Source organism: Cyprinodon tularosa, unplaced genomic scaffold (genome assembly GCF_016077235.1).
Source record: "Cyprinodon tularosa strain WSP-4 unplaced genomic scaffold, ASM1607723v1 ctg843, whole genome shotgun sequence".
Classification (NCBI taxonomy): Eukaryota; Metazoa; Chordata; class Actinopteri; order Cyprinodontiformes; family Cyprinodontidae; genus Cyprinodon; species Cyprinodon tularosa.
The window spans coordinates 331,085-475,263 of record NW_024039611.1 but is presented as its reverse complement, the minus strand read 5'-3'; the positions used below and the strand labels follow the sequence as shown (position 1 = coordinate 475,263).

The following is a 144,179-nucleotide window of genomic DNA, read 5'->3' as shown; positions in this document are numbered from 1 at the left end:
TGGACCGGAACCAGACCGGCCTAAAGATGGACCAGAACATGCCCGACCTAAAGATGGACCAGAACCAGACCGGCTTAAAGATGGACCAGAACCAGACCGGCTTAAAGATGGACCGGAACCAGACCGGCCTAAAGATGGACCAGAACATGCCCGACCTAAAGATGGACCAGAACCAGACCGGCCTAAAGATGGACCGGAACCAGACCGGCCTAAAGATGGACCAGAACCTGCCCGGCCTAAAGATGGACCGGAACCAGACCGGCCTAAAGATGGACCAGAACCTGCCCGGCCTAAAGATGGACCGGAACCAGACCGGCCTAAAGATGGACCAGAACATGCCCGGCCTAAAGATGGACCGGAACCAGACCAACCTAAAGATGGACCAGAACATGCCCGGCCTAAAGATAGACCGGAACCAGACCAGCCTAAAGATGGACCGGAACATGCCCGGCCTAAAGATGGACCGGAACCAGACCAGCCTAAAGATGGACCAGAACATGCCCTGCCTAAAGATGGACCAGAACATGCCCGGCCTAAAGATGGATCGGAACCAGACCAGCCTAAAGATGGACCAGAACATGCCGGCCTAAAGATGGACCAGAACATGCCCGGCCTAAAGATGGACCGGAACCAGACCGGCCTAAAGATGGACCAGAACATGCCGGCCTAAAGATGGACCAGAACATGCCCGGCCTAAAGATGAACCGGAACCAGACCAGCCTAAAGATGGACCAGAACATGACCGGCCTAAAGATGGACCAGAACATGCCCGGCCTAAAGATGGACCAGAACATGCCCGGCCTAAAGATGGATCGGAACCAGACCAGCCTAAAGATGGACCAGAACATGCCGGCCTAAAGATGGACCGGAACCAGACCGGCCTAAAGATGGACCAGAACATGACCGGCCTAAAGATGGACCAGAACATGCCCGGCCTAAAGATGGACCGGAACATGCCCGGCCTAAAGATGGACCGGAACCAGACCAGCCTAAAGATGGACCAGAACATGCCCGGCCTAAAGATGGACCGGAACATGCCCGGCCTAAAGATGGACCAGAACATGCCCGGCCTAAAGATGGACCGGAACCAGACCGGCCTAAAGATGGACCGGAACCAGACCGGCCTAAAGATGGACCAGAACATGACCGGCCTAAAGATGGACCAGAACATGCCCGGCCTAAAGATGGACCAGAACATGCCCGGCCTAAAGATGGACCGGAACCAGACCGGCCTAAAGATGGACCAGAACATGACCGGCCTAAAGATGGACCAGAACATGCCCGGCCTAAAGATGGACCGGAACCAGACCAGCCTAAAGATGGACCAGAACATGCCCGGCCTAAAGATGGACCGGAACATGCCCGGCCTAAAGATGGACCAGAACATGCCCGGCCTAAAGATGGACCGGAACATGCCCGGCCTAAAGATGGACCAGAACATGCCCGGCCTAAAGATGGACCAGAACATGCCCGGCCTAAAGATGGACCGGAACCAAACCAGCCTAAAGATGGACCAGAACATGCCCGGCCTAAAGATGGACCAGAACATGCCCGGCCTAAAGATGGACCAGAACATGCCCGGCCTAAAGATGGACCGAAACCAGACCAGCCTAAAGATGGACCAGAACATGCCCTGCCTAAAGATGGACCGGAACCAGACCAGCCTAAAGATGGACCAGAGCTAGACCAGCTTAAAGATGGACCGGAACCAGACCAACCTAAAGATGGACCAGAGCTAGACCAGCTTAAAGATGGACCGGAACCAGACCAGCCTAAAGATGGACCAGAGCTAGACCAGCTTAAAGATGGACCGGAACCAGACCAGCCTAAAGATGGACCAGAGCTAGACCAGCTTAAAGATGGACCGGAACCAGACCGGCCTAAAGATGGACCAGAACCAGACCAGCTTAAAGATGGACCAGAACCTGCCCGGCCTAAAGATGGACCAGAACCAGACCAGCTTAAAGATGGACCAGAACCTGCCCGGCCTAAAGATGGACCAGAACCTGCCCGGCCTAAAGATGGACCAGAACCAGACCAGCCTAAAGATGGACCAGAACATGCCCGGCCTAAAGATGGACCGGAACCAGACCAACCTAAAGATGGACCAGAGCTAGACCAGCTTAAAGATGAACCGGAACCAGACTGGCCTAAAGATGGACCAGAGCTAGACCAGCTTAAAGATGGACCGGAACCAGACTGGCCTAAAGATTGACTGGAACCAGACCAGCCTAAAGATGGACCGGAACCAGACCAACCTAAAGATGGACTGGAACCAGACCAGCCTAAAGATGGACCGGAACCAGACCAACCTAAAGATGGACTGGAACCAGAACAACCTAAAGATGGACCAGAACCAGCCTGGCCTAAAGATGGACCAGAACCAGACCGGCCCAAAAGATGGCCTGGAACCAGATGGACCTAAAGACGGACCAGAACCAGACCGGCCCAAAAGATGGACCAGAACCAGATGGACCTAGAGACGGATCGGAACCAGACCAGCCTAAAGATGGACCAGAACCAGCCCGGCCTAAAGATGGACCGGAACCAGACCAACCTAAAGATGGACTGGAACCAGAACAACCTAAAGATGGACCAGAACCAGCCCGGCCTAAAGATGGACCGGAACCAGACCGGCCCAAAAGATGGACCGGAACCAGCCCGGCCTAAAGATGGACCGGAACCAGACCGGCCCAAAAGATGGACCGGAACCAGATGGACCTAAAGATGGACCGGAACCAGATGGACCTAGAGACGGATCGGAACCAGACCAGCCTAAACATGGACCAGAACCAGACCGGCCCAAACGATGGACCGGAACCAGACCGGCCCAAACGATGGACCGGAACTAGGGGTGTAAATAATAATCGTTTTTCATCGATTGAACAGCCGATGATCCGATTCATCGACACGTCCGCAAGAGAATCGATTCGTGTTTTTTTTCCCTCTGGTCTATTTTTATCCATTTGCTCCTGGGTGTAATTCTCCTCCCGTGCTGCGGTGGCGCTAAACCTATTTTGCCCTCCTACCTCGCTTCCTGGTTATACTCCTGCAGCAGTGCGTCACATTAAGCTTGATGCAGACATTTTTGATTTATGCTCAGTATTGAAGCGTGGTCTGATCTATACGCTGTGGGTCTAGATACGGCCGAGGCGGCGAGGAAGTGGGGGCGAGTTTAGTCCAACGACGGAGGGACATGAGGGCCAAAAAGAGCGGAGATCCAGGTGGAAAAAGGGACCCAGCGTTCTCGCGCACCTCGCTCTTCTAGCGGGTCAAACTTCACGAGTTGTTTTCTGCAATTTCGGTCATAAAAACAAACCAAGCCGGCCTCCTGTCTGCGGTCAGCTACGATTTGGGAGAGGAGCAGCGGAGCGTCTGTGGAGGGGGCGGGACGTCTGGAGCCGAGGTATCGCATTGCACTCATTGCACTGATTATGTGCAGTATTTTTTGATGCAAGGCCTTTCAGGATCTATAACGCAGAGGGATTATTATTGTTCAGTGAATGAGGTTTTAAAAGGAATAGATAGAGTACAACTTCTCTACTTCAGTTATTTGCTGTTGTTTCTAAAAAAATTATATTACAGCTTCCATTGATTTATTTCAAATGTAAAACAGTATCTAGCCTGTAAGGTGTAAAAAATAAAAAATGAACCATTGAATAGAATCAAATTATATCGTGGTGTATTCTTGAGTATCGAAAATAATCGAATCGTTGGGTCATGAAATCGATACTGAATCGAATTGCCATGCTGGATGTGATTTACAGCCCAACCGAAACCAGACGAGCCTAAACATGGACCAGAACCAGATGGACCTAAAGACGAACCAGACCGGCCCAAAAGATGGACCGGAACCAGACAGGATCAGACCAGAACCATGAGACTCTGGGTTCTGCTTGTTTGGTACCATGGCGATTCTCTGGTTCCGGTTCTGACAGCGGGGCTTAAGCTCATGTGAAGGTGAGGATCTGGACCCTGGAGATGGAGTGAGGTGGTGTTTGATGATGATGATGATGATGGGGGTGACTGGGACAGTGAGACTGGACTGTAGGGTGGGGGGGTCTACCTTCCTCTTGCGTTCAGCCCGCTCCCTGGACCGCCGCCTCCTCTCTCTGGCTTTCTCCAGAGCCTTCAGGTCTGGAGGCTGGTCCATCTCAGACCTGGCCTTCTTCAGCTGGGCTGCAGCGTGAGCCATGGTGTCTCCTCGCTCCCACACAGATCACACTCAGAATGCACCCCCCCTCCTCCTGGCTGATGCGTCCAGCCTGGTCCTCACACCCAGCAGATGTCCTTAGCCAGACGCAGAGGATCTGTCAAAGCCTCCCTCCCTGCTGCCTGGGAAACCGCATCTGAGGCTCGGCTGGAGGAGCAGCAGCAGCTCTGGCTCACAACAACAGAGGGAGGCGAGAGGAGCAGCCAATCCGGAGAGAGCTCCTCCCTCCTCCCAGGCTGGGCTGCAGAGGCGATGCTACGGAAACACAGGGAGCTAGAAACCCCCCCAGATCTCAGCCAGAGCCAGGGATGGATGAAAAAATGAGGGGAAGAGGTGGAGACAGAGGAGGAGGAGATGGTGTCCTTTGGTGGGGAGGAACCATTGGCCAGCGACCAGAGGGAACGGTCTGGCTGTGGTACGGTCCGCCTGCTCAGCCAATCATCAGGTTTCCCTCTAAAGCCTCCAATCACAGCTTAAACCCAAAAAAAGAGACAATCTGGAAACTAACGGGTCTGAATAGAAACATGGAGCCAATCAGGAGTCTCTGTCCGTGGTGCTGAAACCTCCAGTTCAGGATCCGTTCAGATGAACAGTTCAGATATTCAGAATGACTTTAGATAAAAGACAAACATTTTAGCATCAAAGCTTTGGGATTAAATCTCTGCTGCAGTTTCCTTCATCACACCCTGGTTGGTTTCTGAGCCTCTGCTGCCATCTGGTGGTCAGACTAGAGGTTACAGCCTGGCAGCTTCAGCAGGGCTGGTTTCCATGGCGATGCTCCATCAACCAAAGGCTCCGAGGAACATTAAGATTGTTTGATGATGCTTTCTGCTTCTCAGATTATTTTGATTTAATTGTTTTTATTACCGTCACCAGGAGCAAATAAGCTCCTCCCACCATCCCTTTAAAACATCCTGCCTGAACCTTTAAAACCAGATCTGGATCATAGATCTGATCTCTGAAGGGAAAGACCGGATCCAACAGCAGATTATGGACCAGAAGCATAGAGTTGCTTTCCTCTGGGAGATAAATAGCTTCTAAATGCTGAAGATCTACAGGCAGCTATTTACTGGTGCAGCTTCTTAGTACTGAAGATCTACAGGCAACTACTAACTGCTGCAGCTTCTAAGCACTGAAGATCTATAGGCAACTACTAACTGCTGTAGCTTCTAAGTACTGAAGATCTATAGGCAACTACTAACTGCTGTAGCTTCTAAGTACTGAAGATCTATAGGCAACTACTAACTGCTGCAGCTTCTAAGCACTGAAGATCTACTGACTGGAAAAACTAAACAGGAACCAATCATGTCGCTGATTTAAAGAGACGATAAAACTTCTGATTTCCAACAAACAGAGATGTAGAACTATGCGTAATAGACAGGGTATGTGTCATACAATCAGACTAATTAATCCTAATGCTAACTGTGAGCTAGCGTTCTAATCCACCAATCAGAGCTGAGGGACGTTGTCTGTTAGCAGAGCTTTAAACCGGTGCTTCAGGTTGTTATTTCTGGACTGAATGTTTTTGATTGATTGAAAAAAAAAAAAAAAAAATAATAATAATAATAATAATAATAATAATAATAGATCCAGTTTAATCTATTGATACTGATTTTAAGGATTCCATCTTTTCTGTAAAAAAAAAGGTTCAACCTTCCAGCAGTTTAATTTTTAACGTTAGAGTTTTAATCTCAGTCGACTCTTTGCTTCAGATTAATTTCTATGTCTCTAGATTATAAACCAGGACAGAACTTCTATGCTGTCTATTTCTCATCTGCTTTCCAATCTGAGGTTTTTAAGCAACTATTTGTATAAATTAAACCCATGATTAGCTTTTTAATCTGGAATGATTTGAAGACACAAACTGCTTCGTCTTTTTCCTCTCAGTCTCTCCTGATAAACTGAATGAGGCTGTTTGTTTGTTTGTTTGTTTGTTTGTTTGTTTGTTTGTTTGTTTGTTTGTTTAACCCTCCCCTCCCCCCTCTTCTCCTCCAAGCAGTGCAGCTCCAGTGAACACCTCCTCCTCCACCCTCTCTATGGGGGGTAGAGAGCAGTCATTAGCTGTTAACAGCCTCCCAGCGTGTCAGAGTATCTCCTCCATTGTTCAGATGAGGGACCGGGAGAACGGAGCGCTCTGATTGGCCCCTGGAGGCCCCTGGATGGGTTCGTGTTACAGACGGCATTATCATTCCTAATGATCGCCTTCATCCCTGACGATGATGAAGGCGATCGGCCTGAAGACGTTTATTTGATGAAAACCAGAAAAAGATCAGACCATCTGGAAATATTCCACTTCAGTTTAATGCCAAGGCTGCTCCCCGTCGCCTAGCAACAAAGGGGTGGGGTGTTGCCAGCGACGACGGCAGAGCTGAGTAAGGAGGTTCTCATCAGAGACGCTTCTCCAGGAAGAAGTTTCCTGATCAGCAAAACCTGCCTCCCATCTGCTATCCAGCTGCTGCGTGTCCGGTCCAGGTGGTCCCGTCCAGGTGGTCCTATCTAGGTGGTCCAGTCCAGGTGGTCCTGCCCGGGTCGTCCTATCCAAGTGGTCCAGTCCAGGTGGTCCAGTCCAGGTGGTCCTGCCCGGGTCGTCCTATCCAGGTGGTCCTGCCCGGGTCGTCCTATCCAGGTGGTCCTGCCCGGGTCGTCCTATCCAGGTGGTCCAGTCCAGGTGGTCCAGTCCAGGTGGTCCGGTCCAGGTGGTCCAGTCAAGGTGGTCCAGTCCAGGTGGTCCAGGTGGTCCCGCCCGGGTCGTCCTATCCAGGTGGTCCTATCCAGGTGGTCATATCCAGGTGTTCCAGTCCAGGTGGTCCAGTCCAGGTGGTCATGTCCGGGTGTTCCAGTCCAGGTGGTCCAGTCCAGTTGGTCCAGTCCAGGTGGTCCAATCCAGGTGGTCCAGTCCAGGTGGTCCTGCCCGGGTCGTCCTATCCAGGTGGTCCAGTCCAGGTGGTCCAGTCCAGGTGTTCCAGTCCAGGTGGTCCTATCCAGGTGGTCCAGTCCAGGTGGTCCTATCCAGGTGGTCAAGTCCAGGTGGTCCAGTCCAGGTGGTCCAGTCCAGGTGGTCCTATCCAGGTGGTCCTATCCAGGTGGTCCAGTCCAGGTGGTCCAGTCCAGGTGGTCCTATCCAGGTGGTCATATCCAGGTGTTCCAGTCCAGGTGGTCCTATTCAGGTGGTCCTATCCAGGTGGTCCAGTCCAGGTGGTCCTATCCAGGTGGTCCAGTCCAGGTGGTCCTATCCAGGTGGTCCAGTCCAGGTGGTCCTATCCAGGTGGTCCAGTCCAGGTGGTCCTATCCAGGTGGTCCAGTCCAGGTGGTCCTATCCAGGTGGTCCTATCCAGGTGGCTTATCCAGGTGGTCCAGTCCAGGTGGTCCAGTCCAGGTGGTCCTATCCAGGTGGTCATATCCAGGTGTTCCAGTCCAGGTGGTCCTATTCAGGTGGTCCTATCCAGGTGGTCCAGTCCAGGTGGTCCTATCCAGGTGGTCCAGTCCAGGTGGTCCAGTCCAGGTGGTCCAGTCCAGGTGGTCCTATCCAGGTGGTCATATCCAGGTGTTCCAGTCCAGGTGGTCCTATTCAGGTGGTCCTATCCAGGTGGTCCAGTCCAGGTGGTCCTATCCAGGTGGTCCAGTCCAGGTGGTCCTATCCAGGTGGTCCAGTCCAGGTGGTCCTATCCAGGTGGTCAAGTCCAGGTGGTCCAGTCCAGGTGGTCCAGTCCAGGTGGTCCTATCCAGGTGGTCAAGTCCAGGTGGTCCAGTCCAGGTGGTCCTATCCAGGTGGCTTATCCAGGTGGTCCTGTTCAGGTGGTCTTGTCCGGGTCATTCTGCCCAGTGTACTCCTGATAGAAACCGCTCTCCTCACCATGTCAGTCACCTGCCCCTCCTCTGTGGCTCTCAGTCTGGCTCCCAATGTTAAGAAAGAAAAAACAACCTTAAACAAGGGGGGGGGGGGCTCAGATTCCAGCTTTCAGAAACCTCCAATGCAGCGATAGAGTTGATTCCTTCCCGCTATCATCGCAGCTCCCACCCCTTTACAGGAGAACAGGAGACCTCACCTGTTCAGCCAGGCCAACTATTCCCTCTAACGCCCCCCCTTTCAGAGACATAGACAGGTATGGGGCATTGCAGGCTAACAAAGAAGCCAAACGACCCCCATTCCAAAGGGGGGGACCCGTTCATCCGTTTCTATTTGCATGTTTTCTAAACTAAACCAGGCTTTGTTGGGCTGCTGGATAAAACCTGGAACTAAACGCAATTTCTGACATTTTGGATTGAAAAATCTTCCTGGATGGAAGAGAAACGTCTTCAAACTTGGAAACAAAGTCCAGAGGATTGATTTGAACTTTTTTGGAATGACTCTGACCTGGATGACTGAGAATCTTCACCAGCTGCCTTCATCTAACCATGAGATCCATCAGAAAACCAGTAAACCTCCACCACTAACTGGGAGCCTTAATGGCTGACTGGGACTCCATGTGACGCTGAGATCTGCTACGTTAGCAGCACGGCTTTAAGCTAGCTAATGAGTTTCTAGGATTTTAATCCAGGGTGGAAAAGGCGGAGCAGAGAATCCCAGTTCTCAGAGATTATGAACATAAAGCCAGAGCAGAGCGGCTGCTTCCTGTCTGATTGAAACAGCCGCTATGGATCCAACATGGCCGCTGGAAACAGGATTTTCCTCAGGGATGGAAGACGAGGAAAAGTCCTGATGGATGAAAGGATGAAGGGAGGACATCATCACCATCACCATCATCATCACCGTCATCATCATCATCATCATCATCACCCTAATCATCATCATTATCATCATTATCATCACCCTCATCACCCTCATCATCATCACCATCATCACCATCACCATCATCATTATCATCATCACCGTCATCATCATCATCATCATCATCACCGTCATCATTATCATCATCATCACCATCATCATTAACATCATCATCATCATCATTACCATCATCATCATCAACATCACCAACATCACCATCATCATCATCATCATCATCATCATTATCATCATCATCACCGTCATCATTAACATCATCATCATCATCATTACCATCATCATCATCAACATCACCAACATCACCATCATCATCATCATCATCACCGTCATCATTATCATCATCATCACCATCATCATTAACATCATCATCATCATCATTACCATCATCATCATCAACATCACCAACATCACCATCATCATCATCATCATCATCACCAATCATCATCCTCATCATCATCATCATCATCATCTCTAAAATTTCTAATTAAACAGAAATTTTAAAGTATTTCATTAATAGAAAATGGTCCATAAATCTGTAAATAGATTCTAATTTTCACCTAGATGTTAGTTTTTTACATATTTCTGTGCTAAACAGCGTTAAACCTTAAGTACAGTCAGATATCGGTGAATCAAAGCCGGCGTTCAGAGCTGATTACAAAGCGGCGTAAAGGAACCCCTGCAGGGTTGACCTCTGACCCTACCTGTCCTGGAGCTCCACCCACCATGGCTGCAGTTATGGAGGCCCCCCACCGAAGCTCCTGCACCCCCTTAGTCACAAAGAGCCCTGCTTCCCAGCCAACATGGAGGTCTGGCCGCCGCCGCTGAGGTGAGTGTGTTTGTGGTGGTGTGTGGATTAGCAGTAACGTGCTGGAGGTATTAACTCACACACACATCCTTAGGGGGGATTAGGGGCCAAAAATAGAGCCGTCTTTTCAGTGACCTACAACCAGAGCATGGAGGGAGAAACAATGGCGGGAGTTTCTACGGAAACACAGCCGGTGATGAGGAGGAGTAACTGAGGAGAGGAAGATCAGAAACTCTGCATCTGTCCATCAGGGATTAAACCAGAACCAGAACCTTTGGTCCAGTTCCCTGGGTGAAACCAACACATCCCCCTCTAGAGGCCACAGCAATTACTACAAGCAGCCATGACGTCGCCAGTGGCTCCGCCCACCCAGTAAAACAAACCACAGCAGATGAGGTTTAAACATTTATTTTATCAGATATAATGATTATAATGTTTAATGCATTAAGATCAAACAAATCACAAATTAATTCCTTTTTCTGACTAATTTCTTATTGTGAATATAGAGAATGAAGCGATGTATAGATGGTAGATAGTACAGCCTCATCAGATTAATCATAGAAATAGGAAGAATGGAGATGCTGATGGAGTTAATTATTATTATTAAAATATTACTGAAAGAATGATTAATGAATTAAAGCTGATTGATCTTATTGACTGACCAACCAATCATTGATTTATTACACATTATTAAACAACAGGAACAGGAAGGATGTTGAATAAAAACTGTGAAACTCGTCTGATATCCATGAACAAAGATATAGATCTATCATTAATAGACAGGGTATGTTGGCAGAGCTTTAAACAGGAGGTTCTGGTTCTGGTTTCTCTGAGAGGAATGAGAGAAACCAGAGAGGGAGGAAGAGTGACAGCTGGATGGAGAAGATCAGGCAGGAATGAGGGATTAAAGGAAGATTAGGAGAAGAAGGGACAAGGCCAAGAGGTAAACATGTTTCAGAGGATTTCATTGAACAAAATGCTGGATTTATGTTCCCACTATTCCTGTCAGGCCTTCCAGGAAAAACCACGAGAAACCAGGAAAAACTGTGAGAAACCAGGAAAAACCAGGAAAAACCAGGAGAAACCAGGAGAAACTGGGAGAAACCAGGACAAACCAGGAAAAACCAGGAGAAACCAGGAAAAACCAGGAGAAACCAGGAAAAACTGTGAGAAACCAGGAGAAACTGGGAGAAACCAGGACAAACCAGGACAAACCAGGAAAAACCAGGAGAAACCAGGAAAAACCAGGAGAAACCAGGAAAAACTGTGAGAAACCAGGAGAAACCAGGAAAAACTGGGAGAAACCAGGAAAAAACGTGAGAAACCAGGAGAAACTGGGAGAAACCAGGACAAACCAGGAAAAACCAGGAGAAACCAGGAAAAACTGTGAGAAACCAGGAGAAACCGTAAGAAACCAGGAGAAAGCGTGAGAAACCAGGAAAAACTGAGAGAAACCAGGAGAAACTGGGAGAAACCAGGAAAAACGGGGCAGAACTCAGGAAAAACTGGGAGAAACCAGGAAAAACTGGGAGAAATCAGGAGAAACTGGGAGAAACCAGGAGAAACTGCGAGAAACCAGGAGAAACTGTGAGAAATCAGGAAAAACTGGGAGAAACCAGGAGAAACTGGGAGAACCCAGGAGAAAGCGTGAGAAACCAGGAAAAACTGGGAGAAACCAGGAGAAACTGGGAGAAACCAGGAAAAACGGGGCAGAACTCAGGAAAAACTGGGAGAAACCAGGAAAAACTGGGAGAAATCAGGAGAAAATGGGAGAAACCAGGAGAAACTGGGAGAAACCAGGAGAAACTGGGAGAAACCAGGAGAAACTGGGAGAAACCAGGAGAAACTGTGAGAAATCAGGAAAAACTGGGAGAAACCGGGAGAAACTGGGAGAAACTGGGAGAAACCAGGAGAAACTGGGAGAAACCAGGAGAAACTGTGAGAAATCAGGAAAAACTGGGAGAAACCGGGAGAAACTGGGAGAAACCAGGAGAAACTGGGAGAAACCAGGAGAAACTGGGAGAAACCAGGAGAAACTGGGAGAAACCAGGAGAAACTGTGAGAAACCAGGAGAAACCGGGAGAAACCAGGAGAAACTGGGAGAAACCAGGAGAAACCAGGAGAAACCGGGAGAAACCAGGAGAAAGTGGGAGAAACCAGGAGAAACCGGGAGAAACCAGGAGAAACTGGGAGAAACCAGGAGAAACTGGGAGAAACCAGGAGAAACTGTGAGAAATCAGGAAAAACTGGGAGAAACCGGGAGAAACTGGGAGAAACCAGGAGAAACTGGGAGAAACCAGGAGAAACCGGGAGAAACCAGGAAAAACTGGGAGAAACCAGGAGAAACTGGGAGAAACCAGGAGAAACTGTGAGAAACCAGGAGAAACCGGGAGAAACCAGGAAAAACTGGGAGAAACGAAACCAGGAAAAACTGGGAGAAACCGGGAGAAACTGGGAGGAACCAGGAGAAAGTGGGAGAAACCAGGAGAAACCGGGAGAAACCAGGAGAAACTGGGAGAAACCAGGAGAAACTGGGAGAAACCAGGAGAAACTGTGAGAAATCAGGAAAAACTGGGAGAAACCGGGAGAAACTGGGAGAAACCAGGAGAAACTGGGAGAAACCAGGAGAAACCGGGAGAAACCAGGAAAAACTGGGAGAAACCAGGAGAAACTGGGAGAAACCAGGAGAAACTGTGAGAAACCAGGAGAAACCGGGAGAAACCAGGAAAAACTGGGAGAAACGAAACCAGGAAAAACTGGGAGAAACCGGGAGAAACTGGGAGGAACCAGGAGAAACTGGGAGAAACCGGGAGAAACCAGGAAAAACTGGGAGAAACGAAACCAGGAAAAACTTGGAGAAACCGGGAGAAACTGGGAGAAACCAGGAGAAACTGGGAGAAACCAGGAGAAACCGGGAGAAACCAGGAAAAACTGGGAGAAACCAGGAGAAACTGGGAGAAACCAAGAGAAACCAGGAGAAACCGCGAGAAACCAGGAGAAACCGCGAGAAACCAAAAAAAACCGTGAGAAACCAGGAACTTCCGGAAGACTTGGGATGTCTGGAAATGGCCAAACACAGTCACATGGTGCTTCATCCACACGCCTTTCAAAAGGGGCTTTAAAATTTCTAAAACATGTTTCTAAATAATTTTTTCACAAATATTTTTTGTTTTATAGAAGTTTAAACAAATAAAATCAGATTCTAAATTCCACCTGAGATGTGTGACTCTGTGGGAGTGGCAGCAGCTATTCATTTTTAGCCCCGCCCCCTAATGGCCGCCATCATTGGAAACTAGAGGCTCAGACCTTTCCAAGGAGGGGTCAGAGGTCACTGTGTGACCATTTCAGCTGATGTAACCGGCATGCGTTACATCAGCTGCACTGTTTTTCTTATTTTCTATCCAGTTTGGTGATTTTATTGGTAAATTCAATCAACCAACGACTGAATCTGAGGATCAAAGCCTTTGCCTCATGCAGAAGGTCTCCAATAATGAAAATCAGCAGATTTTTCTGAACAGATTCCGTTTGATGAGGAGAAATAATGCATTTTGCACTTTGTGCTAAAATCCCATTTCCTTCTAGCTCACTGTCCACTAAATCCTCTGTAGAACAAACCTGCTTCATCTTCTTCAGTCCAGATTAGCTTTAGTTCTAGTCTAGATGTAGATCTATAAAATCTGAGGTTCATCCAGAGCTGCTAATGGGCTCTATGGTCTTTTGCAGTTTTTATTTTGGAAAAAAATTGGGCAAGGCTAATTTTATTTATTTATTTTTTTCATTTTTTCTTTGTTTAATCACCTATAAATCAGACATGGTGACATTTAAAATAGTGGTTCCACCTCAGTGCCTTTCTGTCACACAGATACACACAACTGTATTTCCAGTGTATAGTTTGGGAGCTGATGGAAGTAGCATTCGCTAGCGAGCGGACCACAGATCTGCCGCTGTCAGCAGGGTTCAGACCATCAGAAACTGCTTTCCCACCGTCCAAAAACCCGTTGGAGAATATTTTGTGACTGATAAAAAATGTAATAATGTTGTGCTTGTGACAGCCTTCAAAGCTAAATCATTTAATGATTACAATAATAGTTTTTTCAAAAAAACGACAAATTTGCCTTTATTTGAGAAGGAGTTCTCTAAGTATGTTAAATGGCCGGTTTCACCAAAGGATAAAGAGACTCACTTTAAAATCTCTCATAATATTTAGCCAGTGGCAACATTTTTGCACAGAAGATTTAAATGTGACTTAACATGCTGAGCCTATTGTGAATCTCCAGATGAATCCCTTAATCATCTCTTTTTTCCTGTTCCTTTTCTTTTAAACTATGAAGGGGCATAAAAAATTGGTTTTCCCTTAAAATCGAGGACATCCCAGAAATAACCATCACCCACGTGTTTTATTATGTTGACCTCGGTAGTAAAACATCAGATATGGTTAACATTGTATATTTGCTTGTCAAATATCACATACATTGCTGTAAATGGAGAGGTTCTACTCCTTGTTTTGGTTTTTTTCTTAACCAGTTTAAGTTGTATTACACCTCATTAAAACATTTAAAATCTGTTTCTGCCAAAAAAGTAACTGTCAGTATTTCTACTTTTCTTTTGTTTTAAATCTTGCTCTAAAATCAGTCATTGGCCTTAATCTTTATGTACCTGTTTTTGTTTTTTTCTACCCATGTTGTAAATGTTTGTACCTCAACGAGTGTTTGTTCATTATTTGCTTGATATATAAAGCAAAAAAAGAAAAAGGTAACCTGGCGCTGAGAGAAGGAGGAGCAGCTCTTATCTGGACCTGAGCAGACCATCTGCTGCAGCAGATTCAGCCCAGTCCTCCCAGTACGTCCCATTAAACGCCTCGATGTTGGAGTTTAAAGGTGGAAGAAGCAGATTAAATGTTTGATCAATCAGAGAATCATCAGATTCTAACCATTTTTCTTTCCTCCAGTTTCATCATTAGAATAAACTAATAATCCAGTAATCCAGCATCTAAATGTTGCATCAAACAACCAGACTGATCGATTGATTCATCGATTGATTCATCGATTGATTCATCGATTGATTCATCGATTGATTCATCGATTGATGATTGAGATTATTTCAATACCAAATAAACTCAATGTGGCCTCCGAGGTTCTTCCTTTTGCCAGGCCAGGCTCTGGGTTGCCGTGGCGACGTCAGGGTGTCATCCTCACAGACCATCTGTGGCCGCGGAGGCAGGAAGGGTCAAGAGGCAGGCGGCCGTTCACACCCAAAGAGATACTGGGAAAACTGGGAAGCACTGGGAGCCTGCAGAACACCAGCCTGCCATGGTTTGGCCCCACCCCCACACTGCAGCCTAAACTTAATCCTAATCCCAGCCCTGAGTGTCCATAATCTGAATGAAATCTACACCAGATTCAGTTTATTTCTCTACAGCTGTGATTCACATCAGGAAAGATCTGAGTTCTGTAATCCACTCAGAGTCTAAATGGTTAATCTGCTGCTGGAAGGACTCCTCCTCCATCTCCCAGAAGCACCACAGGTTCAATCATCCAATCATCAACAGACCAGCAGGAGGTAAAGCCTCTGATTGGCTGCTGCTGACCTGACGTCATCAACAACCAGGAAGAAGGTCTTCCTGAGACCGAGACCGTAGACATATGCTCTGTTCGAAAACCTAGGACGGGTCCTCCAAGGACGCGGTCTACCTAGACTGGATCCTACGAAGTCCTTGAAAATAAGGAGACCGGAAGAGTTTAGGCTGTGAATTCGAACAGGTCCTCCCTTCGGCGGGTTTTACCGCCGTATGCTCTGTTGCTTAGCAACCGTGAAAGTTGACACACAAAGCAGGAAAAGAATGAATACCGAGGTTTTCAAAACTGTTTGTTTATTTATTTTTTATCGTAAAGTGAACAAAGACTGATGAGAATCCAGAGTGGAATAAAGGTTCCAACCAGCGGGAGCAGGAACAGATCAAATCAAATGTAATGATAGAAACCTTAGTCAGTTAAATAACCTGCTGCTGTCATTCTGCACATCTCTGATGTTGCTGCTATTTTCAAATATCCATTACTGTAAAAATGTCCATAGCTGCATATTGGTTATTTATTCTCCAGTTTTATATTGTTAAAACACTTTACAGGATTGTATTGTTTATATTTTAACTCTTCCCTATTATGTTATTCTTATACATTTTTCTAAGGTCCTCATCTGTGTGACCATTTTCAATAATCTTTCTGCTGCTGTAAATTTGCCCATTGTGGGACAATAAAGGGATTTTCTATTCTATTCTATAAAAGGGTTAGAAAGATATAAGTAAATCTAAACAATGTATTTATAAAAAATATATCTGCAAAATCTAATATTCAACAACAAAAAATACAAAGTTAAGCATATTGTACAAAACAGCAATAAAAAGATAAAAATCCTATCAGATTTATAGTTCCCACCCTGCAAATATATTAGAATCTGTCCTTAAATTCCAGCCAAACCCATTTACACAGTAACAGATTAAAACCTTTAGATAAATCAAACATTACCGCCACATATCTGACTCTATAACCATTAAAACAACTATTTTCATTAATCTCAGACGGAACTATTCACAGACTGGATTATATTAAACTGAACTTCCAATTTTCACCACTGTTCGGCACCAAGTAACCTTTCCTCTGATCACAGCTTGCTTGGTCTCGCAATGAATCCTGGGATATCCAAGAATACCGAGGATACATCGGACCCGTCCTTCAAATCGGGCAAAAAGAAGGACGCATTTTAAGGCCGCATAACGAGGACTCTTGGAATCCGACCAGACCTCGGCGCCGCGCTATGACGTAATCGGCCTTCGAATCCGGTCTTCTAAGGATGCCATAGATGGAATAGACCTGGCTGCATCGACCGCTTTGGCCTATAAGTGATGGATGTTGCAAAGCACGGCCATGTTAAATTACGAGAATAAAGTCATAAAATTACGAGAATAAAGTTGTAACATTATGAGAATTAAGTAGTATTTTATGACGACTCTTTGAAGAAGCTCTGTGTTTCCTAAAACGAGGAAGGTTGCTGATTGGTGGAGCTGGTCGGCCGTCATCTGCTGGGCGGAGCTCCAAGCTTTCTTTTTTGATGACTTTATTCTCATCATATTGCAACTTTATCCTCAAAATAAAGTCGTAATAGCCTGACCCTAACACTCCATCGTATTTCTTACTCATGTTTTAGCTGTTTTATTTTTTATTCTGTTTTATTTTTTTTCTTTACAGCTATGTGGTCAGCTGTGGTTGTATTTTAGTGCTTAACAAATAAATTATTGTTCAGCAATGTCTCCAAAGCTCTGATGCCTTCAGGAAGTTCTCCTTCCAGCCCTGATGTCAACAGTCTGTTGATTTAAACTAAAATTCACTGCAGAGCTGAAGGATCCTTCTGCTGTTCTGCTTAAAGCAGCAGGATAGCGGAGCAGGTCGACCTCCCCAAGATGGCGGCTGTCTGTGCCGCTACAGTCAATGTGGAGTCTACTCTGATATGTTTATGGTGGAGACGGTTAGAGCTAATCAGAAATCATCCATCATTGGTCTAAGACAGGTTCCCCAACATTTCAGCCCAAAAGATGAAACATGAAACGATTTCAGAGATAAGAAAAAAAACTCTATGATGTAATTTCTATGAAGCAGGTTTCAGATGAATTCAGACTAAATGTTATTCTGTGTTTGTTTAGTCAGAAACCAGGAAGATTCACTGGGATGTTTTAACCAATCAGAACGCTCCGTCTGTTCTGGAGGGACGGGATACTACATTTAATCTTCCAATCTAGTATTTATAGCTCTAGATCAGAGTGAGGCTGAAAGACTGTTGGCAAAGGTTGGCTCATTAATTTAACTTTAATCCCCAGCTTTAAAGAAACTGCACAGATTTACACAGAAGTCATTTATTCTTCAAATCAGTGTTTTTCTCTCAACTGGGGGGAAAGTTAGAAAATATGCTTCTAGATCAAAATGATTTGGTTTAATATTAGACAAATTATCTTATTCTAAGGAGGGACAAACTAATTTAATCTGCGTCTTAATGATTTAATTCAGGACAGATTATAAAAGAATATCAATTAGCTTAATTCATAAAATATTAAATGAATTTTAGGTCTGGAATTCACAGGTCTAGCGCCCCTAGTGGCCAAACAATACGCAGTGGTACTTTTCACTAGTGTTGTTTACACTGAAAACAACGGAAATCTAAATAAGTTAGTGAGACACTTTACATTCTGACTGGGACTGACTGGGACTGACTGAGACTGACTGGGACTGACTGGGACTGACTGAGACTGACTGGGACTGACTGGGACTGACTGGGTCTGACTGGGACTGACTGGGTCTGACTGGGACTGACTGGGACTGACTGGGACTGACTGAGACTGACTGGGACTGACTGGGACTGACTGGGACTGACTGGGACTGACTGAGACTGACTGGGACTGACTGGGACTGACTGGGACTGACTGAGACTGACTGGGACTGACTGGGACTGACTGAGACTGACTGGGACTGACTGGGACTGACTGGGTCTGACTGGGACTGACTGGGTCTGACTGGGACTGACTGGGACTGACTGAGACTGACTGGGACTGACTGGGTCTGACTGGGACTGACTGGGACTGACTGGGTCTGACTGGGACTGACTGGGACTGACTGAGACTGACTGGGACTGACTGAGACTGACTGGGACTGACTGGGACTGACTGGGACTGACTGGGTCTGACTGGGACTGACTGGGACTGACTGAGACTGACTGGGACTGACTGAGACTGACTGGGACTGACTGGGTCTGACTGGGTCTGACTGAGACTGACTGGGACTGACTGGGACTGACTGGGACTGACTGGGTCTGACTGAGACTGACTGGGACTGACTGGGTCTGACTGAGACTGACTGGGTCTGACTGAGACTGACTGGGACTGACTGGGACTGACTGGGACTGACTGGGTCTGACTGAGACTGACTGGGACTGACTGGGTCTGACTGAGACTGACTGGGTCTGACTGAGACTGACTGGGACTGACTGGGACTGACTGGGACTGACTGGGACTGACTGGGACTGACTGGGTCTGACTGAGACTGACTGGGACTGACTGGGACTGACTGGGACTGACTGGGACTGACTGGGACTGACTGGGTCTGACTGAGACTGACTGGGTCTGACTGAGACTGACTGGGACTGACTGAGACTGACTGGGACTGACTGGGACTGACTGGGACTGACTGGGACTGACTGGGTCTGACTGGGACTGACTGGGTCTGACTGGGACTGACTGGGTCTGACTGGGTCTGACTGGGTCTGACTGGGTCTGACTGAGACTGACTGGGACTGACTGAGACTGACTGGGACTGACTGGGACTGACTGAGACTGACTGGGTCTGACTGGGTCTGACTGGGTCTGACTGGGACTGACTGGGTCTGACTGGGTCTGACTGGGTCTGACTGGGTCTGACTGGGACTGACTGGGTCTGACTGGGACTGACTGGGACTGACTGGGTCTGACTGGGTCTGACTGGGTCTGACTGGGACTGACTGGGTCTGACTGGGTCTGACTGGGTCTGACTGGGACTGACTGGGACTGACTGGGTCTGACTGGGTCTGACTGGGACTGACTGGGACTGACTGGGACTGACTGGGTCTGACTGGGACTGACTGGGACTGACTGGGACTGACTGGGTCTGACTGGGACTGACTGGGTCTGACTGGGTCTGACTGGGTCTGACTGGGACTGACTGGGACTGACTGGGTCTGACTGGGACTGGCTGGGTCTGACTGGGTCTGACTGGATCTGACTGGGACTGACTGGGACTGACTGGGACTGACTGGGTCTGACTGGGACTGACTGGGTCTGACTGGGTCTGACTGGGACTGACTGGGTCTGACTGGGTCTGACTGGGTCTGACTGGGACTGACTGGGTCTGACTGGGTCTGACTGGGACTGACTGGGTCTGACTGGGTCTGACTGGGTCTGACTGGGTCTGACTGGGACTGACTGGGACTGACTGGGTCTGACTGGGACTGGCTGGGTCTGACTGGGTCTGACTGGGACTGACTGGGACTGACTGGGTCTGACTGGGTCTGACTGGGACTGACTGGGACTGACTGGGTCTGACTGGGACTGACTGGGTCTGACTGGGACTGACTGGGTCTCACTGGGACTGACTGGGACTGACTGGGTCTGACTGGGTCTGACTGGGACTGACTGGGTCTGACTGGGACTGACTGGGACTGACTGGGACTGACTGGGTCTGACTGGGTCTGACTGGGTCTGACTGGGACTGACTGGGACTGACTGGGTCTGACTGGGACTGACTGGGTCTGACTGGGTCTGACTGGGTCTGACTGGGTCTGACTGGGACTGACTGGGACTGACTGGGACTGACTGAGACTGACTGGGACTGACTGAGACTGACTGGGACTGACTGAGACTGACTGGGACTGACTGGGACTGACTGGGACTGACTGGGACTGACTGGGACTGACTGGGTCTGACTGGGACTGACTGGGACTGACTGGGACTGACTGGGACTGACTGAGACTGACTGGGACTGACTGAGACTGACTGGGACTGACTGGGACTGACTGGGACTGACTGGGACTGACTGGGTCTGACTGGGACTGACTGGGACTGACTGGGACTGACTGGGACTGACTGGGTCTGACTGGGACTGACTGGGACTGACTGGGACTGACTGGGACTGACTGAGACTGACTGGGACTGACTGAGACTGACTGGGACTGACTGGGACTGACTGGGACTGACTGGGACTGACTGGGACTGACTGGGACTGACTGGGTCTGACTGGGACTGACTGGGACTGACTGAGACTGACTGGGACTGACTGAGACTGACTGGGACTGACTGGGACTGACTGGGACTGACTGGGACTGACTGGGTCTGACTGGGACTGACTGGGTCTGACTGGGACTGACTGGGTCTGACTGGGTCTGACTGGGTCTGACTGGGACTGACTGGGACTGACTGGGTCTGACTGGGACTGACTGGGTCTGACTGGGTCTGACTGGGTCTGACTGGGTCTGACTGGGACTGACTGGGTCTGACTGGGACTGACTGGGTCTGACTGGGACTGACTGGGTCTGACTGGGTCTGACTGGGACTGACTGGGTCTGACTGGGACTGACTGGGACTGACTGGGTCTGACTGGGACTGACTGGGTCTGACTGGGACTGACTGGGACTGACTGGGTCTGACTGGGTCTGACTGGGACTGACTGGGACTGACTGGGTCTGACTGGGACTGACTGGGTCTGACTGGGACTGACTGGGTCTGACTGGGTCTGACTGGGACTGACTGGGACTGACTGGGTCTGACTGGGACTGACTGGGTCTGACTGGGTCTGACTGGGACTGACTGGGTCTGACTGGGACTGACTGGGACTGACTGGGTCTGACTGGGACTGACTGGGTCTGACTGGGACTGACTGGGTCTGACTGGGTCTGACTGGGACTGACTGGGACTGACTGGGACTGACTGGGACTGACTGGGTCTGACTGGGTCTGACTGGGACTGACTGGGACTGACTGGGACTGACTGGGACTGACTGGGTCTGACTGGGACTGACTGGGTCTGACTGGGTCTGACTGGGACTGACTGGGACTGACTGGGTCTGACTGGGTCTGACTGGGACTGACTGGGACTGACTGGGACTGACTGGGACTGACTGGGTCTGACTGGGTCTGACTGGGACTGACTGGGACTGACTGGGACTGACTGGGACTGACTGGGTCTGACTGGGTCTGACTGGGACTGACTGGGACTGACTGGGACTGACTGGGTCTGACTGGGTCTGACTGGGACTGACTGGGACTGACTGGGACTGACTGGGACTGACTGGGTCTGACTGGGTCTGACTGGGACTGACTGGGACTGACTGGGACTGACTGGGTCTGACTGGGTCTGACTGGGTCTGACTGGGACTGACTGGGTCTGACTGGGTCTGACTGGGTCTGACTGGGACTGACTGGGACTGACTGGGACTGACTGGGTCTGACTGGGACTGACTGGGACTGACTGGGACTGACTGGGACTGACTGGGTCTGACTGGGTCTGACTGGGACTGACTGGGTCTGACTGGGACTGACTGGGACTGACTGGGACTGACTGGGTCTGACTGGGTCTGACTGGGACTGACTGGGTGGGACCTGCAGGAGGACTTTAAAGGTATTAATTGTTTTTTTTCATCTTCCTATGTGTCCCTATATAAATGTGAACTCCACCTGGTTGGACTGATATGCGTACGTCTCTGGATGAGCTTCAGTTTCCCCCTTTAACCTCAGAACTGATGGACCATCTTCAAGCTGATCTGATCATGCAGAACAACAAAGCTCCAGGACCCGACGGGTTTTAAAGCGCTCCAAGCCAAACTTTTCCCATTGCTTCATTCTGTCTGTGTTGAGTCTTTATCGCTCGCTCACTTCCCCCCCACCCTGAGACAAGCTTCTATCAGTGTTCTCTTGATGAAGGACGAGGATCCTGTCCTCTGTACTTCCTATCGGCCAATTTCTTGAATGAACGTGGACCCAAAAGTTCTAGCAAAGGCTCTGGACCAGAGACTCAATCAAGTTCTCCCAAAAATTAACTCAGGAACAGACTGGCTCCATGAAGTCCAATCTATTACAATATTCGTACCTTATTAAATGTCATTTATATAAGGGAGAGAATATCTGCGCCTGAGGTTGTCACATCAACCGATGTTGGAAAAGCGTTTGATTGTGTTTAATGAAGTTACCTGTTTGCTTTTCTATCTAAATTTGGAATAGAGGAAACTTTTCTATCATGGATACGGCTTCTTTATACGCTGCCCTGTGGCAGTATTATTACCAATAACAACCCATCCAGATACTTCTTTTAAAGTAGAGGCTGTAGACACGGCGCCCCCTGTCGCCCCTCTTGTTAGCGTTTGAAAACCGAGGGAACCTTTGAGTATTTTTCTCCCAGTGTTAAAGGAATCATTAGAAGTCATGCGGAACAAAGGCTATCGTTGTACGCAGATGATTTTATACGTCAGCGATCCATTAGGAACCTGCTGCGCTATCGTTACATTTTCACAGATTTGTTCAGTTCTCACAGTATAAAGTTAATGTCTCTAAGAGTGAATGCTTTCTCAATCCCTTTCAAGCTGTGCCCTTTGGGTTTTCCGTATCTGGGAGTCAACATAACCAGATGATTTAAGTCTTTGTAGAAATGTCCTCCCACTCTGTGTAGACATTAAGAAAGACTTTCAAAAATGGGGGTCCCTCCCGCTGTCTTTGATTGGGAGAATTATTACTGTCAAGATCAACATCTTGCCAAAGCTTCTGTTTCTATCTGTATTTTTACCAAGAAGTTTCTTTAAATCACTAGATGCAGCTATCTGTCACTTTTTGTAAGGGTGGCCAACCACCCAGAGTCAGTCCAAGAATCCCTCAGAACTGTAAGTCCTACGGTGGTCTCTGTCCACCCAGCCTTCAGCTTTATTACTGGGCAGCTGATATAACTAAAACGATTTCTGGTCTAATTCAGCTGACGTAGATTGGTGTCAGCTAGAAGCACGTTCATGTCCCTCAGCCTCACTTCTGGCTCTACTTAAAGGTCCAACTTCTTTAAATCCCTCCAGCCAAACCAACAACCCCATAGTTGTAGATACTGTGAGAATATGGTTTCAATTTAGAAAACAGTTTAACTTTACAGGCCCCATTATCCTAACCCCGCTTTTAAAAACCCTGTGTTTACACCCGCACTTACCGACCCTGTGTGGCATGACACGGGACTAAAAGTTTCAAGGGTTTTTATAGGGAAGGGTTGTTTTGCTCTTTCACTGATTTGGCTTCTGAAATTAACCTCCCACCCTCCCATCTATTTAGATATTTCCAGATAAGGCCTTGTGAAAAATCCATATTTGCCAGTTTCCCTCTCCTGCTACCTGAACAATCGTGGGGGAACTTATACAACCTAATCCCTTGTAAAAGTCTTTGATTTCAAAGGTATATAACTGGATTCAGTCATTTGATCTCTTTCCAACTACGAACAGTAAGCAAGTCTGGGAGGAAGAACTGGGCTGGTGGGAGGCAGCTCTGACAACCATTCATCAAACTTCTATATGTTCACCAGACTTTGATAGAGTTCAAAGTGATATTCAGATGTCACTATTCAAAGACTAGACTGTTCTCCCCAGATGATGTTTGCATCCGATGCAGAACCCAGCCTGTAATCTAGGACATGTTGTTCACCTGCTCAGCCCTCACACCTTTATATTCACACCGTGTCTGTTGTACTTTCAAGAACTATTGATACTTCAGCTCAATCTGGTATCTTTGGTCTCCCAGAGCTATATAGTCAATACTCTGAGTTGGTAGTGATAGCTTTTACCTCTGTGATCACAAGGCGCCACCTTCTCTTTAACTGGGAATCAACTATATCCCCATTCAGCACAAACTGGATAAATCAGGTCATGTCGCTTCTGAAAGTGGAGGAAATTAGATACAAAAACTGGAAACTTGAACAAATTCTACTCTAAATGGCTTTTATTGACTTAGTTGCTTCGATGTAGAATTGTAACCCCCCCCCCACACACAAACACACACTCACACTCAGCTTTATTTTTCTTCTTCTCCCTGAGGTATACTGTTTTCTTATTACAAATTTTCTTCAGTTATGTTTTACTATTGTAGTTGTTCTGTGTTCTTTTTTCCAGAAAACGTGCATCTTCAGTTAATGCTATAAACCAGGGATATCAGGCTCATATATATATATATATATATATACAAGGGAAGCAAGTTTCCTGTAGACCGAGAGCCGGACCTGTTCTGTGTTTACTGAAACAAATTGATAAATTACATTTCTATTTCTGGGGTAAGGCCATTTCAATGGTGATATTTTGTTAATTGTATTGTACTTGTTACAGTGATTATATAATTGAGCATTTTTATGTTTATTAATGTCTTATCTTCTGTCTATGAACTGCATGTGAAAATGCAACATTCCTATGCACAGTAATGCTAATAGTATTTAATGTCCCTGTAATAAATAAATAAATTTAAAAAAGTGGAAGCTGCTGGAAAGCCTCAGCTGCTGTCTGTCTGCACTGTCAGCGGGGAGGTGGTGGTGGGGTGGGGGTTGGTGCTTATCAATAATTTATCAATTATTCCTCAATACCCCCCCCACCCTCACTGCTTTACTGCATGGATCATCTTCCTCAGCCTCGTCCAATCAGAGCACAGCTCCTGCTTCCTCCCCTGGTTTGCAGGTTAGCTCTGGATGGACTAGCCTGCTAAAGAAATGGCTGGATAAAGCGTAGCATGCTACATGTTAGCGGCTGCAGGTTAGCAGCCGCTCAGTGCTTGTTTCTTTGTGTCCAGAGCAGCAGCCATTGGTCCAGAAAGGAGGGTCCTTGGAGCTCCTCTGGGCTTCGTGCTTTACATCTGCACCACAGCCGCGACCTTTGAACTGCTAGATTTCTCTGGTTAGATCTCAAATTGGAGGGAACCGATTAGCCAACATCTGTTCTCGGAATAAGGACCACCAGGACTCAGGTCAGCCTGGCAGTCGGTGGTCTGCGCGCCTCAGCAACACCATGGTTAAATACAAGTAAACCTCACAACAAGGGAGTGAAACTTACACAGAGGGAGTGAAACTCCCAACGAGGGAGTGAAACTCACACCGAGGGAGGAAAACTCGCATCGAGGGAGTGAAACTCGCACCGAGGGAGGAAAACTCGCACCGAGGGAGTGAAACTCACACCGAGGTAGTGAAACTCGCACCAAGGGAGTGAAACTCCCAACAAGGGAGTGAAACTCACACCGAGGGAGGAAAACTTGCACCGAGGGGGTGAAACTCACACCGAGGAAGTTAAACTCGCACCAAGGGAGTGAAACTCCCAACGAGGGAGTGAAACTCACACTAAGAGAGTGAAACTCCCAACGAGGGAGTGAAACTCACACCGAGGGAGGAAAACTTGCACCGAGGGGGTGAAACTCACACCGAGGAAGTTAAACTCGCACCAAGGGAGTGAAACTCCCAACGAGGGAGTGAAACTCACACTAAGAGAGTGAAACTCCCAACGAGGGAGTGAAACTCACACCAAGGGAGTGAAACTCCCAACGAGGGAGTGAAACTCACACCGAGGGAGTGAAACTCACACCAAGGGAGTGAAACTTCCAACGAGGGACTGAAACTCGCACCGAGGGAGTGAAACTCGCACCGAGGGAGGAAAACTCGCACAGAGGGAGTGAAACTCGCACCGAGGTAGTGAAACTCGCACCAAGGGAGTGAAACTCCCAACAAGGGAGTGAAACTCACACCGAGGGAGGAAAACTCGCATCGAGGGAGTGAAACTCACACCGAGGGAGGAAAACTTGCACCGAGGGGGTGAAACTCACACCGAGGAAGTTAAACTCGCACCAAGGGAGTGAAACTCCCAACGAGGGAGTGAAACTCACACTAAGAGAGTGAAACTCCCAACGAGGGAGTGAAACTCACACCAAGGGAGTGAAACTCCCAACGAGGGAGTGAAACTCACACCGAGGGAGTGAAACTCACACCAAGGGAGTGAAACTTCCAACGAGGGACTGAAACTCGCACCGAGGGAGTGAAACTCCCAACGAGGGAGTGAAACTCACACCAAGGGAGTGAAACTCCCAATGAGGGAGTGAAACTCACACCGAGGGAGATAAACTCACACCAAGGGAGTGAAACTCCCAATGAGGGAGTGAAACTCCCAACCAGGGAGTGAAACTCACATCCAGGGAGTGAAACTCCCAACGAGGGAGTTAAACTCACACCAAGGGAGTGAAACTTCCAACGAGGGACTGAAACTCGCACCGAGGGAGTGAAACTCCCAAAGGGGGAGTGAAACTCACACCAAGGGAGTGAAACTTCCAACGAGGGACTGAAACTCGCACCGAGGGAGTGAAACTCCTAACGAGGGAGTGAAACTCACACCAAGGGAGTGAAACTTCCAACGAGGGACTGAAACTCGCACCAAGGGAGTGAAACTCCTAACGAGGGAGTGAAACTCCTAACGAGGGAGTGAAACTCACACCAAGGGAGTGAAACTCCCAATGAGGGAGTGGAACTCACATCGAGGGAGTGAAACTCACACCAAGGGAGTGAAACTCCCAATGAGGGAGTGAAACTCCCCTCAATAGAGTGAAACTCACATTGAGGGAGTGAAACTCCCACCAGATACTCTCCGACCTGAACAGAGATTTAGCATCAATGGCCAATAATCACTGTGTGAACCCAGCAAATAAAAGCATGAGAACAGACCAGTTGACACCGAGCTGGACCTCGGAACACGGACTGGGACCAATCAGAGTCCAACCTGCTGATTCCTGCAGGACCACAGCAGCACCGGATCCTGATTGGATAGCAGGAGAGAGGAAGAGCTCAGATATACGAGCGTAGAAGCTGCTTCACAGCAGGCAGAGCGGATCTGGGCTAAAACATTCTATAAATTATTAATCTGATCTTAGCAGGAAGGTAAATAATGTGCCACCAGAATGAGATAATCAAGGTTTAAAATAAAGAAAATAGCTACAATCTTATTTCACCTGAATATCTACATTTCTTATATTAAGATGAAAACACGGATTATGTTGGCAGATCCTCCACCTGCTCTGATTCACTCTGATTTTAAGAAACTTATCAATGAATTTTGCTGTGATGACTTTGAAATAAAGGATGAATCGATAATAAACTGATCAATAAATAAGTTCAATGTGAGCGTCAGGCATCCCCCCCCCCAACCACACACACCAGTGAATACTCTGCACCTGACATAGGAGGTCTTTTGTTTTTAAAACAACAATCATCTTATTCCATAAACAGCTGCATCTGATTAAATATAGATTATTACAACAAAATAAGAGATTTTATTTTTGAAGCGTATCTGGATGGATGGATGATGGATGGATGATGGATGGATGGATGGATGGATGATGGATGGATGGATGGATGGATGGATGGATGGATGATGGATGGATGGATGGATGATGGATGGATGGATGGATGGATGGATGATGGATGGATGGATGGATGATGGATGATGGATGGATGATGGATGGATGATGGATGGATGGATGGATGATGGATGGATGGATGGATGATGGATGATGGATGGATGATGGATGGATGGATGATGGATGATGGATGATGGATGGATGGATGATGGATGGATGGATGGATGGATGGATGATGGATGGATGATGGATGGATGATGGATGATGGATGGATGATGGATGGATGGATGATGGATGGATGGATGATGGATGGATGGATGGATGGATGATGGATGGATGATGGATGATGGATGGATGATGGATGGATGGATGATGGATGATGGATGATGGATGGATGGATGATGGATGGATGGATGGATGGATGATGGATGGATGATGGATGATGGATGGATGGATGGATGGATGGATGGATGGATGATGGATGGATGGATGATGGATGGATGATGGATGGATGGATGATGGATGATGGATGGATGGATGGATGGATGATGGATGGATGATGGATGGATGGATGGATGGATGGATGGATGATGGATGGATGATGGATGGATGATGGATGGATGGATGGATGGATGGATGATGGATGGATGGATGGATGGATGATGGATGGATGATGGATGGATGATGGATGGATGGATGGATGATGGATGGATGATGGATGGATGATGGATGGATGGATGGATGGATGATGGATGGATGGATGGATGATGGATGGATGGATGATGGATGGATGGATGGATGATGGATGGATGGATGATGGATGGATGGATGGATGGATGATGGATGGATGGATGGATGGATGATGGATGGATGATGGATGGATGATGGATGGATGGATGGATGGATGAAGAGATAATAAATGTTTTCTGATGTTTGGACGCATCATTATAATCAGATAATCCTGTGATTGAAGAAGGAATAAAGATCCAAATTAAATGATGAGCGAATGAAATGAAAACCCTTCTGATGGATTATGATGATTGGCTGGATTACGGGATCAGATTAAGATGTTAGGCTGAGATTTGAAGGCTTCCTCTGATCATTCCTGCTTCCTTTGTTTTTCTGTTTACATCATTTCAGTGGTTGGACCAGAAGGTCCAGATCTTCAGCTGAATTCCAGGTTTTCTAACATCCCGTCTTCCTCAGGTGGAGCTGTCATTGGTTTCCTCCTCATCCTCACAGGAGGAACACAAAGAGGAGCAGAGCAGGGACCCACCCTGGCAGCATGTGAGGGGAGCCGCCTCCTACTACGACTAGGAGGTGTCCACAACAACAACAGACCATCACAGGGAGGGGGGGTCTGGTCCAGCAGGCGTCCACCTACCTTCTTGGGTCTCTTTCTCCTCTGCCCCAGCCCACTGAGTCGATCGCTGGGGTCCAGCCTGTAGTGGGAGTAGTTGTCCTCACTCATCCTGTCCCCCCCAGCAGTGAAAACAACCTCGCTCTCTCCAGGTTGGTCCAACTTGTCCCACTGCCTCTGGTCCCCGTCCTCTTCCTCTGAACCCGAACGCTCGTCCCTCGTCTTCTGTCCTCGCTCCACGGCTGAACCCAGCAGAATGAGGGTGGGGGGTGGGAGGAGGATCGGTTGGGGAGAGGGAGGCAGGGGAGGAGGGAGGGAGCACAATGGTGTTGCCATGGTAGCAGCTGCCACCACTGTTTATCTGGAAACCTCCCTGAGACACCGAGAGGGAGGGGGGGGGCTCTCAATTCAGGGAAATAAAAACCAAAACATGAAGGAGATCAATCAACTAAACCTGAGAGGACAAGAAGGACAGGAGGACATGGACACGTCTCTGAATGTCCTTTGACTCTGACTGTCTCCCTGACTCTCTCTGTCTCTGACTCTCTCTGTCTCTGTCTCTCTCTGTCTCTGACTCTCTCTGTCTCTGATTCTCTCTGTCTCTGATTCTCTGTCTCTAACTCTGTCTCTCTCTGTCTCTGTCTTTGACTTCAAACGTATGAATCAATGCATTTAAAGTTTGCAAACAGAGAACCACTTCAGGCAGCCATCTTTCCTGGTCTTTTATCCAGAGAAAGCCATAAAAATCCCTGAAGTGGGCTCCAGAGACAGACTGGGAGGTCTGGATGACCGAGGTGGAGAACTGGGATGGTTTATGGAGGGCTAAGAGGGTCGGGTGGATGGTGAGCGTCCATCCACTGAGGACAGGAGCAGACAGCCGTGTTTCTGTCTGTGTGGTTTGAAGGCAGCCATCTTTCAATCTGCCCCCCCGCTCACACAGCTTTCTGGCTTCCTTTGATTGTCTCTATCTTAATCGTTGCCCCTGGCTAGGAACCATATTATCATTTTAAATTTAACTGTATTAAAGTTTAGAATCTAATTACGCCGAACGTCAGAAACAAGCTGTGGTTTATAAACCAGCTCAGATCCCAGCTGTTTGCATCCCAAGCTCCACTTCATGTTCGCCATCTTCACCTCCTTGAAATAGAAATGTTCCATAAAGCTCCACATGAACGTCAGCGGGTGTTTTGTTTTTTATTTTGGGCTTCATTAAAACCTGCAGCAGAATCCAGGGAGTTTTTATTTTTTTGTTCAAACAATAAAGGCTCACAAGTGGGCGCTTCCTACAAAGCATGATTTCAGGGCTCCTCCAGGGTAATCGTCATGCTATCATTAGCCCACCTTGCTATCACTGAGCTATCATTAGCCCACCATTGCAATCATCATGCTATCATTAGCCCACCTCGCTATCATCATGCTATCATTAGCCCACCTTGCTATCACTGAGCTATCATTAGCCCACCTTGCTATCACTGAGCTATCATTAGCTCACCTTGCTATCACTGAGCTATCATTAGCCCACCTTGCTATCACTGAGCTATCATTAGCCCACCTTGCTATCACTGAGCTATCATTAGCCACTATTGCTATCACTGAGCTATCATTAGCCCACCTTGCTATCACTGAGCTATCATTAGCCACTATTGCTATCACTGACCTATCACTAGCCCAACTTTCTATCACTGTGCTAACGTTAGCCCACCTTGCTATCACTGTGCTAACATTAGCCCACCTTGCTATCATTGAGGTATCATTAGCAACCATTGCTATCACTGAGCTATCAATAGCCCACCTTGCTATCACTGTGCTAACATTAACCCACCTTGCTATCATTGAGGTATCATTAGCCAACCTTGCAATCACTGTGCTAACATTAGCCCACCTTGCTATTATTGAGCTATCATTAGCCCACCTTGCTATTATTGAGCTATCATTAGCCACCATTGCTATCACTGAGCTATCATTAGCCCACCTTGCTATCACTGAGCTATCATTAGCCCACTTTACTATCACTGTGCTATCATTAGCCCACCTTGCTATTATTGAGCTATCATTAGCCACCATTGCTATCACTGAGCTATCATTAGCCCACCTTGCTATCACTGAGCTATCATTAGCCCACTTTACTATCACTGTGCTATCATTAGCCCACCTTGCTATTATTGAGCTATCATTAGCCACCATTGCTATGACTGAGCTATCATTAGCCCACCTTGCTATCACTGTGCTATCATTAGCCCACCTTGCTATTATTGAGCTATCATTAGCCACCATTGCTATCACTGAGCTATCATTAGCCCACCTTGCTATCACTGTGCTATCATTAGCCCACCTTGCTATCACTGAGCTATCATTAGCCCACTTTACTATCACTGTGCTAACATTAGCCCACCTTGCTGTCACTGTGCTAACATTAACCCACCTTGCTATCATTGAGGTATCATTAGCCAACCTTGCTATCATTGAGCTATCATTAGCCAACCTTGCTATCACTGTGCTATCATTAGCCCACCTTGCTATCACTGAGCTATCATTAGCCCACTTTACTATCACTGTGCTAACATTAGCCCACCTTGCTGTCACTGTGCTAACATTAGCCCACCTTGCTGTCACTGTGCTAACATTAACCCACCTTGCTATCATTGAGGTATCATTAGCCAACCTTGCTATCATTGAGCTATCATTAGCCCACCATGCTATCATAAACCTATCATTAGTAGGGGTGGGTATTGGCAAAGAAGTCACGATTCGATTTGAATCACGATTCACATGCCACGATGCGATTCTATCACGATGGATCACGATACTTGAAATATTGCGATGCATTGTGATATTTTCACTGAACACTGTAAGAAAAAGATACAGCCCTTACCAGTGGCTGACTGGCTGGGTGTGATCTGGATAGTGTCTTCAATTGATACATAACTGAAAGCAACTGAATTCATACATAGCTGTATTTATTGAAATTACTTTTGGAGGTGTTGCAATGAAAACAAATACTGGACAGAAATATTACTATTACTGGCATGGACACACCAACAAAAAGATCTTAGGATTCATCAAACTTAAAATAACAAAATGAGGATAATCAGTCCGGACATGCTTATGACACAAAGCAGCAGGCGTCAACACATCCGCAGCGACATCTGCTGGACTGGAAGTTGTATTCCACTTGGTTTGATTGATGTGCGCCAACCATTAATGTATTTTATTTGTTAATTTTTTTTTTTTAATAATCGATTCTTGCCTTCAAGAATCGATTCAGTAGATCACAAAAATTAGAATCACGATTCATCGATTTTACGATTATTTTGCACACCCTTAATCATTAGCCCACCTTGCTATCACTGAGCTATCATTAGCTCACCTTGCTATCATCATGCTATCATTAGCCCACCTTGCTATCATTGAGCTATCATTAGCTCACCTTGCTATCATCATGCTATCATTAGCCCACCTTGCTATCACTGAGCTATCATTAGCTCACCTTGCTATCATCATGCTATCATTAGCCCACCTTGCTATCATTGAGCTATCATTAGCCCACCTTGCTATCACTGAGCTATCATTAGCCAACGTTGCTATCACTGAGCTATCATTAGCTCACCTTGCTATCATCATGCTATCATTAGCCCACCTTGCTATCATTGAGCTATCATTAGCCCACCTTGCTATCATTGAGCTATCATTAGCCCACCTTGCTATCATTGAGCTATCATTAGCCCACCTTGCTATCACTGAGCTATCATTAGCCAACCTTGCTATCACTGAGCTATCATTAGCTCACCTTGCTATCATCATGCTATCATTAGCCCACCTTGCTATCATTGAGCTATCATTAGCCCACCTTGCTATCATTGAGCTATCATTAGCCCACCTTGCTATCATTGAGCTATCATTAGCCCACCTTGCTATCATTGAGCTATCATTAGCCCACCTTGCTATCATTGAGCTATCATTAGCCCACCTTGCTATCATTGAGCTATCATTAGCCCACCTTGCTATCATTGAGCTATCATTAGCCCACCTTGCTATCACTGAGCTATCATTAGCCAACCTTGCTATCACTGAGCTATCATTAGCTCACCTTGCTATCATCATGCTATCATTAGCCCACCTTGCTATCATTGAGCTATCATTAGCCCACCTTGCTATCACTGAGCTATCATTAGCCAACCTTGCTATCACTGAGCTATCATTAGCTCACCTTGCTATCATCATGCTATCATTAGCCCACCTTGCTATCACTGAGCTATCATTAGCTAACATTTGCTGCACAAACCAGCACAAACTGAGCTGAGTTAATTGACACCTCTAGAAATATTTCTTTATATCTTTAAAATGATAGCGGCACAAACGAAAAAATTTTCTGCACAAACGTAGCACAAACATTTGAAACTAATTTTGTCTGATTTGAAGAAGGTGGGGGGCCAACTTCACTCAGGTAGCGCAGCAGGCGGGGCGCTATGGGGGCAGAGCGGTGACAGAGGATGAGGGATTTCAGGCTAACAGGAGAAGCGGCGCTGGTGACGTTTAGACACTGTCGCCAGAAAACATGCAGTAATTTATAAATGTTTTATATCAGGTCGGTCCGGATCCGGACCTCCGTCTGCTGATCCATGACCTCTGGCATAGAGTCCAGTCTGCTCATACGTCAGCCATCATCATGGGCAGGGAAATGTTGGACTTGCTGAAACCTCCTTCTTTCCTAATTCTCCCATTTTTTATCTCCTCCAGCAGAGCCGACATCATGCACCATTACACACAACCATTTATAGTCCTTTGCAAATTAGAAATAAGGTGCTAAAATAATGACGCCTGCAGCTTTAAGGTCGAACTAAACACAAAACAAATATCACTATTGGAGAGTGTGGCGCAGGTTGCCAGGTCAAACGAAACAGCGAACAAAACGACTCAGCCACGGTAAGCTGTTTTTTAAAGACTTTCTTTAAACAGAGTTTAAAATAAAAAACAGAGTTCCTGTTGCTGGTTTCCATCTTTAACGGCTGCTGATCTTTTCACCAAATCCTGCGCTCAGTTTTTGGCGACCCTGGGATCTCTCATAAGACCAGGAACCAGGAAGTGAGCGGGTGATATGCTGCCCAGAAGTAGTTCTATATCATAGCTCTAGAGCTGAAAGGAGGAAAGGCGACCAAGATGTTGTTGATGGAGGCAGGGGCGGATATAGGAAGCTTGGGGCCCTAGGCAGCGACAGGCAGGGGGGCCTCTGGATTGAAAAAACAACACATAAACAGCCCCATTCTCCAGATGTAGAAATGTTAATAGAATAGACATCCATTATCTGTTCTAGGTTGTGTCCCTCTCTTCTTGTCCCTTTTCTTCTTGTTTTCCTCTCTATGTTTTGTACTCAGCTGACTTTTCATGCTGTCTCTAAAGGAATGAAAGATTTTTTCCAAGCACTAAGCTCACTTAGCTGATTGCTCCTTCCTGTGTTTCCAAAAAGGCCAAAGTAAATAACCCAGTCCTTCTTTTCACTGTAGACAAGCCATGATCTGCTTATCTGTTCTCCATTTTTCATTTGGATGAAATAATAGCTGCATGAATCATGACAGCAGACAAGATAGAGGAGAGCAGGAGGCGGGGTTACCAATCTACTCGCTCTGGAGAGCAGAGTTCGCTGCTTTTAGATGTTGTCTCCAAAGTCTCCGGTAGCAGAAAAAAGTCTCTAGATTTGGCGCTAGGAGCTTTTTAGAAATCAAAGTGCTAGAGGGGTCTGAAAAGTGGCTAAATATAGCGACTAAAGCGCTAAGTTGGCAACACTGCTCTTTGCATGGTTTGTTTTCAAATGGTTTGCTGCTGTCTGTTTGGACCTTTCTGAACATGTGCAGCAAATGGACTGATCCAATATGGTGGACACTGAAGGGGCAGAATGTGCAGAAATAAGGAATTGTTGTATTAACCATACATGGAAATAGAGTTTCATGGGGCCCCCAGGAACTTGGGGCCCTAGCCAGCTGCCTCGTGTTGCATGATGCACTTTAAATAAATGAATTTGTTCTTTGATTGAGGAGGAAACAGGGATTTACACTTAAAACAAGAAAACACTATTACATTGTCTTATTTCAAGTACATATTACCTAATTCCATTTCATTGGCAGTCTATCTCATTTAACTATTAAAATTAAGGGTAAATACACTTAATTTAAGACATTTTTACTTATTTCTAGATTGAGTGTATCTTTAGAACAAACGGGTCCCACAAGGATCTATTCTGGGGCCCATTCTGTTTTCAATTTTTATAAAGGATTTAGGTACCGATGTTCAAGCAAAATTACATTTATATGCTGATGATACAGTGGTTTACACTCACGCCCCCCCCCCACTTCAGGGGCTGTACAGGAACTTCAGGTTGCATTTCAGGCATTACAAGAAAAAGAGATTCTGAATCTCAGTGGGACTTCCTGGTTAAATAAAGGTTAAATATAAAAAAACAAGTATTTTCCATCCTAACTGCTCTCTCTTGGGAACAATACTGCATTCTGTAAATGCCTTAAAACATTTGAATCCTTAAAAGCATCACAGCGTGACCTTTGACCCCAGCATTAACCTGAGATCCTCTATTGATGGTCGCCTCCTGCTGCGCATGGATGCTCCTCCGAGGTTCTGATCCGCCTCTGATTGGGTCATGTGACCCAGAGCGGTCTGAGCGAGCTACGCTAACAGCTGTTAGCTCTGATGGAGGGTTTCATCCAGAGGCTCAACGTTTCTAGACCTGCTGATACCAGAACCAGAACCCAGACTGGGTCATTAGTGCTGCCAGTGGCCACCAGGGGGCGCTGAACCTGCTGAACCTGCAGGTCTAATTGCTAAAAAAACTGCAAAGTTGCTTTAATGGTTTGTGTGTGAAATATTTCCTATTTCTTCCTGTATTTATATGAGAATAGACCAGCTGATCTTTGGGCTTTTAGTTCCTGTTTTGATGCCATGGAAATGAAACATGGACAATGAAACCTTTCTCTGCATTTAAACCAGCAGTGATGTGAACAGGAAAATATGACCGGAGGAACAAAAAGCTCATTCAGATGATAGAAGCAATAAAAAAACACCCAATTAGGCTGTGGACTTAGAAAAATGAGCATTAAATGTAATAGGGGTAAGGCTGGAGCTAACATGGAGCCTTTGAGCTGCATTGTGGGTAGATGAAGATAAACATGAACCAGGAGGAGGAACAGAGATGTTTAAAGGTGCAGCGAAGCTGGGAAAATGAGAAACAGCTGAGAGCAGAGAAAGACAGAGAGCTGGAGGGAAGAACTGATGACTGGAGAAACAGAGAAACAGAGAAACTAGATCATGTTGGAACGAGAAGAACAGGAAGAATCTGAAGGAGCAAAGAAAATATAAATAAAGCAAAAAGAAAGCAGAAAGACAACCCAACTCTGGATGTGAACAAGAAAAGACATCTAGTCTCCCCAGAAAACCTCACCCGCTGGGGGAGACCCCGGGTGAGACACATCCAGCATGTCCAGGCCTCCTCCTGGTGGGATGTGCCCAGAGCGACCCCTGCTGGAAGCTTCCAGCGGCATCTAAAGAAGATGCTTGACTTGGCTGACTCGGGTTAGGAGGAGCGGTGACTCTTCTCTGGGCCCCTTTGATCCCATCTCTAGTGCATCTGTGGTGCATCTCTTGTGCATCTCTAGTGCATCTTTAGTGCATCTCTAGTGCATGTCTAGTGCATCTCTAGTGCATCTCGAGTGCATCTTTAGTGCATCTCTAGTGCATCTCTAGTGCATCTCTAGTGCATGTCTAGTGCATGTCTAGTGCATCTCGAGTGCATCTGTAGTGCATCTGTAGTGCATCTCTTGTGCATCTCTAGTGCATCTCTAGTGCATCTCTAGTGCATCTCTAGTGCATCTCTAGTGCATCTCTAGTGCATGTCTAGTGCATCTCGAGTGCATCTCGAGTGCATCTCTAGTGCATCTGTAGTGCATCTGTAGTGCATCTCTAGTGCATCTCTAGTGCATGTCTAGTGCATCTCTAGTGCATCTCGAGTGCATCTTTAGTGCATCTCTAGTGCATGTCTAGTGCATGTCTAGTGCATGTCTAGTGCATCTCGAGTGCATCTCTAGTGCATGTCTAGTGCATCTCTAGTGCATCTTTAGTGCATCTCTAGTGCATCTCTAGTGCATCTCTAGTGCATCTCTTGTGCATCTCTTGTGCATCTCTAGTGCATCTCTAGTGCATCTCTAGTGCATCTCTAGTGCATGTCTAGTGCATCTCTAGTGCATCTCGAGTGCATCTTTAGTGCATCTCTAGTGCATCTCTAGTGCATCTCTTGTGCATCTCTAGTGCATCTCTAGTGCATCTCTAGTGCATGTCTAGTGCATCTCGACTGCATCTCGAGTGCATCTCGAGTGCATCTCTAGTGCATCTGTAGTGCATCTCTAGTGCATCTCTTGTGCATCTCTAGTGCATCTCTAGTGCATCTCTTGTGCATCTCTAGTGCATGTCTAGTGCATCTCTAGTGCATCTCGAGTGCATCTCGAGTGCATCTCTAGTGCATGTCTAGTGCATCTGTAGTGCATCTGTAGTGCATCTCTAGTGCATCTCTTGTGCATCTCTAGTGCATCTCTTGTGCATCTCTAGTGCATCTCTAGTGCATGTCTAGTGCATCTCTAGTGCATCTCGAGTGCATCTTTAGTGCATCTCTAGTGCATCTCTAGTGCATCTCTAGTGCATCTCTAGTGCATGTCTAGTGCATGTCTAGTGCATCTCGAGTGCATCTCGAGTGCATCTCTAGTGCATCTGTAGTGCATCTCTAGTGCATGTCTAGTGCATCTCGAATACATCTCTAGTGCATCTCGAGTGCATCTCTAGTGCATCCCGAGTGCATCTCTTGTGCATCTCTAGTGCATCTCGAGTGCATCTCGAGTGCATCTCTAGTGCATCCCGAGTGCATCTCTAGTGCATCTCTAGTGCATCTCTAGTGCATCTCGAGTGCATCTCGAGTGCATCTCTAGTGCATCTGTAGTGCATCTCTAGTGCATGTCTAGTGCATGTCTAGTGCATCTCGAGTGCATCTCGAGTGCATCTGTAGTGCATCTCTTGTGCATCTCTAGTGCATCTCGAGTACATCTCTAGTGCATCTCGAGTGCATCTCTAGTGCATCCCGAGTGCATCTCTAGTGCATCTCTAGTGCATCTCTAGTGCATCTTTAGAGCAGAGAAAGATCACAGGATCTCATTATTTCGGATGTGACTCATAAATCACGACTTTAGGCGGAGATCGAAAATTGACCAGTTGATGGAGAGCCTCACGTCTCTCTGTACCACAGCAGACCTGTGCAACCCTGCAGCAGCCACACTGATCCATCGGTCATCTCCATCTTCATTCTCCCCTCACTCATGAACAAGACAAGGAAACCTTTTCCCTTTAAGGACTCGGACTTGGAGAAGCTGCCGCTTCACACTGAGCTACAAAACCAGTCGTGCCACCACTCTTGTCCAGATGGAGAAAACAGAACCAAGTTACCCTTAAAATGTTGTCCATAAAACCAATGAGCAGGACTAGTGACCAAGGGCAGCCCTGCCAGGGTCCAACATGCAACGGATCGGGTCTGACTGGAAAGCTGGCAATGCGAAGCAGACTTGGCTTAGGTTTTATAGAGACTGGTTGGACCCCTGACTCCATACAGGGACTCGGAGGAATGCCTCCTACAAGTCCACAAACTAAATGAGGACCAGTCCCATGATACTCTGACCAATCAGGGCCGAGCATAAGTCGCTGTTCCTCTTAAGGGAAGGAAAGCAGTCGGAGGTGGAAGAAGATCCTGGTGGGACACGGACTAGGTAGGTCAAATGGGGCCAGGTTCTTCAGTTCCAGAGGTCCAGTTGGACGTGTCACATCCGCCTGGGGACCTGTCCAGGGTCTACCCTGCCTCTCACCCATATGGTGCGTTTTCACCGTCAGAGCGTCTCATTTACCTGCGTAGTCTATGGGGGACGGCGTTGAACGGTCTGCCGCAGCTTTCAGGTGTCGAGGCGTCGAAGCAACTTGACCAGCGTCTGATCCAACGTGCAAATTTCACAGTTTAAACTTTTTTTGACGCTGAAAAAGCTTTTAGTGCGAACGCAGCACGTCTAATGGAGACAGGCCCCCAGAGACAGAAAAGGGAATATTTATTTGCATCTTAGTTTGTGGAGGACTAGGATGAGAAGATCACTTTTAAATATGAATTCTGACGTAACGACCGGTTAGTCCTTCAGAGCCAAAATAACTAGTTTACTGCCACCTGAGTCATTTCAGGCATGGCTGGTTTTGTTCTTTTATCTGACATGTTGACATGGTGCTACTGATTGCTGCTACTCCCCCCCCGGTGGTGTCTGTCTTCCATGCTCTCAGCACTGAGTTACCTCTGCTCTTGTTGAACTCCGGGAGCTAAATCCCTCTGAATGTTCTGGGAAGCATTCCATGAGGAATGTGGGCGGGCCCTTTGTCCTGTAGAGGGTCTGTGTGCCGCGGAGCAGGGCTTCCTGGTCGCAGTCTTGTCAGGCCAGGTCAGCATCACTGAGGGTGGCTGTGTGCTCAGGGTTGGACTGGGAAATGGTTTGAAAAGACTTGTTCCTCTCAGTGAGTCATAAATGGAAGGATCTTAATGTGGTCTTTGTGTTTTAACTCATTAGGAGCAGAACAGAGCGTGTCGTTGTTCACTCTTCAGCTCTGGACCGACCACCAGTCCCAGGAAAACACATCCTTCAGCATTTCCAACCTGACAGAATGAGGCGAGGTCAATTTATGGTCATGTTAATGTTACAACCTGGAATCCTTTATACATGAACCCAGAGAACATTGAGATGTTCAGTCTTTCTCCAGTTTTATCTCTGAAACCAACATCATAGCAATGACATCTAGTCTCTAGGTCTAAGCTGTAAGAACGCTGAGCGTTGATGCAGCGTAGATCTGTGCTTTTAAAGGCAGAAGTTTGCACAAAGTCGGCTCTGCAGATCTGGGTCATAGTTGAGAGGCTGCATCCAGGTCTGAAGGTTGAACTACCAGCATCACCAGCTGCTATCATCAGAGGGAGACGGAGAAGGAAAGAAAAACATCTTCAGATCCTGACAGAATCCCCTCCTCCAGGAAGAACAGGAAACACCCCTATGAGTCCCGGACAACCAAGACCAAGGGGTCATCTAAGGTGGAGCAGGAGTTCAGGTGGAAGACCTGGAGGTCACACGGGTGGGCAGGAGGTTAGGTAGACCATATCCAGTGAAAACAAAGACCTGATGGTCAGTGGAGGTGAAGGCTAAGTCATAAGGAGGAGGAGCTTGGTGGTCTGCTAAAGTGTGTTGGAAACCAGGGTCAGGCTGAGAGTCTCAGAGACCAACGATGGAACCGTGTGGGAACCATCCTGGATCAGATTAATGACGGCGGCGTCTTGCAGAGGTGTTGTCCTTGGCGTACAGAGGAAAGAGGAGAAAAAGAGGGAAAACAGTGCTAAGGGTAAAACTCGCCGGGCACTTGGAGGTACAGAACGGCAACGATCAGGATCCTGGATTAAATTCTGGGGCATCATAGCGCTGCAGGATAAGGAGTAATCCCAGGTGGACGGCACCATCCCATACCTATTTATCCAGCAGGAATTCTGCAGCAGATCTAGGCCTGAAACATCCTTCAGATGCTTCATCACCAGACCCTCAAAGGACGCCAGGAGTTTGTATTTGACTTGTTTGTGTAGCAGATCTTCCAGGCATCCTGAAGACCATCCCTACCAGAGCTGTGCTTCATATCCAAGTGGCTCTTTGCTACATCTGCCATCTCCTTTACCTTCAGGTGTTCTGCTTTGTCTCTAAGCAGTGAAAATAGATGGGAGCTCATCCAGAATCCATGTCTGATGACAGGAAATCCGTAAACAAAAGTCTGCAGCCATAAAACTGCTTATTCCTGATGAAGATCTATTCCTCTAATCTGAATGTTAAAGCCCTCAAAGGGATTTAACATCCCCCCCCCCCGATATGCCTGCCAGGCATATCGGGGGGGGGGGCATTCTGGCCGGGTGCCACGCTCTGAATATTTCATGAAGGGGGGGAGAGGCTGGGGTGCACAAACGGAGGATGGGGAATCTGACTGATGAGCTGGAAGCTGCTGGAAACAACATGGTTAGAGGTAAATCTTCTCCTTTTCATGGAGGGGGGGGGGGGCACATCAACCGATTAGTTATGATCTATAAATCTCTACAATGCTGCCTCTTCACCCCCCCAACCAGCACTGGATTCCTGTGCAGTTGAGGCAAAGCAACACCCTGAGACAAAGACTGGTTCGCCCCAAAGACGCGTAGAAACATGGCGGGTAACGTGGTTAACGCCGCTCAGGGTAACCAAGCAACCGCTGCACAGGAGCATGACTCAGCACAGGACTCGGCTGGTCACCTGCAGCTAAAGGATGCTCGTTTGAGGACAGCGTCCAGATTCTGGACCAGGAAGGCAGACGGTTGGAGGGAGGAGTTAAGGAACCATCTCAGTTTACCTGGAAAAACCGTCTCTCTACAGAGGGGGGGTCTGAGACACAACCTTTCACCTACTAACAAAACAACAATGAGAGGATTCACCTCCCACCTGCCCTCACCTCACTTTAGCGAGGCATGGGACCAAAACCACAAGGATTAACGACCTATCAGATTCTCCCAACAACCATTAACCCCCCAGGTGACCTCCATGGCCAATCCAGGAGGAGGGATCAGAGACACCTTTAGTTCCTCCTCATTCTTTGTTCCAGCGACAGTATATTCATCTCAGAAGAACAGAACTTCACGTCCAGTTGCCTTAAACTGAGCTTAGAAGCTGGACCATGACTTGGATGATAGAGAATCTTCACAGATACTCTCCTCTGCCCGTCTACTTCCTGGTTTCCATCTGAAATGGCGTGTGATTGGTTGTTTTATTGTCTCAGAGTGTTCCTGAACATTGGACATAAAGGAGTCTTTAAAATGGACGATAATCTGAATTATGTCCCCAGATGTTTTTATAAGAAGGTTTACGGATAAAAATCCAAAGATTTAAAGCATAAAGCCTTGATCTCAGATCAGTTTAACTCTCTCCATTCCTTTTTCCTCTTTAATCAGATTTGATCTATTAGTGACGTTAATGCAGCGAACTAAATGGTTTCAGGTGTTTTTGCTTTTAAATACTAGAAAACTACTCAGATTTCCACCTTAGAGGAACATCTACATTTGCAGACTCTTTCAGGAAACTCCTGGATCCAGCTGGCGATCCGGAGCGTCGCCATAATTTAACCGTTTATTGCCAGATGCAAGGCGCAGCTTCCAGGACATTTCAGCGAGATCCGTCTGAGACGTTTAAGCTATTTTGGAAGCAGACAAACCAAAGCAGCAGAAAACGTCTGACCCAGGAATGATGTATTTAGAGGATGAGGTTAGCGAGTGGGAGAATAGAGATAGAATGAAGCAGAATGATGAAAAAGGGGTCCCTATGTCCTCCAGCAGTCTAAGCCTATAGCAGCAGAACTATAGAGATAGATCAGGATAACCTGAGCCACTCTAACTAGAAGCTTTATCAAAAAGGAAAGTTTTAAGCCTAGCCTTAAAAGTAGACAGGGTGTCTGCCTCACGGACTAAAACTGGTAGTTGGTTCCACAGGAGAGGAGCCTGATAACTAAAAGATCTGCCTCCCATTCTAAGAGAAGTGGTTTAGCTCTCACCAATGAGCGCAGACGTTAGAGGGCAGAACATTCATTAGCTTACGGAGCTGATGACCCCCACTGGGAGGTCGATCATCTTTTATGGAACAGCAGGATTTAATCAGAGCTGCTGGAGAGCAGCGCGGGACGCCGCTATAAAAAAACGCAATTTGAAATTGATCGCACTAACGAGCCGATCCATTACATCACAACATGATGAGGCCTCTGGTGATGCAGGGGTTGATCACTTTTCTATTGATTCCTCCCAGAGAGGACGCATCTAGCTGGGGTGTTTCTAGAACTCCCTTTGAAATGCTTTGTTAGGAAATGGTTTAATGCTCCTCCTTCTTATGCCAGTGATGAACGACGACTAAAGTCATGTTGAAAGGCACCAACATGACATAAGATCCTCACAGACTTTATAGACCTTAAAATAATCAACCACCAACAGATGCTGAGGCACTGGCTGATCCACGGCTTTCCCAGGAAGGGACTAACCTTCATGACCGCAGGTCCATGCAGAGGTGGGACCGAGTCTCTGCTAACAAAGTCTCTATTCCACGGACTGAAAATTCTAATTTCAAGTCTTTTCTTTAAGAAAGTTGAATCATATAATCAGTGATGCAGAAGGAACCATTTGGATTTATTTTAAAGATATTTAGCTCTATCATTATTTGTAGGGTTGATGTTATAAAGAATATTAAAATGATTTTATAGTTAATGAGGTTTGATGAGGTCGATTTACTGCAGTTTATTCTGGTTAAAATGGAGCCTTTTGGTTGGAGTCATTTAGATTGTTTAAATGTTTTGCTTTATTAAAGCGTCAAACATCTATTTATTGAATTCTTTCCTATTATTGAGAAGACAATAGAACCACAGTTAGACATTAGAGCTTTAAAGAAAGGAGGAATATCAGCCTCTCTAGTATGAAAACTATTTCAGTTTCATTCATTCATCTGTCCAGAAAAATGAGGACAGTCAGTGGGGACATGTCCAGACTAGGCCACAGACAGTGGGGACATGTCCACACCAGGCCACAGTCAGTAGGGACATGTCCAGACTAGGTCACAGACAGTGGGGACATGTCCACACCAGGCCACAGTCAGTAGGGACATGTCCAGACTATGCCACAGTCAGTAGGGACATGTCCAGACTAGGCCACAGACAGTGGGGACATGTCCACACCAGGCCACAGTCAGTAGGGACATGTCCAGACTAGGTCACAGACAGTGGGGACATGTCCAGACTATGCCACAGTCAGTGGGGACATGTCCAGACTAGGCCACAGACAGTGGGGACATGTCCAGACTAGGCCACAGACAGTGGGGACATGTCCACACCAGGCCACAGTCAGTAGGGACATGTCCAGACTATGCCACAGTCAGTAGGGACATGTCCAGACTAGGCCACAGACAGTGGGGACATGTCCACACCAGGCCACAGTCAGTAGGGACATGTCCAGACTAGGTCACAGACAGTGGGGACATGTCCAGACTATGCCACAGTCAGTGGGGACATGTCCAGACTAGGCCACAGACAGTGGGGACATGTCCAGACTAGGCCACAGTGAGTGGGGACATGTCCAGACTATGCCACAGTCAGTGGGGACATGTCCAGACTAGGCCACAGACAGTGGGGACATGCCCGGACTAGGCCACAGTGAGTGGGGACATGTCCAGACTAGGCCACAGTGAGTGGGGACATGTCCAGACTATGCCACAGTCAGTGGGGACATGTCCACACCAGGCCACAGACAGTGGGGAAATGTCCAGACTAGGCCATAGTGAGTAGGGACATGCCCGGACTAGGCCACAGACAGTGGGGACATGTCCAGACTAGGCCACAGACAGTGGGGACATGTCCAGACTAGGCCACAGACAGTGGGGACATTGGGGACATGTCCAGACTATGCCACAGTCAGTGGGGACATGTCCAGACTAGGCCACAGACAGTGGGGACATGTCCAGACTAGGCCACAGTGAGTGGGGACATGTCCAGACTAGGCCACAGTGAGTGGGGACATGTCCAGACTATGCCACAGTCAGTGGGGACATGTCCACACCAGGCCACAGTCAGTGGGGACATGTCCAGACTAGGCCACAGACAGTGGGGAAATGTCCAGACAAGGCCACAGTGAGTGGGGACATGTCCAGACTAGGCCACAGTGAGTGGGGACATGTCCACACCAGGCCACAGTGAGTAGGGACATGCCCGGACTAGGCCACAGACAGTGGGGACATGTCCAGACTAGGCCACAGACAGTGGGGACATGTCCAGACTAGGCCACAGACAGTGGGGACATTGGGGACATGTCCAGACTAGGCCACAGTGAGTGGGGACATGTCCAGACTAGGCCACAGACAGTGGGGACATGTCCAGACTAGGCCACAGTGAGTGGGGACATGTCCAGACTAGGCCACAGACAGTGGGGACATGTCCAGACTAGGCCACAGACGGTGGGGACATGTCCCCACCAGACCACAGTGAGTGGGGACATGTCCAGACTAGGCCACAGTGAGTGGGGACATGTCCACACCAGGCCACAGTGAGTAGGGACATGCCCGGACTAGGCCACAGACAGTGGGGACATGTCCAGACTAGGCCACAGACAGTGGGGACATGTCCAGACTAGGCCACAGACAGTGGGGACATTGGGGACATGTCCAGACTAGGCCACAGTGAGTGGGGACATGTCCAGACTAGGCCACAGACAGTGGGGACATGTCCAGACTAGGCCACAGTGAGTGGGGACATGTCCAGACTAGGCCACAGACAGTGGGGACATGTCCAGACTAGGCCACAGTGAGTGGGGACATGTCCAGACTAGGCCACAGACAGTGGGGACATGTCCAGACTAGGCCACAGACGGTGGGGACATGTCCCCACCAGACCACAGTGAGTGGGGACATGTCCAGACTAGGCCACAGTGAGTGGGGACATGTCCACACCAGGCCACAGTGAGTAGGGACATGCCCGGACTAGGCCACAGACAGTGGGGACATGTCCAGACTAGGCCACAGACAGTGGGGACATGTCCAGACTAGGCCACAGACAGTGGGGACATTGGGGACATGTCCAGACTAGGCCACAGTGAGTGGGTACATGTCCAGACTAGGCCACAGACAGTGGGGACATGTCCAGACTAGGCCACAGTGAGTGGGGACATGTCCAGACTAGGCCACAGTGAGTGGGGACATGTCCAGACTAGGCCACAGACACTGGGGACATGTCCAGACTAGGCCACAGTGAGTGGGGACATGTCCAGACTAGGCCACAGACAGTGGGGACATGTCCAGACTAGGCCACAGACGGTGGGGACATGTCCCCACCAGACCACAGTCGGTGGGGACATGTCCACATCAGTCCTTCAGAGAGTTAAGTCTGTGTTTTAATCAATTAATAAAAAGCTGTTTTACCTAATTATATTTAAATGATTGTCTATTAACGCAGAGATGGCTGTAATGCCTTTATTTATCCCTACTGACTCATAAATGGACATAAATGGACGTGCTGTTATATTTGTTAGTCAATATTCTGCATGTGTTTGGTTTAAAGTTCTGAGGATGGCAGAGTTTCCATGCAGAAGGTTGTTAATGCATGACGTAGATGAACACATCACTGAACTCTACAGTCTATTTATTACCGCCACCTACTGGGCTGGGGTGGAATTTTACAACTAGTGGCGTCCCATTTCTCATTGAGTGTACTGCTGAGGGAACTCACTGGATTGTTCTCAGAACCCAGGGCCTCAGTCCCTCCATGGTGTCCTGCTCCTCCTCCTGGTCCTCCTCCTGGTGGGAGGTGCCTGGAACCCCCCAGATGGAGGCGTCCAGGTAAAATCAGATGAATCATATCTCACATCTAAATAATGGACCACCTTTTTCTTTTTTCAAATCTGGATTCACCTCAATGTGTGATGAAACCAGTTGAACATTGGCTAACGACGATGTTAGCTAATGATTATGTTAGCTAACGATGACGTTAGCCAATGATGACAATAGCTAATGATGACGTTAGCTAACAATGACATTAGGTAACGATGAAGTTAGCCAACGATGACATTAGCTAATGATGACGTTACCTAACAATGATGTTAGCCAACGATGATGTTAGCTAATGAGGACGTTAGCTAATGATGACGTTACCTAACGATGATGTTAGCCAATGATGACGTTAGCTAACGACGATATTAGCTAACAATGACGTTAGCTAACGATGATGTTAGCCAACAATGACGTTACCTAACGATGATGTTAGCCAACAATGACGTAGACTAACGATAATGTTAGCTAACAATGACGTTACCTAACGATGATGTTAGCCAACAATGACGTAGACTAACGATAATGTTAGCTAACAATGACGTTACCTAACGATGATGTTAGCCAACGATGATGTTAGCAAACGTTGACGTTAGCTAAAGCTAAATTTCCTGCTTTTCTTTCTGCAGATTCAGTTCAGACAAACTCGTCTCCATCTAGAATTTTCTTATCACATGTTTCTGGATTTGATTTTGTCTTCAGTACTTTATCGTTTATGTTACCGTGAAGAAACGACTCTTTTTTGGCATATTTGTATTTTCATATTCTGGTTTATTTTATTGGCTGAGCTGCAGCCATATCTGTGGAAACAACAGTCTGAGTTTGTTATGAGATAAATCAAATTAATTCACTGGGACATTTTTATAAAGTTGACATGATTTAGATTTCTGGTAAATGTACGTTTTTCTTGTTTTATTGCTGCTTTTCTTCAACGCAGGATCTGCTCAGAAAGTAACTGAGTAGGAAGTCTGCAGACCATCCTGTCTGCGTGTTTCAGGGACCCTGCTTCTACTTCTGTCTGCAGAATAACAGATCAAAGAGGTCAGACTCTGGCTTCAGTCTCTAGTTTAGGATAATCCAGTCCAGGTTTAACATCTTGCCGTAGTAAAAGCTCTGGTGTACCACTGAGATCTCCCTGTTCAGTGCTGATTATCACCATACAGGAGCTTATTCATCAACGATGATCTCCTGAAATGAAAGGGTGAATTACTGAGGTGAGGAGTTTATCCAAGAGGTCATTTCTAGAGGAGTTACCCAGAGAAGCAGCAGTGTGAGCCGCTCCAAACGAGGCGGGGTGCTGGTCGTAGATCCTGTAACCTGAGCAGAGCTGCAACATCTCAGATGCTGCTGTTATTCAGAGCCAGAGATGCTCCAGGTCAGCCATGATGTTTGGACTCAGGGTTTCCTCACAGCCGTGCTCTGACTCCCCATAAAGACATGCCCCGTGTGTGTGTGTGTGTGTGTGTGTGTGTGTGGGGGGGGGCATAAATCTCCACGGAAACCCTCATCCGCCTGTCTGTCCGTGGGTCCGTCGTCAGGGCAACGGGGCAGAGGGGAAGGATGAGAAGCGGGAGCAGAGACAAAGGCGGGCGGGGCCGCACAGATCAGCCTCCATGATTTCACTGACCTACAGCGACAAACGGTGGATAGAAGGCCGTATCCATGGTAACGCACGGTAACACTGTTCCTCTGGAAATGATGGAGCTCCTTCATCTTCATCAGTCTGTCAGACACTGAAATCACAAAGTTCCTAAAAGCTGGAGGCTCCAGAAAAAAGCCTTAAACTAAAAACCAGAAGAAGAAAGAAGAAAGGTTAGAACGAGCTAAAGCAGGAAGGAGGGGAGAGAGAAAATGATCAAAGGAAACTATTAATAATCATTAAAGTTATTTAGTTTTTCATCAAATGAAGCTTAAAAAGAAAAGGCTGCGGCTCTTCCTCTTCCTCCAGCCCAGGCGGTCATGTTGTTGCATCGGAGGTTGTTTTCCGATGCTTTTGATTAACCAGGCACATCATTATGACCACTCCCAGCTGACCTGTGTCATACCAGGTGTGACTCTACCTGCTACCAGTTCAAGATATTCAAAGATACCTTCAATGAATGGAAATAAGTTTAATGTGGAGCAGAAATAAATGAGCGGCTTCAGGAGACAAAGCCTGATCAGAACATCTCCAGAAGTCCAGATTCTTCTCTCCAAGGAGCCCACAGTGATGGAGACGCAGCGATGAAGGTCTACAGATGAGCTGCAGTTCTCTTTCTGTTTCCTAACAAATGGATCACACCTTTAATTCAAGCGGATCCCTGCATTCAGCTGGAGGAATGCTGCCATCTGGTGGCCGTTTGCTGACGTCACACCGGGTGTGAATGAGGTCATGACCCCAAACTGAGGGACGGACCGGTTCACGGCTCTAACATCTGTTATGGTGAATTCTGGGCAGCGGCTCACATGACTGCGTCTGTGTTCTGTCACACACTGACAGACGGATGGACGGACGGATGGACGCAGAGGACAGTCAGTCTCCCTGGATAAAAATAGCACAGCTTCTAGAAATAAGTTGACCAGATGTGTCAGCTGGCATTGTTCTGATAAAGGTCCAGTTCCTGAGGCAGGTTTTTAGTTACTGCAACCCAGGACTGACTGACTGACTTTATTGAACTCACGGTGAAGAAATGTACTCGTTCCATCGGCTCAAATAGTTAAACAGTAGAAGAAGAAGGAGCCAAAGGAAGAAAAAGGTGAGTGGGATAAACACAAAATCTACAGTTCGTCCACATATGACAGCTAAAGGACGGGTTTATAAAGTCGTAGGGAAGTCATATTTAAATGTCAAATCATTCTGGCTTAAACATGTATATAAATGTTCTCTTTAACAGACCATATTGTCCCAAAAGTTAGAAAATTTCTATTTAAAAAATAAATCCTGTCTTAAATCTGTGTTTTTCCGTTATCTTCTGCAGGCCAGTTAGTTCTACGTCAGCCTGAACACCTAAATTCAGCCAATCATATATCAGCGGTCATCTGTCAATCAAATGTTTCCGGTCATAGCATCTTGATTCATGTGTCGCAGCTAATATACGCAACGGTTGAAACCAGAATCCTTTCCTTTCCCATTGAGTTGCGTCCCAGTGTTCACGGGGATGGACGTCTGTGTCTTCGGCAGGCGTAGAGCTAACAGAACTGGCAGCGTTGCGAGGCAAGGGCTCAAACATGTACGGCTGGAAGCCTTCTACACCAAACCAAGCTTCTGCCGCCCTGGCGTCCTCTTCCACAACATCTTCGTCCCCGCTTTCCTCCTCTAAATAAAAAATGGATGACGCAGGAGACTCATCCACGACCTCCGACACTAAACTCTCCTCCTCTTGCATGTTTCCGCTGTCCATAGCGTTCCTTGACAGCGTCGTTTCTAAGTCACCAATTTAGTGCTACTTGGTCCCAATGGAATTTCCCATTGGGAACCTGCTAGCACTAAGATGCTAACTGGTTAGCAGGATGCTTCCGACAAACCGACCACAACCAAACTTGCTTGCAAACCTTCCTCCACAACAATCCCGCCCCCTTGATAATCGACCAATCACATTCACTTTATTCACTGGTGTAAAGTCGGGCACCACTGGGAGAATTCAGAACTGCAACCGTTGGAACGGCCGCTTCCCTACGACTTTAATGTCCAAGCTAAAACCAATCAGACAGAAACCAGCGGAGGATGAAATACAGTAAATGAAGGACGCCTGGCTTCTCAGAAGCTGTTTAGCCGCCATGATCATGGTTTGTTTTTCTAAATTCAGTTCTTTAGTTTAAAGATCTGCTGTAAATTTGGTTCTGTGTTTTAATGTGTTTTTATGTTTAATTTCATCCCATCATCCCATTTAACTCCATCCAGCCTGACTGACTGGGAGAGAAACTCCAGCAGACTCAGGTGGAGGCATCAACAACCACCTGGATCAAAGACTACCTGACAGACAGACCACAGGTTGGTAAACTGAAGGCTCAGCTGGCTGATCGCGCAGCTCAGGAGCACCACAGTGGACGGTTCTCTCTCCATTCCTCTTTCCTCTGACTTCCAGGACCAGGCAGAGTCCTGTCCTCTGGGGATGACTCTGCAGTCATTGGGAGCATCAAAGATGGAGCAGAAGCTGATGACAGAGAGCTGGTGAAGCGCTTTGTGGCATGGTGTGGAAACAATCATCTGATCCTGAAGGTCAATAAAATGATCAACTTCCACTGATCCCGGTACTTCCAATGATTCCAGTACTTCCTATGATCTGAGTACTTCCAATGATCCCAGTACTTCCTTTGATCCCAGTACTTCCTATGATCCAAGTACTTCCAATGATCCCAGTACTTCCAATGATCCCGGTACTTCCTATGATCCCAGTACTTCCTATGATCCCAGTACTTCCAATGATCCCAGTACTTCCTATGATCCGAGTACTTCCAATGATCCCAGTACTTCCAATGTTCCCAGTACTTCCTATGATCCCAGTACTTCCAATGATTCCAGTACTTCCTATGATTCCAGTGCTTCCTATGATCCCGGTACTTCCAATGATCCCAGTACTTCCAATGATCCCAGTACTTCCAATGATTCCAGTGCTTCCTATGATACCGGTACTTCCTATGATCCCAGTACTTCCTATGATCCCAGTACTTCCTATGATCCCGGTACTTCCAATGATGCCAGTGCTTCCTATGATCCCAGTACTTCCAATGATTCCAGTACTTCCTATGATCCCAGTACTTCCAATGATTCCAGTACTTCCTATGATTCCAGTACTTCCTATGATTCCAGTGCTTCCTATGATCCCGGTACTTCCAATGATCCCAGTACTTCCAATGATCCCAGTACTTCCAATGATTCCAGTACTTCCTATGTTCCCAGTACTTCCTATGATCCCAGTACTTCCAATGATTCCAGTACTTCCAATGATCCCAGTACTTCCAATGATTCCAGTACTTCCTATGATCCCAGTACTTCCAATGATTCCAGTACTTCCTATGATCCCAGTACTTCCAATGATTCCAGTACTTCCTATGATTCCAGTGCTTCCTATGATCCCGGTACTTCCAATGATCCCAGTACTTCCAATGATCCCAGTACTTCCAATGATTCCAGTACTTCCTATGTTCCCAGTACTTCCTATGATCCCAGTACTTCCAATGATTCCAGTACTTCCAATGATCCCAGTACTTCCAATGATTCCAGTACTTCCTATGATTCCAGTGCTTCCTATGATCCCGGTACTTCCTATCATTCCAGTACTTCCTATGATTCCAGTACTTCCTATGATTCCAGTGCTTCCTATGATCCCGGTACTTCCTATGATCCCGGTACTTCCAATGATTCCGGTACTTCCTATGATCCCGGTACTTCCTATGATCCCGGTACTTCCAATGATTCAGGTACTTCCAATGATCCCAGTACTTCCAATGATTCCAGTACTTCCTATGATCCCGGTACTTCCTATGATCCCAGTACTTCCTATGATCCCAGTACTTCCTATGATCCCAGTACTTCCAATGATCCCAGTACTTCCTATGATTCCAGTACTTCCTATGATTCCAGTGCTTCCTATGATTCCAGTACTTCCTATGATTCCAGTACTTCCTATGATCCCGGTACTTCCTATGATCCCGGTACTTCCTATGATCCCAGTACTTCCTATGATCCCAGTACTTCCTATGATCCCAGTACTTCCTATGATTCCAGTACTTCCTATGATCCCGGTACTTCCAATGCTTCCAGTACTTCCAATGATTCCAGTACTTCCTATGATTCCGGTACTTCCTATGATCCCGGTACTTCCTATGATCCCGGTACTTCCTATGATCCCAGTACTTCCTATGATTCCGGTACTTCCTATGATCCCAGTACTTCCAATGCTTCCAGTACTTCCAATGATTCCAGTACTTCCTATGATTCCAGTACTTCCTATGATCCCAGTACTTCCTATGATTCCAGTACTTCCTATGATTCCAGTACTTCCAATGATTCCGGTACTTCCTATGATTCCGGTACTTCCTATGATTCCGGTACTTCCTATGATCCCGGTACTTCCAATGCTTCCAGTACTTCCAATGATTCCAGTACTTCCTATGATTCCAGTACTTCCTATGATCCCGGTACTTCCAATGATTCCAGTACTTCCTATGATTCCAGTACTTCCTATGATCCCAGTACTTCCTATGATTCCAGTACTTCCTATGATCCCAGTACTTCCAATGATCCGAGTACTTCCTATGATTCCAGTACTTCCTATGATTCCAGTACTTCCTATGATCCCAGTACTTCCTATGATTCCAGTACTTCCTATGATTCCAGTACTTCCAATGATTCCAGTACTTCCTATGATTCCAGTACTTCCTATGATCCCAGTACTTCCTATGATTCCAGTACTTCCAATGATTCCAGTACTTCCTATGATTCCAGTACTTCCTATGATCCCAGTACTTCCTATGATTCCAGTACTTCCTATGATCCCAGTACTTCCAATGATCCGAGTACTTCCTATGATTCCAGTACTTCCAATGATTCCAGTACTTCCTATGATTCCAGTACTTCCTATGATCCCAGTACTTCCTATGATCCCAGTACTTCCTATGATCCCGGTACTTCCAATGATTCCAGTACTTCCTATGATTCCAGTACTTCCAATGATCCCAGTACTTCCAGTGATTCCAGTACTTCCTATGATCCCGGTACTTCCTATGATCCCGGTACTTCCTATGATCCCGGTACTTCCTATGATCCGGTACTTCCTATGATTCCAGTACTTCCTTTGATCACAGTACTTCCAATGATCCCAGTACTTCCAATGATCCCAGTACTTCCAATGCTTCCAGTAGTGGAAATACTGGATGTGTTTCCAGAGCTCAGTGATAGAAAGTAGCTGCATAATCGTATTAGTCTTTCCTTACCGGCTGGTTTTGTTTGTCTGACAGCCATTTTGGAAAACGACTGGTGAAGATCAGAGATGGCAAAAGTACTCACTTTCCGTACTTGAGTAAAAGTACAGATACTTGTGTTAAAAAATACTCTGGTAAAAGTGGAAGTACTGATTAAACTTCTTTACTCAAGTAAAAGTAACAAAGTACAGGCTTGTAAATTTACTTAAAGTATAAAAGTAAAAGTAGAAACCACTTTTTTCATGCCGTTGCCTACATTTTAAATGGATGTCTGCCAATAGGACTAGATCTCCGTTGTGTTCATTTTCAATCATCTCGTCGTCCATGCTACTATGCTAACGCCACCGCCACCAAGCTGCAATGATTTGCCGGCAATGAATACCGCCGAATCTGTCGATTCATCTTGTAGTGGTGCGTCAAATGCAACGTAGATTCCCATCCAATTAGACTGAATTTGGTATTTGTGAGAAAACGGCTCACCAGCTCCCGTCTCACGTCAGAGGAGGAGTAAGCAGATGACTTGCAAAAAGGTGGTAAGAACCAGCGGACAACAAAATTCCAGTTCAAAAGCGTGTAGCGGTTTATTTACTGGTGCAACGGTGAAGACAAAAAAAAACAAAACAAACAAAATACTTTCAAATAAAGAAAACAAAACCGGCCATTGCAGGCAATACAAAACACTGACAGCCTCACAGCAAGCTGACTTTAAATATAGTCTCTCTAAGCAGACCTTCAAGAGCAGTTTCTCCAACCAGTCTCTCCAAGCAGACCCCTAAGCCATTGGGAGTGTGCCCCTTAAATAGACCCACCAATAATCAGCCAATTGGGACAGCCCAACTAAACAGGAAGGGAAATCCCCTATAAAGCACAGTTAACATTGTAGAAAAAATGGAAAATGATATATGTTCATAACTACTCGCCACACTCCTCTATCATATGGAATAATAGATTTATTCTACATCGCAATAAGTCATTATTCTACAAAGATTGGATGGAGAAGAATATTTGGTCTATTATACACTTAATGGACACTAATGGTTACATATTAAATTACGAACAATTCTGTACAAAATATCAGTTCCTTCCTCCAAAAGATGAATTTACAAGATTACTTAACGCCTTGCCAGAACAATTTATTAATCAGATTCAAAATATAATAATATATCATCCAATTACCCCCAAACTACCCGATTTATCTATTAATGGAATATCAATCACTGATCAAAAATTCAATAACCACACAATTAGAAACTATCTAAATGAAACTTTGTTCCCTGGGAAAATAAATAAAAATAAATTTCTTTGCAAATTTGAACAAAAATCTATTGAAATACCAAGAACTTTTTTTTTTACTTCCTATACAACCAAAAGCTAAAGAAACTGCCATCTACCCATCAAAAGAACTACTAAGAATCCGTTTTAATATTGATGACAATAAATGCTCATTCTGTGAAAGTGATGTAGAAACTATAGACCATGTCTTCTATGAATGCAGTCAGACTAAAACATTTTGGAATTGCTTAGAAAGATGGATCAAATCAAAAATTGCACTCCCTAATTCTATTTCTAGAGATATGGTAGTTTTTGGAATACTATTGAAAGACAAAACAATAGAACTCTGTTGTAACCTAATTTTTTGTTTAGCAAAATTCTTTATTCATAAACAGAGAGTCTTGAGATCCTCCCCTATCTTTAGTATTTTTTTATCTGAATTTAATTTATATTTGACATCTCTTGAATGTATCGAATCTTACAAATACCTGACTGAAATACTAATGGAACTGCCCACTGATGTACATTAATCCTAACATATGAATCCCCTTGTCTTTATGTTATTTTATTGTATTATTAGCATTACTCACGCATTTTTTATTTTCCTCATCAAAGTTACTTTGTATTTTCATTCTGAAATCTGCCTCTACTAAGCCTTCTATAGAATTAGAATTCTAATGTTCTTATTGCCTAACTTGTTTCTACCCACCTTGTTTAAATAAAGTTCATCAAAAAAAAAAACATTGTAGAAAAATAAATACAGACAATAGCATCATTCATACAAAAACATACATATTAATGAAATAATTTAACCATGCTAACATTACCATTTCACCTACTTATTACCATGCAAACAATTATTACATTCATTGAAATCCCACTTAACACCCCTGCCCCCTAATAGTCTTTTTCAATGCCCTGGGACAATGGATAAGAGACTGGCTCCGATGCGGTACGTGTTTCCACACGGACCAGTATGCTGACGGACTAAGGGAAGAGAATTATTTGACTGGGAAGTTTTATTACCGACTACGGAATGTATATTAAAGCTGTCGCAGTGGGTACCTTCAGAGTGTGCTACGCTGGTGAGTAAGTAAAGTGTTGAATGAAAGGTGACGTTGTAATTTTGGAACTAGTGTAAATTACCTGGTGAATTGTTTGGAACTGCCGCCGCCATGATAGCCGGTTTGTGGTGCATGCTGGGAAATGTAGTGAAGGATGTGACGCTGTGCGTGATAGACAGCGGCTACACTTTGGGAACAGAGGGGGAAAACGGCTCCGTTTTCACAGTGACGTGAAAAATAATAACGGTAACTCCATTGAAATGATTCAAAACTAAAGTAACGAGACAATTTTTTAAAATGTAAGGAGTAGAAAGTACAGATATTTGTGTAAAAATGTAAGGAGTAGAAGTAAAAAGTCGCCATAAAAATAAGTAGTAAAGTAAAGTAAAAATATCAGCGTTGAGGCGTGGAATGACAGCGCAGACCACGCTTCAATACTGGGCAGAAATCCAACATATCAGTGACACATTGCTGGGGTGGGGACCAGGCCTTTACAGTCTCAGAGATAAATGTAGGTCTGCAAACAGACGGTGAGGGAACCTGCTGCTGTTAATTAGGCTTTTCTTCTTCTCTTTGGTCACATAATCTAAAAGCGATGTAATATCAGGAGTATTTATTTACAGGAATCTTTAAATTGGTCTCGTGTGTGTTTGGTTATTAGACTCTCAGCCAGGATGTCTGAGGGAGGAAAGACATCAGAGACTTCTTTAAAAGTCAAAGTTACATTCATAGAACTGTTCAACATTCGTCCTGAAACACCTTCACTGGATCATTAGCAGATTGGGAGCAGCTGTGAACAGAGGCAAGAAGGGAGCGAGAAAGGAGACTGACACAAGAGGGCAGCAGAGGGCAACAAGAATTATCTAAAGCCGGGCGTACACTGTGCGATTTTTTTACTTTTTTCAGGCCGATTTTCCAGTTGTGCTAGAATGTTCCTATCGGGCCGACTTCCAACCTGATGGTGTGTGGTGTAGTGACCAGGGGGTAACGAGGGGTGATCAGCCTCTAACGACCGCCTCCCCCCATCAGGAATCAGAAGGTCAGGAGAAAATCAAACATGTCGGAAATTCAGTCGGCAGTCGTAAGGTGGCGGTGAGCAAATCGCTCAGCGGGCAACAAGGATTCTTCTTCTTCTTCGTCTCAGAGGAAAACCCAGCAGCATGGTGGGGGGGGGGGGGGGGGGGGGGGGGCGTAGTGACAGACTCTAGTGAGCTTCAGATTCCTCTTCTACTGGTTTTGGCTTCAGGATAGACGAGTCCGAGTAGAGACCCCGTCCCTCTGTCCAGGGTGGACCCCCCCGCCCCTCGCCTGTAGACCAGCAACCCTCATCACCCCCGCAGGGATAAAGCGTGATGGATGGGTGGATGGATATTATTATAATCAAAGAAGGAAATAAAATACAATCTATGAATGATTTTCTATATCCAGGCTCATAATAATTGTATAACTGTGTTTTTAATCCAGTTGTTTCTGTCATGCATCCATAGATTTAGTCACGATGCAGGAGAAAATTAACAGTGAAGATCTACTAGAAAACATGCTGAACTTATATATGAGTTATATTAAAAATTACACCCCCCCCCCCCCCCCCCCCACACACACACACACTTCACATCGATGCTTTGATAAAAACGCTGCTGAGACGTGTGCAGACCTGCTGCCTGACCACAGGAACAGCTGCTACTGTTAATAATAAATGAGGGGAAACATATTTCTATGATTATTTGCTTTGGCTTTTTCTTATTGGTTGATGGTTCTGTGCTGTAATTCTCTCACTGTGTTTGAAATTATGTGAATACTGAGTAATTATTTCCTGGTTAGTCTGAGGGAACAGATCTATAAATAACCTGGATGGGACTTAATGACCTTAGAAGCAGGAAGCAGCTCTGCCTTTGGATGCTAAATGAGGCATCAGTTTGCAGAAGGTTTAGAGTTATTCTCTGGGATTAGCAAATTATTTAACTAAACTTCAGAATGAATTTTGTTTTTATGCCCAAATTAGGAAATAAACGATTGATCATCAAACGCTGGAGTGCGAGTTTAAACATTTATGTAGAAATAATAAAAAAGAAACCTGCAGGTGTGGCTTTGGAGTTAAGTAGAAATCCTCTGACCAATCAGAACCAGCCTCCCTCTGTAGATCTACAGCATCTAGTTTAAAGCTCACCATTCGGACCAGTTCACCCACAGCAGCACGGCGCTCTGCTGGGAACAGAAACCAGACGGACTTTCCTGTTTGAGCTCTACAGCTGCTGACCGGGAGGAACCTGAAGCTCCATCCAGGTTCTAACGGGTTCCTGCTGCGTAGAACCACAGATTAGCAAACATTAAAAGCATCATAAAGATCTTCTGACCTGAACGATAAACTGCACTCAGAAATCCCAGGAGGCGTCCCGCAAGGCGCCATCAGAGGGCCCCTCCTGTTCACTATCTCCATGCAACTCAGACCTTAGTAAACAACATCCATTACCATAGCGATGCAGACAAAACACAGCCGCATCTTCACTAGAACTATTGAAACTAGATCACATCAGCTCAGTTCTACAGTCCTTCCTCTGGCTCCTCACATCTCATACTTCTGTTAGTCTAGAAATCACTGAATAGATCAGTTCTAGAATCCATTACAGACTGCTTGGCAGGGGATCGACAGCCAGACCTCTCAGCTCTACTGGATCAGAACCAAACATAGAGAAGCAGCTTCTAGTTCTTCAGCTCCACTGATCTGGAATAAACTCTGGAAAAGGTTAAAGTTTATTCTGACTGAGACGCTGAAATATTGGAGTTTAGTTTCAGTCCAACTTTCCATTGTTTTATCTGTTATTTTCTAATATTTTTATTGTTTTTATCCCACCTGTTTCTCTTTGCTCCTCTAAATAAACCTGTCCTCCTGCGTCCTCCTGTCTCCAGAGGACAGAGCTGTCTACGTCACAGCAGCCATCTGTCTCCTTCAGTGCTTCTAACAGGGCTGACTCAGACGCCTGTGATTCTATACCTTTACTGCTTGCCATAGATGCTGAGTCAGAGCAGGAGGAGAACATCTGCCAGCATCTGATCTGCATCTCTAACAGTCAGGACTGAATCAAGGTACCTTTCTGCTGGCGGTGGGCTCCTCACTGGGGGAGGGGGTCCCTTCCTCCAGCGATGCTGGGGGGGCCGGAGAAGAAGATATCATCATCATCATCATCCTCTGTCCCCCAGAGCTCCGGACAGCTGTCCTCTGCTGTCCTTGTCCTCCAGGATGAAGGACCTGCTTCCTGTCCGGTCACAGAGGCTCTCTGTCCCTCCTCCTGGTCACCATGTGTTGTCAGTCCAGCCGGAGCTGATGACGTTACACCCCCCCCTCGGTGTGACATAAATCCCCCCCCCCCTTCTAACCGGAACCGTGTTGCCTTCCAGGTCTTCTACCAGAGTTGGAACTTCGACCTCCGGATGGGGAGCTTTAACTGGGACAACATGGCTTCCACTTCAGCTGGGAGCAAAATATTGTTATGATGCAACAATATTTAAAAAATCCATTTAAAGGTTTTTGCTTTTTCCCCAAACTGATCTAAACAGAGGCTGAGAAATGTGAAGGAAAAATAAAACTAGCTAAATCTAAACACACATAAACTGATTTCAGATAATAAAGTAAAAAATCTTGGTGTTATTATTGATCAGGACCTGTCATTTAAATCCCAGATCAAAGAGGTTTCTAGAATTTCCTTCTTTCATCTGAGGAACATTGCAAAAATGAGCAATCTCCTGTCCAGGGGTGATGCTGAGAAACTAGTCCATGCATTTGTTACTTCAAGGCTGGACTATTGTAATTCTTTACTATCAGGAAGTCCACAAACTGTAGTTAAAAGCCTTCAGCTGATCCAAGATGCTGCAGCCAGAGTTCTGATGAAAATGAAAAAGAGAGATCATATCTCTCCTATCCTGGCTTCTCTTCATTGGCTTCCTGTTAAATCAAGAATAGAATTTAAAATCCTCCTTCTCACATATAAAGCCTTAAATGGCCAAGCTCCATCTGATATCAGAGATCTGATTGTTCCTTATGTTCCTAACAGAGCACTTCGCTCTCAATCTGCAGGTTTACTAGTGGTTCCTAGAATTTCTAAAAGTAGAATGGGAGGTAGATCTTTTAGTTCTCAGGCTCCTCTCCTGTGGAACCAACTACCAGTTTTAGTCCGTGAGGCAGACACCCTGTCTACTTTTAAGGCTAGGCTTAAAACTTTCCTTTTTGATAAAGCTTCTAGTTAGAGTGGCTCAGGTTATCCTGATCTATCTCTATAGTTCTGCTGCTATAGGCTTAGACTGCTGGAGGACATAGGGACCCCTTTTTCATCATTCTGCTTCATTCTATCTCTATTCTCCCACTCTGCAGAATCTGTTAGTTCAATCTCTAACGTTCTGCTCTCTCTGCTTTTTCTCATAGTAGCTTCATCTGGTCTGTTCCTGTTTGGCTGTGACTCCATCCTGGAGAGAAATATCAGCTGTGCTGCTGCCATCAACACCTTTGTTTCTAGATGTTGGAGCTTGGCCTGTTTTCCAGTGTAGTCCTGTTTCTCTGACTGTGACTAACTGGATGTGCTCTCTTCATCCTCTGACATGGGAGCTGGCTCGGAGCTCGTCTGCCTGGCTGTGTGTTTCCTGGACGGGGCCGCCTGTGGAGCTGGTTGACAGTTGCCTTTTGTATCTATGCTTCTTTTTCTATGTCTGCTTCTGTCTCCTTGAACCCCAGTGGGCCTCAGCAGATGGCCGCTCACACTGAGCCTGGTTCTGCTGGAGGTTTCTTCCTGTTCAAAGGGAGTTTTTCCTCTCCACTGTCGCTACAAGCATGCTTAGTGTGAGGGATTGCTGAAGAGTCAATGAATCGATGCAATCAGCTGGTTTTCCTTAGATAGAAAACTTTGAATCAATCTGACTGGATGATCTGGTTGAACTGGAAAGTGACCTGAGATGACATGATGTGAATTGGAGCTATAGAAATAAACTGAATAGAATTGAGGCACTTTTTTCAGAACTTAAAACATGTGATTTCTAGAAACATCAATCAATCATCAGATCCATTAAAATCGGTTTATAGAAGGTTCTCCTGCTTTGCAAAGCATCATGGGTAAGGTTGAACATGCAGTGGATGGAGGAGCTGAAGGACATCTGGATGTTCTGCTGGGACCGTCTCACCCTGAGCCACCACCGTGCTTCACTGTAGAGCTCAGATCACATGACCCCCCCACCCCCGGTGGGTTTCAATGGATCAGATTAACGACATAAACAGATTCTTGTCACCAGTTTTTATTTCAATTAGTTTGCCAAAAATATATAGATTTTATTTTTCCACTCACACTGAAAGGAAAGGCAGCTGTTCCCTTTGACCCCCCCCTGACAGGGTGGGGGGGGGAGTTGAACAACAAACTACTAAATAAACCTGATGACCCCCCCCCAAACAAACCCAGGAAATAAATTAGGAACATTTTAATGATGCAGTTAGAATGCTGATGCTAATAGGAGGAGAGGTGTTAGCGTAGCAGGAAGGACCAGATGGTTCTGCTGTTTGATCTGAATCCACTGGAACACAGTGAGAACACGCCGCCTCTAAACCAGATTATACTTTCTGCAGCGGTTAAACTCTAAACGATCAAAACTTTTCATTATTTCTATCTAATCGGCTTTTTTCCCGCTTCAGAAATCCCTGATGAGACGAAGAGGAGCGCCGGGACCGGAGCCGGGAAAGGAGCCGGGGTCCGGGACCGGAGCCGGGGGCCGGGAAAGGAGCCGGGGGCCGGGAAAGGAGCCGGGGTCCGGGACCGGAGCCGGGGGCCGGGACCGGAGCCGGGGGCCGGGAAAGGAGCCGGGGTCCGGGACCGGAGCCGGGGGCCGGGACCGGAGCCGGGGGCCGGGAAAGGAGCCGGGGGCCGGGAAAGGAGCCGGGGTCCGGGACCGGAGCCGGGGGCCGGGAAAGGAGCCGGGATCCGGGACCGGAGCCGGGGGCCAGGAAAGGAGCCGGGGTCCAGGACCGGAGCCGGGGGCCGGGACCGGAGCCGGGAAAGGAGCCGGGGGCCGGGACCGGAGCCGGGGGCCGGGAAAGGAGCCGGGGGCCGGGAAAGGAGCCGGGGTCCGGGACCGGAGCCGGGGGCCGGGAAAGGAGCCGGGATCCGGGACCGGAGCCGGGGGCCAGGAAAGGAGCCGGGGTCCAGGACCGGAGCCGGGGGCCGGGACCGGAGCCGGGAAAGGAGCCGGGGTCCGGGACCGGAGCCGGGGGCCGGGAAAGGAGCCGGGGTCCGGGACCGGAGCCGGGGGCCAGGACCGGAGCCCGGGAAAGGAGCCGGGGACCGGGGGCCGGGAAAGGAGCCGGGGGCCGGGACCGGGGGCCGGGACTGGAGCCGGGGGCCACCATGCGTGAGTGAGAAGATCTAAATCTGCTCTCAGACCTGAAGCTTCCAGGTTTCCCTGATCCTCAGTGGAATAAGAAGCTTTAATGGTCAGTCCGTCTGCAGCAGAGCCGCTGCTCCTCCTCCTCCTCCTGCTGCTCCTCCTCCTCCTGCTGCTCCTCCTCCTCCTGCTCCTCCTCCTGCTCCCCCTCCAGCTCCTCCTCCTCTTCCTGCTGCTGAACTGGAAGCAGATTATCTTGTTTTAAGGAAACTTTAAATCCGTTTTTCAGCCCAGAAATGTCTAAAAAAGCTCCCCTAGCAACGCTGCGTTGCTATGGACGCTCAAAATCCCTGTTATGGTAACATGATCCCCCATAATGCACCTGGGGGACGTTTTCCCTTTTGTTCTCATGACCAGTCCATCTGACGGCGTTTTCATATTTGAGGCATGAAGGAAAAACCAGAAGCTGAGATTGAAGCCAAACCCTGAAGGTCCTTTAAGTGCTAGAAAAATGCTAGAAAAAGCTTTAGAAAAATAAACACTGAGGTTACTGAGCGGCCGGTCGGAGCGGCCGCTGATCTGTGGATCTATGGAGAGAAACCTGCTCCAATATTAAAGGGAATTTTAAGGAAATTGATTTGAAAAAGTGGAACTTTGATTAAAAGGCTTGAAGAAGAATTTGTGTTTTAAAAGTTCAACCAATATCTTTTATTTTCCAATTTTTTTTTCAGTTTTGTTTAACAATCTTTTTTTTTCTCTTTTCATATTTTTTGTGGGGACTGTGTTTTAAACCTGCATGATTTTCCATCAGAGGAGCGCTAGAAATGAGCGTTTCTATTGGTCAGCGCAGCGAGGGCCGCAGAAGGAGAAACATTGGCTGAACTTTTTTCAAACATGATTTTATCTGAAAGCCTTTTTTTTTCATTGAGTTTTTCAATTTTCTGTTTTTAAAACTCATTTTCCTCCATTTTTCATTCTTTAAACTTGTTCTTTTCTTTCAATAATTCTGGGACTGATTTCTCCCCATATGCCGATGAGATGAGATCAGCCCGGGGCCCCAGATATCGGCCCCCAGCTGACAGGAACACTTTAGTTTGTGGACAACGGGTCTCAGAAGCGTCCGCCTGCTTTTTCCCCAGAAATCGCCTCCATCCCATCATATATTATTATTATTAATAACTAAGAGATTAAAAGCTTCAGATGAATTCTATCAAAATAAAAGACTTTGAGGATCCTGCAGGCGTCCTCTGGAGCGCTTCCAGACGGCGTCCATTGCATAAATCACCAGGTCCAATGAAAAGAAGCAGCGCTCTGTGTTAGACCGCCATCAGACGGGACGAGGAGCGCGTCTCTGGCCTCTAGAGCGGCGTCTGGAGGTGCGTGAACTGCTGGGACGGCGTGGAGGCCGAGGACGGCGTGGTGTTGGGGGAGGAGCTGTTAGCCAGCTGGTAGGAGGAGGAGTCTGACAGCTGGAGCTGCTCCAGCTTCTTCAAGTATTCTTCTCTGAGGGCCAGAAGCTCCTTGTAGCGCTGCTCCACGGGACTCTGCTGCTGCAGCCACAGAGGAGGTCAAAGGTCATTCATTAAAGGAGCAGAAGCTGGAGATCCTCCTGAGAACGGGACCAGATCCTACCTGCTGCCTGATGCGGGGGTTCCAGCGGATGTAGTACGTCACCCACAGCTCTAGGTGGCGCATGCTGGCCACCGGGTAGAGAACCTGTCCAGACTCTGGAGTGTAGAATGGGTTCAGGTAAAGGTCCATCTTGCTGTTGACCAGAGACCACAGAGACACGGTCTTTGCTCTCAGCTCCTGGTCAGAGACGCAGAGTCACGCCATCAATAAACGTAGAAACATTCAGAGACACTCAAGCTGAAACCGCATCAGGTTAAAGGTCAACGCTACAAAGGTTCCTCTGAAATAAATGAAAAAATCATTTCACTGAAATAAATACTTTCAATGATTCGTTTTTTAATATTCTGACAAAATAAATATTACATCATCGACACCAAAGGATTCTGGGAGACAGAGCTCGGTGTTTGTAGTTCTAAGCAGCCGAGAATCGCTTCTCTACGTCGGATGAATTTTGCTGCGAATTAAAGTCGCAAAAGAGAACTGCTGTCACCATGGAAACCGAGCTAAATGGTCGCTAGTGAGTTACGCTACTATTAGGTCCTTTAATGCTCATGCTAATGCTAGCCAGGGCTGCTAATGCCAGCAAGGCATTTGCTAACCCAAGGTTAGCATTGGAGAGCTCCAAGCATGCTAGTTCCCTTAAAACTAGTGCTAATGCTAGCCAGGTTTGCTAATGCTAGCAAGGCATTTGCTAACCCAAGGTTAGCATTGGAGAGCTCCATGCATGCTAATTCCCTTAAAACTAGTGCTAATGCTAGCCAGGTTTGCTAATGCTAACAAGGCATTTGCTTACCAATGTTAGCATTGGAGAGCTCCATGCATGCTACTTCCCCTAAAACTAGTGCTAATGCTAGTCAGGGCTGCTAATGCTAGCAAGGCATCTGCTAACCCAAGGTTAGCATTGGAGAGCTCCATGCATCCTACTTCCCTTAAAACTAGTGCTAATGCTAGCCAGGTTTGCTAATGCTAGCAAGGCATTTGCTAACCCAAGGTTAGCATTGGAGAGCTCCATGTATGCTACTTCCCTTAAAACTAGTGCTAATGCTAGCCAGGTTTGCTAATGCTAGCAAGGCATTTGCTAACCCAAAGTTAACATTGGAGAGCTCCAAGCATGCTAGTTCCCTTAAAACTATTGCTAATGCTAGTCAGGGCTGCTAATGGTAGCCAGGCATTTGCTAACCCAAGGTTAGCATTGGAGAGCTCCATGCATCCTACTTCCCTTAAAACTAGTGCTAATGCTAGCCAGGTTTGCTAATGCTAGCAAGGCATTTGCTAACCCAAGGTTAGCATTGGAGAGCTCCATGTATGCTACTTCCCTTAAAACTAGTGCTAATGCTAGCCAGGCATTTGCTAACCCAAAGTTAGCATTGGGGAGCTCCATTAATGCTAGGCCCTGTTAACCTGTTAACTGGCCCTGACAAAATCCCCCAAACTGTTTAGAAACACCTTAAAAAGTGTAAAATGATTTTAGCGACTGTGAGAGGATCAAGCCCGCCGTATAAAACGTGTAACAGTAGCCTGACTGTTGCAGAATGAGGCTGAACCACAGACGTGGACAGATTAACCGTAGTGCTAATGGTAGCCACCTCTGCTAACGCCTGCCAGGCATGAGCTGCTACTGCTAATGCTATCCAGATCCAGTAATGCTTACCCGGCATTTGGCAAACAGTGGTTGGAAGCTGCTGCAGCTATCAGATTAGCCATTTTAAACAGCTGACAGGGGGCAGCGTTAGCAACCAGTTCAGGTGTCGGTAAGGTGAACGCAGCGTTAGCAATGAGTTCAGGTGACGGTAAGCTGAACTCAGCGTTAGCAACGAGTTCAGGTGTTGGTAAGGTGAACGCAGCGTTAGCAACGAGTTCAGGTGTCGGTAAGGTGAACGCAGCGTTAGCAGCGAGTTCAGCTGTCGGTAAGGTGAACGCAGCGTTAGCAGCGAGTTCAGCTGTCGGTAAGGTGAACGCAGCGTTAGCAACGAGTTCAGGTGTCGGTAAGGTGAACGCAGCGTTAGCAGCGAGTTCAGCTGTCGGTAAGGTGAACGCAGCGTTAGCAGCGAGTTCAGGTGTCGGTAAGGTGAACGCAGCGTTAGCAACGAGTTCAGGTGTCGGTAAGGTGAACGCAGCGTTAGCAGCGAGTTCAGCTGTCGGTAAGGTGAACGCAGCGTTAGCAATTAGTTCAGCTGTCGGTAAGGTGAACGCAGCGTTAGCAACGAGTTCAGCTGTCGGTAAGGTGAACGCAGCGTTAGCAACGAGTTCAGCTGTCGGTAAGGTGAACGCAACGTTAGCAACGAGTTCAGCTGTCGGTAAGGTGAACGCAGCGTTAGCAGCGAGTTCAGCTGTCGGTAAGGTGAACGCAGCGTTAGCAGCGAGTTCAGCTGTCGGTAAGGTGAACGCAACGTTAGCAACGAGTTCAGCTGTCGGTAAGGTGAACGCAGCGTTAGCAGCGAGTTCAGCTGTCGGTAAGGTGAACGCAACGTTAGCAACGAGTTCAGCTGTCGGTAAGGTGAACGCAGCGTTAGCAACGAGTTCAGCTGTCGGTAAGGTGAACGCAGCGTTAGCAGCGAGTTCAGCTGTCGGTAAGGTGAACGCAGCGTTAGCAGCGAGTTCAGCTGTCGGTAAGGTGAACGCAGCGTTAGCAACGAGTTCAGCTGTCGGTAAGGTGAACGCAGCGTTAGCAGCGAGTTCAGCTGTCGGTAAGGAGAACGCAGCGTTAGCAGCGAGTTCAGCTGTCGGTAAGGTGAACGCAGCGTTAGCAGCGAGTTCAGCTGTCGGTAAGGTGAACGCAGCGTTAGCAACGAGTTCAGCTGTCGGTAAGGTGAACGCAGCGTTAGCAGCGAGTTCAGCTGTCGGTAAGGTGAACGCAGCGTTAGCAGCGAGTTCAGCTGTCGGTAAGGTGAACGCAGCGTTAGCAGCGAGTTCAGCTGTCGGTAAGGTGAACGCAGCGTTAGCAACGAGTTCAGCTGTCGGTAAGGTGAACGCAGCGTTAGCAGCGAGTTCAGCTGTCGGTAAGGTGAACGCAGCGTTAGCAGCGAGTTCAGCTGTCGGTAAGGTGAACGTATGGTTAGCAGCGAGTTCAGCTGTCGGTAAGGTGAACGCAGCGTTAGCAACGAGTTCAGTTGTCGGTAAGGTGAACGCAGCGTTAGCAGCGAGTTCAGCTGTCGGTAAGGAGAACGCAGCGTTAGCAGCGAGTTCAGCTGTCGGTAAGGTGAACGCAGCGTTAGCAGCGAGTTCAGCTGTCGGTAAGGTGAACGCAGCGTTAGCAGCGAGTTCAGCTGTCGGTAAGGTGAACGCAGCGTTAGCAACGAGTTCAGCTGTCGGTAAGGTGAACGCAGCGTTAGCAGCGAGTTCAGCTGTCGGTAAGGTGAACGCAGCGTTAGCAGCGAGTTCAGCTGTCGGTAAGGTGAACGCAGCGTTAGCAGCGAGTTCAGCTGTCGGTAAGGTGAACGCAGCGTTAGCAACGAGTTCAGGTGTCGGTAAGGTGAACGCAGCGTTAGCAGCGAGTTCAGCTGTCGGTAAGGTGAACGCAGCGTTAGCAGCGAGTTCAGGTGTCGGTAAGGTGAACGCAGCGTTAGCAACGAGTTCAGGTGTCGGTAAGGTGAACGCAGCGTTAGCAGCGAGTTCAGCTGTCGGTAAGGTGAACGCAGCGTTAGCAGCGAGTTCAGCTGTCGGTAAGGTGAACGCAGCGTTAGCAACGAGTTCAGCTGTCGGTAAGGTGAACGCAGCGTTAGCAGCGAGTTCAGCTGTCGGTAAGGTGAACGCAGCGTTAGCAGCGAGTTCAGCTGTCGGTAAGGTGAACGCAGCGTTAGCAGCGAGTTCAGCTGTCGGTAAGGTGAACGCAGCGTTAGCAGCGAGTTCAGCTGTCGGTAAGGTGAACGCAGCGTTAGCAGCGAGTTCAGCTGTCGGTAAGGTGAACGCAGCGTTAGCAGCGAGTTCAGCTGTCGGTAAGGTGAACGCAGCGCTAGCAGCGAGTTCAGCTGTCGGTAAGGTGAACGCAGCGTTAGCAGCGAGTTCAGCTGTCGGTAAGGTGAACGCAGCGTTAGCAGCGAGTTCAGCTGTCGGTAAGGTGAACGCAGCGTTAGCAGCGAGTTCAGCTGTCGGTAAGGTGAACGCAGCGTTAGCAGCGAGTTCAGCTGTCGGTAAGGTGAACGCAGCGTTAGCAGCGAGTTCAGCTGTCGGTAAGGTGAACGCAGCGTTAGCAGCGAGTTCAGCTGTCGGTAAGGTGAACGCAGCGTTAGCAGCGAGTTCAGCTGTCGGTAAGGTGAACGCAGCGCTAGCAGCAAGTTCAGCTGTCGGTAAGGTGAACGCAGCGCTAGCAGCAAGTTCAGCTGTCGGTAAGGTGAACGCAGCGCTAGCAGCAAGTTCAGCTGTCGGTAAGGTGAACGCAGCGCTAGCAGCAAGTTCAGCTGTCGGTAAGGTGAACGCAGCGCTAGCAGCAAGTTCAGCTGTCGGTAAGGTGAACGCAGCGTGAAGCCCGCATGGTCGCTCACCTGCTGGTCCCGCATGCTCTCACAGTTATAGAGGAAGGTCCCGAAGCGGCAGCTGTAGAGATGATCCAGGACGGTTAGCAGCAGCTGCTCGTTGAACTCGAAGGCTGTGGGAAACTGAGGGGAAACGCTTCAGTCACAGTGGAGCCATTTTCACTTTAAACATCCAAATTCTAAATGATCTACTTTGATTTTCTTCCGCTGTCAGTTAACAGAAAAACTCACTTTCTTTAATTCTATTTCATTCATTTTAGATTAAAAAAAAATATTACAGCACAGTTTGAAGGAAAAGGAGCAGAAAAAATTATTCTTCATTTTTACAAAACGATAAAATAATTTATTATAATTGAAAGCAGTAACTTCCTCTGACTTTAATATGGTTTAAATCTAAACGATCTGCAAACTAAAGTGTTTAACCGACCTGTCTGGTCATCTGCCAAACGCAGTCGATGAACTGAACGAAAATGGGCGATCTGTCCTGGTCGGCGTGGTTTTTGTCACCGTGGCCGATCCTCTAAAACAAAGAAAATGACATCATTCCTAACCAGACGGAACCTTCTGGCGTGAAGCGTCTCCATCAGCAGGATAATCTTACAGATGCAAATTTGTGACCGAAGCTTATCCACTCCTTCTCCACCAGGACCTGCAGAGAAAGCAAAGATCAGCTGATTGTCTGACGCTGGTTTCCGGCGCTCTGAGTGGCGAGGCGCACCTGGAAGCCCCTCAGGGTGCGGTAGTGGCTGTCCAGCATCAGCATGGCCAGCGAGGTGAGCTGAGCGGTCCGGTCCCAGCCGTCGCTGCAGTGCACCAGAACCGAGCTTCCACTGGACACCTTGTCGGCCACCTGGATGGCTCCTGACAGCACCAGCTGAACAGCACAGGGTTTTAACGCACGGAGCGGCGGCGTGCGGCGGAGGTCAACGCGCGGCTCTTACCTTAATGTGCTCCAGCCAGTGGGTGGACTCCAGGCTGGACAGCCAATGGGATTCCTCCACGTTGGGGTAGACGATGTCCTTCAGCTTCTTCAGCGACTCCCGCATCACATGAATGTTGTGGATGTCCAGAAAGACCAGCTCTGCATTTAGGTACTCGTCCCCCTCATAGCCCCCCCCGGTGGCCTGGAGTTGGAAACACATCAGCAGGCGTAGCAATAAATACAGGGTTTATACAGGAATTAATGCTTTTTAATGCTCTTTTATAATAATTATTATTATTATTTTAATGCCATCATTAGGCTGCAGACATGTCTCCTCGTTTTCCAGCCAGTTTTCTTGAAATTGTCCTTTTTCCTCCATTCTGTAGCTTTTTCTGAACATACGGCTTTGCCATCAACCGGAAGCAGTTCCACACAAATATATCGTGATATAACATGTTTGATGAAATTGTTTTAATAAACTATTTTTTTTAAAGAAAGCATTTTAAATGCCACAATAAACAGATTTAATGAATTTTAATGCCAATTAAGGCCTTAATTTAAAAAAATGATAATTTAATGAGATGTCATGGTTTTTAATGAAATAAATCCAGTTTATTTCTGTAGCTCCAAGTCACATCGTGTCATCTCAGGTCACTTTCCAGTTCACCAGTTTATCCAGTCTGATTGGTTCTGGTCGGGGTTAAAATGGTGGAATTCTCTTCAGACAAAATAAAGAACAATCAAGACGATTAATTTCATTTTTTCATCCGGAGGGAAAACGAGACAAATTCTAACAGCCGTCTATAAACCTGACCAGTCCAGTGCTAACCTGTCTAAGCTAGTTTCCCAGGAAAAGGCGCCGCCATCCGAAGCTGTGTTCATACCTTCCTGATCTATGGTGTGTCTGTTTTTGTCTTCTCCTCAGTCTGTGAGCCTGATACACAGCAGGGAATCTGTGTGAAATCTGAGTTACTTTAATCTAAGCTCATTTATCGTAATAGGAAAAAGATGCTATTAGCCAGGATTGCTCAGCTTATGCAGAGACTTCTGCTTCCTGTTGATTCTGTGTGATCGGGTTCAAACCTCCTCTCCGCTGTATTCTCTACTCAGGGTTCCTACAGCATAAGGCCAGTTAAATTCAAGACTTTATAAGACTTTTTAATGCCACTTGAAATAAAAATTTAAGACCAAATTCACAAGAAACACCAGAAAAACCTGCTTGTGACAACCTAACCCAAAGGTTTATTTTAACATAGATCCATATTTTTTTATTTATTATTTTATTTATTCATTTATTTTTTATTTAAAATTGTTTTTTTCTATTTTTATTTTTTTATTTATTTTTATTTTTTATTTATTTTTTTATTTTAAATTTTTTAATTTTTTTTTTAACTCCACTGCCTTAATTCCCATCGTTCTGAGCTTGAATGACTTCTTGCACTAAATCCACTGAGCCTCATGGATGTTCCCTGGTTTTAGCCATGGAGGAAACTCTTTTGGTTACATTTACACTTGCTCATATTTTCCAGACAAAAAGTTAATGGAGCATCTCCCAAATGTCCCAGCAGCAACAACGCTTTTATTGGTTCCGCTATCGGGACGGAATCAATAATGGAGAGCCGTTATTTTTAAATAAAAAAAAAATAAAAAATTGTCAATTTTAATGTTTTATTTAAATTACAAAAATAAATTGTAATAAAATGATCCTATTTATGATGTTTTAAAAATTAAGACCTATGAAAGACTGATTTAAGACATTTTAATACCAATTAAGGCCTTAGTTTTATTTTGAAGAATTCAATGCCTTTTAAGACTTTTCAAGGACCTGCAGGAACCCTGCTGTATCTATAAGGCCTTTTATTGAAATATGTTTACAGAGTGTGAAAATTATACAGATCCTTCAACTCAAAGTTTTCTATCTAAGGAAAACCAGCTGATTGCATCGACTCATTGACTCTTCAGCAATCCCTCACACTAAGCATGCTTGTAGCGACAGTGGAGAGGAAAAACTCCCTTTGAACAGGAAGAAACCTCCAGCAGAACCAGGCTCAGAGTGAGGAAGAACATTTCTGCTGTAGAAGACCCAACATCTCCCAGAAACTCTGACATCATGAGTCCTTCATCAAAAAAACGACCTTGATTTATCCTACTGATAAAAAACAAAAAGGGTGGGACTTACAATAAAAAGTTAAATTCAATCCTCTGCACTGCAAAAAATCAGAATCTAGATAAGTCATTTTTTCTTAAAATAAGTGCATTTGTTCTTGAATTGAGGAGGTAAAAGAGACATTTTGCCAATGGAACAAGAAAATTTACACTTAAAATAAGAAAACACAATTGCATTGTCTTATTTCAAGTGCATATTATCTAATTATCTTATTTTAAGAGTAAAATTACTCATTCCATTGGCAAATTATCTCATGTACCTACTCAAATTAAGGGTGAATACACTTAGTTTAAGAAATGTTTACTTATTTCTAGATAGTTTTTGCAGTGTGGACTTTGTTTCCAAGATTGAAGACGTTTCTCTTCCATCCAGGAAGCTTAAGAATCTGCACCAACAATAAATTAGCATGTTTATAATCTGGTATAAAAAAAGGTAAAGGTTTGTTTAAATCGTTGCCCACCCCCCCCCCCCCATGCTAACCGTCGAGCATTTTTCTCATTTAATTTACGGTACTCCCTTCTTCTTCTTCTACTGACCTTGTTGGCGACGGCGTTGACGTTGGGCCGGGCGTCGTAGATGGTGAGTTTCTTGGTGGTGTCGTTGGCCTCTCTGATCAGGTCCAGGTATCGTTCGTCGTCTTTGTTTCTTTTTCCTGACATACCGACCAGCGGCTGACTGCAGCGAACGATGACCGCCTGGTTCTCCCTGTGGATCCACGACAGAACCTGGACCAGAAAAACCCACCAATCACTTCACCTGCCTGGTTTAATAATCGCCCAATAAATCAGCATTTAGGCTACCAACTGAAATATTCATACGGTTCCTAAAATAAAAAGCTTTCAGTATCATTCTGAAAGTGAAAGCTTTATTCCATCAAACGTCTAAACCCTTGATCTAACAAGCCTGGTTCCACTAACTCTGATTACTCTCTATGTTTACGCCCAGAATAGAAAGTCCAGCGTCTGCCAGTGTTTAGGAGAATCTGGGACGTCCGGCAGACGCTGGAGAAATCGTCCAGGTGAGACAGGAGCTTAATTTCTGAGCTTCAGTCTCACTGGAAGCTCAAGATAATAAAGGCCGTCTGGCTTTCTGGTGGTTCTACCAGCAGGCGGCACCATTCCAGTTTACGTTGAGCGCATGGCGCCCTCTGGAGTTGATGATGGTAATTGATCAGGATGTTTTTTATCCTCCATCTTCAGCCTGATGCCAGCAGTAAAGTAACCCCGGTGCAGCTCCTACCGGGATGCGTCCTCTGGAGCGGAAAGCAGCCACTCTCCTCAGGTCATCCTCTTTGCATTTAAAAGGCACTGCCAGCACGGTGGGGTACGTGTCGCACAGCTCGTAGCTCTTATTGATGAACGTGATGCGCCATTTGTTGTTGGGTAAACCCTGCAGGACACAGTTTACAGACACGGTAAAATGAAGGCTTCTCAGTTCCTCACCACCACCACCTTCCCAAGGCGTACCTGCCGCCTGAACTCCTCCATGGCTTTGTAGACGATCCAGCCGTTCTCAGCGTACTTCTCCTGGTTCACAAAGGAAAAGAGAGGCTGCAAGGAAGGAGAGACGCATGAGACGCCTGCAGCCTCAAACACAGACGCTTCCTGTCACACATTGCACCGCCGCTGCATGCTAACCAATCCAGACGTTTTAGGAACCAGCAGATCTGCTGCTGAATTATCTATTACCGAGGCGACCAATTAAAACTCAGCGCGGTGCAAATAAAGAAAGTCATCAACCAGTAAAGATCTGGAGACAGTTTTAATGATCTGTTACTTTAGACAGAATTTAACACTGAAATAAAATGAGGTGTTTATGCATCCATGTTATTTTCCATTTTAAAATCTAAAGTGTTTTTTTAAGCAGAGAACAATCGTTCAGTTTGGTTTATAGATAATTTCCTGATTCCCATATTTTCTCAAACACCTGAACCGGATCCGGACCATTAACCCTTGACCTCTGGTCTACAGCGTTCAGTTAGCGCTGACGCTAACTGTGTGACAGAAACCAGAGTGAAGAAGCACCAGGAACTCCTTTCAGGATCAAGGTGACGGATGCTACGTTTGCTAGCTGAGCAGCAGAGAGGACCGGCTCCTTCTTCTATCAGCATAGTAGCTCATTTTAATCTGATCTGATCTGAAAGGAGCAGGAGAGCAGAGCTCCAGGACCAGAGATCAGGAACCGCTCTGTCATCAGTCCTGGATTATCCTGTTAGGACCTCTACAGCTCCTGGTCTGGGTGGAGGCCATAGTCTGGGTGGAGGCCATAGTCTGGGTGGAGGACATAGTCTGGGTGGAGGCCATAGTCTGGGTGGAGGACATAGTCTGGGTGGAGGCCATAGTCTGGGTGGAGGACATAGTCTGGGTGGAGGCTATAGTCTGGGTGGAGGACATAGTCTGGGTGGAGGCTATAGTCTGGGTGGAGGACATAGTCTGGGTGGAGGCTATAGTCTGGGTGGAGGCTATAGTCTGGGTGGAGGCTATAGTCTGGGTGGAGGACATAGTCTGGGTGGAGGCCATAGTCTGGGTGGAGGACATAGTCTGGGTGGAGGCTATAGTCTGGGTGGAGGACATAGTCTGGGTGGAGGCTATAGTCTGGGTGGAGGCTATAGTCTGGGTGGAGGCTATAGTCTGGGTGGAGGACATAGTCTGGGTGGAGGCCATAGTCTGGGTGGAGGACATAGTCTGGGTGGAGGCCATAGTCTGGGTGGAGGACATAGTCTGGGTGGAGGACATAGTCTGGGTGGAGGACATAGTCTGGGTGGAGGACATAGTCTGGGTGGAGGCCATAGTCTGGGTGGAGGACATAGTCTGGGTGGAGGACATAGTCTGGGTGGAGGCCATAGTCTGGGTGGAGGCCATAGTCTGGGTGGAGGCCATAGTCTGGGTGGAGGACATAGTCTGGGTGGAGGACATAGTCTGGGTGGAGGACATAGTCTGGGTGGAGGACATAGTCTGGGTGGAGGCTATAGTCTGGGTGGAGGCTATAGTCTGGGTGGAGGACATAGTCTGGGTGGAGGCTATAGTCTGGGTGGAGGACATAGTCTGGGTGGAGGCTATAGTCTGGGTGGAGGCTATAGTCTGGGTGGAGGCTATAGTCTGGGTGGAGGACATAGTCTGGGTGGAGGCCATAGTCTGGGTGGAGGCCATAGTCTGGGTGGAGGACATAGTCTGGGTGGAGGACATAGTCTGGGTGGAGGCTATAGTCTGGGTGGAGGCTATAGTCTGGGTGGAGGCTATAGTCTGGGTGGAGGCTATAGTCTGGGTGGAGGCTATAGTCTGGGTGGAGGACATAGTCTGGGTGGAGGCCATAGTCTGGGTGGAGGCCATAGTCTGGGTGGAGGCCATAGTCTGGGTGGAGGACATAGTCTGGGTGGAGGACATAGTCTGGGTGGAGGACATAGTCTGGGTGGAGGACATAGTCTGGGTGGAGGCTATAGTCTGGGTGGAGGACATAGTCTGGGTGGAGGACATAGTCTGGGTGGAGGACATAGTCTGGGTGGAGGACATAGTCTGGGTGGAGGCTATAGTCTGGGTGGAGGACATAGTCTGGGTGGAGGACATAGTCTGGGTGGAGGACATAGTCTGGGTGGAGGCTATAGTCTGGGTGGAGGACATAGTCTGGGTGGAGGACATAGTCTGGGTGGAGGACATAGTCTGGGTGGAGGACATAGTCTGGGTGGAGGCTATAGTCTGGGTGGAGGACATAGTCTGGGTGGAGGACATAGTCTGGGTGGAGGACATAGTCTGGGTGGAGGACATAGTCTGGGTGGAGGCTATAGTCTGGGTGGAGGACATAGTCTGGGTGGAGGACATAGTCTGGGTGGAGGACATAGTCTGGGTGGAGGACATAGTCTGGGTGGAGGCCATAGTCTGGGTGGAGGACATAGTCTGGGTGGAGGCTATAGTCTGGGTGGAGGCTATAGTCTGGGTGGAGGCTATAGTCTGGGTGGAGGCTATAGTCTGGGTGGAGGACATAGTCTGGGTGGAGGACATAGTCTGGGTGGAGGACATAGTCTGGGTGGAGGCCATAGTCTGGGTGGAGGACATAGTCTGGGTGGAGGACATAGTCTGGGTGGAGGCCATAGTCTGGGTGGAGGACATAGTCTGGGTGGAGGACATAGTCTGGGTGGAGGCCATAGTCTGGGTGGAGGCCATAGTCTGGGTGGAGGCCATAGTCTGGGTGGAGGACATAGTCTGGGTGGAGGACATAGTCTGGGTGGAGGACATAGTCTGGGTGGAGGACATAGTCTGGGTGGAGGCCATAGTCTGGGTGGAGGACATAGTCTGGGTGGAGGCCATAGTCTGGGTGGAGGCCATAGTCTGGGTGGAGGCCATAGTCTGGGTGGAGGCTATAGTCTGGGTGGAGGCCATAGTCTGGGTGGAGGCCATAGTCTGGGTGGAGGCCATAGTCTGGGTGGAGGCCATAGTCTGGGTGGAGGCCATAGTCTGGGTGGAGGCCATAGTCTGGGTGGAGGACATAGTCTGGGTGGAGGACATAGTCTGGGTGGAGGACATAGTCTGGGTGGAGGACATAGTCTGGGTGGAGGACATAGTCTGGGTGGAGGCTATAGTCTGGGTGGAGGCCATAGTCTGGGTGGAGGACATAGTCTGGGTGGAGGCCATAGTCTGGGTGGAGGCCATAGTCTGGGTGGAGGACATAGTCTGGGTGGAGGACATAGTCTGGGTGGAGGACATAGTCTGGGTGGAGGCTATAGTCTGGGTGGAGGCCATAGTCTGGGTGGAGGACATAGTCTGGGTGGAGGCTATAGTCTGGGTGGAGGACATAGTCTGGGTGGAGGACATAGTCTGGGTGGAGGCCATAGTCTGGGTGGAGGCCATAGTCTGGGTGGAGGACATAGTCTGGGTGGAGGCCATAGTCTGGGTGGAGGCCATAGTCTGGGTGGAGGCTATAGTCTGGGTGGAGGCTATAGTCTGGGTGGAGGACATAGTCTGGGTGGAGGCCATAGTCTGGGTGGAGGCCATAGTCTGGGTGGAGGCCATAGTCTGGGTGGAGGACATAGTCTGGGTGGAGGACATAGTCTGGGTGGAGGCCATAGTCTGGGTGGAGGCCATAGTCTGGGTGGAGGCTATAGTCTGGGTGGAGGCCATAGTCTGGGTGGAGGCCATAGTCTGGGTGGAGGCCATAGTCTGGGTGGAGGCCATAGTCTGGGTGGAGGCTATAGTCTGGGTGGAGGACATAGTCTGGGTGGAGGACATAGTCTGGGTGGAGGCCATAGTCTGGGTGGAGGACATAGTCTGGGTGGAGGACATAGTCTGGGTGGAGGACATAGTCTGGGTGGAGGCTATAGTCTGGGTGGAGGCTATAGTCTGGGTGGAGGCTATAGTCTGGGTGGAGGCCATAGTCTGGGTGGAGGACATAGTCTGGGTGGAGGCCATAGTCTGGGTGGAGGCCATAGTCTGGGTGGAGGACATAGTCTGGGTGGAGGCCATAGTCTGGGTGGAGGACATAGTCTGGGTGGAGGCCATAGTCTGGGTGGAGGACATAGTCTGGGTGGAGGCTATAGTCTGGGTGGAGGACATAGTCTGGGTGGAGGACATAGTCTGGGTGGAGGCTATAGTCTGGGTGGAGGACATAGTCTGGGTGGAGGCTATAGTCTGGGTGGAGGCTATAGTCTGGGTGGAGGCTATAGTCTGGGTGGAGGACATAGTCTGGGTGGAGGACATAGTCTGGGTGGAGGCTATAGTCTGGGTGGAGGACATAGTCTGGGTGGAGGACATAGTCTGGGTGGAGGACATAGTCTGGGTGGAGGCTATAGTCTGGGTGGAGGACATAGTCTGGGTGGAGGACATAGTCTGGGTGGAGGCTATAGTCTGGGTGGAGGCTATAGTCTGGGTGGAGGACATAGTCTGGGTGGAGGACATAGTCTGGGTGGAGGCTATAGTCTGGGTGGAGGACATAGTCTGGGTGGAGGCCATAGTCTGGGTGGAGGACATAGTCTGGGTGGAGGCCATAGTCTGGGTGGAGGCCATAGTCTGGGTGGAGGCCATAGTCTGGGTGGAGGCCATAGTCTGGGTGGAGGACATAGTCTGGGTGGAGGCCATAGTCTGGGTGGAGGCCATAGTCTGGGTGGAGGCTATAGTCTGGGTGGAGGCCATAGTCTGGGTGGAGGACATAGTCTGGGTGGAGGCTATAGTCTGGGTGGAGGCCATAGTCTGGGTGGAGGACATAGTCTGGGTGGAGGCTATAGTCTGGGTGGAGGCTATAGTCTGGGTGGAGGCTATAGTCTGGGTGGAGGCCATAGTCTGGGTGGAGGACATAGTCTGGGTGGAGGCCATAGTCTGGGTGGAGGCCATAGTCTGGGTGGAGGCTATAGTCTGGGTGGAGGCCATAGTCTGGGTGGAGGCTATAGTCTGGGTGGAGGCTATAGTCTGGGTGGAGGCCATAGTCTGGGTGGAGGCCATAGTCTGGGTGGAGGCCATAGTCTGGGTGGAGGCCATAGTCTGGGTGGAGGCCATAGTCTGGGTGGAGGCCATAGTCTGGGTGGAGGCTATAGTCTGGGTGGAGGCCATAGTCTGGGTGGAGGCCATAGTCTGGGTGGAGGCCATAGTCTGGGTGGAGGCTATAGTCTGGGTGGAGGCTATAGTCTGGGTGGAGGCTATAGTCTGGGTGGAGGCCATAGTCTGGGTGGAGGCTATAGTCTGGGTGGAGGCTATAGTCTGGGTGGAGGCCATAGTCTGGGTGGAGGCCATAGTCTGGGTGGAGGCCATAGTCTGGGTGGAGGACATAGTCTGGGTGGAGGCCATAGTCTGGGTGGAGGCTATAGTCTGGGTGGAGGCTATAGTCTGGGTGGAGGCTATAGTCTGGGTGGAGGCTATAGTCTGGGTGGAGGCCATAGTCTGGGTGGAGGCCATAGTCTGGGTGGAGGCTATAGTCTGGGTGGAGGCCATAGTCTGGGTGGAGGCTATAGTCTGGGTGGAGGCTATAGTCTGGGTGGAGGCCATAGTCTGGGTGGAGGCTATAGTCTGGGTGGAGGCTATAGTCTGGGTCTAATCCAGGGCAGGAGGACTCACCAGGCCATGTGACAGAGGGAAGGCGTATTTGAAGAGCATCTCAAAGATCCCTCTCCTGCTGTGACCCTCCTGCTTCAGGGCGAACCTCAGGTTCCTCATGTCCTGCAGAGAAACAGGACCATCACTGTTTAATGAGAATCACCTGGACAGGTGAGGAGGACGGAGGATCTGGAGGAGCAGACTGTTGAAAAGGCGTTGAAATAAAAACCAACCTTGCAGGTGATGTCCAACCCGTAAGAGTTCTCTCCTCGACTGGAGGCTCCGCCCATCTTCTCCACGCGGCTGATGACGCCCAGAGGAACGTCCAGCACCACTGGAGCTTCCTGTCACAGAGTGAACATGGAGGATAGAGCGTCACTTTCCATCGCCGTTATTCAATCTGAGATTAGAATCAGCATTCATGTCAGACGCTGAGATATTAGGTTAAAGGAGGACGGTGGTTTCCCTCCGATTGACCTTTAAACCATCATCATCACCATCATCAACTATATTTTCAAACAGCTAGAGCTGATTAACGGCCGGATCAGCAGCTAGGAAATGGTCAGTGAACTCTGACCCCTCCAGCACTGATCCACACAGAGACGTGTTTGAAGGTCTGATGGTGCGTTTTCCTCTGCAGCGGTGCTGCAGTGCCCCGGTTCACCACCAGGGGGAGACGCTATCAGAGCCTATGTAGAGCGTCATCTGATGCTGGTCCCCAGCCAGCCGCCCCCCCCAGCGTTCCTCTAACTATGGAGATTCCTGCTGGTTTGATGGTTCAGCTGAACTGATGGTTTAACCCTTTAGAGTTTGGAGTCAGAATGGAGCTGAGGGAGGGGTCCAATCTAGAGCCAGAGGATGATGATGATGGCGTTGGTGTCGGAGGACGGCTGCAGCCGTCAGCAGGACTCACAGCGTCGGAGCTCTTGAAGTAGAGTCTGTAGTTGGTGACCAACACCTTCCCTTTCACGGCTCCGCTGAACGGACACATGTAGATGATCTCCTGATCTGGAAGGACAGAAAGGCTTAGAGTCGCCTCGTCTCTGGAGGCTTTCAGCGCCTCGCTTAACGACATGACGACACGACGACACAACGACGAACATCACAGACCTACAGCTTTGAACGGAGGAAACAGAAAGGCTGCTAAACAGATCCATTCAGGTGATCCGTTTCCTTTTGGATCCAGCTGGAGACGTTCTGAACTCTGATCATCCACTCAGCTCAACTTCTATCAATTACTGATCTATGCTCACTTTCTGGATCTGAACAGCTTTATTAACCAGGTCAGTAAGATATTTCAACATGTTCAGGATAGAATAGAACCAAACAGAACAGAATAGAATAGAAGGCCCTTGTATTTCCTGACTTCCTGTCCTTCAGTAGAATCATTTGGTCTCCAGCGTCGCCATCGGTCCGATAACTCAAACCGAGCTGTAGCTCCACCCACTTCCTGTTTCCCCTCTAGGAGGGGGAGGGGCAGAGCGGTCAGGGTGTGGTTAGTTGACAGGGATGCAGCAAAGGATTGTGGGTGTTTTTCTAAAGCAGCTCTGTGCTTCAGTTCTTCATGCAGTCAGAGATGAAAGCAGCAATAATTTAATAACATTAAAAGTAAAGAACAGACTGAAATTAGTTAATCAAACCAGAATAACCTGAAATCTCAGTAATTAGGGGAAACTTTCAGCATCAGAGAGATGCTGCTGCGACCAACGGTCGGCCATTTTATTACCTGTAATCCGGTCCTCTCCTGGGAGCAGACACACGTCGGCTAGCAGCTCCATCTGAGGGGAACTTCTGGAAGGCTGAGGAGAAACCGTTTGGTTACGGATCGATCACAGCCAGTCCTTTAAACAGTCACCATCTGAGGTTGGTACAACATCTATGATTTAAACAAACAGCTGAAGCTTCAATTCTGATGATTATATGGAGCTCATCTGGCGCCCCCTGCTGGTCCTACAGCGCTGAGCGTTAAAGTTAAGCTCTTTGTTTTATTTTCAGGCTGAGTAAGTTAGCGGAGTTAATCTCAATGGCTAACGTGAAACTACAGATTAGGGCGGGGGGGTCATCCAGGACGCCTGATGACTAGCAGAGCGACGGCCGCTAGTGAGGCCGTTAAGCTAACTGATTCAGGTTTTAACATCTAAAAGCAGCAGGACAGTTCAGGGCGATGAAAAGCAGGACTTCCTCCCTCAGACTTGGAGCTCTTTGGGATCCAGGACTAAACAACTACAGGTCTAGGAAAGCGTCTCTAACAGGTATAGAAACAGAACACACAGATCCAACCTACACTAGAGATGTGCGAGTCCAAAGGGCCGGCGCGGTACGCAGAGACGGGAGACGCCATCTGCCAGGGAGGGGCTTCCAGTCTGGGAAATCAAAGCACAGGCTTGGTGATGATGGGAATTCTATCATTCTGTTTCTATATGAGATAGAGCTCCTAGACGAAGATCTCCTGTCAAACCGGGGAGAGTCCCGTCTGGATGGAAACCGCTTCACTCAGATAACGGCCAATAAAAACATGGCGGATTAAAAGGAATCATTTTGTTTCCGTCGTTGTGAAGTCGGCCTCAGAAAATATAAACACAGATTACTTTGACTAAACTCCAGATCTAAAATCCCAGATCTACAGACGAAGCCGTTACATCGGCAGGCATTTAAACAGCCTCAGCATTTAGTAGAGATGTGGGAGTTTGGATCGATTCTAAGAACAGATTGGTTGAAAAAACAACAACAACATCTAGTTGGTTAAAACTACACTACTCAAAGTAAAGGAACACTTTGTAATCAGAGTAAAGCATCAGGTTAATTAAACTTGTGGGATATTGCTTTGGTCAGGTAAGCAGCAGAGGGGGGGGGGGTGTTAATCAGTCTCAGCTGCTTTGGTGTTAATAAAATGAACAACAGGTGAACTAGAGGAGCAACAACCAGACGACCATCAAACAGGAATGGTTTTACAGGTGGAGGCCGCTGACATTTTATCCTCTCCTCATCTTTTCTGGCTCTTTTTCACCAGTTTAGCATTTGGCTAGGGTCACTGTCACTACTGTTAGCATGAGGCGCTACCTGGACCCTACAGAGGTTGCACAGGCAGTCCAACTCCTCCAGGATGGCGCATCAATACCTGCCATTGCCTGAAGGTTTGCTGCGTCTCCCAGCACAATCTGAAGAGCATGGAGGAGATTCCAGGAGACAGGCAGTTCCTCCAGGAGAGCAGGACAGGGCCGTAGAAGGTCTACAACCCATCAGCAGGACCGCTATCTGCTCCTTTGTGCAAGGAGGAGCAGGAGGAGCACTGCCAGAGCCCTACAGAAGGACCTCCAGCAGGCCACTGGTGTGAATGTCTCTGACAAAACAATCAGAAACAGACTCCACGAGGATGGCCTGAGGGCCCCACGTCCTCTAGTGGGCCCTGTGCTCACTGCCCGACACCGTGGAGCTCCATTGGCATTTGCCACAGAACACCGGAATTGGCTAGTCGGCCACTGGCGCCCTGTGCTTTTCCCAGATGAGAGCAGGTTCACCCTGAGCACATGTGACAGACGTGAAAGGGTCTGGAGAAGCCGTGGAGAACGTTCTGCTGCCTGTAACATCGTTCAGAATGAGCGGTTTGGTGGGGGGTCAGTGATGGTCTGGTCCAGATCTGGGAGGAGATACCACAGGACGCCGTCCGTCGCCTCATTAGGAGCACGCTCCGGCGTTGTCAGGCATGCAGACACGCACGTGGGGGGGGGGCATACAAATGACTGAATACCATTTAGAGTTGCTGCAATGAAATCTCAGCTAAATGGACTATAGCCTGCAGCATCGTTTTTTCACTTCCATTTCTGGGGTGTCTTTGAATTCAGCCCTCTGTAGGTTGAATATTTTCATTTCCATCAAATGATGCTTTTGTACCTAACACATCACCCAGTCCATATCAGGATAAATAAACAGCATAACCCCCCCCCCCCATTGGGATCAGATGTGTTTTAAAGTGTCCCTTTCTTTTCAGCAGTGTAGTTTGGTGAGATTAAACAATATAATGATCAAAGTCTGAGCGAGCCGCTGGTCGAAGGTGTTAGCTTGGTGTTGGGTAGTATTGCTTTGTCAGAGGCCTTCATCTTGCTAATGGCTTCAGCTGTAAGACATTGATTTCCACTCCTGAGGTTGATGGTTCAAACCCGCTTCAGACTTTTGAAAGTTGCATTGAAACACAACAAGTATTCTGGCTTCTGTGACTAATTAGTATTGGTTTGCCCTGGTATGAATATAGAGAGGGTAAAGACCCTGGCAAATTAGATTGGTTGGTTTAACCAAACCAATCGGATCAGGGTAGATCTACATTACTATCGTCTATGGAAGCAAATCGTTACCATATTTAACATTTTTGAGAAATGCTTTATCATTTTAAGAATGTGGCTGCATTAATTAACTCATAAATTAAATTAATAATCAGTCATCCTGTTTGCATTTTCATTTTCTTCTATAAGGTTGCACATTTTATGCTATAATCAGAGAGAAAACTCAGCAGACATTGCTTTTTTCCTTTCCATGGTCTGCCTGCAAAGTACTGTCCACAACTCAAAAATGAAAAAGCCTTCTGAGCGGCGGGGGCAGCAGAGCGACGTCAGCAGCCGCTCTTCCTCAGGTCCTTGCTGACCGGGCTACCCATCTTGTTCAGTAGGGGGCGCTGCTATAATCCCCTTGTAACTTTAAGAAACAAAGGTCTATCACCTCCAAAGTGTCAGGAGGGAGTTTTCATCATAAAGGATGCGCATAAGTCAAAAATGAAAAAGCTGGGACCTGTCTTTGCCTGATTTAGACCTGGGGGGGGACAGATTACAGCAGGTTTTATTTTGTCCCATATTGCCAACTCTGGGCAATATGGGACGAAATAAAACGCCTGATGTTAGAACACAGACTGTTTATTAAGGATAGTAAAACAAAGAGAAACTGTAAGTTAATATAAAACGCAAATATAGATTTAAGTACTAAATTTCACACAGGAAAAAGTCATTTTCCTTCTGGATTTAGTCTTTAATCACTGCACTCCATTTTCTATTTCATTTTTATTACAAGCATATGGTTTATAACAGTTTTCAATGGGATGAGAACATTTGGACACAAAAGAACAAGGATCTGATGCTTTCAGAGGGAGGAGTAGACGCTGCTGTCAGCGACCAGCTTTCAGGCAAACCTTTCTCTTTTATTATTATTTTTAAATCAATATCACTGGCGATATTCTGCTGTAACATGTGAAGTAAGGAATAAAACAGTAACGCTCATCTTTCATACACGTAAAACCTTTCAAATTTCACATTCACTACGTTGGAACTGAGTTCAATTCCAAAGGAACTTAAATGGAAAGAAAACAATACTGCAAACATGACTATAATGTTACTGACTGTAGTTCTGCACTTCACCAGTAGGTGGTGACGTGTTCACATGGAGCCTGATTGGCCAATGAGGCTTCATTTCCACCATCACTAATAGAAAGTCATAATATGAAAAGATTATATCGAACTAAAGAATAAAACTCGAATTTTCAGGCAAACGTCTGTAAAAAAAAATTATATTTGCAGCAAAAGTAGGGGACTGGTAACTATGGCAACGGATGGTTCACGATGGTTCAGAAAGGGACTGAAAATATCTAGGTGAGCATGGAGAGCGTAGGGCGGGACCTAAAGCGGGGCGAATACCTTCAAGCTAAGAGGCCATTTACAATTTTCATCTATGATCTATTATCTATAGATCTATAAATCAACCTCAGCAGCAATAAAGAGCTGCAGATATGAAAACCAGAAATCAGTTAGAAGAAAGCATCTATGAGGCGAGCGTCACACAGGAACCAACAGGTGAAAAAATAACCCACCGGCAGAAATAAAAGCAGACCGCCTTAAATAGACCAACTAGATCTCCTCTGAAGCTTAACGCCTGATAATGTTTAATATGTTAAATCTATTTCTCTTCAGTCGGCTTCTTTCCCTGGACAAGATTCCTGGAGGGAATCGTTTATTTTTAACGTTTTCCGGCTCTTATTGCTGAAAACAAACATTTTTTATTTAACTCGGCTTTTCCTGCTGAAGCTTTTATTTCTATCAAACATTTTATTTTTAATAACTGAGAATAATAATCAATCAAAACTCCTGAAACAAACTGTCAGGAAACATGAACTGATCTAAAACACCAGGATGTGTATTTCTATGCCGTTAAACGGATCAGGAGACGCTTTGGTTAATCTATGCTACGATTCTAGGATGAAAAACCTTCATTTCTTCTTCAGGCTTTCTAAGGCAAATGCACGGTAGTGGCTGCCTGCCGCAGGAACCACAGACACTACTTTATAAGAGTTTAATTTCATAAATAGGTCTGACTTAATCACTAAACATTCAACAGTTGATGCGTTTAATCTTGTTCAAAGGAAAATATAAATAACTTCTAACTGATCATTTAGAGATAAACCGACTTATTATCAGGAATTAATAAAAATAATAATTGATCTGATAATCGATTAAAGTTCAGAAAATGATGAGAACCGAGTCTCATTAATAAACGATAACCCTTCAGGTTAAAGTTTATGGATTATTTTTAGGTTTGTGGTGTTTCTTTTTCACCGGAAGTAACCGAATATGCGGATGACAACTTCCGGACCAAAGTTTCGGAAGCGGCCAGGGCGGATTTCATCCTAAACTCTCCACTTAAAGCTTTCATTTATTAATAAACATTCATTTCAGATTCATTCTGACGTCACAAGTTAAAATAAAAGCCGCTCCAATTTCTAGAAGCGGATTTTAATGGCGGCCCGCTTCGGTTCTCTCACTTCCTATGAAAACAGACCGGCCCGGTTCTGCTTCCAAACAGAACCGGTCCGTCCGAACCCCCGGAGCGGGTCAGAACCGAAACACAGACCGCGGTCTCAGAGGGCCGGGCCGGCAGCCTGGACCGGACCAGGAAACGCTGAAGGCCCGGAGCGAACCCAGCACCAGAACCGAGGCGGAACCGCCGCCCAGCCTGAACAGAGCGGGAGGTTCCGGTTCTACTGGACCCAGCGGGAGGCGGGCTGCTGCCCGCAGAGCTTCACCTACCTGGAAACAGCTCAGCTTGTGCGGCTAAATGTCGCCGTCCTCCTCCAGCCACAGAAACAACTCACCCTGCGTCACGTGACCAGCTGTCAGCGTCCTGATTGGCTGCTGAGGGCTCTGCTCCGTTACAGCACCGGCGCGTTTGGCGGCGCAGAGAGCTGCCGGCGGGCGGCGTCAATCGCCACAAACATTTTCCTCATTTCCAAATATTGAAGGGATTTAATTTCTGGTAAAATAGGTTTTTATGTCAGCAAACTTTCTGTCTTTTGCACATTGCTCTTATGACTTCTTATTTTTAGATCTGTAAATATATATAAGCATATATTTATAGTTACGTGTGTATATTGTTAAAGTGAGGAGGATTTGTCCCCTTGGAAGGAAGGCTGTAGCGCCCCGGGGGCCTCCTCACCGGTTCTTTTCCTAGGAGCAAGTTATTTACTACTCTTAACTCAAACTGGGTAAAACCATATAAAAAAGGACTATAAAAACAGGAGTAAAAAAGTAACAGAGTTTATTCCAGATCAGGTCGTTACAGGACAGAGAAAAATGCTTAGAGCTATGCACAGCTGTGGTCTCAAAAATCAAGTCCGCAAGCGTCCAGCAAAGTTTGAGCCCCGAACAACGTCATCTCCTGCTTCTTATACCTTCTGAGTCTGTGTCGCATCATGTGGATGCTTAGCTGTCCGTATCAGAAACTGACACGCCATCCATGTGTTGAACTCCATGCAGGTTGCCTCTCTGTCTCAGGGTTACAGATACAGCAGCTCTCCTATCAGACCGGCTCCAAGATGTGCCCATATCCTGTGTACTCTTAGAGACACGAAGGCTGTCCTGATTAGATGACCTCCGTACACACCGTGACATCCACAATGTGAAGGAAGGCCTTCTGCTCTGTCTAATCTGACTAACAAAATAACAGTGCACATGATGTATAAATGATAAAACCTAACAACTCCCCCTGATAAGTTACCGTTTTTACAGGTAACTTAAAAACACAGACAGCGACACATCTTCGAAGGACCGGGTGACTCCGAGAGCATCTATAATCAGTGACGTATCATTAATTAGGGATCAAAAGTAATCACAATCAAAGCTTCACAGACCAAATGTTCTCACTCAAGACCACAGTTTCAGCATTTAACTACAATTTGGGTGTCATCTAATTAAAGGAAAGCTGTTTTAGTTTCCTATGCGCACATTATTTTAAGTTACCTTAGACTAGATAACCTAAGCCTATCAATCCAATAAGGCCAAATTCATCTACTCTCACTCCCACCTGGAGGCCTCCTAAATGTGACCGCTCCTCATGGATAAACCATCTATTCAACTTTACCAATCATTCAGTCACAGTAGGGGACGTCACAGGACAGGTCGGGCCGTTCTCCACCGGAAAACGCTACCCTCTCTAAAAGGTAGTAAAAACCGGGGTGACCCCGGGGAAATCCCACTCTCGGCCAATCTGAGCAAGAAAACCCTGTTTTGAATCTGATAATTATCATTACCAACTACTTAAAGAACCTGAAAGCCAATCAGGTTCAGAGTCTTTCTACATCAAAGAAAAAGTGGCATAAAACGTGATCTTGGTGGATCTGGAGCAAAATATTTCCATGATTTTCATCAAAACAGAATCAAAATAAATCAAAACATATAAATCACAATTAGGTTAAATCAAGAATTATTCTGGTCCGAGTTAAAAACAAATGATGAATATCACTGATGATGATGAATTCTTTCAGTGTCTCTATCACTCATCAATCTAATTAATCAATCAGAGTCTGGTATGGCCTCCTCCACAGCCACTTTGGTCTCCATGCAGTCCAATGGCAGATAGATGCTGAATCCACCTGGTGGTTCTCATGGACTGTTCTCATCACAGTTCATCAATCCTTTCCTCCGGGATCCTTTGACACACAGAGAGTGCAGTCAGTGTTCTTATCACGATAAACAATGTCTTCAATGAGCAATTCTTTATTCACTCAAAATCTAAGTGCAGTCACAACCAGATATTCTTATCCACAATTACCTTCCCTTTATCCCTTAAATCCCCATTAAATTGACTACATTTAAATTAATTATCCATGGACTCTGTGTTTTTTCAGCAGATTAATTTAGTGTCTATTGAAAAAAATTTTTAAAAATCCCCAAAAACATTAAACATTAAACATAACCTACCTTTCAATGCCTGGCAGTTGAAAGTTATTTATACCAGTATGTATTCAGCCTGAACATCCTATGGATGTTTCTGCTCATTATTTCTGTTCTGTTCTGTTGAAGGGTTCAAACAGTGTTGGTTTCACAGATCATCATGAGTAGCATGGTCAAGATGCGATTTGTGCTACGGCCGACGCCGGAGGAAGGATGGATGTTTGGGGGAAGCATGGGTCGATGGGATAGTTTCCTCTTAAATGAGTTTGAAATGAAAGAGTAAGATGCCCACAGGACGAAAAAGGGGTTTTCGATCCCATACTAATCGAATCATGGTCATGTGGAAAATGATGATCTTTCTTTGAAGGTTCAGTAGTATTCACTTTGTTTTGTTATTTACTTTAGTTTTGTTATTAATCATGACACTTTATTTTTCATTTAATTTGTTTTTCTCAACTTGCATCCATACTGGGCTGCGTCGGTAACACTTAGATACCGTTCCATTTAAACTTCACATACACGTAAGTGCACTTAGTTGCGTAATATTACCATCACTATGCAAATTCTCATTAGTACTTCATTTTCAATGAACTACAGGAGGGAATGTAGAAGCGAATTGTGTTGCCTCAGGTCATCGTGACCTTAAGCTCACAATAATTGAGAACACAGAGCAAGCAGTCTGGGAGCCACGTACACAGTTTGGCAATAACAATGGCAGGAAACATGTGTTCGCAGGCGATAAGCCGAGTACAAGCCTTGAAAAACAAAATCATTAGGCCCACTCGCACGCAATCCGGTCGCAAGCCAAGAACTTCCAGGAAATGTTATCAGAGCGTCCAGTCGTGCACATACGTCCACACAGTGCAATGTTGAAACTATATAAACGCCCAGATTTGAAATGGGAGTTGAGAAAAAGCTAGATGTGTTCTGTTGAAATGTGAAGCGCTGTGTTACGTGTACTGAGGACAGCATGTGAATTTGATCTTTGAAATAAACGCTTCTTCTCCCGTCCTGAGGCAATCAGATGATCGACTGAAGGTGTCCTGATTTTTGACCATTGAAAACCACCACAATATAAGCTAAAAATCTACTGCAACTAATATAATCTAATTCAAGGAACCTGTAAATACTTAGAAAACATTCAACCCTTTATTACACATTGTGACACTCAATTCATAGATTAAATAAATGAATTTTAAAACTATTTCTACACCATAGCAGATTAAGTTTTAGTTTCGTCTAAACTTATAACTGCATTTTAGTTTACTTTTATCCCCTCCCCATTAAAAAATATTAAAAGTTCTTTAATCTCTAAGAAAGACCCAGCTTGGCGCAGATTCCCTCCCTTTAAAAACTCCCCCATCAGACCTTGTATCCGTGAATGTTAGTGTATGAAAGAAAACCTCATTCCCATGTGGATCCTTGTGTGTTCTTCGAGTCGTTAACCGTGTGTGTGGGCGTGTTGTTACGTGACAGTATGTGTGTGTGTGTCTATGTGAGTGGATCTATATGTGGGAAACTGGTCAGGAGCCATCCCGCTACTGGTTTGGAAGAAAAAGTGTATCTTGGAGAAGTGATCCTCTCCAACATGCAAAAAAGTTCGATGTTCGGACAAGTCCATCAGGTTTCCCTCTGTTACCACAGCAGCTTTGAACCATAAGAGTCTTGGGGCCACGTGTCCCCGCACCCCCTGAAGGATAAGTCTTTACCTGAGTCATCAGCAGTATCACATAGAGGTAGAAGGAAACAGTGCGTCAAAGGTGTTCCTCCCTTCAAGAGGAAATGTCATATTGAATTGTTCATCTGCTCAGAGCACAGGATTGTACTCTGACTTGCTGCTGCGTTCCCAAAACTCAGCAGTACACAGTTCCTGAAGGTGTTGAATTCGACTGCACCCCCTCTATGCAAAGTGTCCAGCTATAGTCCATTTAAAATATTCTCCAAAAAAGCAGTGCTCCGATGAGAAAAAACAAACAAAACAAAAAACAAAGAACAAAATAAAAAAAAGAAAATCTGTTCCAACATCCCCAGAACCAGTCAATAGTTGTCATATCTGGACCCCTGACCAGATCCAAAAATGTGCAGGAAACATAATCTCTTCTTATATGCGTTATCTCAAATAAACTAAACACTAAAGTGTGCATTCCCTCTAAAGTATTAATTGCAGCTCTAGTGAAGTAAAGTCAGGTGTTCTTATTGCTTCATGCATAAAAAGTAAGGTTACCCATCCTCCAAATTGTATATAGCCCCTCAAATGCCATTTATAACTCTGCTCGCAGTAAAAAAAAAGCAAATATAATCAAAACAAGTAAAACACAATAAAAAAAAAAAAAAATGGTGAAGTTTTAGTCCCTGGGCCTGATATTGAATCGCCATACGCTCATTAACACTATAAGTCTTCATCGTTATTGCTTATATTGAAAGAAACCATCATTTATTTTAAAAATTTGCTCCTAAAAATGTTCTAATTTCTCCTAAATTGCATTTTGGTGTTGCTACTTTACCATTCCCAAATGTTAAAGTTTCAACTTGTTGTCCCTTTAATAATATTATGCTAATTAATAACTGACCAAACCATTTATCAAAAACCCAGTCTAATATATCACATAGTAAAACATCTCTAAATCCTCTTTTTTATTCCTCCATGTAAGAATACTCCACCCCCTGATGATATAGAGAAAATTTAGCAGACCATTTAAAATCTGTCGATAAAGTTACTCCTATAATTTATATTCCATGTAGTTGCCATCGCTTCTGATATTTCTCTTTAAGAAAATAAATAAATAAAGCAATAATAGTAATAATAATCCCCAAAGTACTGCCGTGTTGTTTAGAAAGATATTACATCTACCTGTTGATCCCCGTAAAGCAAAAATATTATTCATAGATCTGTATAAATAAACCGGTTTAAAATAAGTTGCCCATAATTTTTCCTTGTGAATAAGAAATCTGGTGTGTCAGTTCACTTATCTTTTTTTTCTCATCCGTCTCGTCCGATGATCCCATGACCTTCCATCATCCCATCACTGCCAGTGTTCTTTTCTCATCTGAAGCAGTGGGCATCCAGTCATTTCCTTAATGTCTGCGTCTCAGCAGCTGCAAAACATCCCTCCTTCTGTAGTTTAGGAGCAAAGTTAGTCTCTGTGCCCCTTGTAGGTTAATCCATCCTGCGACTCAAGAAAGAAAGTGTCCAATGTCTCTCCAAACAAAAAAGATCCATTGTTCATTTTGAAACATTTCCATCCGTAGTGTAGTCAAAACTATTCAAACAAAATGAACATGCGTGTCACGTCTTTTTTTTATTTTTCATAAAGGCTAAGATGTTAGTAAACAAACAGAAAAAACAAACAAACAAACATACAGACACAAACAACGACAAACATGTAAGACAACATAAACCCCAGTGGTGCCTCCGACTCCTCCAAAAATTGTTGGTTCATCGTGTCATTCATTTAATGCCTCTGTCAGCATGACTGCTCTTAATGTTCCACCCCAACAAAAGTCTGTGAGCTTCAAACCACCACATCAATCTGTACCTCATAGGTCATATCAGAACCAGAGAGGAATTAAAACAAACCCAGAGCTCACCAGAATGGCCTTCAGCCGGGAACAAAACATGCAGCTCACAATCTCTACACCCTGTATCTGGCATGCTGCGACCTTACACCATCTCTCTCATGTCCTAATCCATGGTTCCGATCCAGTCCAGTTACTAACCAAGTCAGTCCAGTCAGTCAGAACCTATTCAAATCCTTCTATCAAAAATTTTTCAATTATCTGAACCCCTCTCTCTCTCTTGCTCTAGTTGCTCTCAGCCAAGTTGTCCATTTCACATGCCAGAACTTCTGCAGCTCTTGGGAAAATAAGGGTTAATGCACATCTTAAACAAAACACAATGAAGGATGAGACTTTTGTCAGCCTGTCCTGGAAGAAAAAATTTTAACATTTATGGATTGTTACAAACACAGCCTGAAAAAGGAAAAAGAACATGTTTAAGCAAAACGATCTCCTGATCCTCGTTAAATGGGCCTCTGAATAATCATGCCTGCTCCCTGACAGCCTCACTGTCACTCTCTACAAGCAGGGCAAAAGTAAATGACCCCTCTGTGTTGGGAGCTGGAGAAATTCCACCTTTCCAGCAGAGTCCGCCGTGGATCCTCTGAGGGAGCCTCCTGCACAGCTGCAGCTCGTCAAGATCATCAGAGGATCCACTACTTAAGCTGTCTTCAGACCTTGCCTCAAAGCCGCAGTGTTGTTCCAGTTGGTCAGCGCTTAAGCCTAGATCCTCAGTGTAATTCGATGACTTTTGAATCCAGCTTGGATTCTAATCCTTGTTTCTGTTTCCCAGGAAACCTGTGCCTCCTCTGTGAAAGCTCAGGAAGAGCTAACCTGCTGAGCCGACCCTCAGAGCCAAACCTGAGGATTTACAGTGAACCTCCAAGCAGCTCTGGACTAGAGCTGGGAAAGCCAAAGCCAAGGTCTGTTCAAATAAGACGTGAGACGCTGAAGCAGCAAACGGACTCTGCTGATGAACTCATCTCCAGAACCAACAGAGACTCTCCCAAAGCTAACCTCAAGAACCCTCAAGGTACAATCAGTGAACTTCAGGAAATCAAACCTCCGTTGGCAACGCTAACTGAACTGTCTCTCACGCAGACTCCGGTGAACCAGAATCCAGGCCCCGAACCAGAACCAGTGTATACTGTGTGCTTGTGCATAAATAAACTGTTTAACTTTCATCCTTGTGTCCGTCAGTGGTGTTCTGCATTCTTGGGTCGCTTTTAGTGAACCCATCATGACAGAACACTGCGGCCAAACTCAAGGCCCAGCAGATCACCTCACCCGTCGACTGGAGGAGCAGGATGCCCAAATTCAGGGACAAACCCCAACGCTCCGTGAGTTATCCTCTTACACCCTAAGGGGGTATAAATAAATTTCTGCCTGACAAAAACACACAAAAGTAAATAACTTATAGCCTCAAAGCTATTAGATTTAAGAAGAAACTTTTGGTACGTCTGTAAAGGTAAGATGTCATAGAATGGTTTTCTGGTGTCAGCACCATTGTAGCTTTGACCCTGCCTGAAATATTAGGGACAAAATACAAAATATTTAGCATTTTTTTAACCTTGCCAAAATTTTCTTAGAAATAAACATTGCAAAACACTACCAAAATATTATTTATAGCACAAAAAAGTAGTACAGACTTTCAAATCTAAATGTTGTGTAAAAATATACCAAATTTGGACTCAATCAGATGAATCATATTTATTTTAGAATGGTATTAGTGAGAAATTTCTTAGGCGGAGAGGCCAAATATGTTTTTTACATCAATACTGGGGGTTTGGTAAAACTACGAGGTCACGTAGCAGCTGGACCCGCCGGTGGGTCCGTAGGGTTCAAGGGGTTAAACCGTCTAGTTGACACTCATAACCACATGCTACGGAGCTATGCTAATTATCTGAACAGCGCTAATGCTGTACCACAACCATTTCCGGGTCCAGTTCCACCTCCGAGGTCACCTGCAGTGACGTCATCAGAGTTCCGTCCTAGTCTTCCAGAAAGATTTTCTGGTAACATGAAAGATTGCAATGGATTTTTATTTCAATGTCGGTTGATTTTTCAGAACTCCCCTGGCTGTTTTTCCACGGATCACAAGAAGATAACTTTCATTCTCTCGCAGTTAACAGGAAGAGCCTTGGAGTGGGCTCAGGCAAGATTTGCCGCTGACGATAGCTTAAACTGCTACTACTCTGATTTCATCTCTGAATTTACCCAGGTATTCAACCAAGAAACTGACCAAACTATTGACTCTAGAACTCTTTTCAACCTTAAACAGGGAAACTCTTCGGTGGCTGAATTTTCCATTAACTTCCGGGTTAAAGCGGCAGCTTCCGGATGGAACCAAAGCTGGTGTCCTCGTTTTCATCATTGCTGGAGATTTTAATCAGGCGAATATGAAAACTGTTCTCCCTCATTTTTATCAACACGTGGATTTTGCTACTCGTGGAGAGAACACTCTGGACTTAGTTTATACAAACATAAAAGACGCATTCAGAGCAGCCCCCCGCCCCCACATCGGCTCCTCAGACCACCTTTCTGTGATGCTAATTCCTGCATACAGACCCCTGCTGATCAGAGCAAAACCTACAGTGAAGCAGGTGAGGGTCTGGACGGAGGGGGCCATGGATGCACTCCAGGACTGCTTTGAATGCTCTGAATGGGACATGTTCAAATCAGCAGCAACATATGACAACAAGATCAATGTTGATGAGTACGCCATGACTGTTTCAGCCTACATCAACCACTGCATCGAGGACGTCAGCACAACAAAGACCATCACCACCCGAGCCAACCAACGGCCCTGGATGACTGAGGAGGTCCGCCACGCGCTAAAAGCACGGAACTCAGCCTTCAAGTCTGGTGACAAGGAGGCACTGAGGACAGCTAGAGCCACCCTGAACCGTGCCATCAGGTTAGCAAAGCGGAACCATAACCAGAAAATCCAGCATCTGTTCCACGACGCCAACAACACCAGGAGCATGTGGCAAGGCATACGGGCGATCACAGACTACAACACGCCCCCTGCCCCGGTGGATGAAGTTGATGCTGACTTCCTAAACGGACTAAATAACTTCTTTGGGAGGTTTGAGGCACTAAATCGCACTCCAGCAGTGAAGGCTGTCCCACATCAGGAAGAGGAGGTTCTCTGCCTTGACACAGCCGACGTGTGGAAGACTCTGAGGAGGGTCAACCCGCGGAAGGCCCCAGGTCCCGACAACATACCTGGGCGGGTGCTCAAGGAGTGTGCAGGTCAGCTAGCTGGTGTCCTCACGGACATTTTTAACACCTCGCTGGAGCAAGCCACAGTGCCAGCATGCTTCAAGTCTGCCTCCATCATCCCAGTGCCAAAGAAACCTCAAGTCACCTGCTACAACGACTACCGGCCCGTCGCACTGACTCCCATCATGATGAAGTGCTTTGAAAGGCTGGTAAAGGAACACATCGTCTCCAGTCTCCCCCCAACACTCGACCCGTTCCAGTTTGCCTACCGGCGAAACCGCTCCACTGAGGACGCCATCTCCTCTGCTCTTCACCTGAGCCTGGCCCACCTGGAGGAGAAGAACACCCACGTGCGGATGCTGTTCCTGGACTTCAGTTCAGCGTTTAACACCATCATCCCACAGCACCTGGTGGGAAAGCTGGAACATCTGGGCTTCAACACACCCCTTCGAAACTGGCTGCTGGACTTCCTCACCAACAGACCTCAGTCAGTCCGGGTCGGTCAGAACACCTCTGATGTCATCACCCTCAGCACGGGCTCCCCTCAGGGCTGCGTCCTGAGCCCCCTGCTGTTCACCCTGATGACATATGACTGCGTCCCCAGGTTCACCACCAATCACATCGTGAAGTTTGCGGACGACACCACGGTGGTGGGCCTCATCAGGGACGACAACGACCGGGACTACAGAGAGGAGGTGGAGCAGCTGGTGGACTGGTGCAGTGAAAACAGTCTGATCCTGAACGTGGAGAAGACGAAGGAGATCATCGTCGACTTCAGGAAAAACCGCCCCCACCATGCTCCACTGCTCATCAACAGCTCAGCTGTGGAGGTGGTCAGCAGCACAAAGTTCCTGGGGGTGCACATCACGGACAACCTCACCTGGACTGTAAACACTTCATCTCTAGTGAAGAGGGCACAGAAGCGCTTGTACTTTCTGCGGAGGATGAGGAGAGCCCGCCTGCCCCCGCCCATCCTCACAACCTTCTACAGAAGCACCATAGAGAGCGTTCTGACCAGCTGTCTCTCTCTGTGGTGTGGAGGCTGCAGAGCTTCTGACTGGAAGAATGTGAGGAGGGTGGTGAGGACAGCGGAAGGAATCATTGGGGCTCCTCTTCCCTCCATTAAGGACATTTCATCACAGCGCTGTGTGTCCCGAGCCCGTAATATCATCAAAGACCCCTCACACCCCCACCATGGACTGTTCTCCCTGCTGCCCTCTGGAAAGAGGTTCCGCAGCATCCGCTGCAGATCCACCAGGTTGTGCAACAGCTTCTTCCCCACTGCCATCAGACTGTTGAACCTTTGATCCACAATCCGAACTCTGCACCTATTGCACATTATCGGGCATCAAATGCTGCTGAACTTTTAACTTTTAGCCCTTTAAATTGTTCATCTCATTGTATTTTTCAATAACGCATTTTTTGCACAAATGCCATTTTGCACTGAACCACTGCAACTTGCACACTGTCTCTTATCCTCTGCACTGTTCACACTTTGACCACTGCTGCACTTTTTGTATTTTTCTATAACTCGTGCCATTGTGAAATATCAATGCAACGTTCATAAGCTGTATGTAACGCAATTTCGTTCTGTATGCACCCTGTGCATACAAAATGACAAATAAAGAAGTCTAAGTCTAAGCCTTGAAAGGAGCCTTTTTCATGGCATTAAACGAGCCCATAAAAGATGAGCTCGCAACCCTCGACGAACCTGCTACCCTCGAAGACTTAATTCGCCTCTCCATTAGATTGGATAATAGAATTCGTGCCAGAAACAGTTCTAAGAAGCAGAGTACACTTTCTTCTGCCTCACATAACGTGACTGTTTGTTCTCCCTCTACAGAGCAGCTGCCCATTCAGAGGTCTAAGTCCCAGTCTCTACCGTTGCCCATTCAGGCCTCTCATTCGGGCGAAAGGGATGTCGAACCCATGCAGGTGGGACACACCAGGCTCACTCCAGAGGAGAGGCAAAGGCGTTTTCTAAGCAAACTATGTATTTACTGTGGTGAGAGTGGACACTTCATTGCTTCCTGCCCGGCTAAATCAAAAGCCTGGGCCCGCCAGAGGATCTGAGGAGTCTGGCGGGCCGAATTAACACTAAGAAATCTCCTCGACTGTTACTGCCTACCACGCTTTTCTGTGCTAATCAAAGCCTCTCTTTCTCTGTATTCATCGACTCAGGCTGTGAACGTAACCTAATCGATTCTAACCTCGTCCAGCAACTCCAGATTAAAACCATTCCTCTGACTCAGCCTCTCAGTGTATCCGCGATTGACGGGAAGAGACTCCATCAAGTTACCCACCAAACTCAGCCCCTCGAGCTACTTCTGTCAGGTAACCACCGAGAGACAATAACATTTTTTGTTTTTCCCCCTGCATGTTCTCCGCTGGTGCTCGGTTTCGAATGGTTGGAGAAGCATAATCCTCACATTAACTGGACTGAACGTCATCTGGAATCATGGTCCATCTCAGGCCACGAAACATGCCTCCGTTCAGCTGCCCCCTTGGTGGGGTCTCCTAGAGGTGGGGGGGAGATGGACTCTCCTGACCTTTCTTCAGTTCCTTCTGAGTACCATGACCTAGCCCCTGTCTTCAGTAAGGTCAGTGCGACGTCCCTACCTCCACACAGACCATACGATTGCGCCATTGAACTTTTACCTGGTGCTCCTTTACCTAGCAGCAGATTGTATAATATTTCCAAGCCCGAAAGAGAAACTATGGAAAAATACATCAACGAATCATTAGCTGCTGGAATAATTCGCCCTTCATCCTCTCCATTGGGCGCCGGATTCTTCTTCGTGGGGAAGAAGGATGGTTCCCTGAGACCTTGTATCGACTATCAAGGTTTGAATCAGATCACTATTAAAAACAAATACCCACTGCCTCTCCTTGCCTCTGCTTTTGAGCCCGTACAGGGAGCTACTGTGTTTTCTAAACTGGATTTAAGAAACGCTTATCATCTCCTTAGGATCCGTGAAGGCGACGAATGGAAAACTGCCTTCAAAACACCCTTGGGCCAATTCGAATATCTTGTTATGCCCTTTGGTCTCACTAACGCTCCAGCCTGCTTCCAGGCCCTCGTAAACGATGTTCTAAGAGACTTTCTCAACGTATTTGTTTTCGTGTACATTGATGATATACTCATTTACTCCAAGAACCTCGATGAACACAAGAAACATGTCCGTCTTGTTTTACAGAGACTGCTGGAGAACAAACTGTTCGTGAAAGCCGAGAAGTGCGAATTTCATCAACCTTCAGTCACCTTTTTGGGGTTTGTGCTCGAGGGCGGCCAGGTAAAACCATCTGAGGACAAGATTAAGGCAGTTTTAGACTGGCCAGTTCCAGAGAACCGCAAACAGCTACAAAGGTTTTTGGGTTTTGCTAACTTCTATCGTCGGTTTATCAGAAACTACAGCCAGACCGCCCTTTCATTAACTTCTCTGACCTCTGTCAAACGCAGTTTTCAGTGGACTCCCGAGGCTCAAGCAGCGTTTGAAAAACTAAAGTCATTATTTTCCAGAGCACCTGTCCTTATGCAACCTGACCCAGCTAAGCAGTTTATCCTTGAGGTGGATGCCTCAGATTCCGGTGTTGGAGCAGTCCTTTCCCAGAGACTCGACTCTGATCAAAAGATACACCCTTGTGCTTTCTTCTCCCGTAGACTTTCTTCTGCAGAGCAAAATTATGATGTGGGTGACCAAGAGCTTCTGGCCATTAAACTGGCGTTGGAGGAATGGAGGCATTGGCTGGAGGGAGCTGAGCACCCGGTTCTTGTTTGGACAGACCACAAGAACCTGGCTTACATCCAGTCAACCAAGCAAGCGAATCCCCGCCAATCCAGGTGGTCAATTTTCTTTTCTCGGTTCAATCTCATCATCTCCTACAGACCCGGATCCAAGAACGTGAAGCCCGATTCTCTCTCTCGTCTCTACTCCATCGATCATCCCGAGACACCTGAACCTGTTCTTCCGGCTTCCTGCACAGTGGGAGTGGTCAACTGGGAGATAACTGACCTCATCAACTCAGCCCTGGCCACTGAACCCGATCCAGGTAACGGTCCCACTAACCGAACCTATGTTCCATCTTCCGTCAGGTCCCGTCTCATCCAGTGGATGCATGCCGCCAAATTCTCCGCTCATCCAGGTGTCAGTAGAACTGTTGCTCTCATTTCAAGACGCTTTTGGTGGCCCACTCTCCACAGGGACGTAAAGGAGTATGTGTTGGCTTGCCCCACATGTGCCCGTAACAAAGCCTCACACCAACCTCCTTCTGGCCTGCTTCAGCCGCTTCCTGTTCCCTCGCGTCCTTGGTGCCATATCGCCATTGATTTCGTCACCGGTCTCCCTGTCTCTCGAGGTATGTCCACCATATTCACCATTGTTGACCGTTTCTCGAAGTCCTGCCATCTTATTCCCCTCAGAAAACTTCCCACGGCCTTCCAGACAGCCCAGCTTCTCATCAAGCATGTTTTCCGGTTACACAGCATTCCCCAAGAGATCCTCTCGGACAGAGGTCCTCAATTCATCTCCCAGGTCTGGAAGGCTTTCTGTTCTGCTCTCGGCTGCAAACCCTCTCTCACCTCTGGTTACCACCCCCAATCGAATGGTCAGACTAACAGAATGAATCAGCAATTGGAATCCACCCTTCGCTGCCTCACGTCAAACAACCCCGTGGACTGGAGCCAATTTCTCCCATGGATAGAATACGCTCATAACTCCCTCAGATCTGCATCCACTGGACAATCCCCATTTCAGGTCAGTCTTGGCTATCAACCACCTCTTTTTCCCGCAGACGAGAGAGATTTCAGTGCAGTCCGTCAACCAACACATCCGCCGTTGTCAAAGGATCTGGAGGGAAACCATCGCCACCCTCAACCAGTCTTCTGAGTCAATTAAACGCTTCGCCGACGCCAGGAGACGTCCCGCCCCCGAGTATACTGAAGGCCAGGAGGTATGGCTGTCCACTCGAGACATTCCCCTCAAGGGGATGTCTCGGAAACTCTCTCCTAGATTCATCGGACTCTACAAGATCACTCGAGTCATCAACCCCTCAGCCGTCCGTCTCCAATTACCTCAGTCCCTCCGAATCCACCCCACCTTCCACGTGTCTCAGATCAAGCCTGTCTCCTCGAGCCCTCTGTGCCCACCGTCCGACTCCCCACCACCCGCCCTGGAGGTCGATGGTCATCCGGCCTTCACGGTTCGCCGCATCGTGGACTCCCGTCGACGAGGTCGCGGATGGCAGTACCTCGTCGACTGGGAGGGCTACGGACCGGAGGATCGCCAGTGGGTTCCAGGCTCGTACATCCTCGATCCAGCCCTTATCGAGGAGTACGAGCGTTCCTGCCCATCAACCTCTTCAGGACCGCCAAGGGGCGGTCGTTGAGGGGGGGGTACTGTTGGGAGCTGGAGAACTTCCACCTTTCTCCAGCAGAGTCCGCCGTGGATCCTCTGAGGGAGCCTCCTGCACAGCTGCAGCTCGTCAAGATCATCAGAGGATCCACTACTTAAGCTGTCTTCAGACCTTGCCTCAACGCCGCAGTGTTGTTCCAGTTGGTCAGCGCTTAAGCCTAGATCCTCAGAGTAATTCGATGACTTTGAATCCAGCTTGGATTCTAATCCTTGTTTCTGTTTCCCAGGAAACCCGTGCCTCCTCTGTGAAAGCTCAGGAAGAGCTAACCTGCTGAGCCGACCCTCTGAGCCAAACCTGAAGATTCACAGAGAACCTCCAAGCAGCTCTGGACTAGAGCTGGGAAACCCAAACCCAAGGTCTGTTCAAATTAGACGTGAGACGCTGAAGCAGCAAACGGACTCTGCTGATGAACTCATCTCCAGAACCAACAGAGACTCTCCCAAAGCTAACCTCAAGAACCCTCAAGGTACAATCAGTAAACTTCAGGAAATCAAACCTCTGTTGGCAACGGTAACTGAACTGTCTCTCACGCAGACTCCGGTGAACCAGAATCCAGGCCCTGAACCAGTGTATACTGTGTGCTTGTGCATAAATAAACTGTTTAACTTTCATCCTTGTGTCCGTCAGTGGTGTTCTGCATTCTTGGGTCGCTTTTAGTGAACCCATCATGACACTCTGGTTTGTTACCAGGAAAAAGCAATCAAACAGTTCATCAATTAGTCAATAGTTAATCACTTCATTCACAGAAATTTGTAAAGTTAGTAGAATTTAACACGCCATGCAAGTAAGGTAAGGTCCAGATGAACAGTGAAAACTGTTAGTGTTAGTAATGATTAGAGATTCAAATTAATCAGTTTGTGCTTAGGCAGTTTCCAAACGGCATTATACACAGATAAAAATAATTATGGATAAAAACTGAAGGCTGAAAAAACCCAGGGTCAGGTCACACCGAAATTGTTCTCAACTCTCCAGCCTTGTTTATAAAAGTTGACCCCGCTAATCTGCTGAGCTCCTGCGGGTATCTTGGCCATATGCTGTGTTCAGTTCCAGCTCGAAGTGTGATTTATCCTGTCCCTAATCGATCTCTAATAAAATCCTAATAAGAGAAAAATGAAACTAATCAATCTCTAATGCAATTCTAATGATTGAAAATGAAACCACCTTTAAATTAAAATCATGTAATGCCCTCGTCTGAGATTTTTGTTTCCCAAAAAGTAAAAACACCCATTCTGCTTCTCTCTGGATAATTACTTATATATTTAATTTTTTTTTTTTTTTTATCTCCAATCTATTAATCTACAGTATCTCAGCTGCACTCCACACCCAAAAATTACCTCACACCTTACAACAGCAACCTGCTCTGGTCTTGTCAGAGCCTCTCATAGGTGGGGCCCCTGAGCAACATGTTTGATACGATTACCCTTCTGTTATGCCCCCAGAGCTCCTTCTCAATCCTGTAAAAATGCAAAATCATGTTAATGTCACATCAAAAAATATTCTTAATCATTCCAAAATGGTACCACACACATTCTACCTCACATGCATTCCACATTTAGGACAGACAGACAGACATTGGCCACATAAAGTTTGTTTAATCCATCAGTATCAATTTTGATTTTATCTTCTTAGAGGATTTATTCCCAATTTAAACAAAAGTCATAATCTTTTCACCAGTCCGGTCTTAAGACCTCTGCAACGGTGCTTTTCAGCCTCATTTTAGGATCCTTGTTAAACTCTATGTGCACATTTATGGAAACCTAAGATTTATTTGCTCACATTAGACACCAAAATAAGTTTTCACACCCAATGAATGTCTGAATTTTCAAATATAAGCTCCTGAATCAGTCACTCTAAATGCAGATTCCAATACCATTCTAGTGTAGTAATTGGTAGATGTCTTTAAGGTAAAAACTGCTTCTAGACTCCTGGGCCCTGCCTCTGCTGTGATCGGCCCTGTGTGCACTCAGTCTCTCTCTGTCTTCTTCTTCTTTTCTCTCCTGCCTCTAAGTGAAGGGCTGCTCCACCTTCTGGAGCTCAATGTTGGGCCGGGGTTTACAGCACTGAAAATGTACTAATTGATCTTCTTACCTTTAAAATGTTCATTTCAAGACATCGTAAATTGTAAATATATCAACCTCTTATATTTTAAGCTTTCCTTTCCAAGGTTCACCTCCAAAAATCACAGAAACATCGACAACATTTTCATAACAATAGGAACGAAAGACAACCAAACCCAAACACTTTCTGATAGAAATGATCTAGACCAGATCATATTTCTTGATAATCTGTTTATACTGACACATAATATGACAACTATTTTACACCCAAGACAGACATTGAATAAACAGCATACAACAGACAGACAGACACAGAATATAAATCACAGCTTTTGCTCACACTGTGTATATAATTTGACCTCGACGTTGTTAAAGAAAAATGATTATTTTTTAGACTTTATTACAGTTAATCTTATGGCATGTGTAAACACTCTCACTTGAACATATTTCTTAATTTTGAACAAGGCTGTGTTAATGATTTAAAACTACTAATGGGTAAGTATTCAAAGCACAGGAGGCCTTAAAATGAGTATCTCCTGGGGGGTGAATAACAGTTAAGCCTGCAGGAGAGATTTCTGCTTGGTTTACAGAAGGTCAAAAGTCTTTCAGAATAAACAACCAGGGATGGTGAGGCCCCCCGCATTCCACAAGCTGTCTGTGAGAGCTTATCTTGTGTTTTATGACTTTAGGAATTCTAGATGCCAGGACAAGCTTTCCGCCTTTTCTTGTTAAAACAAAGAAGCAAATGACCCCAGATGTTTGCAGTAAATAAGGGGAAGCCCTAGCAGTGTCAGAGATGGCGTTTGGTTGGAGGACCGAGGGCCAGCCCCTTTTTGAATGGATTAGATACAAGAGGATAAAGCTTTCTAAATAGAAGAAAAAGATCAGATTTGCCCTTGCAACTCTCCAAAGATGTCTCTGTACTCTTTGCTTTCTTTCCTCCTATGTCAGGTAATGGAATGTATGTCAGCCTTTCTGCATGCAGAAACCGTTGGGCTCTCCAACCAACTTATCCTAGTGAGCAGTATAATTCTTGAAGGTGTTTGCGCAGTCGCCTTCAGTCGGACTTTCAACCGCTACCCACAGCAGAACGCACGACTTTCTCTCTCTCTCTTTTTTTTTTTTTTTTTTTTTTTTTTTTTTTTTTTTTTTTTTTTTTTTTTTTTTTTTTTTTTTTTTTTTTTATGTGTACACGTTCGCAATGTAAAAAAACAACAAAACAAAAACCGCAAAAACTAAAATCACTCTGAGCAATTTCTCTGTCCTCTTTTGCATAAAAAGCTTCAGCTCACTTCAGAAAATCACAACACAGCCAAAGTGTTTTAACAGTAAAAACACTGGAGATATTTTGTAATAAGGAATCTCCTCACCTTATCAGTTGTTTCGGCCGCAGGCTGTGGAGCTTTTTCCATCGGTGGCTCTGTTGTTTTGCTTCCAGGTCACGGGCGGAAACACCATTTTGTTAAAGTGAGGAGGATTTGTCCCCTTGGAAGGAAGGCTGTAGCGCCCCGGGGGCCTCCTCACCGGTTCTTTTCCTAGGAGCAAGTTATTTACTACTCTTAACTCAAACTGGGTAAAACCATATAAAAAAGGACTATAAAAACAGGAGTAAAAAAGTAACAGAGTTTATTCCAGATCAGGTCGTTACAGGACAGAGAAAAATGCTTAGAGCTATGCACAGCTGTGGTCTCAAAAATCAAGTCCGCAAGCGTCCAGCAAAGTTTGAGCCCCGAACAACGTCATCTCCTGCTTCTTATACCTTCTGAGTCTGTGTCGCATCATGTGGATGCTTAGCTGTCCGTATCAGAAACTGACACGCCATCCATGTGTTGAACTCCATGCAGGTTGCCTCTCTGTCTCAGGGTTACAGATACAGCAGCTCTCCTATCAGACCGGCTCCAAGATGTGCCCATATCCTGTGTACTCTTAGAGACACGAAGGCTGTCCTGATTAGATGACCTCCGTACACACCGTGACATCCACAATGTGAAGGAAGGCCTTCTGCTCTGTCTAATCTGACTAACAAAATAACAGTGCACATGTATAAATGATAAAACCTAACAATATATTTATGTTTATTTTTAGTGTGGAAAGTTTTATTGTATTTCTTTATGTTGTATTTTATTCCTTAGATAATGAATGTGTGCAATATGTTGTTTGTAAACTTGAAGCTAAGATTATTTCCCCCCTTGGATCATTAAAGTATTTCTGATTCAAACAGACTTTATCTTGTTGGTTTCCTGCATAAATCCTTAGTCTGAAATAAGAAAAGATTATGAATATAAATAGGAACTGGATCTAATATAGTATCATTCATGTATCCCAGTCAGTGACGTGCGGTCAGGGGAGGCAGGTGAGGCAGTGCCTCACCAGCCATCATGGAAAGAAAGAAAATATATAATCATAAAGTAATTTAAATTGTTATATTCATCCGGTGGTTTGTACTAAAAAATATTCATTTTTCATGTAGCTTCACCAATTTCGATTTTTATTTGTTCAAAATCGCTGAATTTTCTTATTTTCCCATTCAAATGCTTGGAAGCGATGCCGGTGAGGCAGCAGCGAGCTCTGCCTCACCTTGGATTGCGCAACCCCTGGCTCTGCGCTGGCTGCAAAGCGGAGAGAGCATGTTGCTGTACGGCGTCAATAAAATGGTTTAAACAAATGTAATATGTGAACTTATTTCTAATAATTTGGCTTATGTATATAATGTACAGAGCTTTTTGTCACCAACTGTGTTTGTGTAACGTGTTTCGTGTAATGAGCGATTATAAACGGCAGAGAACAAGTTCGAGGTGAGGCAGGCAGTTCTCTTGCCTCATGGCAGGGGGTGCTCAAGAGACTGAAAACATAAGGCAGGAACAGGACGGATCAAGGAAGGCTTTCTTCCCTGGCAGTGATCTCCATTGAGACAGAGAGACTTTTAAAACTGAAGGAAGATAAGGAGGACTTCTATTCATTTATAAGTAAAGGTAAGACAGTAATAACATTTATTTTGTTTTGTTTTTTAAGGAAATGTGTGTTTTGTGAGCTACAGTTTGTATGTGTAAGGATGCAGAAGTGAAACATAACCTGTAAACTGCTGTCAATCTATGCATCTATTTGCAAATCTGATTCTGATGACGTCAGTGCCTCACCAGCTATGAACCTCACCGCACGTCACTGATCCCAGTTAATGAATGGAGAAGCTCTGCTTCCAAACGCAGAGCTGTGGAGGATTTCCAGTGTCTGAGAGAGAATATAGCAAAGTTCTGACAGGTGTGGTTAGACTCTTGTAAAATGTTAAACAAACAACAAAAACAAACTGCTGTAAATTATATCTTCAGATATATTATATTGATCTTCAGCCGTTTGTTTTTCTGGAACAGAAAGTTTCTGAAAAAATATTCGGTCTCCAGGATTTATATATATATATATTCTTATTGTTATACACAGAACAAAGCACATATTGACAAACATTTATCACAGTGTGACATACAGAGCATGTGAGGCATTCAGGTTGAATGCTTGGATTGTATCAGGTTCTGTCTAACACTAACTGAACAATCATTTACATTTTCTAAGCATTGTCTCCTATCTCTGCATTTAACTCAATAGCACATGCTAAATGTTTATCATGTTTAGAGTTTCATGGCAGGGTTTGATGTGGAAACTAGGAATGTGTTTCTTTGTGAATTCACGGATTTAAAAATATCTAAAGAGATTAGATGCTGGAGTGTTATAAAAGCTTTGAAGCTGAGCAAAAGAGGCAAAAGTTTCATTTATAAACAATAAGAATGGATGGATGATGGATGGATGGATGGATGGATGGATGGATGGATGGATGGATGGATGATGGACTGTGTGTTGAATTCATGTTAATGTGGATTTAAAGACATTTCAATTAGTGAAAAAAAAAAACTTCCACGACCTCCATGCAGTACCGGTGTTGACCCCTAGGGGTCACGCTCCCCCTGTTGGTTGAACAGGCTGCATCATTACCACACTGAGATCTGTTTAGTTAAACTATTAGAGTCATGAAATATTTCTGCTTCTACTGTGTGAAAAGTTCACATCATTTTATTTAATTATAGCTTATGAGCTAAAAATAATATAAAAGTGTTAATTCATTAGTAACTAAAAACAAAGAAGAATTCCATAACTGATAACATATTAGAGATTAAAAATTGTATGTACATCAAATTCCTTATTAATTTTTAACCTTTGGACAAAGAAGAATTAATCAAAATGTTTCTTTATTTTTTTATACACTAAAATTTCTCATTTTAGGATTTTTTTAAAACACCTTTATATTTAGTTTTCAACTCTGAAGAATAATACAGCGTATAATTATTTTAGCAGATATTTCAAATTATTTAAACATTTCAATATTTAAAAGAAGGATTTTAAATAAATTAATTTCAGACCAAAATAATCTCCTCTGTAGAAAGTTTGATGGTTTCTTACTGCACAGATTTAAAACATAAATCAGGAAATTATTCTGTAGTTTAGAGAGGAGGAGATGTTAGATTGAGTGACACCGATTCATTACATGATTATTGTAATTAATAAAGTCAAATAACGTCAAAATAGATTAACATTTTTATATAATTTGTTTATTTTGAAATTCAGACGACTGAAAATATGCTTTTATTCTGAAAATGATCAGACAGGAAGTGTTCGCCCGGTGGGATCAAAGTACCACACAGCCCAGCTTCCGGTTAACTTCAGCCAAGTGGAGGAAAGAAATTACTGAACAAAGGTCAAAGGTAAAGAAAACTGAATTATTAAGGTTTTTAATTTGTTATTAAAACCATAGAAGAAGACGTGAAACGAAGGGGCCTCGAATCAGCTCCTCTGAACTAAAAGCTTTATTTACCTAAACCTCCCAGAAACGCAGCAGGTTGGTTCACCTGGAAACAAAATGCGTTGATTATAAACTGATGTTCTGATGATGTCTGTTAGCAGTTAGACATAAACTATAAATCAGCCTGTAAATCAGCCTGTAGATCAGCCTGTTTATCAGTCTGTCAATCTGTAAATCAGGCTGCTAATCAGTCTGTTAATCAGGCTGTTGACCAGCCTGTTAATCACCATGTTAGCCTATAAACCAGCCTGTAAATCAGCCTGTTAATCAGTCTGTTAATTAGCCTGTTAATCAGCCTGTAGATCAGTCTGTAAATAAGCCTTTAAACCAGCTTGTAGATCAGCCTGTTAATCAGTCTGTAGATCAGTCTGTAAATCAGCCTGTAGATCAGCCTATAGATCAGCCTGCAAATCAGCCTGTAGATCAGCCTGTATATCAGCCTGTAGATCAGCCTATAGATCAGCCTGTATATCTGCCTGTTAATCAGCCTGTAAATAAGCCTTTAAATCAGCCTGTTAATCAGCTTGTAAATCAGCCTGTTAATTAGCCTATAGATCAGCCTGTTAATCAGCCTGTATATCAGCCTGTTAATCAGCCTGTAAATAAGCCTTTAAATCAGCTTGTAGATCAGCCTGTTAATCAGTCTGTAAATCAGCCTGTAGATCAGCCTATAGATCAGCCTGTAAATCAGCCTGTAGATCAGCCTGTAAATCAGCCTGTAGATCAGCCTATAGATCAGCCTGTTAATCAGCCTGTATATCTGCCTGTTAATCAGCCTGTAAATAAGCCTTTAAATCAGCCTGTTAATCAGTCTGTAGATCAGTCTGTAGATCAGCTTGTAAATCAGCCTCTAAATCAGCCTGTTAATCAGTTTGTAGATCAGCCTGTAAATCAGCCTGTAAATCAGCCTGTATATCTGCCTGTTAATCAGCCTGTAAACAAGCCTTTAAATCAGCCTGTTAATCAGTCTGTAGATCAGTCTGTAGATCAGCTTGTAAATCAGCCTGTTAATCAGCCTATAGATCAGCCTGTTAATCAGCCTGTATATCTGCCTGTTAATCAGCCTGTAAATAAGCCTTTAAATCAGCCTGTTAATCAGTCTGTAGATCAGTCTGTAGATCAGCTTGTAAATCAGCCTCTAAATCAGCCTGTTAATCAGTTTGTAGATCAGCCTGTAAATCAGCCTCTAAATCAGCCTGTAAATCAGCCTGTATATCTGCCTGTTAATCAGCCTGTAAATAAGCCTTTAAATCAGCCTGTTAATCAGTTTGTAGATCAGCCTGTAAATCAGCCTCTAAATCAGCCTGTAAATCAGCAGGTTAATCAGTCTATAGATCAGCCTGTAGATCAGCCTGTTAATCAGCCTGTAAATCAGCCTGTTAACCAGTCTGTAGATCAGCCTGTAAATCAGGCTGTTTATCAGTCTGTAGATCAGCCTGTAGATCAGCCTGTAGATCAGCCTGTAAATCAGCCTGTTAATCAGTCTGTAGATCAGTCTGTAGATCAGCCTGTAGACCAGCCTGTAAATCAGCCTGTTCATCAGTCTGTAGATCAGTCTGTAGATCAGCCTGTAAATCAGTCTGTAGATCAGTCTGTAAATCAGCCTGTTCATCAGTCTGTAGATCAGTCTGTAGATCAGCCTGTTAATCAGTCTGTAGATCAGCCTGTTAATCAGTCTTTAGATCAGTCTGTAGATCAGCCTGTAGACCAGCCTGTAAATCAGCCTGTTCATCAGTCTGTAGATCAGTCTGTAGATCAGCCTGTAAATCAGTCTGTAGATCAGTCTGTAAATCAGCCTGTTAATCAGTCTGTAGATCAGTCTGTAGATCAGCCTGTAGACCAGCCTGTAAATCAGCCTGTAGATCAGCCTGTTAATCAGCCTGTAAATCAGCCTGTTAATCAGTCTGTAGATCAGTCTGTAGATCAGTCTGTAGATCAGCCTGTAGATCAGCCTCTAAATCAGCCTATAAATCAGCATGTTAATCAGCCTGTAGATCAGCCTGTAAATCAGCCTCTAAATCAGCCTGTAAATCAGCATGTTAATCAGCCTGTAGATCAGCCTGTAAATCAGCCTCTAAATCAGCCTGTAAATCAGCCTGTTAATCAGTCTGTAGATCAGCCTGTAGATCAGCCTGTTAATCAGCCTGTAAATCAGCCTGTTAATCAGTCTGTAGATCAGCCTGTAGATCAGCCTGTAAATCAGTCTGTAGATCAGCCTGTAAATCAGCCTGTTCATCAGTCTGTAGATCAGCCTGTAGATCAGCCTGTAAATCGGTCTGTAGATCAGCCTGTAAATCAGCCTGTTCATCAGTCTGTAGATCAGCCTGTAGATCAGTCTGTAGATCAGCCTGTAAATCAGCCTGTTTATCAGTCTGTAGATCAGCCTGTAGATCAGCCTGTAAATCAGTCTGTAGATCAGCCTGTAAATCAGCCTGTTCATCAGTCTGTAGATCAGCCTGTAGATCAGCCTGTAAATCAGTCTGTAGATCAGCCTGTAAATCAGCCTGTTCATCAGTCTGTAGATCAGCCTGTAGATCAGCCTGTAAATCAGTCTGTAGATCAGCCTGTAAATCAGCCTGTTTATCAGTCTGTAGATCAGCCTGTAGATCAGCCTGTAAATCAGTCTGTAGATCAGCCTCTAAATCAGCCTGTTCATCAGTCTGTAGATCAGTCTGTAGATCAGTCTGTAGATCAGCCTGTAAATCAGCCTCTAAATCAGCCTGTAAATCAGCATGTTAATCAGCCTGTAGATCAGCCTGTAAATCAGCCTCTAAATCAGCCTGTAAATCAGCATGTTAATCAGCCTGTAGATCAGCCTGTAGATCAGCCTGTTAATCAGCCTGTAAATCAGCCTGTTAATCAGTCTGTAGATCAGCCTGTAAATCAGGCTGTTTATCAGTCTGTAGATCAGCCTGTAGATCAGCCTGTTAATCAGCCTGTAAATCAGTCTGTAGATCAGTCTGTAGATCAGCCTGTTAATCAGTCTGTAGATCAGTCTGTAGATCAGCCTGTAAATCAGCCTCTAAATCAGCCTGTAAATCAGCATGTTAATCAGCCTGTAGATCAGCCTGTAGATCAGCCTGTTAATCAGCCTGTAAATCAGCCTGTTAATCAGTCTGTAGATCAGCCTGTAAATCAGGCTGTTTATCAGTCTGTAGATCAGCCTGTAGATCAGCCTGTTAATCAGCCTGTAAATCAGTCTGTAGATCAGTCTGTAGATCAGCCTGTTAATCAGTCTGTAGATCAGTCTGTAGATCAGCCTGTAGATCAGCCTGTAAATCAGCCTCTAAATCAGCCTATAAATCAGCATGTTAATCAGCCTGTAGATCAGCCTGTAAATCAGCCTCTAAATCAGCCTATAAATCAGCATGTTAATCAGCCTGTAGATCAGCCTGTAAATCAGCCTCTAAATCAGCCTATAAATCAGCATGTTAATCAGCCTGTAGATCAGCCTGTAAATCAGCCTCTAAATCAGCCTGTAAATCAGCATGTTAATCAGCCTGTAGATCAGCCTGTAAATCAGCCTCTAAAGCAGCCTGTAAATCAGCATGTTAATCAGTCTGTAGACCAGCCTGTAGATCAGCCTGTAAATCAGCCTCTAAATCAGCCTATAAATCAGCCTGTTAATCAGCCTGTAGATCAGCCTGTAGATCAGCCTGTAAATCAGCCTCTAAATCAGCCTGTAAATCAGCATGTTAATCAGCCTGTAGATCAGCCTGTAAATCAGCCTCTAAATCAGCCTGTAGATCAGCCTGTAAATCAGCCTGTAAATCAGTCTGTAGATCAGCCTGTAAATCAGCCTCTAAATCAGCCTATAAATCAGCCTGTAAATCAGCATGTTAATCAGCCTGTAGATCAGCCTCTAAATCAGCCTGTAAATCAGCATGTTAATCAGTCTGTAGATCAGCCTCTAAATCAGCCTATAAATCAGCCTGTTAATCAGCCTGTAGATCAGCCTGTAAATCAGCCTCTAAATCAGCCTGTAAATCAGTCTGTAGATCAGCCTGTAAATCAGCCTCTAAATCAGCCTATAAATCAGCCTGTTAATCAGTCTGTAGATCAGCCTGTAAATCAGTCTGTAGATCAGCCTGTAAATCAGCCTCTAAATCAGCCTATAAATCAGCCTGTAAATCAGCATGTTAATCAGCCTGTAGATCAGCCTCTAAATCAGCCTGTAAATCAGCATGTTAATCAGTCTGTAGATCAGCCTCTAAATCAGCCTGTAAATCAGCATGTTAATCAGTCTGTAGATCAGCCTGTAAATCAGGCTGTTTATCAGTCTGTAGATCAGCCTGTAAATCAGCCTGTAAATCAGCCTGTAAATTTTAGGGATTCATGAAACGTTTTATGGGATCAAAACAAAATAAATCAGAGATGAAATTAAACATGGAGAGCGGATCTGATCTATAACCGTAGCTCTACAGCGGATCAGTTTGGACTTTGGTTCTGTTTGAGTTCTTGTTGTGGAAACCTGATTTTATCCACCCGTCTCCTTCAGTCTGACTCCATCTGTAGCTCTATGATCACCTCATGGCATTTATAGATATATTTATTTAGATTTACATCAACTTCCAGGAAAATATTCTCCCACTCATGTTTTTTATTCCATGGAATAAAAAAGGACAAACAATTAAAGTCATAAAAATGTTTTTATTAAAGGCGATAGAGAAATTTAACTCCTCCTGCACAGCAGGGGGCTCCACAGCTCATTTCTTCTGTTGAAGGTTGAACATTAAAACATGGCGTGTAAATAAGAGAAAACCAAAGACATGCTGGTGAAAGCTGGACCACTATTAATAGAAGTCTGATCTAGAAACAGTAAATCTACTTCCTCCAGAATAATGTTTCTGTTGTTTTATCCTAAAGGAGACGATGGGCCTGGAAGTGGTTGACCTCCCTAAAGGTCCTCTAGATGCCTACAGGAGAAAAGCCTCCTTCGACTGGAAGGAGATGCTCCGCTTCATCGAGGGAGAGGAAATCATCCAGTTCAAAGTACGGTGTACGGAGAGACATTTGTGTTTAAAGTACGTGTATGGAGAGACATTTGTGTTTAAAGTATGGTGTATGGAGAGACATTTGTGTTTAAAGTACGGGGTACGGAGAGACATTTGTGTTCAAAGTACGGTGTACGGAGAGACATTTGTGTTTAAAGTACGGGGTACGGAGAGACATTTGTGTTCAAAGTACCGTGTATGGAGAGACATTTGTGTTCAAAGTACGGTGTACGGAGAGACATTTGTGTTCAAAGTACGGTGTACGGAGAGACATTTGTGTTCAAAGTACGGTGTACGGAGAGACATTTGTGTTCAAAGCACGGTGTACGGAGAGACATTTGTGTTTAAAGTACGGTGTATGGAGAGACATTTGTGTTTAAAGTACGGTGTACGGAGAGACATTTGTGTTCAAAGTACGGTGTACGGAGAGACATTTGTGTTCAAAGTACGGGGTACGGAGAGACATTTGTGTTCAAAGTACGGTGTACGGAGAGACATTTGTGTTCAAAGCACGGTGTACGGAGAGACATTTGTGTTTAAAGTACGGGGTATGGAGAGACATTTGTGTTCAAAGTACGGTGTATGGAGAGACATTTGTGTTTAAAGTACGGTGTATGGAGAGACATTTGTGTTTAAAGTATGGTGTATGGAGAGACATTTGTGTTTAAAGTACGGTGTATGGAGAGACATTTGTGTTTAAAGTACGGTGTACGGAGAGACATTTGTGTTTAAAGTACGGTGTATGGAGAGACATTTGTGTTTAAAGTACGGTGTACGGAGAGACATTTGTGTTCAAAGTACGGTGTACGGAGAGACATTTGTGTTCAAAGTACGGGGTACGGAGAGACATTTGTGTTCAAAGTACGGTGTACGGAGAGACATTTGTGTTCAAAGCACGGTGTACGGAGAGACATTTGTGTTTAAAGTACGGTGTATGGAGAGACATTTGTGTTTAAAGTACGGTGTATGGAGAGACATTTGTGTTTAAAGTACGTGTATGGAGAGACATTTGTGTTTAAAGTACGTGTATGGAGAGACATTTGTGTTTAAAGTACGTGTATGGAGAGACATTTGTGTTTAAAGTATGGTGTATGGAGAGACATTTGTGTTTAAAGTACGGGGTACGGAGAGACATTTGTGTTCAAAGTACGGTGTATGGAGAGACATTTGTGTTCAAAGTACGGTGTACGGAGAGACATTTGTGTTCAAAGTATGGTGTACGGAGAGACATTTGTGTTCAAAGCACGGTGTATGGAGAGACATTTGTGTTTAAAGTACGTGTATGGAGAGACATTTGTGTTTAAAGTATGGTGTATGGAGAGACATTTGTGTTTAAAGTACGGGGTACGGAGAGACATTTGTGTTCAAAGTACGGTGTATGGAGAGACATTTGTGTTCAAAGTACGGTGTACGGAGAGACATTTGTGTTCAAAGTACGGTGTACGGAGAGACATTTGTGTTCAAAGCACGGTGTACGGAGAGACATTTGTGTTTAAAGTACGGTGTATGGAGAGACATTTGTGTTTAAAGTATGGTGTATGGAGAGACATTTGTGTTTAAAGTACGGTGTATGGAGAGACATTTGTGTTTAAAGTACGGTGTACGGAGAGACATTTGTGTTCAAAGTACGGTGTACGGAGAGACATTTGTGTTCAAAGTACGGGGTACGGAGAGACATTTGTGTTCAAAGTACGGTGTATGGAGAGACATTTGTGTTCAAAGTACGGTGTACGGAGAGACATTTGTGTTCAAAGTACGGTGTACGGAGAGACATTTGTGTTCAAAGTACGGTGTACGGAGAGACATTTGTGTTCAAAGCACGGTGTACGGAGAGACATTTGTGTTTAAAGTACGGTGTACGGAGAGACATTTGTGTTCAAAGTACGGTGTATGGAGAGACATTTGTGTTTAAAGTACGTGTATGGAGAGACATTTGTGTTTAAAGTACGTGTATGGAGAGACATTTGTGTTTAAAGTATGGTGTATGGAGAGACATTTGTGTTCAAAGTACGGTGTACGGAGAGACATTTGTGTTCAAAGTACGGTGTACGGAGAGACATTTGTGTTCAAAGTACGGGGTATGGAGAGACATTTGTGTTCAAAGTACGGTGTACGGAGAGACATTTGTGTTCAAAGTACGGGGTACGGAGAGACATTTGTGTTCAAAGTACGGTGTACGGAGAGACATTTGTGTTCAAAGTACGGTGTACGGAGAGACATTTGTGTTCAAAGCACGGTGTACGGAGAGACATTTGTGTTCAAAGTACGGTGTATGGAGAGATATTTGTGTTTAAAGTACATGTATGGAGAGACATTTGTGTTCAAAGTACGGTGTACGGAGAGACATTTGTGTTCAAAGCACGGTGTACGGAGAGACATTTGTGTTTAAAGCACGGTGTACGGAGAGACATTTGTGTTCAAAGCACGGTGTACGGAGAGACATTTGTGTTTAAAGTACGGTGTACGGAGAGACATTTGTGTTCAAAGCACGGTGTACGGAGAGACATTTGTGTTTAAAGTACGGTGTACGGAGAGACATTTGTGTTCAAAGTATGGTGTACGGAGAGACATTTGTGTTCAAAGTACGGTGTACGGAGAGACATTTGTGTTTAAAGTACGGTGTACGGAGAGACATTTGTGTTCAAAGTACGGTGTACGGAGAGACATTTGTGTTCATAGTACGGTGTACGGAGAGACATTTGTGTTCAAAGTACGGTGTACGGAGAGACATTTGTGTTCAAAGTACGGGGTACGGAGAGACATTTGTGTTCAAAGTACGGTGTATGGAGAGACATTTGTGTTCAAAGTACGGTGTACGGAGAGACATTTGTGTTCAAAGTACGGTGTACGGAGAGACATTTGTGTTCAAAGTACGGTGTACGGAGAGACATTTGTGTTCAAAGTACGGGGTACGGAGAGACATTTGTGTTCAAAGTACGGTGTACGGAGAGACATTTGTGTTCAAAGTACGGTGTACGGAGAGACATTTGTGTTCAAAGCACGGTGTACGGAGAGACATTTGTGTTCAAAGCACGGTGTACGGAGAGACATTTGTGTTCAAAGCACGGTGTACGGAGAGACATTTGTGTTCAAAGTACGGGGTATGGAGAGACATTTGTGTTTAAAGTACGTGTATGGAGAGACATTTGTGTTTAAAGTATGGTGTATGGAGAGACATTTGTGTTCAAAGTACGGTGTATGGAGAGACATTTGTGTTCAAAGTACGGTGTATGGAGAGACATTTGTGTTCAAAGTATGGTGTATGGAGAGACATTTGTGTTCAAAGTACGGTGTACGGAGAGACATTTGTGTTTAAAGTACGGTGTACGGAGAGACATTTGTGTTCAAAGTACGGTGTACGGAGAGACATTTGTGTTCAAAGTACGGTGTACGGAGAGACATTTGTGTTCAAAGTACGGTGTACGGAGAGACATTTGTGTTTAAAGTACGGTGTACGGAGAGACATTTGTGTTCAAAGTACGGCGTACGGAGAGACATTTGTGTTCAAAGTACGGCGTACGGAGAGACATTTGTGTTCAAAGTACGGTGTACGGAGAGACATTTGTGTTCAAAGTACGGTGTACGGAGAGACATTTGTGTTTAAAGTACGGTGTATGGAGAGACATTTGTGTTCAAAGTATGGTGTACGGAGAGACATTTGTGTTCAAAGTATGGTGTACGGAGAGACATTTGTGTTTAAAGTATGGTGTACGGAGAGACATTTGTGTTTAAAGTATGGTGTATGGAGAGACATTTGTGTTTAAAGTACGGTGTATGGAGAGACATTTGTGTTCAAAGTACGGTGTACGGAGAGACATTTGTGTTCAAAGTACGGTGTACGGAGAGACATTTGTGTTCAAAGTACGGTGTACGGAGAGACATTTGTGTTTAAAGTACGGTGTACGGAGAGACATTTGTGTTTAAAGTACGGTGTACGGAGAGACATTTGTGTTCAAAGTACGGGGTACGGAGAGACATTTGTGTTCAAAGTACGGGGTACGGAGAGACATTTGTGTTCAAAGCACGGTGTACGGAGAGACATTTGTGTTTAAAGCACGGTGTACGGAGAGACATTTGTGTTTAAAGCACGGTGTACGGAGAGACATTTGTGTTCAAAGCACGGTGTACGGAGAGACATTTGTGTTTAAAGTACGGTGTACGGAGAGACATTTGTGTTCAAAGCACGGTGTACGGAGAGACATTTGTGTTTAAAGTACGGTGTACGGAGAGACATTTGTGTTCAAAGTATGGTGTACGGAGAGACATTTGTGTTCAAAGTACGGTGTACGGAGAGACATTTGTGTTTAAAGTACGGTGTACGGAGAGACATTTGTGTTCAAAGTACGGTGTACGGAGAGACATTTGTGTTCATAGTACGGTGTACGGAGAGACATTTGTGTTCAAAGTACGGTGTACGGAGAGACATTTGTGTTCAAAGTACGGGGTACGGAGAGACATTTGAGTTCAAAGTACGGTGTATGGAGAGACATTTGTGTTCAAAGTACGGTGTACGGAGAGACATTTGTGTTCAAAGTACGGTGTACGGAGAGACATTTGTGTTCAAAGTACGGTGTACGGAGAGACATTTGTGTTCAAAGTACGGGGTACGGAGAGACATTTGTGTTCAAAGTACGGTGTACGGAGAGACATTTGTGTTCAAAGTACGGTGTACGGAGAGACATTTGTGTTCAAAGCACGGTGTACGGAGAGACATTTGTGTTCAAAGCACGGTGTACGGAGAGACATTTGTGTTCAAAGCACGGTGTACGGAGAGACATTTGTGTTCAAAGCACGGGGTATGGAGAGACATTTGTGTTTAAAGTACGTGTATGGAGAGACATTTGTGTTTAAAGTATGGTGTATGGAGAGACATTTGTGTTCAAAGTACGGTGTATGGAGAGACATTTGTGTTCAAAGTACGGTGTATGGAGAGACATTTGTGTTCAAAGTATGGTGTATGGAGAGACATTTGTGTTCAAAGTACGGTGTACGGAGAGACATTTGTGTTTAAAGTACGGTGTACGGAGAGACATTTGTGTTCAAAGTACGGTGTACGGAGAGACATTTGTGTTCAAAGTACGGTGTACGGAGAGACATTTGTGTTCAAAGTACGGTGTACGGAGAGACATTTGTGTTTAAAGTACGGTGTACGGAGAGACATTTGTGTTCAAAGTACGGCGTACGGAGAGACATTTGTGTTCAAAGTACGGCGTACGTAGAGACATTTGTGTTCAAAGTACGGTGTACGGAGAGACATTTGTGTTTAAAGTACGGTGTATGGAGAGACATTTGTGTTCAAAGTACGGTGTACGGAGAGACATTTGTGTTCAAAGTATGGTGTACGGAGAGACATTTGTGTTTAAAGTATGGTGTATGGAGAGACATTTGTGTTTAAAGTACGGTGTATGGAGAGACATTTGTGTTCAAAGTACGGTGTACGGAGAGACATTTGTGTTCAAAGTACGGTGTACGGAGAGACATTTGTGTTTAAAGTACGGTGTACGGAGAGACATTTGTGTTTAAAGTACGGTGTACGGAGAGACATTTGTGTTCAAAGTACGGGGTACGGAGAGACATTTGTGTTCAAAGTACGGGGTACGGAGAGACATTTGTGTTCAAAGCACGGTGTACGGAGAGACATTTGTGTTTAAAGTACGGTGTACGGAGAGACATTTGTGTTCAAAGTACGGTGTACGGAGAGACATTTGTGTTCAAAGTACGGTGTACGGAGAGACATTTGTGTTTAAAGTACGGTGTACGGAGAGACATTTGTGTTCAAAGTACGGGGTACGGAGAGACATTTGTGTTCAAAGTACGGGGTACGGAGAGACATTTGTGTTCAAAGTACGGGGTACGGAGAGACATTTGTGTTCAAAGTACGGTGTATGGAGAGACATTTGTGTTCAAAGTACGGTGTACGGAGAGACATTTGTGTTCAAAGTACGGTGTACGGAGAGACATTTGTGTTCAAAGTACGGTGTACGGAGAGACATTTGTGTTCAAAGTACGGGGTACGGAGAGACATTTGTGTTCAAAGTACGGTGTACGGAGAGACATTTGTGTTCAAAGCACGGTGTACGGAGAGACATTTGTGTTCAAAGCACGGTGTACGGAGAGACATTTGTGTTCAAAGCACGGTGTACGGAGAGACATTTGTGTTCAAAGCACGGTGTACGGAGAGACATTTGTGTTCAAAGTACGGTGTACGGAGAGACATTTGTGTTTAAAGTACGTGTATGGAGAGACATTTGTGTTCAAAGTACGGTGTATGGAGAGACATTTGTGTTCAAAGTATGGTGTATGGAGAGACATTTGTGTTCAAAGTACGGTGTACGGAGAGACATTTGTGTTCAAAGTACGGTGTACGGAGAGACATTTGTGTTCAAAGTACGGGGTACGGAGAGACATTTGTGTTCAAAGTACGGGGTACGGAGAGACATTTGTGTTCAAAGTACGGTGTATGGAGAGACATTTGTGTTCAAAGTACGGTGTACGGAGAGACATTTGTGTTCAAAGTACGGTGTACGGAGAGACATTTGTGTTCAAAGTACGGTGTACGGAGAGACATTTGTGTTCAAAGTACGGGGTACGGAGAGACATTTGTGTTCAAAGTACGGTGTACGGAGAGACATTTGTGTTCAAAGCACGGTGTACGGAGAGACATTTGTGTTCAAAGCACGGTGTACGGAGAGACATTTGTGTTCAAAGCACGGTGTACGGAGAGACATTTGTGTTCAAAGCACGGTGTACGGAGAGACATTTGTGTTCAAAGTACGGTGTACGGAGAGACATTTGTGTTTAAAGTACGTGTATGGAGAGACATTTGTGTTCAAAGTACGGTGTATGGAGAGACATTTGTGTTCAAAGTATGGTGTATGGAGAGACATTTGTGTTCAAAGTACGGTGTACGGAGAGACATTTGTGTTCAAAGTACGGTGTACGGAGAGACATTTGTGTTCAAAGTACGGTGTATGGAGAGACATTTGTGTTCAAAGCACGGTGTACGGAGAGACATTTGTGTTCAAAGTACGGTGTATGGAGAGACATTTGTGTTCAAAGTACGGTGTATGGAGAGACATTTGTGTTTAAAGTACGTGTATGGAGAGACATTTGTGTTTAAAGTATGGTGTATGGAGAGACATTTGTGTTTAAAGTACGGGGTACGGAGAGACATTTGTGTTCAAAGTACGGTGTACGGAGAGACATTTGTGTTTAAAGTACGGGGTACGGAGAGACATTTGTGTTCAAAGTACCGTGTATGGAGAGACATTTGTGTTCAAAGTACGGTGTACGGAGAGACATTTGTGTTCAAAGTACGGTGTACGGAGAGACATTTGTGTTCAAAGTACGGTGTACGGAGAGACATTTGTGTTCAAAGCACGGTGTACGGAGAGACATTTGTGTTTAAAGTACGGTGTATGGAGAGACATTTGTGTTTAAAGTACGGTGTACGGAGAGACATTTGTGTTCAAAGTACGGGGTACGGAGAGACATTTGTGTTTAAAGTACGGTGTATGGAGAGACATTTGTGTTCAAAGTACGGTGTATGGAGAGACATTTGTGTTCAAAGTACGGTGTATGGAGAGACATTTGTGTTCAAAGTATGGTGTACGGAGAGACATTTGTGTTCAAAGTACGGTGTACGGAGAGACATTTGTGTTTAAAGTACGGTGTACGGAGAGACATTTGTGTTTAAAGTATGGTGTATGGAGAGACATTTGTGTTTAAAGTATGGTGTATGGAGAGACATTTGTGTTCAAAGTACGGTGTACGGAGAGACATTTGTGTTTAAAGTATGGTGTATGGAGAGACATTTGTGTTTAAAGTACGGTGTATGGAGAGACATTTGTGTTCAAAGTATGGTGTACGGAGAGACATTTGTGTTTAAAGTACGGTGTACGGAGAGACATTTGTGTTTAAAGTACGGTGTACGGAGAGACATTTGTGTTTAAAGTACGGTGTACGGAGAGACATTTGTGTTCAAAGTACGGTGTACGGAGAGACATTTGTGTTCAAAGTACGGTGTACGGAGAGACATTTGTGTTTAAAGTATGGTGTACGGAGAGACATTTGTGTTTAAAGTACGGTGTACGGAGAGACATTTGTGTTCAAAGTACGGTGTACGGAGAGACATTTGTGTTCAAAGTACGGTGTACGGAGAGACATTTGTGTTCAAAGTACGGTGTACGGAGAGACATTTGTGTTCAAAGTACGGTGTACGGAGAGACATTTGTGTTCAAAGTACGGTGTACGGAGAGACATTTGTGTTCAAAGTACGGGGTACGGAGAGACATTTGTGTTCAAAGTACGGGGTACGGAGAGACATTTGTGTTCAAAGTACGGGGTACGGAGAGACATTTGTGTTCAACGTACGGAGTACGGAGAGACATTTGTGTTCAAAGTACGGTGTACGGAGAGACATTTGTCTTCAAAGTACGGTGTACGGAGAGACATTTGTCTTCAAAGTACGGCGTACGGAGTGTAAAGGAAGAAAATATTCTAACATAGTTAACTTTGGAAAAAGATTGGCTTCTGATTCTTCCCTTCCCCAGGTCCACTCGGCGAGCTGCGTTTGGTAATAAAACCAACATTGCGTGTTGACGTCACAGAATTACAGAGTTTAATCCAATATAAGACAATGCATACACTTTAGAAATAAGACAATGCACAAACCTACACCAGAAACTGCAGAACAACAGAGACATACATTCCATTACCTGACATAGGAGGAAAGAAAGCAAAGAGTACAGAGACATCTTTGGAGAGTTGCAAGGGCAAATCTGATCTTTTTCTTCTATTTAGAAAGCTTTATCCTCTTGTATCTAATCCATTCAAAAAGGGGCTGGCCCTCGGTCCTCCAACCAAACGCCATCTCTGACACTGCTAGGGCTTCCCCTTATTTACTGCAAACATCTGGGGTCATTTGCTTCTTTGTTTTAACAAGAAAAGGCGGAAAGCTTGTCCTGGCATCTAGAATTCCTAAAGTCATAAAACACAAGATAAGCTCTCACAGACAGCTTGTGGAATGCGGGGGGCCTCACCATCCCTGGTTGTTTATTCTGGAAGACTTTTGACCTTCTGTAAACCAAGCAGAAATCTCTCCTGCAGGCTTAACTGTTATTCACCCCCCAGGAGATACTCATTTTAAGGCCTCCTGTGCTTTGAATACTTACCCATTAGTAGTTTTAAATCATTAACACAGCCTTGTTCAAAATTAAGAAATATGTTCAAGTGAGAGTGTTTACACATGCCATAAGATTAACTGTAATAAAGTCTAAAAAATAATCATTTTTCTTTAACAGGAGAGACATTTGCGTTCAAAGTACGGCGTACGAACAGACATTTGCGTTCAAAGTACGGCGTACGAACAGACATTTGCGTTCAAAGTACGGCGTACGGAGAGACATTTGCGTTCAAAGTACGGCGTACGAACAGACATTTGCGTTCAAAGTACGGCGTACGGAGAGACATTTGCGTTCAAAGTACGGTTTACGGAGAGACATTTGCGTTCAAAGTACGGAGAGACATTTGTGTTCAAAGTACGGTGTATGGAGAGACATTTGTGTTCAAAGTATGGAGTACAGAGAGAAAATTGTTACGATATTATTAGAAACAAAGGACATGTTTCAAAAATAGAGCTATGACAAACTTTATCTTAAAAAATAATTTAGAATAAATAATAATGTGTTTGCCAAATTTTAACCAATATTTATAAAGTTTGTTATTTTTCCAGATATTATTTTTCTTTCACATTTTTGGTGGATGAGTTTTACTGAATTCTTTTATAATCTACAGATTTCAGGATGTACCCTTATAGGTGGCCTGAGCCTGGACCAATAGAAATGCTGCTCTATCCACAAGTTTTATTTTATTACTTCTGGTAGAGAGAATTAAAATCCAGGTGAGGGGCTCATCGTGTGAAGATCAACTAAAGGATCAGATACAGATCAGCGGTTCCACCATCAGGTGTAGAGGATGTAAAACTTTATAATCTGTAAAACTGCTCAGCAAATTAAAATCTGGAAAAAAATATAAAAAAAATTGAAGAACAAAAACAAAACAGAACTTATATTTAAATACACAGTTCCTTGCCTTTGATGTTATTTGAAATAAATTTCTCTCCATACTCTTGCTAAAGAAGTTAATTTGTTGATAATTTAATCCTTTTCTGTTTAACCTTGAACAGTGTCTTTAATATAACTGTTGATTGTTTTACTTTAGGGAAGTAAAGTAGAAGCAAAGATGGTTTCCATCATTTCATGTTTTTCTCTGGTTTTCTCTCCGTACAGCAACACGTGTTCAGGACTCTGGAAAACGATCCTCTGTTCGCCCGTCAGCCTGGAGAAGACGTTCCTATAGAGAAGAAGAGAGAACTCAATTTTCTCAGGTTTGTTTTCATGCCGGACTGTAAAATAAAAAGGTTCTTTTAAGGTTCGATCCAATATGTCTGCCTGAAAACGTTCAGGGTGAAGCAGCTGTTTCGCTACAACTTCCTGACTGAGGAGGAAATGATGTCGGATCCATGGAAGGCGGTGATACTGGAGGACTGTCTGGGGATGTACGACTGGGCCATGGTGGCCAAGTACGGTCTGAACAAAGGGGTGAGATGACCTTTGACCTCAGGCTGCAAATATAATCGCTTCTTGTTCTTCATAGAATATTTTTGCTATTTATGCATTGATTCCACCCCAGCAATTAGTCAGCTGGGGCTAATGGGATTTAGCAGTCCAATCTTGGTAAATGATAGCAGTTTGCTAACTATATTTAGCTGCAAAATCCTGCTAAATCATATCAGTTAGCTAACTATATTTAGCTGCAAAACCCTGCTGAATCATAGCAGTTAGCTAGTTGTGGCTAACTGCCATCATTCAGTTGTAAAATCCTGCTAAATGATAGCATTTAGCCAGCTGTGGCTAACTGCTATCTTTTAGCAGTCCAATCTTGCTAAATGATAGCAGTTTGCTAACTATATTTAGCTGCAAAATCCTGCTAAATCATATCAGTTAGCTAACTATATTTAGCTGCAAAATCCTGCTAAATCATATCAGTTAGCTAACTATATTTAGCTGCAAAATCCTGCTAAATCACAGCAGTTAGCTAGCTGTGGCTAACTGCTATCTTTTAGCAGTCCAATCTTGCTAAATGATAGCAGTTTGCTAACTATATTTAGCTGCAAAATCCTGCTAAATCATATCAGTTAGCTAACTATATTTAGCTGCAAAACCCTGCTGAATCATAGCAGTTAGCTAGTTGTGGCTAACTGCCATCATTCAGTTGTAAAATCCTGCTAAATGATAGCAGTTAGCCAGCTGTGGCTAACTGCTATCATTTAGCAGTCAAATCCAGCTAAATGGTAACAGGATTTTAGCTTATCATTTGGCAGGATTTCGCAGCTAAATGATAGCAGTTAGCCAGCTGTGGCTAACTGTTAACTGCCACAGGGTTAGCTGCTAACATTTAGCTGTAAATAGTTACCATTTAGCAGTCCAATCCTGCTAAATGATAGCAGTTAGCAGCTGTGGCTAACTGTTAACTGCCACAGGGTTAGCTGCTAACATTTAGCTGTATATAGCTAACATTTAGCAGTCCAATCCTGCTAAATGATAGCAGTTAGCAGCTGTAGCTAACTGTTAACTGCCACAGGGTTAGCTGCTAACATTTAGCTGTAAATAGTTACCATTTAGCAGTCCAATCCTGCTAAATGATAGCAGTTAGCAGCTGTGGCTAACTGTTAACTGCCACAGGGTTAGCTGCTAACATTTAGCTGTATATAGCTAACATTTAGCAGTCCAATCCTGCTAAATGATAGCAGTTAGCAGCTGTGGCTAACTGTTAACTGCCACAGGGTTAGCTGCTAACATTTAGCTGTAAATAGTTACCATTTAGCAGTCCAATCCTGCTAAATGATAGCAGTTAGCAGCTGTGGCTAACTGTTAACTGCCACAGGGTTAGCTGCTACCATTTAGCTGTATATAGCTAACATTTAGCAGTCCAATCCTGCTAAATGATAGCAGTTAGCCAGCTGTGGCTAAATGCTATCATTTAGCAGTCAAATCCAGCTAAATGGTAACAGGATTTTAGCTTGTCATTTGCCAGGATTTCGTAGCTAAATGATAGCAGTTAGCCAGCTGTAAAATCCTACTAAATGATCATTTCGCTATACATGTAAACAGCTATAATTAAGCAGTCCAATCCTGCTAAATGACAGCAGTTAGCCAGCTGTGGCTAACTGTTAACTGCCACAGGGTTAGCTGCTAACATTGAGCTGTAAATGGCTAACATTTCAATTTAAATAAATTTGTAAATAAAAGCAAACTTTTGATTAGGGGCTTTTGTTGAATTTCACCGTTAGCTTATTTTTTATATACTATATGAAGCGTGTTGCTAACAGAGCTCCATTGGTAACAGGAGTCCAATAAATAGACAATAATTAACAAAGGCTGTTTTTTTTATGGCATTTGTTCCCTTTGATGCCAAAGGTCCCGGTTGGTCAATAAATAACCCCAAAGATTTCCTCTCAGGTAGAGAAACCTGCCAGTAACGGTTCCTTTGGTAAAATATAACCTAGTTTACAGAATAATCTGTTGTTATTTAAAACGCGTCCTTTATTTTGTCCCAGGTCTTAGATGTTCCTTCCTCTGTAAATCATTTTTTTTCCTCTGTCCTGAAGCAGTCATGAACGTCTCGTTTCAGATGTTTGGAGGAACCATCTCCAGCTCAGGCTCCCAGAGACACAGCAAATATGTTAAAGACACAGCTGACATGTCGGTGAGTCATTAAATAAGAAAAAAAAATAAAAATTTTCTCCAAATATAGACAGAAATTAGTTCCAATATTAAGATAATATATTAAAAAAAAATGCTATTTTGTAAAATTTCTCAGTCAAAAAAGGTTTAAAAATAATTTTTTTCCTCAGAATTTATCTGTTTTTTTTTAATTAATTCCTTTTTTTTGGCATGAACTCTGTTCTAATTTACAGGTTTCACCTTCTACCCCTCTGACCAATAGAAACGCTGTTGCTAAGGCCCGCCCAGAGCAGACTCACTCCTATTGGTCCGTTCACAGACCGCCCAGAGGTGTAGAAGGAGATACCTGGAAAAATAGAAAGAAATTAGTAAAACTAGGTTTCCACTATTAAAATGTGAAAATAAACGTTAAAAATAGAATTTGACTAAATAAAATTTGAAGAAATAAATTCTGCAGAAATAACTTCCATAAAGATAAGCCAGTTAGTGCTAAATGGCCGATGCTGAGCGGCTGCTGGTCCCTCTGACTGATTTGTCTCCTCAGACTTTCGGCTGTTTCGCTCTGACCGAGCTGAGCCACGGCAGCAACACCCGCGCCATGAGAACCACCGCCGTGTTTGAGGCTGCGTCTCAGGTCAGCTCTGTTCTCAGTGTCGGCGGCTCCGCCTTAGAAATTCGCCTGTTTTCATCGTTTTCTGTGACTCTGCAGGAGTTTATCATCAATTCTCCGGATTTTGAGGCGGCAAAGTTCTGGGTTGGAAACATGGGGAAGACGGCCACCCACGCTGTGGTTTACGCTCAGCTCTACACACCTGACCAGGTGTGCCACGGCCTGCACTCTTTCATCGTCCCGGTGAGTAAAGCGTCATAGAAACAGCTGGAAGGTTGATCCAGATGTTCAGCATCCGGCAGCAGAAGGACGTCTCTGAAATCCATGGAGGGAAAAATTTCCTGCTTCACTCTGAGTATTTTCATCTGAGCCAGAGCTCAGTAGACGAGATTCTTCCTTTGTCCTGCGCTGCTTTCTGTTGCCATGGTTATTTGGACAGATGCTGGGAGCCTTAAAGGTATTTTCTGCTGTTGGTGCGGGGCCACGGAGCCGGAACCTGCAGCTCTGCTTTATTGAAATATATTAAGGAAGGTGGGAAGAAAATTTATGTTTATTGTTAACATGGTTCAATTCGTCTGATGCTTGTTTTAATGTTCAGTATTTTATTAAGTCTGCAGGCTTTGCCCTCTGAAGGGGAATTCTGGGCAGCAAAGCCTCTGATTTACATGTAAAGTCTGTGGGGGACGGCATCAAACAGTGCTGACAGGCCTGTGGCGCATCGAGCATCGGGAGCGGCGAATCTGGGTGTCGGAGCATTCAAACTTTGCAGCATTGGAGCATTCAAGCGTGGAACCATCCGGGCATCAAAGCAATCGAACTTTGCAGCAAGCGAGCGTCAAAGCATCCGAGTGTCGGAGCGTCGAAGCATCTGAGCGTTAAAGCTCTTCTATCCGGGTTTTTTTCCCATCCAAACCATAAAATCTCACCTCTCACACCACAAATATCTCTTTATCTTGAAATATTTCATTCTGGTGATTTTCCAGAGCCGTGGCTTTAATGCTGCTCCTTCTTCTGGACGTCTGTTCAGTAGATTTGATGAATTTGAGCTTCAGCTCCACCATCATGACTCCCTCTGCTGGACGGGTTCAATGACCTGGAACCTGGATCAGGTCTAGATCCTGGATCAAGTTCTAGGTTCCTTGTATTACATCTTGTTATAGAAATGTTTCTACCAGATATTTCTCTCCTGCTTGTAGAACGTGATGTTTGAGGTGTTGTTGTGGTTTTTATAGAACATTTCTGGGACGTCAGGTTTAGCTTCCAACTAAAGCAGACTTTAGTTTTTCTGTGAATCGATTGGTTCCAGTCACACCAACCAGCTGCTGAGGTTTATCTCTTCATCCTGATCCAGTCCTCCATGTTTGACCAGCGTCACTAAATCCTTCTCTTTATTTATTCTTCTCTCCCAAACTAAATAAATCCCTTTAATCAACTTGATAATGTCACATTAGACTAATATAAATCGCAGAGGAGGGAAGGAAACGTACCAGAGGCCAAGATAAAGATAACAATGCAAAAACTTCAAGATAAAGGCTCTTCTAACTGTACGCAGAAAGCGTAGTCGTGGATCTCTGCCCACTGGTCACCACCAACCCGTTCACGTTTCTAACCGGTTTTCCCCACTCAGTGACACACCCACTGAGAAGCCCACTCTGGTGATTGGCAGCTCCATAGTCAGAAACGTGGCATTAGAGACACCAGGGACCATAGTCAAATGTTTGCCGGGGGCCAGAACGGGCGACATCAAATCCTACCTGAAACTACTGGCTAAGGATAAGGTTAAATACAGTAAGATTGTTATTCACGCTGGTGGTAATGACACCCGGTTACGCCGATCGGAGGTCACTAAAATTAGTGTTGCTTCGGTGTGTAAGTTTGCCAAAAAAATGTCGGACTCCGTAATTTTCTCTGGTCCCCTCCCTGATCTGACCAGTGATGACATGTTTAGCCGCATGTCGTCATTCAACCGCTGGTTGTCTAGGTGGTGCCCTGAAAACAACGTGGGCTACATTAATAATTGGCAATCCTTTTGGGGAAAGCCTGGTCTGATTCGGAGAGACGGCATCCATCCCACTTTGGATGGTGCAGCTCTTCTTTCTAGGAATCTGGCCACATTTATTAGTCCTCCAAAACCCTGACCACCCAGGGTGCAGACCAGGAAGCAGAGTTGTAGTTTAACACACATCTCTGCAGCTTCTCTACTGTTACCCACTCTTTACTCCATCCAGACAGTGTCTTGCCCACGACCAAAATCTAATAAATTAGCAAAGATTCCCAAAGGAGTAAATCATGATAATCTAATTAAAATCAAAATAACTCAAATTAGGGAAAAAGTTAAAACAATTAAATGCGGTCTGTTTAACATAAGATCGCTTTCCTCTAAAAGTCTACTAGTTAATGACTTGATTTGTGATAATCACATTGACTTGTTTTGCCTTACAGAAACCTGGCTGCAGCAAGAGGATTATGTGAGCATAAATGAGGCAACTCCTTCAAGCTATTTAAATTTTCACATCCCCAGAAGTTCTGGGCGAGGAGGAGGAGTAGCAACAATCTTCCAGTCTGACTTACTGATTACTCCCAAAACAGTTAATACCTACAACTCTTTTGAACATTTAACCCTTAATTTCCCTGATCCAAATTTCAAGGCAAGAAAACCTCTTCTTTTTGTAACTTTGTATCGTCCACCAGGTCCTTACTCTGAATTTTTAGATGAGTTTTCAGAGTTCCTTTCTGATTTGGTATTAAATACTGACAGGGTCATCATAGTGGGAGATTTTAACATCCATGCTGACATTGAAGGCGACAGCTTAAGAGCAGCCTTTAATGCTATCTTAGACACTATTGGCTTTGTTCAAAATGTGAATAGTCCCACGCATTCTCATCTTCATACTTTGGATCTTGTGCTGACATACGGCATAGAATGTGAAGAAATAACAGTATTTCCTCACAACCCTGTCCTCTCTGACCACTTTCTAATAACCTTCAGGATTACTTTAACAGAGTTCTCCTCCCCCAAAAGAAGGTTCAATTTTAGTAGATCTTTATCAGATAGTGCAGTTATAAATTTTAAAGAATCTGCTTCACTTTCTCTCTCCTCTGTGTCACTGAGCAGTGCTGCAGAGTGCAAAAGTTTAGCTTATTCCCCTTCACAGGTTGATGATTTTGTTGATGGGGTTGCTAGTTCTCTGCGTATTGCCTTAGACAACGCAGCTCCTTTGAAAATGAAAACCGTTAAAAATAGAAAGCTTGCTCCTTGGTTTAATGCAGAGCTGCGTACTTTGAAGCAAAATGCTAGGAAACTGGAGAGAAAATATCGCTCCACAGGCCTGCGAGAGTCCTTCCTAGTCTGGAAAAATGGTTTACTGCTGTATAAGAGGACCCTTTGTAAAGCAAGAGCAGCATACTTCTCCTCATTAATAGAGGAGAATAAGAATAATCCTAGATTTCTTTTTAATACAGTTGCCAAACTCACCCAGAGCCATAGCTCTGTTGAACCGTCCATTCCACCTGCTCTTAGCAGCAATGACTTTATGGGATTCTTTATAAATAAGATTGATCTTATTAAAAATAAGATCATAAGCACTCCTCTATCCGCGATTGTACCTGAGGTAGTCATGGAATCTGAACTGGGTTTAGACTGCTTTGATCCAGTTGAACTCTCTGAATTAGCAAAATTATTGTCTTCATCTAAGCCTTCAACTTGTATGTTAGATCCAGTTCCAACCAGGTTATTTAAGGAGGTATTCCCTTTGATCTCCTCCTCCATTTTAGATGTGATTAATCTATCTCTGTTACAGGGATATGTACCTAAAGCTTTTAAGGTTGCTGTAATTAAACCTCTGCTTAAGAAACCGTCTCTTGACCCAGATGACTTGGTCAATTATAGACCTATATCCAATCTTCCTTTCTTATCCAAAATTCTTGAGAAAGTAGTTGCCAAACAAGTTTGCGATCACTTCCACCATAATGAACTTTTTGAAGAGTTTCAGTCTGGCTTTAGAGCTCATCATAGCACTGAAACAGCTCTGGTGAAAGTCACTAATGATATTCTCATGGCCTAAGATAATGGACTTGTATCTGTGCTCGTCCTGTTGGATCTTAGTGCTGCATTTGATACAGTTGACCATAATATTCTTTTAGAAAGACTTGAATATTTTGTTGGAATTAAAGGAACAGCACTAGACTGGTTTAAATCTTATCTATCTGATCGAATTCAGTTTGTTCATGTTAATGATAGATCTTCAACACGCTCAAAGGTTACCTGTGGAGTACCACAGGGATCAGTGCTAGGACCAATTCTCTTTACTTTATACATGCTCCCAATTGGTAGAATTATTAGACAGCATGGGATTAATTTCCACTGTTATGCTGATGATACCCAGCTATATCTGTCTATAAATCCAGATGAAGCTAACCCATTACATAGATTACAGGCATGTCTTGAAGACATAAAAACCTGGATGACTCTTAACTTTCTGCTTCTGAATGCAGACAAAACAGAAGTTATAGTCTTTGGACCAGAGTCTCTGAAAAAGAAACTGATTAGCCAGTCACTTCATTTGGATGGGATTAAACTGATTTCAGATAATAAAGTAAAAAATCTTGGTGTTGTTTTTGATCAGGACCTGTCATTTAAATCCCACATCAAAGAGGTTTCTAGAATTTCCTTCTTTCATCTGAGGAACATTGCAAAAATTAGAAATATCCTGTCCAGGGGTGATGCTGAGAAACTAGTCCATGCATTTGTTACTTCAAGGCTGGACTATTGTAATTCTTTACTATCAGGAAGTCCACAAACTGTAGTTAAAAGCCTTCAGCTGATCCAAAATGCTGCAGCCAGAGTTCTAATGAAAATTAAAAAGAGAGATCATATCTCGCCTATCCTGGCTTCTCTTCATTGGCTTCCTGTTAAATCAAGAATAGAATTTAAAATCTTCCTTCTCACATATAAAGCCTTAAATGGCCAAGCTCCATCTGATATCAGAGATCTGATTGTTCCTTATGTTCCTAACAGAGCACTTCGCTCTCAATCTGCAGGTTTACTAGTGGTTCCTAGAATTTCTAAAAGTAGAATGGGAGGCAGATCTTTTAGTTCTCAGGCTCCTCTCCTGTGGAACCAACTACCAGTTTTAGTCCGTGAGGCAGACACCCTGTCTACTTTTAAGGCTAGGCTTAAAACTTTCCTTTTTGATAAAGCTTATAGTTAGTGGCTCAGGTTATCCTGAGCTATCTCTATAGTTATGCTGCTATAGGCTTAGACTTTTGGAGGACATAGGGACCCCCATTTCATCATTCTGCTTCATTCTCTCTCTGTTCTCCTATTCTGCAGAATCTGTTAGTTCAATCTCTAACCTTCTGCTCTCTCTGCTTTTCCTCAGAGTAGCTTTGCCTCGTCTGTTCCTGTTTGGCTGTGACGTCATCCTGGAAAGAAACATCAGCTGTGCTGCTGCCATCAACACCCTTGTTTATAGATGTTGGAGATCGGCCTGTTTTCCAGTGTGGTCCTGTTTCTCTGACCGTGACTGAGTGGATGTGCTTTCTTCGTCCTCTGGCATGGGAGCTGCCTTGGAGCTCGTCTGCCTGGCTGTGTGTTTCCTGGACGGGGCCGCCTTTTACAGCTGCTTTTTGTATCTCTGCTTCTGTCTCCTTGAACCCCAGTCGGCCTCGGCAGATGGCCGCTCACACTGAGCCTGGTTCTGCTGGAGGTTTCTTCCTGTTAAAAGGGAGTTTTTCCTCTCCACTGTCGCTACAAGCATGCTTAGTGTGGGGGATTGTATTTGAGTCAATGAGTCAGTGCAATCAACTGGTTTTCCTTGGATAGAAAACTTTGTATCAATTTGATCTGGTTGAACTGTAAAGTGCCTTGAGATGACATGTGTTGTGAATTTGGCGCTATATAAATAAACTGAATTGAATTGAATTGAATTCTACAACGAAGGCTAAAGCCGAAGCTAGCATCAGCGCTAGCATCAGCACTAGCATCAGTGCTAGCATCAGTGCTAGCATCAACGCTAGCATGAGCGCTAGCATCAGCAATAGCTTCAGCGCTAGCATCAGCGCTAGCATCAGGGCTAGCATCAGCGCTAGCATCAGCACTAGCATCAGTGCTAGCATCAGTGCTAGCATCAACGCTAGCATGAGCGCTAGCATCAGCAATAGCTTCAGCGCTAGCATCAGCGCTAGCATCAGGGCTAGCTTCAGTGCTAGCATCAGCGCTAGCATCAATGCTAGCATGAGCGCTAGCATCAGCAATAGCTTCAGCGCTAGCATCAGGGCTAGCTTCAGTGCTAGCATCAGCGCTAGCATCAACGCTAGCATGAGCGCTAGCATCAGCAATAGCTTCAGCGTTAGCATCAGAGCTAGCATCAGCAATAGCTTCAGCGCTAGCATCAGCGCTAGCATGAGCGCTAGCATCAGCAATAGCTTCAGCGCTAGCATCAGCGCTAGCATCAGCAATAGCTTCAGCGCTAGCATCAGCGCTAGCATCAGCAATAGCTTCAGCACTAGCATCAGCGCTAGCATCAGCGCTAGCATGGAACCTGCCGCCATATTAGAAGCAATAAAAGATTTAAAAGAAGACGTGAAGGAGGAAAGCGGAGAACAACTAGGAGGAGAAATAAACCTGGACTGTTAAACCTTTGCTGTATTCTTAGCGCTCTTCTCTGCTCATGTTCTTTTGTGTGTTTTATGCAAAATTGAAAAACACTAAATAAAAAGTAAAAATAAATCCTGTTTATTGAGATCTCCTTGTTGTTTTTCTCGGTTCCTTTCTGTGTTTCTCGTGTAACCTGTGGCGTTTCTGCAGATACGGGATCCTAAATCCCTCCTCGCTCTGCCTGGAGTCCTGGTGGGAGACATGGGGAAGAAGCTGGGCCAGAACGGACTGGATAACGGGTGGGTGGAGGATATGATGTCATAATATCTGCTGCTTCTCTGGGTACTCTTCCACTGTCTGTTAGCTCTACTGGCGGCTCTACGGCGCCCCCACGGTGGGTGACGTGTCCTGGTTGGATCCCACTGGGTGGAAGGTTCCAGACTTCCAGGTCTGGGTCCAGTGATCCGGTTAGTCCTGCGTCCAGATGATCCGCGGTGGTTTCCTGTCTGTTCATTGGTTAACGGCAGTCAGGCCCCGCCCAGCTGTTAGCTGCTCTTCCTGGATGTCCTTCAATGTTTCGCTGAGATGCAGGAAACTTCTTCTGCCGTTTTCTAATCAAACTCCTGAATATTTCCTTCTTTTCTCCAAACAGGTTTGCAATGTTTTCCAACGTGAGAATCCCAAGAGAAAACCTGCTGAACCGGACCGGAGACGTTACCCCCGACGGCCGCTATGTGACGCCATATAAGGTAAGCCCCTCACCGCCTGCTGCCATCCAGGTTTCCATAAATAATGTAACTATTGTAAAAACATTTCTTATTTCTATTCCTAACTCTTTAAAGAATGCGAAAACTGCTTTAAATAAATGTTTTAATGACTTTCTGAGACAATTTAATGCATTTTCTCTTAAACAGCTTCTCTGATGTCATCAAATAAACCATCTTTATCTGCATTAAAGTTGTTTATTTCTTTAGATTGCAAACTATTTACCATAATGTTAACATGAAATGATAAAAATTCAACTCAAAAATAGTAGATTTAGTTTAAATCCAAAGCTGATAAAGTTAGAATCTCATTTCCTGTTCAGATCAGAACAGAATGTTTTCTATCTTTACATTATTCCAGTTTACTAAGCTGCACTGTATAAAATACTAAACAGTAAAATGGTTTTTATTTATTGCTGATGTGTCGACATCCTCAGTTTGGTGAAATACGATCGGTTTCGTTCTTTAGAATATATCATTTATTCTATAGAGATCAAATTAAAATAAATATTTATTCTTCCAAAGCAGAGAAATGAGCTGTTTGGACGTTTTGTACGGAAGGCTGTTAGTGTATTTATTCTGTCAGCAAAGACATTACGTTTTTACACGACGGCTGAAGCGCTGATGGGGGGGCGCTTTAGCTAGCGACACCAGCTAGCTGGATAATGTTCATATTTCCTGTTTCCTTTCAGACGGTTGGAAACTTTTTCCTTTAACATTACTTATTTAATTTTAAAGTTTTGTTTTTCTTTAGTTTAGGACCTAAAGAAAAAGGCGGTTGTCTGAAACGATGTTCTGATATTTTTATCTGAAGTGATTGTTCTTGTTTTAACAGGTTAGATTGATCTAATTCTTTCCTGTTAGAGTTTAAAATCATAAAACCATCGTTTGTTCTGGTTTATCTTTAAAACATGGCGGACGTTAACTGAACCTTTTCTTCCTGCTTCTGTCTCCATCAGGATCCTAACAAGCGGTTCGGAGCGTCTCTGGGGGCCCTATCAGGAGGTCGCGTCTACATAACCAGGATGGCCCTCACCAACCTGAAGCTTGCCGTTACCGTGGCGATCCGCTTCTCAGCCACCAGGAAGCAGTTTGGGCCCAATGAGGCCGTAGAGCTGCCGGTTCTGGAATACCAGCTACAGGTGGGAACGTAGTGAGAGGCTCTGATCGTCTGTCAGAGAAATAACCGGAACAGCATCCGGTTTGATCCGGTTTGATGCCAGCTGGTGCTGGATGGTTGGATCAGGTTTCTAGCTGATTTATTCCAGTTAGTGGATCCTTGGAATGAGCTGCAGACGCCTCGGTTTATTAAAACATGCAGCGCACAGGATTACCTATTTCACTCCTATTTCTACCTTTAATGGAATCTTGCTTTAACTTCTTGTTCTCAATAAAAGCTACTGGAGCCAGAATTTACCTGAAGGAGGAATCCCAAGGATTAATAAAGCTGAGTCTAAGTCTAAGGCCGTTCCTCCTTCTGGTGAAACGTCATCATCCTCAGCCCTAGTGCTGTTCCAATGTTATGGTCCCTCCCTCTTTACCCAGCATGCACTGCAGCAGCAGCAGCTTCCAGGTTAGCGCTCACAGAGCTCAGAGGATTAAGTTAAAAGTTCTTTTTCTGTTGCTGTTGGTCAATAAAAATACGTTTTATGATCATTGAGGCGAGAATATTAAACATTAAAGTCGTAGGGAAGCGGCTGTTCAAACCGTCGCATTTCCGAATTCTCCCAGTGGTCCCCGACACCAGTGAATAAAGTGAATGTGATTGGTCGATTATCAAGGGGGCGGGATTCTTGTGAAGGAAGGTTTGCAAGCACGTTTGGTTGTGGCCGGTTTGTGGGAAGCATCTTGCTAACCAGTTAGCATCTTAGTGCTAGCAGGTTCCCAATGGGAAATTCCATTGGGACCAAGTAGCACTAAATTGGTGACTTAGAAACGACGCTGTCAAGGAACGCTATGGACAGCGGAAACATGCAAGAGGAGGAGAGTTTAGGGTCGGAGGTCGTGGATGAGTCTCCTCCGTCATCCATTTTTTATTTAGAGGAGGAAAGCGGGGACGAAGATGTTGTGGAAGAGGACGCCAGGGCGGCAGAAGCTTGGTTTGGTGTAGAAGGCTTCCAGCCGTACATGTTTGAGCCCTTGCCTCGCAACGCTGCCAGTTCTGTTAGCTCTACGCCACAACGACCCCGCCCCCTTGATAATCGACCAATCACTTTATTCACTCCTGTAAAGTCAGGCGCCACTGGGAGAATTCAGAAATGCAACGTTTGGAACGGCCGCTTCTCTACGACTTTAAGATTCTAATTAACGTGTTAAATTAGTTTTAGATGAACTGTAGCCAAACTGAATGGAAGACATTTTGATGGGAAACTCTATGAACAAAATCTATGTGCTTGTTCTCAAGAATTTAAAAAGGTGTAACTTTTTTAAAATTGTGACGGATTAAAAAGAAATGTACAGTTATAAAACTTCAGCGTTGCAAAGCACAGGTAGTTTGCAGCAATAGTTCTGAACCACTGGGAGCAAAACTGAGGATGAACGAGGTTTTTGATGTTCAACTAGGAGAACAGGATCAGTGTTCTTCTACTAAAAGTTTGAACAGGTTTTAAAAAGTGTAACTCTCTCTATAACTTCAAATTCACACTTAGTTCTGAAACAAAACGCCCTTCATACTGACAGCAGCGTTGCCATGGTTACTGCTGCGTAGGTCTATGGGCTGTAGTCTGGGATCATCTCCAGGTGTCATGCTGTGTAGTGAGTCGGTTTCCCAGCCAGCTTGGGCGGTAACGCCGCCGCCGCCACCCAGCGAGCTTGGGCGGTAACGGCGGCACCCAGCGAGCTTGGGCGGTAACGCCGCTGCCGCCACCCAGCGAGCTTGGGCGGTAACGCCGCCGCCGCCACCCAGCGAGCTTGGGCGGTAACGGCGGCACCCAGCGAGCTTGGGCGGTAACGGCGCTGCCGCCACCCAGCGAGCTTGGGCGGTAACGGCGGCACCCAGCGAGCTTGGGCGGTAACGGCGGCACCCAGCGAGCTTGGGCGGTAACGCCGCCGCCGCCACCCAGCGAGCTTGGGCGGTAACGGCGGCACCCAGCGAGCTTGGGCGGTAACGGCGGCACCCAGCGAGCTTGGGCGGTAACGCCGCCGCCGCCACCCAGCCAGCTTGGGCGGTAACGGCGGCACCCAGCCAGCTTGGGCGGTAACGGCGGCACCCAGCGAGCTTGGGCGGTAACGGCGGCACCCAGCGAGCTTGGGCGGTAACGCCGGCACCCAGCGAGCTTGGGCGGTAACGCCGCCGCCGCCACCCAGCGAGCTTGGGCGGTAACGGCGGCACCCAGCGAGCTTGGGCGGTAACGGCGGCACCCAGCCAGCTTGGGTGGTAACGGCGGCACCCAGCGAGCTTGGGCGGTAACGCCGCCGCCGCCACCCAGCCAGCTTGGGCGGTAACGGCGGCACCCAGCCAGCTTGGGCGGTAACGGCGGCACCCAGCGAGCTTGGGCGGTAACGGCGGCACCCAGCGAGCTTGGGCGGTAACGGCGGCACCCAGCCAGCTTGGGTGGTAACGTCGCCGCCGCCACCCAGCGAGCTTTGGCGGTAACGCCGCTGCCGCCACCCAACGAGCTTGGGCGGTAACGCCGCTGCCCCCACCCAGCGAGCTTGGGCGGTAACGCCGCTGCCGCCACCCAGCGAGCTTGGGCGGTAACGGCGGCACCCAGCGAGCTTGGGTGGTAACGCCGCTGCCGCCACCCAGAAAGCTTGGGCGGTAACGCCGCTGCCGCCACCCAGCGAGCTTGGTCGGTAACGGCGGCACCCAGCCAGCTTGGGTGGTAACGGCGGCACCCAGCGAGCTTGGTCGGTAACGGCGGCACCCAGCCAGCTTGGGTGGTAACGGCGGCACCCAGCGAGCTTGGGTGGTAACGCCGCTGCCGCCACCCAGAAAGCTTGGGCGGTAACGTCACCGCCGCCACCCAGCCAGCTTGGGTGGTAACGGCGGCACCCAGCGAGCTTGGGTGGTAACGCCGCTGCCGCCACCCAGCAAGCTTGGGCGGTAACGCCGCTGCCGCCACCCAGCGAGCTTGGTCGGTAACGGCGGCACCCAGCCAGCTTGGGTGGTAACGCCGCTGCCGCCACCCAGCGAGCTTGGGCGGTAACGCCGCTGCCGCCACCCAGCGAGCTTGGGCGGTAACGCCGCTGCCGCCACCCAGCGAGCTTGGGCGGTAACGGCGGCACCCAGCCAGCTTGGGCGGTAACGGCGGCACCCAGCGAGCTTGGGCGGTAACGCAGCTGCCCAACGAGCTTTGGCGGTAATGCCGCTGCCGCCGTCCAGCGAGCTTGGGCGGTAACGCAGCTGCCGCCACCCAGCGAGCTTTGGCGGTAACGGCGCTGCCAAACGAGCTTTGGCGGTAACGCCGCTGCCGCCACCCAGCGAGCTTGGGCGGTAACGCCGCTGCCGCCACCCAGCGAGCTTGGGCGGTAACGGCGGCACCCAGCCAGCTTGGGTGGTAACGTCACCGCCGCCACCCAGCCAGCTTGGGCGGTAACGGCGGCACCCAGCGAGCTTGGGCGGTAACGCAGCTGCCGCCACCCAGCGAGCTTTGGCGGTAACGGCGCTGCCCAACGAGCTTTGGCGGTAATGCCGCTGCCGCCGTCCAGCGAGCTTGGGCGGTAACGCCGCTGCCGCCACCCAGCGAGCTTGGGCGGATGCTGATGCAGGTGTTTTGTGCGCGTTGCAGCAGTGGCGTCTGATCCCGTACCTGGCTGCAGCCTACGCCCTCGAACACTTCACCAAAACCATCTTCATGAACTTTGTGGAGTTCCAGATGGGCCAGCTAATGAGGGACAGCAGCGACAGACAGGTGGGTGAAGGTCGGCCATGCGGCCCAGGTGTGTGGTTTCCCTCAGAGCGTCACCCGTCTGCCTGGCGCTCCACAGGCGGAGATGGGGAGAGAGATCCACGCCGTGGGATGTTCCAGCAAACCCCTGGGATCCTGGACGGCTCAGAGGGGCATCCAGGAGTGCAGGGAGGCCTGCGGGGGACACGGATACCTGGCCAGTGGGTTCAACCAGCAACCTACGGGGGGAAATTTGCTCCAGGATTACTGGAAGAGAAGGACGCCTTTAAATGAAATAAAACAAAACGCTTTTTAAAAGATTAAACCTTTGCAAATGTCAACTTTTCAAAAAAATTTCAGATTTGATTTTGTATGAAATTTCTTTGAAGGCTAAGTTTTACCGACCAATAGGAATGCTGTTGCTAAGCAGAGTAGACTCACTCCTATTGGTCCTAACAACCCAGAGGGTTAAAAAGGGAAATCTGTAAAAATAAATAAAATTTGGAAAATAGAGAGAATAAACTGAAGTGGGCGAGGCGGGGGTGCAGGGTTAAAGGTTTGATTCCCGGCCCGCTGACTTCTGCCGTTTGTTTAAAGTAAAAAAGATGCCAGTTGAACTGCAGGTTATGAATCACCTTAAAAACCTTTTTTGATTTCAAAGTTTTCAAACTTATATTTTTTCAACCCATTTCCTTCTATTTTGAAACGTGTTCTGATCTTCCAGTAATGTTGGATCGAATGTCTCCCCATAGCTGTGTCTGTTTCCGCCTCAGTAAGCGAGGCGGTTTGGCTTCATTCAGCGTGTTTGTTGCAGTGAACCGGCTGGGAGATCTGCGCGACGACAACGACCCAAACTGCACCTATGAAGGAGACAACAACGTGTTGCTGCAACAGACCAGCAACTACCTGCTCAGCCTGTTCAACGCCAAACTGCAGCGTGAGTGAGACCGCAGCGCGCCGTAGAACCAAACCTTATAGATCATCAGGCTGCAAAAACCTGCAACTGATTATTTAGATAAAAAGGAATAAATGAAATAAAGGAAGACGAATCAGAACCAAATATAATTAAATCTGTTTAGCTTTACTGTAGGAAACCCTGATGACCAGATGATGTCATCAACTGGTGAATAAATTAGTGATAAAGTCGTAAATAGTGAATCTGGATCCAGGCGGTTAGATGTGTGCGTCTCATAGAAAAGATTTCTTTGATTAAAAGATGATGAAAAATGACATTTATAATTAAAGAATCCACCAAATGTTAGAAGTTAAACTGACTTGATTAGTTTTCCATTTTATTTTAAAAAAGTAATTTTTTTTTACTGTTGGACGTCCAATAAAGACAGGTTTCCAATCCTGGCTGCGTTTAGCGGCGCTTCCTGTTTGCAGCCAGTTTCTCTGATGCGTCTTTTTACCAGAATCAACCTTAAACATGACAGAATGAATGAATGAATGAATGAATGAATGAATGAATGAATGCTGGATTAATGCTCTGTCTTCTACAGCTTCACACTAATCTCAGCCTTTAATCTCATAAACAGGTGAAATAATCCGATCAAACAGAAACAGCAGCGAACAGAACCTCAGAATTCAGCCATATTTTCATAACCAGCTGATATTTCAGCCTCTCTGGTTAATTTTTCCTCTAAAATCACGTTAAAAGTTCATTTTGCATCAAACATTTGTTGTTTTTTTCTGCTAAGCTGAATCAGCTGCTTTGCTGCCCTCTGCTGCCGCCTTGGTGAACTGCACTCTGACCAACCAATGACGTTTTCAGAGAGCTGCTCCTTCTAACCAGAGTCTATAGATTTATGGAAATACGTCACCAATCTGACCAACATCCTCATTAAAGATTAAACATTTATCTTGGTCATCTAAAATATATATCAGAATATTTTTTATAATTATATTTTCATTTTTTTTTTTATATCTTAATCAGGGTGATAGGGTGAGTGGGGAGGCGCCATAGCGCCCTCTACTGGCCAGCCGCCATCGTTAATAACAGAACAGACCTTTCTTCGTTAGTTCGTCAGCAGTTCAATCAGGAAACGTTCAGAACTTTTGTGTTTTCAGACGGAGCGCGGATCCAGTCCCCGTTTCACACTGTGGACTTCCTGGATGATCACCTGAAGGTCCTGCAGAGCAGGTTCTCAGCTGAGACCGTGGAGGACTGTCTGAACCCTGAAGGTACCTTCACAAGCTGAATACCAGCCCTGAACTTCCACCCGTTCTCAATCTGCGCTTTCCCTGCAGTTCCTTTGGCTGCCTATAGGTGGCTGATCTGCTTCCTGCTGGAGGAGAGTCAGAGGAGGCTGGAGCAACAGAGAGCTTCATGCAACGATGAGTTTGAGGCGCGGAACAACAGCCAGGTAACAGAAACCAGGCGGTCAGTCACAGCGTGACCTCTGACCCCAGCATTAACCTGAGATCCTCTATCGATGGTCGCCTCCTGCTGCGTATGGATGCTCCTCCTCACAGGTTCTGATCCGCTCTGACTGGGTCATGTGACCCAGAGCGGTCTGAGCGAGCTACGCTAACAGCTGTTAGCTCTGATGGAGGGTTTCATCCAGAGGCTCAACGTTTCTAGACCTGCTGATACCGGAACCAGAACCCAGACTGGGTCATTAGTGCTGCCAGTGGCCACCAGGGGGCGCTGAACCTGGAAGCTACAGGAGGAGCAGCACTTTAGAGCAGCTGGAAATATGGAGCTAAATTAGAGCCATAAATTTCCTTCAACAGGTTTTGAAACCGAATGAAAGGAAATTCAAACTGATAATGAAAAAAGATGAATATGTATTTGAGTCACTTAGAGAAAGGAATCAGGAAAATTAAAAAAACACTAAAATGATCATAAACTGAACGCATTAACTTCTCCCACGGTTCCTAAATGCAACACGTGGGAATATGTCATCTAAGCCCCGCCCCCTTGTTTTTAACATCTTTTCTAAGTTTTTAATCTTCATCTTTAAAAAATTATTTTCAACTAAAAAGTATCAAATTATTGGTATTTTCAGTTTTTTTTGTTTGTTTCTAAATGAAAAAAAAACTTAAAAAACTCCATAATTGATCCCTGGAAGGACGGCTTCTACTTATTTGCTCATTTTAATGAATCAGTTTGAGCCAATATGAGAAGCTAGGAGCTACGCAGCGTTAGCGTGCTAGCAGCTCAGTGACGCCATGTTTGCTGTTGTTTCTCTGGTAAAGTGAGACTTTAGGAACGACTGGAGCTGCTCAGCATGTGAAGCTGTTTGTTTCAGGTTTACTACTGCAGGTCTTTGGCCATCAGCTACATCCAGCACTGCTGCCTGCAGAGGTTCTATGAGCAGACCAGTGACCAGGACACCCCCACTGGTCTCAGACCAGTGCTGAGGAAGCTGTGCGCCCTCTACGGACTGTGGAGCCTCAGCGACCACATGGCCACCTTGTTCCAGGGTAGGTTCCGGGCGCTGCGGCAGCACAGCTGGTCTGACGCCGCCTGACTCTGATGTTTCTGTGCAGGAAACTATCTGACTGGGAGGAAACCTGCAGAGTTGCTTCAGCTCAGCGTCCTCAGACTCTGCTCAGAGGTAGGCGGTCAGGAACCACCCGTCTGGAGCTGCAGGGGCGTAAAAACAGGAACCAAACATTAAGATCCAAGATCAGACGCTCGCTCTCAGGCGGACGGTTCTGGCCGTAAACTATGGGGATAAATTGGGAACAAAGTTTGTTCAACAACGTTTTTTTTTTTAACTAAAAGCAAATTATTCGAAACAGTTGGATGAAAAAAAAAACTTAAAAACAAAACTTCTGAAAATCAGGTTTAGAAATTTAAATTTTTATAAGGTTTCTAAAACTCATCAGTTTTAAATGACTGTTTTTGAACAAACTTTATTAGGCAATAACTGATCAACTGTTTTTTTCAGAAGAACTTGCGTTATTCTGCTCTAGATGCAGGAAGTTTCCGCTTTGAGCTTTGGAAGCTAAAGCTAGCTTAATTGTCTTTATGTCTGGACAGCTAAAGGATGACGCTGTGGCTTTAGTCGACGTTTTGGCGCCAACAGATTTCATCCTGAACTCGCCCATCGCCAACGCCGACGGAGAGGTAAAGAAACCAAACCTTCACCGATCATTTGCTGGAAAAACAGGAGGTTCTGAAATAACTTGATGAGATGTTAGCATGCTAACTGGGTATGTAGCTGTTTCTGACAACCTCACAGTGTTGGTGTTCACTCAGCTAATACGTGTTTTTATGTTTTTTATTCAGGATAATTTGCACCAGAGTTCATGTTATCAGTTTAAATGATGCTAACATTGCTAGCCTCAGTGAGCTAGAAGGCAGCACAGTAAGAGGCATATAGAAAGATAGAAAGACTTAGACAAACTTTATTGTTATTTTGTAGCCAGAGCGTAAACGAAATAAAATTTCAATACTTTTTCGATAGTGAATGAGGAGAGTCATGGTGCAAAAGGAGAGAAGCGATGGATGCACAGAGAGCTAGCACGGAGAGCTAACCAGGATAGATAGCGGGGAGAGATAGCAGGGAGAGCTAGCCATGAGAGCTAGGCAGGAGAACTAGCGAGGAGAGCCAGCACAGAGAGTTAGCCATGTGAGCTAGCAGGAAGAGCTAGCCAGGAGAGCTAGTCATTAGAGCTAGCAGGGAGAGCTAGCAGGGAGAGCTAGCCATGAGAGTTAGCAGGGAGAGCTAGCAGGGAGAGCTATCCATGAGATTTAGCAGGGAGAGCTAGCGAGGAGTGCTAACAGGGAGAGTTAGCCAGGAGAGCTAGCCATTAGAGTTAGCAAGGAGACCTAGCAGGGAGAGCTAGCCAGGAGAGTTAGCAGGGAGAGCTAGCAGGGAGAGGTAGCCATGAGAGTTAGCCAGGAGAGCTAGCCAGGAGAGCTATCCATGAGATTTAGCAGGGAGAGCTAGCGAGGAGAGCTATCCATGAGATTTAGCAGGGAGAGCTAGCCAGGAGAGCTATCCATGAGATTTAGCAGGGAGAGCTAGCGAGGAGTGCTAACAGGGAGAGTTAGCCAGGAGAGCTAGCCATTAGAGTTAGCAAGGAGACCTAGCAGGGAGAGCTAGCCAGGAGAGTTAGCAGGGAGAGCTAGCAGGGAGAGGTAGCCATGAGAGTTAGCCAGGAGAGCTAGCCAGGAGAGCTAGCAGGGATAACTAGCCACATATCAGCTTCTGGTGGTTCTGAATGTTCAAAATGCGCATAAAGACCAGTTTGTGTAGAAATATTAAACCAGAATGAGCTTTGATTGGTCCGTTCTGACTTCATTAAAGTTTTAGCCAATATAAAAATCATGGATCAGGTTAAATCTGGAGCGGAAATAGATCCTGGATCAGAAGTGGAGGAATCCACCATCAATACGGCGCGATAAGGCTGTGATGTCATGATCTATAACCGGAGGAAGAACAAACCTAAACCACTGACTGGTTTCCATGGTTACACCTCTGCAGCTCTACAAGAACCTGTGGTCGGCGGTGATGCAGGGCAGCCAGGTGCTGCAGCGCCCCTCCTGGTGGAAAGAGTTCTGCTCCGATAAGCCGGCGGTCGGATCGCTGCGCTCCAAACTTTAAAGGAAAACAGCCGACGGAAGAAAACGTTTATTTTAATACGTCTGTTTTCATTTCCTGATGCTTCTAATTCCACAGGATGATGTTTCTAAACCATGAAATCAGGATTACTGGATCAAAGTTTTATAAAACTTCCTGTTTCCAATCATCCCTGATGAATAATCTGATTATATTAATCTCATCATTTATAAATTAAGCTTTAACTGAACGGCTTTGATGTCTGTAAATTTAAATGTTTATTAAAGTCTGAACATCATGGTGACATTTTTAGTGTTTAGAATCGCTGAAATTTGCAGATATTCTAATGAAAGAAAGAAAAATCATTGAACTCTAACGTCGTGTTTCAGTTTATTAAGGCTCAAAATAATAATAATAAATAATGTTATTCATCAAATAATTCCACCATGTCTTTATTCATTAACTGTTAAATGCTTCATTGTTCGTCTGGTTTATAAATTATTGACTAACTTTCATTATTTGCTGTTTATAGTAAATAATTATCATCTGCTCTGCAGAAAAACTCATCAACCGTCTAACTCAGGGGGCGGGGCTAGAATCCCTGGGCTCTGATTGGCTGCTTATCACCGAGTGAGACGAGGAACACTTAGCATCTGCAGAGTGAAATTAATTTATTCATTTACAGGTAAATTGAAATGTTTAGTAAATAAATGATTTAAATCTTTCTGTTTAGCGACTCAGAGGTCAGCTGGTCCAACAGGGTCAAAGGTCGAGGATCCAGGACACTATGAATGTCAGCCGCCCTTAGACATACGTATCAGAGTAGACCCTGCATTGACTGTCCCTGCACAGAAACTACGGTCGCCATCTTGGAGAGGTCGACCTGCTGCTTTAAGCAGAACAGAAGAAGGATTCAGAAACGCAGAATATTTCAGTTTGAGTCGATGGACTGCTGACATCACAGCTTTAAAAAAACGTTAATGAAAAAACAGGAGAGGCTGATCAAATTCCCCACTTTCCTTGATCGGTCCTTGGCTGGTCCTTGAAGGGTCCTTGGCTGGTCCTTGATCGGTCCTTGGCTGGTCCTTGAAGGGTCCTTGGCTGGTCCTTGAAGGGTTCTTGGCTGGTCCTTGGCTGGTCCCCTACTATTCCTTTTTAAACATCAATCTTTGTACTAAAATATTCTCTCATGATTTGTGGACATTAAGATCTAAAGAGAAGCGCCATCTGCTGGTCAGACCCTGTAATTCAGTGAAAGGAGGTCACTGCAGTGGCTGGAAGGTGGCGGCCATTCGGCCTTTGACTGGACCATTTTGGATTGCCGCTACTGTTTATACACACACACACACACACACATATATATATAAATGAATTCAGCATTGAAACGAAACATGAAATTTATTTCAATATTCAGAAAGTTAACGTT

At 45.7% G+C, this 144,179-nt stretch overlaps 2 protein-coding genes and 1 pseudogene across 4 annotated transcripts; 2 read left to right on the top strand and 1 right to left on the bottom strand.

Annotated features, from left to right (window-relative positions):
* The first annotated feature begins 53,633 nt into the window (after window positions 1-53,633).
* On the top strand, window positions 53,634-62,397 carry LOC119775009 (annotated as a pseudogene).
* Window positions 62,398-62,927: 530 nt separating this feature from the next.
* Window positions 62,928-85,549, bottom strand: mtm1 (myotubularin 1). 3 transcript variants are annotated; one of them, XM_038272852.1, is made up of 16 exons: window positions 85,460-85,538; window positions 80,683-80,761; window positions 80,125-80,197; window positions 79,312-79,406; window positions 78,632-78,742; window positions 78,420-78,521; window positions 72,852-72,935; window positions 72,625-72,774; window positions 71,922-72,110; window positions 69,238-69,420; window positions 69,015-69,170; window positions 68,898-68,945; window positions 68,724-68,816; window positions 68,306-68,419; window positions 63,825-64,001; window positions 62,928-63,739 (listed from the first exon to the last, which is right to left on the bottom strand). In XM_038272852.1, exons 2-16 carry the CDS (start codon window positions 80,737-80,739, stop codon window positions 63,551-63,553), a joined length of 1,821 nt encoding a protein of 606 aa, XP_038128780.1. In that variant the 5' UTR covers window positions 80,740-80,761; window positions 85,460-85,538; the 3' UTR covers window positions 62,928-63,550. The 3 variants fall into 3 exon arrangements, with proteins under 3 accessions (XP_038128780.1, XP_038128778.1, XP_038128781.1); XM_038272850.1 differs by having other exon boundaries at window positions 62,928-63,742; window positions 85,460-85,537; XM_038272853.1 differs by lacking the exon at window positions 80,683-80,761 and having other exon boundaries at window positions 62,928-63,742; window positions 85,460-85,549.
* A 20,949-nt stretch (window positions 85,550-106,498) lies between these two features.
* On the top strand, window positions 106,499-143,176 carry acox3 (acyl-CoA oxidase 3, pristanoyl). Its single transcript, XM_038272859.1, has 19 exons — window positions 106,499-106,598; window positions 111,563-111,688; window positions 121,980-122,077; window positions 122,156-122,291; window positions 124,384-124,458; window positions 124,981-125,070; window positions 125,146-125,289; window positions 131,855-131,943; window positions 132,297-132,393; window positions 133,368-133,550; window positions 137,139-137,261; window positions 137,338-137,458; window positions 138,052-138,174; window positions 139,308-139,421; window positions 139,488-139,603; window positions 140,492-140,666; window positions 140,733-140,800; window positions 141,229-141,315; window positions 142,679-143,176. Exons 2-19 carry the CDS (start codon window positions 111,569-111,571, stop codon window positions 142,796-142,798), a joined length of 2,079 nt encoding a protein of 692 aa, XP_038128787.1. The 5' UTR covers window positions 106,499-106,598; window positions 111,563-111,568; the 3' UTR covers window positions 142,799-143,176.
* Window positions 143,177-144,179: the final 1,003 nt, after the last annotated feature.

What these genes read in the sequence shown, in the direction of transcription:
- mtm1 (XM_038272850.1), bottom strand. Translation starts at nt 80,739, where the DNA reads ATGGCGTCTCCCGTCTCTGCGTACCGCGCCGGCCCTTTGGACTCGCAC. An exon ending in TGGAGGAGTTCAGGCGGCAG is followed by an intron (nt 72,775 to 72,851) that starts GTACGCCTTGGG and finishes TGTGTCCTGCAG; the next exon opens with GGTTTACCCAACAACAAATG. An exon ending in ACTGGCTGGAGCACATTAAG is followed by an intron (nt 69,171 to 69,237) that starts GTAAGAGCCGCG and finishes TGTGCTGTTCAG; the next exon opens with CTGGTGCTGTCAGGAGCCAT.
- acox3 (XM_038272859.1), top strand. Translation starts at nt 111,569, where the DNA reads ATGGGCCTGGAAGTGGTTGACCTCCCTAAAGGTCCTCTAGATGCCTAC. An exon ending in TTCTGGAATACCAGCTACAG is followed by an intron (nt 133,551 to 137,138) that starts GTGGGAACGTAG and finishes TGCGCGTTGCAG; the next exon opens with CAGTGGCGTCTGATCCCGTA. An exon ending in GGGACACGGATACCTGGCCA is followed by an intron (nt 137,459 to 138,051) that starts GTGGGTTCAACC and finishes TGTTTGTTGCAG; the next exon opens with TGAACCGGCTGGGAGATCTG.